Source organism: Pelecanus crispus, chromosome 1, assembly GCF_030463565.1.
Source record: "Pelecanus crispus isolate bPelCri1 chromosome 1, bPelCri1.pri, whole genome shotgun sequence".
Lineage (NCBI taxonomy): Eukaryota > Metazoa > Chordata > Aves > Pelecaniformes > Pelecanidae > Pelecanus > Pelecanus crispus.
Genome location: NC_134643.1, coordinates 150,747,151 through 150,891,329, shown reverse-complemented (window position 1 = coordinate 150,891,329; position 144,179 = coordinate 150,747,151). Strand labels below are relative to the sequence as shown.

The 144,179-nt window shown below is 43.6% G+C and overlaps 3 protein-coding genes and 1 non-coding gene across 7 annotated transcripts in view; 2 read left to right on the top strand and 2 right to left on the bottom strand.

Annotated features, from left to right (window-relative positions):
• The first annotated feature begins 23,413 nt into the window (after window positions 1-23,413).
• On the top strand, window positions 23,414-24,835 carry CHST7 (carbohydrate sulfotransferase 7). Its single transcript, XM_075726786.1, has one exon. The coding sequence runs from the start codon at window positions 23,414-23,416 to the stop codon at window positions 24,833-24,835; it is 1,422 nt and encodes a 473-aa protein (XP_075582901.1).
• Window positions 24,836-46,852: 22,017 nt separating this feature from the next.
• SLC9A7 (solute carrier family 9 member A7) lies at window positions 46,853-126,933 on the bottom strand. Of its 3 annotated transcripts, none has more exons than XM_075727856.1 (17): window positions 126,663-126,933; window positions 87,743-87,939; window positions 86,126-86,203; window positions 85,325-85,401; window positions 84,205-84,317; window positions 82,714-82,819; window positions 82,292-82,433; window positions 78,137-78,242; window positions 77,689-77,777; window positions 77,463-77,576; window positions 74,865-74,976; window positions 72,775-72,928; window positions 65,684-65,743; window positions 61,101-61,164; window positions 58,216-58,298; window positions 54,687-54,792; window positions 46,853-49,342 (listed from the first exon to the last, which is right to left on the bottom strand). In XM_075727856.1, exons 1-17 carry the CDS (start codon window positions 126,931-126,933, stop codon window positions 49,094-49,096), a joined length of 2,121 nt encoding a protein of 706 aa, XP_075583971.1. In that variant the 3' UTR covers window positions 46,853-49,093. The 3 variants fall into 3 exon arrangements, with proteins under 3 accessions (XP_075583971.1, XP_075583974.1, XP_075583972.1); XM_075727859.1 differs by lacking the exon at window positions 65,684-65,743 and adding an exon at window positions 59,474-59,484 and having other exon boundaries at window positions 61,142-61,164; window positions 126,663-126,828; XM_075727857.1 differs by lacking the exon at window positions 65,684-65,743 and having other exon boundaries at window positions 126,663-126,828.
• Window positions 51,269-51,456, bottom strand: LOC142597227 (U2 spliceosomal RNA). The gene has a single exon (XR_012832044.1). It is a non-coding gene; the product is annotated as a U2 spliceosomal RNA (small nuclear RNA).
• Window positions 126,934-142,348: 15,415 nt separating the features above from the next.
• The window catches only part of RP2 (RP2 activator of ARL3 GTPase), a 16,354-nt gene continuing 14,523 nt past the window's right edge, over window positions 142,349-144,179 (top strand). The window contains exons 1-2 of one of the 2 annotated variants that reach the window (XM_075723502.1): window positions 142,349-142,411; window positions 142,463-142,501. In XM_075723502.1, coding sequence (XP_075579617.1) covers window positions 142,349-142,411; window positions 142,463-142,501 — 102 coding nt within the window. Of the gene's footprint in view, window positions 142,502-144,179 lie in introns of both variants that reach the window. The other variant, XM_075723494.1, reaches the window with a different exon arrangement.

The following is a 144,179-nucleotide window of genomic DNA, read 5'->3' as shown; positions in this document are numbered from 1 at the left end:
AAGAAGAGCTGGGCAGGAGACTTCAAAAAAACTCCCTTTTTAAAAAACAAAGAACAAGCAAGAGATGTGTGATTTTTACATAGTTTGGTACAGCTTAAATAACATAGATAGAGGGTAACAGACTGTTAGGTTCAGCTTAGGTTTATGTGATCCATCCCATCAGGGCAGCAGTGGTAATGCTGTAATACCTTGTGCTGTTTGGTTTCATGGAAGACTCAGTCACAGCACACAGAATTCATGCCATATCCCAGGTCACTATCTCACTGTCAACAGCAAATTGTTAGAATACTGAGATCTCTCTAGTGTTACTGAATAGTTACACTTCAACAGTCACGTTGTAGCTTGGTGAAATTGGACCCATGGAAAGCCTCTTTGCTGAAATAATGATTCTTTACTCTGAATTTTTACTTGGATATAATGCATTTTCCTTCAGTAATATAATTCCAAAAGGTGAGTGGGATTGCCCTGGGCCTCAGGCTTTCTTACCTATTTGTGGATTAGGCTGAGGAGACGTTCTTTTAATCCTCTGTGGGAACTGGGCTTGACCTTCAGAAGTGCTAGCAAGTGTTTCATTTTGTGGAGCCTGTCACAGCCATTTATATTCTTGTTCTAGTTTCTTCACTTTTCCCACCCATTAAAGCCTTCAAACTTTCTTAGACAGTTTTACCATATGCTGCTTTTCTTTTTGCTAAAAAAAGTAGATGCTTTCTTTATTCTTTCTTTATTGTACCCTTTCCAACTAAAAATATTTTGCTCTTCTAGAACTCTCTTGATTTTTCTTTTCATTGTAAAGGCACTGGCTTAAGCTTCCACCCATGACACACCCTTTTGGGAGCATTCTGTTCCTATGTGCAGAAATGTTACAACTTGTGTAGTGGTATGGTTGCTTGGTTTTGTCAGCTGCACTGATGTGCAACCCCTTTATCTGTAGAGAAACAAGAATGTGATAACAGCTTTCTTCCCTCATACAGAAAAAATACCTTATATCTGGGCTTTCGAGACCATCTAAATCTCAGATTTAAATGCAGATTTCTCTTGTTTACAAAGGGATCTGGCCATATAAGCTTTCTTTGTAAAACTCTTTAATCTATGAAATAGTGGAGCATCTAACTTTCAAAATCCCTTTATTAGGTTTCTTCGGGCATGTACTAGCCTGGTAGACAAGGGGAGAGCAGTGGGTATCATCTACCTAGACTTCAGTAAAGCTTTCAAGACTGTCTCCTGTAAGATCCACATAGAGAAGCTGTTGAAGTATGGGCAGGATGAGCAGACAGTGAGGTGGGCTGAAAACTGGCTGAATGGCTGGGCCCAGAGGGTGGTGATCAGCGGCACAAAGTCTAGTTGGAGGCCAGTAACTAGCAGTGTACCCCAGGGGTCCAGTCCTGTTCAACATCTTCATTAATGATCTGGATGATGGGGAAGTGTACCCTCAGCAAGTTTGCTGATGCCACAAAACGGGCAGGAGTTGCTGATACACCAGAGGGTCATGCTGCCAACCACAGGGACCTGGACAGGCTGGAGAAATGGGCTGACAGGAACCTCATGAACTTCAACAAGGAGAAGTGCAAAGTCCTGCACCTGGGTAGCAATAACTCCGAGTACCAATATATGCTAGGGGTCACCCAGATGGAAAGCAGTTTGGCAGAAAAGGCCCTGTGGGACTGGTGGACACCGAGTTGAACATGAGCCAGCAATGTGCCCTTACCACAAAGAAGGTGAACAGTATCCTGGGCTGCATTGGGAGGATTGTTGCCAGCAGGCCAAGGGAGGTGATCCTTCCCCTCTGCTCAGCACCGGTGAGGTCACACCTGGAATGCAGAGTCCAGTTCTGTGCTCCTCAGAAAGGCTGAGAGAGCTGGGACTGTTCAACCTGGCGAAGAGAAGGCTCAGGGGGATCTCCTCCATGTGTACAAGTACCAGAAGGGAGGGTGCAAAGAAGAGGGAGCCGGGCTCTTTTCAGTGGTGCCCAGTGACAGGACCAGAGGCAACGGGCACAAACTGAAACACAGGAGGTTCCCTCTGAACATCAGGAAACACTTTTTCACTGTGAGGGTGACCGAGAACTGGCAAAGGTTGCCCAGGTAGGCTGTGGAGTCTCCATCCTTGGAGACGTTTAAAAGCCATGCAGACATGGTCCTGGGCAACTGTCGCTAGGTGGCCCTGCTTGAGCAGTGAGGGTGGACCAGATGACCTCCAGAGGCACCTTCTAACCCACGACATTCTGTGATTCTGTATCCATTGTAGCCTCTATCCACCACTGGCCATGGAGCCCTTCCTATCTTCTGGCACTACTCTGCATTCACTAGGCTTTTTCCCTATCACCACAAGTTTTACTTTCACTGCTAGAATTGCAGCACAGCATGCCAGGGCATGCATCATGGTAGAAAATGTCCAGGCATTCACCTGGGAAGAAAAGAGCTCCAGAGAGATCCTCAACTGCTGTAGGTTGCATAGCTCTGTGATCCTAAGAGTTCACATTAGCTGACACACTGGTATCAAGTCCTTGACCACTGTTTCGCACATGTGGTAGACCAACCAATTAGAAGTGAAAAGCATGTGTCTGGTCTTGAACTTGTCTGCATTTAAGAAGACTCTAATACAAGTGAAGACAAACAATATGAGGGCTAGGATTTGATATTATGGTACTCATTAGCGCTCCCTATCCTATTTGAAACAAGTGAGCAGCACTGGCGCTGGCACCCAAACACACCTCAGTCACCTGGGCTCGATTTGCTACTGCTTTCTACCTCGCGCAGTCATCTGCAGCCATGCAAAGGGGAATACAATAGCTCCAGGCTCCCACTGACTTGAGCGGCCCTCAGAAATTTCCAAGGGGCACTGTTTGGAAAACACCTCTTCATACCTCTCTGGAAAAGCCTATATAGTTTTCAGTTATTTCCAGACATTATGCTTGGGTGAATCTGTTACTAGCTCCTGGACATACAGGTAATCAGCAAATCCGAAGTCATTTCAGGTGCTATTTGGGAATGAGCAATGCCTTGTCTGTGGGGCTGGAGGGGTTTCCCTTTCTGAGCTGTGACAACATTAGTATTGCTAAGGGCATTTAGTTTTATTCAGCTGAGTAATGGAACTGCAGTTGGGGCTCCAGTGGTGGTGGTGGGGTTTGAATCTGATTTCCAGGCACAGAACAGAAGACACATTGTAAGGATGAAATTTAAGAATAAATTAAATACGAGAAATTAATTTGGGATTGTCCTTGAGCTGAAAATGTCTAATGAACATATAGCAAATGACATAATGGCTATCTAATAGGCTAAATTGTAGGAAAAAAATTGTTTATGAGATCACTGGTAATTTCATATGATTACAAGATGGATTAAACCAAGTTGAAATAATTGGAAGTAAAATTTATTCTTCATTTGAGAGAACTGCAAGAAATCTACAAGTTAGTTTATCTGAGCTGGCAGCAGAGATTAAGGCAGCCTTCTTACCCGAAACACTGGTGATATCCCTGCCTAAAAGAAAGAAAAATGACAGGTGCTCAGAAGTTTCTCAGGAACTACCATGGGCTTTCTAAGAACTGTTTTGATCCAGTGGCATCTGGAAGGATGAGAGATAGTCCAGATGGTGAAAGAGCTAGGCAGACCTCAGAGCAGTCTAAACAAACATAGCAATATGATCCTGAGAAGAGATATTTGTGGGGTGCTTGGTGAGAAGGAGCTTGGCGATGAAAACTGTGTCAATTTTTCTGATTCTCTGTACGTTCAAAAAAGCAGAACTCTGTACATTCTTTTTAATACAGAGAACTGTGCTGGAGATGAGGTTCCTTCATGATTTTTCATTTTAAAATCATGCCACATTTATATATGGCACAAACCTTTTGCATTAGTGGGGATAAAATCTATGCCTGCATACAGTTTAGTCCCCCAACTTGTGCACATAGCACATCACTATAGAGAAAGATGCATTAGATCATGACTGCATTTTTACAGACAAATTAGCATTTGCTTTCTGCCTTGCAATATAGCTGGCTTACACATTTTGCTGAGTTTAGCAAATGCATCCCTTTGGAGATGCTCAGCAAGCATAAACTATATAAATTACGAAGGTTTTACTAGCCCTTTTATCCAGGTGATCTGGGAACTAGGAATCTTCATCCAGCTGATCTATGACTGAGATAACCACAAGTGTTTAAATTTGGGGAGCGGCAGCAGGGAATGTTTACCAAGTTACTTATATGATTTTCCATGAGAGTTACGGGACTAACCAGAGTTTACCCACCATGACCTCGCAGAGCATTCCCAAAAAGACACAATCAAGGAGGGAGGCTTTGGGTATGGATAATGATGGGTTTTTAGAAGGTCATTCCCAAGTGATAAACCCCAGGCAGCTCTGTTGCTAGGGAGGCCGTACTATTTTCAACCTCACCCAACACCTCTACGCTCAGATGATTTCCCATTGCATAAAACAAGTCTTGCTGCTGAAAGAAATACTGGGAGCCAAGCTGGCCTCAACAAGAGATCAGCTTAATCTGAAGAATGTGATGGCCTTTTGCCAAAATACAGAAGAAAGCCAGGTCCTGAAAAGTCCTGAAGGCCACATCAGTAGTGAAAATTGAATTGATGAATGTGAGATTAATGAGGAAAACTGGTAAAATGTCTGGTAAAATAGAGAGCTTTTAATATCCCTAAAATTACTATTAGTAGGTGGCCCAGTTCGAGCAAATTATACATCAGAACAAAAATCACCATTGTCCACTTCCAGATTTTCTGTGACAGAAATCTGGCAGCACTGTCTCAGTGCTGTTGGAAGCAGAGCAAGCATTGTCTCAGTGAGAACCCTTCAGTGAAAGAACTACTAGAGTTTATTTCTAGATCAGAAGAAAATAGCAACTGTACAGTACTGAAAACCTATTTTAAAAACAGAAAAGGTGAAGGTTCTTGTTATAACCTGCTACAGCATGTGTTCCTTAAGGTCTTTAGGCATGATATCTAGTGCCTAGGTAGTAATTTTAATGCAAAATAACAATGATGGATTGTTTAAAATCTTGGGCACGTTTAGACTGGTTCTGAGTGTAATCAAAATGGTGAATGATTAAGTAAAATTTTGCCGTATGAATACGCTGTTAGTTCACAGAGCTCTACTTACAGATACATAAAATGCCACGAAACTGTCCAGAGTGTGCTGCAAAAAGACATTTCTGGAAAATCTAACAATTATAGGCAAATGTACATGCCCTATTGTCTGGTGACACTAACATGTAACTGGAAGCTCATTTAAATGGAGAGGGCCCATAGACACCTCTCCAGTAGCCCACCAGTAAAAGACAGAAACACGCAATGCTTCAGCTACAACTGAAGAGCTGCTTCAGTTTCATAACAACAGCTGTGAAAGGCAAAACATGCAAAAACATGAGAGAACTACTTAAAAAGTGGGGAGAATAACAGCAATAGCAAAACAGCTTAGCAGGAAGTAGCAGAAGAAAGAAGACCAAAGCAAGCTTCATGAATGCAAAACAGATGAAGAGACGTGCAGTCTGCGAAGAATACCCTGAGCTCTGTATAGAGCAGCTAAGCAGGCCACCAGGAGTGGCTGGAAGGCATATAGTCTGCTTGCCACTTTCTACTGGTCTTATATAGAAGAGTGCTGCAGGTACAGAGACATACAGGCTGGTTTCATGCATGTCTTACTAGTTTGGGTACCAGACAGTATGAATGTAGCTACATTGCTTTTGGGATCAAAGTCCAGAGACAACGTGAACACTTTCTCACGACTCTGAACCCAAGTGAATAACCTGAACCTGTCAGATCCAAGTAGATTTCTACACCTAGCTTACACAGATGTGTCTAAACCACGCTCCAGCTGCCATAAGGAGCACAGCGCTATAAGGAGCCCAGCAATACAACGCTGAAGTGCTTCTTCATAGAGCTGAGATGCACGATTTGATGATGCCCTTCCACTTACGGACTGTCTCCGTATGGACTAAGGCAGTGAGCTCTGCACAGCAGCTTAGGTACTGGTAGGACTTACTAGCCTGGACACAAGCCGTACTCACAGAGTGTGGCACCTGCCACTGGTAACTTTTCCAGAATTAGAAGTGTGATGCACAGCACCCTAACAGCAGTATTATTTCTGCACTACTAGCCATGAAGAAGGTAACTATAGCCTGTAGCTGGATTTCTTTGGCTTATCTTAATTATTCTGAGTGCCCTGATCTGTTAAAAATATTACTCAGTGCAAAAGAAATTTGTTCTTCAATAAAAGAAGTCAAAGCACATTGCTATACGCATTCCAAAACACCTGAATGCATAGAGAAGTATTACAGGAAGAACAGGAAGAAAATAGTTTTACTTATCTGCATAGGCAATGAGCAATGACTGTCTAAGCAACAACTAACCTTCATAAATTAAGAACATTCCAGAAATACATGCCTTCAGTGCAGACTTCATACTTTTTGGTGAGGCGACATGGAAAACCACTAGGGTGACTAATAAAAAGATTGATTTATTCCAAATTATATGCTCCTGGGAAATCCTCAGAGAAGGATCTTCTTACAACATCAAGAATTCTAACTAGGACAAGCCCACATCAGCATCAAGCACAGCAAGACGATTGACAGACATATTCAGGACACCACCAACACGACTTCCATAACAAGTGATAATATGGATGCCATCTGGAAATCACAGAAAGGGAGTTGGATGTGGATGAGCTTCTGTCAAAGTTGATCTCTATTTTTTCCTGCTATTTTTTGTGCAAGATCCTGACTGTGATTATTTTTATATAATAAAAATTCTCTTGCTCATACACAGTCTTAGCATACTTATGGGTGGAGAAGTTCTGAGAGTTAAGGGCTTCAGGGGAATGAATATTTAGTTCTGCAAGGTTCCAGGGAAAGGATTGAAGCTGGCTGGCTTTGCCGTCATTTGTCATGATGGATCCTAATAATTTTGAAATGCCTTTTTCACTGCCATGAACAGCAGAAAAGCTGTAGAAGAGCTGTGAGTTCCAGAGTATATTGTGGGTCGTTCTTACGATCAGGTATACATTAGTAACTTGTACTCCTATAGGTCCCACAAGCCGTACAAGTACTTAACTTGTCTGAAGACGAGTCATTCCTGCCCTGCCTGGTCACATATGCATGAACTTCCTTCTGAGGCTGGAACACCTGCGTATTTTCATAGGACTTAGTTCTGCTTTATAATACTGAGATGAGTCTCTAATCATTTTAAGGAAGAGCACCTCACTTTTATCACCTCCAAATTCCTACAAGCCCCTTCAAACTTGTCATCTTTCTGTCAGCATAAATGGGATTCTGCAAGCTGTAATCGAGGCAATCCCCAAGTTGTCATAATTACTCTTTGTCTAAAGCTAGTAATACACTATATTTCTTGTTAGCACTGAAACAGTCATAAAATAAGTAGCTGTTGAGGCCTGCAATATAGAAAATTTATATGTTTGGAGTCTCATAAATTCAGCTCTTAATTAACCTCTTTGTCAGAAGGGGTGCATTTGCACCACGTAAGTGAACTGTCTATTGATAAGTTGATACTAACCGAGGGCAGGCCAGGTGGCCAGCCTGGACTCTCCAAAGCACGGTGGCAGATCACAAGCTAATGCTCTCTGAGACATGTTTCGCAAACTGGTGAGTCATAAATTAATATTCTATTTAACACTGAAGTGTCGTGACCGTGGGATACAGGATGTCTCCAGAAGTGCATTTATATTCAGCTGAATCGCCAGTGTGCCGAGAAATTCATTGGCAGAGCTTTGCTGTAAACGGCGGGTTGTAGCAGGGGAGGTAGTGCCAGGGCACACAGCTTGTCAAGGGAATCAGCTCCTGGTTCCAACCAGCCACAGACATGTCCCGGCAGCTCCTAGCTGAACAAAACACAGAGAGGACTTTGGGAATCACTCCAAACACAGACAGCATATAAAGTTTGTGGTTGCTCTGTTTCTTTTTGTTTGTTTTCTGAATCTACTTGCTAAGTTTCTGAATTTATTTTACTTTTCATCTGGTCATCTGGCAAATGTCACCTGGTTTGGAAAACACTTTCAGCGTGAGCTGGCAATAGCTCAGGTGGCCTGTCTTCAGAGGAGAGCAACATAACAAACTTCCAGTAAATTGCATCTATGGTATTAAGCCACACATGCTTAAATTAGAGTCTGTCCTGCTACCCGCTGGAAGAAAGTAGTGGAAGGAGAAGCTGTGAAAGAAGAGGAAGAGTTGCCTTCTAAGCAAGTCAAACTAGGAGAGAAGCCAGCCTAATACTAGCTAAATAAAACATGAAATGTGAAAAAAAAAAAAAAAAAGGCAAAGAGGTGAAAAGTGAAAAACCGTAACAAAGAGCAAGAAAATCAGTCAGCAATGCCATGAAGTTGTTGACCAAGAAGCAGATGGCAATAAATTGGGGCAGCTTCCAAGAATCGTGGAACTAAGGTAAGGATGCTCAACACTGAGAAATAAGATGATCTATTATCTGAGGGCAGAAGTAACTTTTTTCAGGTTACCAGAGACTTGAAGAAGTTCTTAGGAAAAAAGGTCAACTTGACTACCTTAGATTTTAACCAAATGCTAAAATTGTATTCTTGTGTCCAAACCACAGTGAAGTTAATACTATAATAACAGAAAGAAAGAAACAAACAAACAAAAAAGCTGGGAAGGTGAAGGTGGGTCTCCAGAGCAAACCAGCAGTAGCCCAGCTCGGTGCTGCACAGGCTGAGACATCCATCTCTCGTATCACGTCTGCTCTCTGTCTAGGCGGGAGTCAAAGAGAGCCTGTCTGGGGGCAGGAGGAGGATCCTGCATCTTCCAGTCTGAGGGTGTCAACGCAGTGGGACACTTACAGTAAAAAATACTGGAAACTTCCTCACATGCACAGGAAATATAGAGAAAGACATTTGGGAAAGAGAGAGGAGATTCTTAGAGAAGGCTGCCAGAAAGCAATTACTCAGTTAAGTGCATAAGCTACATCTGGGATGGGGATATTGCTCAGTGTATTTAGGAAATTAAGTTCTTTGAAAGAAATACAAGTACAGATTGCTCTTAGTTAAAGGGTGGTGAAAAAGGAAGAAGTACTGGACTCTGTTCTTTGTCAGTCAGAAAAAAGTGACTTAGCTGGAAGAGGCAAGTGAATTACTGAAGGTATGCCTGAGTGTAAGTAGGAAAGGACATGCCTGAAGTGTGATAGTATCCCGTTTCCACTTTGCCCACTGTGAGATTTCTTGGACTGTGCTGTACTTGTCCTGCTTGACCTGTATGGTCAATATGCAGAGGACCTTTTGATTTCCGTAAGGACTCCTAGTAAGCAAACACTGATTCTGAAGATGCATGGGAAAAGCCTGCCTTCATCACTTAGTTGGAATTTCAATACACTTATAAGATGTGAACTAATTCAGAAGGGACAATGCAGATTCGACCCAGTCCTCATGCATGAGGTTTTCAAGTTCAGCAGCAAGGAGGAAGACCACAAAGAGTGTACAGAGCTGTGTCAGGAGACTTTAAAAGGAAAATACAAAGATGAGAGAAGAGGCTAAATCTGCTCAGATTCGATATTTCCAGTACAGACATCTGCTTTGGAATTCAGCTATCTTTGTAGTCAATGGAGAGCAACAGATGTTTCTGGCCATAACTCATCCCATTTGAAAACTGATATGTGTACTAGATCAAACAATCTGCGCCTTGAATTTGCCACTTTCTCTCCATTGACTGCAAAGGGTAGACAGGGTGATGGGCTTAACTGTAAATGCTTCCAACATAGGTGTATAAAAAAAAACAAGTCAGAAGAAGAAGTGGGCATTGGACCAGATGACCTCCAGATGTCCCTTCCAGCCTCAACCATCCTGTGATTCTGTGAAGCCCAGGCAAAGTGCCAACATGTAAAATTGCAGCAGCCAAAGGCAGCTGCCCCTCAAGGCATGTACCCAAACTAGCTGTAAGTCCAGTCTTTTGCAGCATTTGAAATGATAACAGGACAGTCATGAGAGGTCAGTGATACTGTCACTCCGTTTACTCATCTGGGTAAAAAAGCGCAAGCTTTGACAAGATAGTACATTCAGAAGCTCATTAAGAGATTGTCAGGAAAGTAAAGGAAAACTTACTGAAGGGTCAGGCTTATAGACAACCCTAATTTTGTTAAGATATTGATCTGTGTGCCATCGGTCATTGTCAAGAAGAGATAGACATGAAACTGCGGCATTTGGGAACTGAATAAGCAACTTTTTACATGATGAGAGTTAGCCAATTACGAAATCATCATTTTTTTTTTATCCCTGTGTGACCAGACCAACAGATGTTGAACTGATGTCCGAGCTGCTGAGAAATATGAAGTGCCTTGGGCTGGAGGGAATAAATGTGCAGCTGCCATAGCAAAAGGGAAAAATGGAGGCCTGCAACCAAAATGGCATGTTTCTGAGGAAACCGAGATGGCCAAAGAAGCAACTAACTTGGAAAAGGTCACCTTATTTGCCTGAAAGTCTCATTCTGCTACTAATTTCTGGAAATAGACCAGCTCAGAGGAGTGAGTGTAGTCATCTCCAAGCTGTTTATGAGTCAGAGATTAAAGTGGGCTGATAGGGTATGAAGAAGTACAGAGGTGTGAGGAAAAGAAAGCGCTCCTCTGTGACTGCTGTCAGATACAGCATCTAACTGCCCATAGGCTGATTGCATTACAGAGGGAATGTAATACCCTTTCTAATCATCATAGGAGTCATATTTCAGTATTCTTTAGGTTTGTGTTTTAATGCAGTTAGCTGGGCCCTCCAGGAGCACCTTGACCTACAATGGGCATAATTCCCACCCAAAAAAACCCCTTAAAATGTCCTCCAAACTTTTCATGAACTTGAAAAAAAAAAAACCAGAAGTAACCTTTCTCATGTGTCCAAAACATGCTTGCTAAGTACCAGCAAGTAACCTGGACAGATGGACATCCATGGTGGCTGTCTTGGACTAACAGCTGCTCAGAAGAAGGAAAGAGTTTATATTGCTTTATATACCTCTTCCCTTTTCAGCACTTTCAGCCCTGAGAATTTTATCAGTAAACCCAAGGAAAATATTTAGGAGTACAGTGACAATGAATAAAGGATTTGTTTCCCTAATTCCCCCACCCCACCAATCCCACCTACCGTACTCAAGAGCTATAGCCCTCTCTGGGCTGCACGGTGAGATATGCATTCATCTCCACAACGCAGTTTTCCCTCTGGTGGTTAGCATTCCTTTCCAATTCGTATCCCAAAAATGTACATTCACTGTCCAAATAAATTTTGTAACCAAGCCAGGAATGTGGTTAAGAGGAAACTGAGAAGAGAAGGAGAAGGAAAAACAAAACATCAAAATACTTGGTGACTATTGAAAGTACTCATTGTCTTACTCAGAAACAGGCAGAGAGAGAAAGATGGATGCATTAGGTTGGCATTGGCAATTTTATATTCAACCTCTTTATTGCTTTCCTGATATACTCAGTTCATGAGGGATCTGATTGTCTGCTTCGCTATCCAGTTTTAAATCAGGAAATCATGGAAGGTAATACCTGTATCTTTCACTGTGCTACATTAAGTAAGCCCGCTTATGTGGCAAGGGAGTAGATGATCTAACAGACCTATTTACTTGAATATTTTAGGTTAGTCACATTTAATTTCTCAGTTCCTCACAAAAGTATTTCCTCACACTCCTAGCCAAAAGAAATGTTCATGGCAGCCAACAAGCACTGCGCCGAAGGAGCACACAGGCTTTGCTGCTGGGCAGCTCTTCAGAGTCCCATGTGTGAGATGAGTTCAGGAACAGCAGCAGATGTGACAGCAGGACCGACGTGAACGAGGACTAAGTCTCAGAAACACGCACTCCTGTGCACAGCCTCAGCAAGGATGTGCTGCGGACACCAAGCAGTTTAAAATACACTGTCCTGTATCTTGCAATGCCTGCAGAATATCTGACCCTACCCTTAAGAAGCACAGCGTCTCCAGGCCTGGCCAGTGAATCTTCTCGTGTTTGGTGCACTGAACTCTAAAATCACGTGCACACACACACACACACAAAAAAAAAAAAAAAAAAAAATCCAAGAAAGGCTTTGCTGGTGAAAGCATTGCAGGAGGAGCTCACAGCCTTCCAGAAACTATAAAAGCAAAAATTTTGGAAGTAATAGAAGCATCTTTTCAACATGCTTTAATAGTCTCCATTATTAAGCTGATTTTCCATCTTGTCCCAAAGCATATTTCCATGTTTTGTCATTTCTCTCCCTCTGGGATTTGCTGTGATGCTGTCAGTAATTACATGTGTTGTGGGTGGCAGACCACATTTATGCATTCTCAGCATCCCAGCCCTTTTCAGCTTCTGAAATTGGGATCTGTCCCCTTCTCCCCAGGAATCGCCGTGGACTCTCTCCTGGGCCGGCAGGACCTCTGGCTTCCATCTTCTTGGCTGAGCTCAGATTTACCACTTCATCCCCTCACCTCTAAACATGTCTCCCTCTTTTATTTTTTATACTCTGCATTGTGTGCTGTGTGCTTTAAGCTACTGACCCCCATCACTTATTTTTTAAACAAACAAACAAACAAAAGGATGGTAAGTACTTCAAATGGAATGCCCCTAAATTTGTCCCTCAAGTGAATTCTGCAAAGGTTAGACCGCATAACTGTCGTAAAGGCAGCTGCAGTCGCAAGAGCCTGGAAAGGCCAGCCCCATGACCCATTTTAAACACACAATCACTGATTCATGGTCAAAATCTCATTATGGACATTCATTTTTTTTTAAGAACTGCTGGGCGGTGGAAAACAGCATATCTTCAAATTAAATCCAGTTCAATAGATAGCGCAAAATTAAATCATTCAATGTCTGGTCTGCCTTGAGCTATACTTAAGCCCTGTGCATGATTAACAGATTAGAATGCGAAAAAAAAGCAGCTTAATCTGTCTGCTACAGAGGTACTGTTATTCCCCTGTGCTGCAAATTGTTTTATCTCTAGATACTACACCAGTCAAGGTCTGCCTTTAGGTCTCAGCAGATGGTGCAGCTAGAGGAGTACTGAATTTCCAATTTATCCTGAAACCTGGATATTTATGTTGTGTCCTTTTAGTGATAATACTGTTTTCAATTCTTGAAAAGACCTACATATTTGTCCTTATTATATTTATTACGGTAGTATTCCCAGTCAAGAGCAACACAGACAAACAAACGCTGAAAGGCTCAGACATGGGAAATGACTGGTCCCAGGCCATGCAGTAATTCAGTAGAAAAGAAAAAGCAATGGCATCCAGATATCCTGAATCCTACTCCAATGCCTTATCTGTAACAACACACTGTCTTCTACATGGCTGTCGTTTCTCCTTTGAATTAGCACTTTATATTAGGACATTTAAATCCTAAGAGTTCCTCACCAGGAACTTCAATTAATTAACAAATACGGCATTCCCAACCTTTATTTTCTTAAATGGACACTATTTAAGATGTTTTGGATTACAGTGGAAACCTGTGTATTTTTTCAGCTGAGAAGCTATTTCCTTACCTACTGATTGCTGATGAGGGTACTGATGACTGACAAACATCCATCATTTGAAAACCTGAGACATATCACTATAATCTATTAAACCTATCAAATTGTTTTAATTTTCTTGACTATCTTCTCATTCAATGGCAACAGAAATTGAGACAGACAGCGCTCAGCAAAGCCACACAGTTTGGCGTTGGTGCCAGTTTTACTTTCATCATGAGTCAATTGGAGGCATCGCTAATCAAATTAGAAAAGACGTTAAACACTTTCTATTTGAGTACATTATCAGGCAGAAGGAATTGTGGTCGAGGCAGTAAAACTCCATCCTGCAACATGTAGGGCTGGAACTCAGATCACAGGGAACTCTTATCTGAGCCATGTAGGGAAGGAAAACAGGTCTCCTAACACAAACACAGACAATTTTAATTACTTTAATTGTTTTCACAGGAGCCCTTTAAAGAGAAACTCAATTTTTTTAGGACTCCCACAGGATAAAGATAAATTAACCAAGTAAATAGACACAGGGCATCTTAGATCCTAGACAAAACGTTTAAGTAAACTGATGTATTTGACTTCCTTGCAGAATAACCATCAGGCTTCCCCAGAGGAAGAGGGATGGCACTGAGCAACCCCTAAACAATCCCTAGGCATCATCTGAACCCTTGAAGTCAGTAAAGCCAAACTACTGTGAAAAGTGGTGATTTAGATTTCCCTACAAAACCTTTTTGTCAGTACCGTAAGGTGTGGTACATCAAAGCCCAGGATACTCTTGGATGCAGACAGTTCATGCTGTAAATTAGAAAAAAAAGAGTTTTATAAGAAGAGCAATGAACAAAATGGATCACAAATGAAGGAACTGACATTAAAGAGTTTCCCAAGGTACCAGGCATGGCTGGATTGACTGATGTCCTTGATGACTGTCAGTAAGTCAGGATGCCAGGGCCCAGGACAACTGGAAGAGGGCCAAGTACCCCTGACTGGGTCTGTGTATTCAGGTGTCCTTCAGGAGATGACTCAAACCAGAGCCTCAGAGAAGGTCATCAGTGTTCATCAAGCGAAAGTCTGCTATGACGGAGTTACTCAAGAGGTGAGGTGATACCACTGCTAAGAAACACCTTTATTTCAAGTCATTCTGTAGACTGTGAGCATGGGTGAAACCCATTTGGAAGCCCTATCACCAAGACCAAGTAGATAAAACCCCCAAATAGCTGAAATGTAAAGGGGCTGCTTAGCTACCTGGTTCTGCTCAGTTTGGAAGCTGCCATGACTCTTCATGGCAGAGAAGTTACTTGACTCAGTCCCAGCACTCAAGAGGACACCCCACCCCCTTTGCAAAACAGCTGTGCGTGCATCCAGGCAATTCAGAGAAGATATACTCTTGCCATGTTTGTGTTATGCTTACTCTGGGGATATACAGACAATAACCCACTAGTATGTTTCTATTCTTTTAGCAATTATTAGTGAGTACAGGTAGGAGAGCCCAGTCCTTACAGCAGCAAGCCAGCTCAGATGCAGGTGGGTGTCCAGCACACCCCTCAAAGTGACTCTTGGCAGAAATGAAAGCCAAGAGTGCAGAAAATTGTCAGTTACAAAGTGCCGGGCCACCAAGGGCACCCACTGTCCCTGCCCAGCCCCGCCATGCCCTCCCCCACCCCCATGGCCCAGGACCCCATTTCAGCCCGGCCCGGAGCCATCAGTCAGGAAAGGTCCCAGTCAGAGTTACCTTGCTTGAGGTAACTTACCTTCATCAGAACTCAGATGGACGCAGCTGTGGCAACAATTTCAAATACTTTAAATATTTGAAAATTTAGTAAAATTTCCTGCCTATTTTACCAGTAGTCTTGCAGTGTTTTCAGGAGGAGTTTCTCAATGGCAGGTTGAGGGGGAAATCACAAAGAAAAATCCCCAAACAGTAAAACCACAAAGTATGGCAATTTGTCAAAACAAGATGTAAAATAGGGGCTTCCTTCCATTGCACCCCAGTACCAAAACAAATGTGAACAGCTCTCTCTGTAGCTCCTGCCTGGGCAGCTGCTTCAGCCTCAGGTGGGTCAATGCTCTTCCCTGGAGGTTGGGTGACCGGACCACCCAGCAAGATGATAAACAAAAAAAGCCCATAGGTAAGAAGGCTGAGGACAGTGAAGGAAGGACAAAATTAAAACCAACCACCACCAAAAAAAAACCAAACCAAACCCAACCCAAACCAAAAAAACAGCAAAGGAAACTACAATAAAGTTTCCTGTAAGCAGAGCAGAGGTATAGGGAGTTTGAATGCATGCTCCAACCTTGGCTGATGAACCTCATGGCCAGCAAGCTGGAGCAGACTGATTTGACCCGTTTAGTCCTACCACCACTAATGCCTACATGCTCTTCTCCATACAACCATGTCCAGCAGCTAATAAACAATGCAGGAAACCTGCTGGGACAGAGGATAATTCCAGGAGGTGCGGAGATCAGGTTTTCCCAGAACATTTCTATAGTCAGCCCGAAGGCGATAGGCGGAATGGGCAGGAATTTCTTCTGGGAGGAGAACATGAGGAGTATTGCAGAAACTGTGCTGAGATCAGCTTGAAGTTTTCAGGCTGCATTTAAATACTTTCTGTTTGAGCTGCATGGCTGAAATTAATTTGCACAGCAGCTCTGCAATTGCACGTAACATTTTTTTTGTTGTTGTTCAGCTAGATCATTAGTTCTCTCTTACATGTAAATGAGCTGCTGTATCCTGTAATGACCTTTTACTGTGTGGTTTTCTTCTGTTCACCCATTTGTTTAATGAGTTGCATCTGTGGGTTTTCTCTTCATTTTTCTAATAGGTTTGTAAGAGTGAAGCTACTGTGAGAGCAGAAGAGCGGATGATTTCTGCGCTAAAGCTTTAGTAAATTTTGTGAGACATTTTTCACAGTCATATAAAACTTAAAATTGCATTGAACTGTCTACATAACTAAAGCAGCAAAGAGCCTGACAATTAATGTTTGCATACCAAAAACTGCCCAAAGTAAATTTAAGCAGATGCCCCTTCACAGAAAACTTGTGTAAGCATTTTGCCCTAATCACTTTTTTTCTGCCAGGGCGCTGATACCTAATGCATCCTTTACTTCTTATTCCCACCTAAGCTCGGTCCCGGCAATGAGAAGTGCAGGTAGCAGATGCCTGTCCTGGGACTGCAAGACAGCAGCACCCTCTCCTTGTTCTGCAGCTTTGAGAAGCAAATCTCTCTTACCTCTGACAACCACAAACTTGATAGAGTGAGTAGGAGTAAAATATCTGTGATTAGCTGATGTGCATGCCATGCAGTTGTCTCTGATTGTTACAGGGATTCTCAGAAATGCATGAGCCTGCACACATGTGGGCATGCGTGGGGGATCCTACCAGGAAATCTTCTGTTGTCCTCACAGACAAATAACACTGCTAACAATAAAAGCTTCCAGTTTTTAGTATAATAAACTATATGTAGTCAAAGTTTATTTAAACCTTTAGCCATGAAGATTTCCTTTTAAAACTATTGATGTCTAGCAGCTTATGATCAGCTGACCCCGCTGGCTGGACAAGCCTGTACTCACTAAGACCTCTGCTTAGGAGCCACAAAATGAAATGGTGGCACTGGAAACTTAAGCGGGTTGTCCTGCAGAGCCTGAGGAAGTGTGGTTAGCCAGTGTGCTAGTTCTTTGTTGATCAAGGTTACAGTCAAACCAAAATGGTTTTCATACAGTGTTTTAAGCATATGGATGCATCACTAAATAAATGGTGTGCTGCAGCCACATAGTTATGCTATGATCCCTCTGGCCAGGTTTTGTATAGCTTGTAGTGAAGGCCCAAAGCCAGCAACTACCACCAATTTTTAAATCTGTGGCACTCATTAGACAGCTGAAAAAAGAAATTATGGACCGCTGACTACCATTCAAGTTGGGAAACCCCAATTAACACTGTAACAAACCCAGGGAAGACTTCCTCATTAATTAACTACTAATGACAGCCAGGGAGCTAAACTGGTTCCCAGAGGTTCCAGGAACACAGGAGTTTCCCAGAATCGCTACCTTTTTGCCCACTAACATTTTCCTCATGAGAGTTAGATCATCTGGCACAAACATATACAAGAATACATTTCAAGTGAATTATACATTCTGGCATTTGTCTTTCTCCCATGCAGGCACAGTAATGTCTCCTGGAAATCATTTGCATCAGAAATTCTGAATTTACAAAATGATCTTTAGAAAACTTGATGGGACAAATTTATAAAGCAGGTGCAGTGATTGAGCCCCCAGCATTTTCATTTGCGCATGCCAGTATGGATTTGCACATAAGACTGAAATAAATGAAAAGGCAGATAGATTCTCAGTCCAAAAATTATATTCTGTGCATGAAAGCATTGCCTTATGAAGGCACAAGAGAGCTGTAAGTATTTTGTTACAATGGCTATCAGAAAGTGTTTGGGGGGGGGAGGAAATAATCCCCGGTTAAAAATAGGTCTCAAATTTTCTAGTTCATTTCTTCGCTTGACTGAACTGTAAAAGATTTCGTTCCCTAATTATACCAACACAATGGCTTAACTTGTTGAGTTGCAAAAGCTGCTGTTTTTCTTAATCAGCATCTCTAATTCAGCAATAGTAGGTCGGTGACAATGAGAGAAAACAGAAAAAGATTCACAGTTTCTGCCATTAAAAACAATTCTTTCCCATGCATTTTAGCATTGAGGCACTTTTCATACTCGAAGCTGTGAGACCCCAAGCACATTAGCATCAGAGTAATTTTTCCTCGGCAGCTACTGTAAATTGCCAGGCAGCGGGAGGCTCGACGGAGGTGCTGGCTATTCGTGTAGTGTAAGCCCGTTTCTGGGTTGTGAGATGACTGTCTCGCTGCTAATGGGATAACAGAGCACGCTCGGCAAGGGAAAGGCTTAAAGACTCCAGCTTAGAGTCATCCTTGGCATAACCCAGAAATACTCAAGTTACATTAGCATTGAGTTGGATCGCGGAATAGATGTTTTCTTCTTTCATTGTTACTGATTTATCTGAATTTCCACTGTTATAAATAACAATAGATTTTTCCTTCTGAACTTCCTCTTGAGCCTCAACAAATTCATAGACTTGCTTTGCTCTGCCTTCCACCTCCTGCATTTTCTTGTTGCATTTCCTAGTAGCATTTTCTATCACCTTCAATGCCGGCCTTATCTTATTTTCTTAGGGGAAGTTAGAGGCGCTCACAAGATCACTGATGACATAAAAGGGACCATGATTTAAATTTATAAAAACCCCTGCTTTAATTCTTTTTCTTTTTTTTTTTTTTTTTCCATTTCAATACCCAGATCTCACATTCTTGGAAAAGCCACATCTTAGAAAACCAGAGAAGCCAGCTAGGACCACCCCACTCTGACACTTACAGTGTAGTATATTAGTGATAGGTTCATCTTTAAAAATCAGAAGTGGAAATGAAATGTAGCTCTTCTCTTGGGCGCAGGAGAGCTCCCCTAGCTGGGTACCCATCAAGCTGCTGCAGCCAGTTCAGGGATGCTGGACTGTGCTATCAAGCATCCCTTAGCCCAAAAGCAGGCTGCAGTGCTGGTTTTCACTTCATCTGAACACTTCCCCAGCTCACACTCTGTGCCCAGCTCTTATGTCGGGCAGCGGAGAGCAGCAACGCGCCTAACTTCACAGTTAACTTAACCAGTTCTCAGTTAGGAGTAACTGGAGAAATTTGGGAGAGAGGAGTGAGGAACATGCCTCCTCCCTTCCAATTCCACACGGTCCCCCTCAGTGTGGAGGGGCACTGAGGAGTCTCGTACCTTGCCACTGCCCCCGCTCTTTTGCAGAGAGCCCTTGGGTGGGATGATTCACACAGTGACTGCTTGATTATGTTAACCAAAACCTGAAGCTGTACACCCGCCTTCTCTCAAATCAGCCCACAAACTCAGAATTTGAACTTGTTCCAGTTTAACTAGCAGAAGGAGTACACAGACCAAGACAGTCACGAACACCAGTTTTCCTGCCCCGTTTCTTCATCTTTCTTCCAAGTACTGAAGAGTGACCTCAGAGGTACGTGCAGAGAGCAGAATTACCACCTTCTGCATGTGGCTTTGCATCTGAAGTCCCTCCCACCCGCCTGCTCACCAGCCTCTGGGTTAGAAGTCTCCTCTCCTTTGGTCCAACTTTCCACTTTCTTCATAGCCTCTAAATTTCCACTGAGTCTCTCAAAACCTCTGTGATACTTTTGACCTTTTGCAAGCCCTTAATCTCTGTTCTGCTTTGGGGAAACTCCTCTACGAAAAATCCCTTCTGCACCAGCCACCTCGCCTGAACTGCCTTCTCCATCCCGCTATTCTCAACATGTCCCTTCTGAAATGTGAGCTAGTAAGACTGGTCTCATATGCGAAACATGTGGCATTGCACATGTTGAAACATCTGATTACAAAGCAACCTCAGAAATAAAAATATTGTCCTAGTTTATCAGCTTCTTGAAGCTTTTTAAGCTGCCATTAACCACGGACTTCCTTTTGGCTGAAGCCTGTGAGTGACAATATGTGCAAGCACAGCACTCATTAACAGCCAGGATGTTTGAAGGCAGTGCTCCCTGTGCAAAGCATATTTAATTTTATCAGCTAATCAAGCTATTTTAATCACAAAGCGCTCTCTGAAAATGACAAGAGCATGCGAGAGCCAGAAGATGGCTAGATATAGAGGCAACTATTTCTATTTTGAAACCGCTGCTGAGAAGGTAAAAATGATTCAGAGGCTGAAACACAGCGTTCCAGCATTTGCTGTCTCTCTTGTCAGTAGAAGTACCGTAGGAGATGGAAGAGAAAAAATTAAGTTAGAGAGATAATACACAGGAAGCCAATGTTATGTTAGATTAAAAACAGCCAGTACTTTCAGTGACAAGCTTGGAAACTAGAAAGGAAATACTGCTATACTAAACTATGCAGAACATGTTATGCCTATATTCTTCCCCCTCCCCCGCCCCCCTTTATAAAATAATATAAAGCACAGAATTATCACCAAGACATGGCAGGAGCTAGATGCCAAATGGGCAGGCTGCTTTGCAGATCAATGAAGAAGAACCTGGCTGCCTCTCTCAGGTACTGACCTGTCCTGCTCTCAGAAGGAGATGCAGAAGATCATCCATACATGTAAATGGTATCTTTACGGTTCATAGAAAAAGCCTAAATGGGGGAAAATCACCCCTCTTATCTGTGCTGAAGAGAGAACAAATTAATACAGAACTGAAAAGCGAAAGCTGATCTCTTCCCAGCTGTATTCGGACCAGCAATCCACTCCCCAGCGCTCAAATTGGGTACTTCATGTGACCCCTCAGGAAGGCTGGAGCTCAGCGATTTCAAGCCTAGCTCAGCCACCCCGCTGGCTGGCAGAATGAATACCGGCTTTGCTGGAATCTCCCCACGCCAAAAAAGCCCTAACCCAAAACAACCAAAGTAAACACTTACAGACTAATCCTCTTTCAGTAGAGGAAACGATGTGAAGGTGCAGAACAAAACATTTGCTGTGATTCTTTTTTGGTCTGATAATCTTTTAACAACTGACTATGCTTTCATCTTAGTAAAGATGTAGCCTGTGGTAAAGTGATTTGCGTCTTTCACTTTTTCCAGAACAGTTGCCACAGAAGTTTGTAGCTCCGTTGTCTGAAAAAAAAATTGGCGTAACATACGTAGTTTTATGTCTATGGTTTCTCATTTGTCTGGCAGGCCATCTTACTCTGTGAGATGTTTCATTCTTTTCAAGACAGCTTTAGCTAGGCAGTTTTAAGACCTTGATTTTTTTTTTTAGACAAGTATGTGTCATAGAAACCAATACAAAATTAATTTAAGGTAACATGTATTGCACTGTGGCTCCTTTGTCAGCGATGGTGCTGATGCTACTGCCAACTCAGTATTTTGTCTTACAAAGGAGAAACCCCAGCAGCTCGGAGTTATCCATGCTCATCCGCACTTCTTGGTAATCTTCCAAAATTGTTATTTCGCAGGATGCCACAGAAGTCAACTACACTGTAGATACCTCTCAAAATACTAGACGCGCATGTTCTTTGGATGGGGGAAGTTTTTTTGGCAAGACTGTGACCTGGTTGTGGCAAGTGTGTTTTTATTCTGTTGTCCTCCTTTAGTTGCTTGAGGGTCTGGATGAAATCCTGGTCTTTACGGAATCGGAGCGGAAACTCACACTGGTGTATCTTGCTGTTTAAAAAGCCCAAAGCCATGATGAATATAAGCGGTGAAATGTATGTTGGGGCAGAATTTCCTTTCTAATGCCATAATTTCTACATTCTTCTGCTCAGGAGCCTACAAGTCTTGTTTGGCACCATCTACTCACTCAGCACGCCATAAACTGCAGGAAGCCCAGTCTTTAACACTTACTTAACAGAGGTCAAGTAAAGTGTTAGCAGGCAGACTGCTCTCTCGCCACCTGGACAGAAGAGAAGCATGCTTTTTCTCTTGCATTGCTTTGTGCTCCTCTTACGTTGCCTGATAAATTTGAAATTTGATTGAGATTATTCCTTAACAGCGAAACATTCAGACTATGTGCAGCAGCTGCAGAGTCTGTATCTATATATCTATACTATAGAAGGAACATTTTTAGAATCTAGGTAACTAGTGGGTCATTTCTGCGCCCTGTTGTATGTAATATTATTGACTAGGGTTGTGTCATGTGCCTTACCACAGGGGCATACATACCCCATAGCCTATTCTGGGAGTCAAAGCATCACACACTGAGGGTGAGAATTGTCTTACCCTCACTGAATTTCACTTCACATAGAATGCCATACTTAAATATTAGTAGTGTTTTACAGAGGATGCCATCCATTGCCTAGGGGTTCAGACAGTCAGCAGCCCCCGCTACGCAGTCAGCAGGACGGCGACATCGCTCTCCTGCCAGGTGGATGCCTTAACCAGGAACACGGGATCGTGGTCCATCTCTTTCTCTGAGCATCTTCCACGGTCAGGCAGGGGCCGGGCTGGAAATTTTGAGACTATACATTCGAACTTAAACACCTGAAGTCAACTTCTTGTTGACTCTCCATCCCACAAGAGATGTATTTAAGCTAGTCTTAGATGTCTAAAAAAACTGGAAGTCTAAGTCTGAGCCGGTAACGTTACGCTCCCACTGTAATTAGTAAAGAGAAGGGTTATCAGAAGGCTATCAGACATCCAAGACCGGTTGGATGTCCCTCTGTGGGTGCCCATTTCTTCCTACCAACTGCACAGGGTGACCAGCTCAGACAGACACGAAACTTTTAGACGCGTGAACTGGAGCCGTGAGTCGCGATCGAGATGCCCATATGCCATCGGCACGCGCACGCAGGCAAAAGCGCGGCTGAGAAACCCCGCAGCTCTCTACAGCGCCGAGCTGCAGCATTTCTGAAACCCGCTGCAGATTTTAATAGCTGTCATCCATCCTAAAAATACATTTGCACCTCTTTTCCTTACTGCAGCCTGCTTTTGCCTCTGGAGACCTGGTAGACAACGGGAGCAAACGACCTCCTCGGGTCAGGCTCAGCTGCTCGGCACCTGTCCTGGCTGACACACCTCCTTCGCGGCGACCCTTCCCCGGGCGGGGGTGACCCCCGAGCTGCCGAGCCCGCCCCTCCGGCCCTGCCCGGGGGGAGGGCGGCCCGCCGCCCTCCTTCAGCGGCAGCAGCCCGCACGCCGCCGGCGGCGGCGGCGGCTCCGCGGGCGGCGGCGGGGGCAGGTGCGGGCGCTTCCGCGTCGCGCTGCGAGAAGAAGCAGGAGGAGGGCGAAGGGGAGGAGGAGGAGGCGGCGGCAGGCGGGCGGCGGGGCCGGCGCCCCGAGCCTGGCCGGCGTACCCGTGGGCGTGCTCCCCGGCGGGGAGGGCCGGCCGCAGCCCACACCCCCCCCCCCCCCCCAGCCGCCGCCGCCGCTGCTAAGTTTGCCTCTTCGCGAAGAGCTGCCCTCCGGCAGCCAGAGGGTCGGCGGAGCCCCGGCGGTCCGGAGCCTCCCCCCCGCGATGAAGGGCCGCCGGCGGTGGCGGTGGCGGGGGGAGCACCGCCGCTTCGCCGCGGTGCTGGTGCTGTACACGCTGCTGCTGCTGCTGCTGGTGCCCTACGCGCTGGACTACGGGGCCAGGCGGGGCCGGGCGGACGAGGAGCCGCTGCTGCGGCGCTGCCCCAGCCTGGAGGAGGCGCTGAGCGAGTGGGGCTGGCAGCAGCGGCAGCCGCCGCTGGACGACGAGGAGGAGGAGGAGGAAGGCGGCGGCGGCGGCGGGGCGGCGGGCAACGGCAGCGCGGCGGCGGGGAAGCGGCACATCTACCTGCACGCTACCTGGCGCACGGGCTCCTCCTTCCTCGGGGAGCTCTTCAACCAGCACCCCGACGTCTTCTACCTCTACGAGCCCATGTGGCACCTGTGGCAGGCCCTCTACCCGGGGGACGCGCTGAGCCTGCAGGGCGCCCTGCGCGACATGCTGCGCGCCCTCTTCCGATGCGACTTCTCCGTCCTGCGCCTCTACGCCGCCCCGCCCGGCCCCCGCGACCCGCTGGCCCCCGCCCCGCCCGCCGCCGCCAACCTCACCACGGCCGGCATCTTCGGCTGGCGGACCAACAAGGTGATCTGCTCGCCGCCGCTCTGCCCCGCCGCCCCGCGGCCCCGCGGCCAGATCGGCCTCGTCGACGGCGCCGCCTGCGAGGAGACGTGCCCGCCGCGGGCGCTGCGGGAGCTGGAGGCCGAGTGCCGCAAGTACCCGGTGGTGGTCATCAAGGACGTGCGGCTGCTGGAGCTGGGCGCCCTGCTGCCGCTGCTGCGGGAGCCCGGCCTCAACCTGCGGGTGGTGCAGCTCTTCCGCGACCCCCGCGCCGTCCACAACTCCCGCCTGAAGGCGCGGCAGGCGCTGCTGCGGGAGAGCATCCAGGTGCTGCGCAGCCGCCACCGCGCCGAGCCGCGGGGGCCGCCCCGCCAGCAGCAGCCGCAGCCCCAGCAGCTCCTGCTGCCGCCCGGCCTGCTGGGCGGCGGGCGGGCGCCGCAGCCCCAGCACCGCGCCGAGTTCTTCCTCGGCGGCGCCCTGGAGGTGATCTGCCAGGCCTGGCTCCGCGACCTCCTCCTGGCCCGCCGCGCCCCGGCCTGGCTGCGCCGCCGCTACACGCAGCTGCGCTACGAGGACCTGGTGCGGGAGCCCCGCGCCCAGCTGCGCCGCCTGCTGCGCTTCGCCGGGCTGCCGGTGCCGCCCGCCCTGGAGGCCTTCGTGCTCAACATGACCCGCGGCGCCGCCTACTCCTCCGACCGGCCCTTCCTCATCTCCGCCCGCGACGCCCGGGAGGCCATCCACGCCTGGCGGGAGCGCCTCAGCCGCCAGCAGGTGCGGCAGGTGGAGGCGGCCTGCAGCGAGGCCATGAGCCTCCTCGCCTACCCCCTCAGCGGCGGCGACGCCCGGTAGCGCCCCCGACCGCCTGAGGGCCGCGGCCGGCGGGGAGAGCCCGCTGCCGCCCGAGGGCCGCGGCCGGCGGAGGCGGCGGGGGGCCGGGGGGGAGCTGCACCCCGGGCGGGCGGCGGGGCCCGGCTCTGACATGGCGGCCGGGCCCGGCTCTGACATGGCGGCCTGCCCCGGCGGGAGGCCGGGCGCCGTCGGGCAGAGCTGGGCGCCCGGCCTGGCAGCGGCATGGCGGCCGGCTGCTCGCCTCAGGGGCCGGGCGCTCCCGCGGAGGGCAGGCCTGGCAGGAGCGAACCCGGCCAGCCTCGGGGACGGGCAGCGCGGCGGGGTCCGGGCCCCCCGCCCCGCCTTGCCGCCCTTGGCTTCGGTGGGGTTGTGCTTCCTCCGGGAGACCGTGGGGTGCGGAGGGGGCCCCGGGGATGTTTCATTTAAGAGAAGGGTTTGGCGAGAGGCGTCCTCTGGGCACGGCATCGATCTCGGAGCCCTTTTGATGTGAAACCACGACCACGTGCAAAGCACGGGTGTTCTTCAAAAAGAAACTGCATCGAAACTTGGAAACCCTCCCAGTGAAGACCTTCAGCAAGGAACCAGAGGACTCGAAAGGTGTTGGCGCGAGCGTCGCCTTTCCCCAGTGCGGAAGCACGCTCGGCTCTGTCGTATGGCTGCCGAAACGCATACAAGGGGCTTCTGTGAAGCTCGCTGCGGAGGTCAGTGCAGGCCTGGACGGGCAGGAGGGTGCCTGCCACGGGGGACGCTCGGCTGTCCTGCCGCCGGCCGGCCGGGTGGCTCTGCGGGGCTGGGCTCTGCCCCTGCGGGTTGCTGATGCTCTGGGGAGGGGGGCAGCGGCCGAGGGAAGGGGAACCGTGTCCAGCCCCATCCGTCATGCAGAGCAGCAGGGTAAGCGGTCGTGTGGAGGGGATAAGCGTTCGCCTGCTTATGTGTTTCAGAGATGTTTGTTTGGCAGAAATCCTTGCTTTTCTAAAGAAATCTGTGATTCTTTTTAAAGTAGGCGTTTTTTTTAATATATTGATACAGTTAGGTGGTGATACTCATGTGGGATACAGGTGACTAACATGTTTCTTGGGGACACGCGTGGAGGTGGCTGTAACTGGAAGGCCAAAGCTCGATATTTCCATTTTGTGTTCTCAGCCAGATGAGAGAATCACTTTTCTTCCCTCGCTTCCGGGCTGACACATTGTGCCGTGCACAGGGTCCTCCTGGTCACATCCCTTCCGAACAATAACATCCTCTCAGCTGGCAACTCCTGGACAAAAGCAAATGCTTCCTAGCGAGGCTAACACACATTAATCGCCAAGTTCCCAAATAAAAGCTTGTATTTAAAAAAAAAAAAGGAAAACTTAAGTTTTATTTTGGATTTTAAAATGACATTTTCCTGTAGATATCCTGCAACTTGTACGAGAATAGTGTGCACGTGTGTATGTACGTGCGAGTGCCTTTTTTTCTTTATTTCTTAATTCGGGGATAAAAGGTTCAACTGTAATTTAGGGATGCGGCACTGTGACTTTGAGACTGCTTTTGAGTCCATTACAGTCCGGCAGCATTTAAATGGCCCCACAAGAGTATACAGGGTTATAGGGATGTTTCCATGCAGTCCTCCAATGCAAACTGAGAACATGAACTTCAAACTGAGGCTAATCCAGGATCAGGAAGAAAGCTATATTTATATGAAGTGGTGGAAATAAAGGCAGTTCAAAGACGTTAATGTTCTCTTGGAGGAAACATTTGAATTGCATTGTAGGTTTTCGTGCTCTGAATATTGTGCCGTAAAACATGTCAGAGAGTTAGGATGAACCTTCATTTATTTTAGCTCTTTTTCTTCCTTGACCCTCCCGTCTGAGAGTCCATTGGCACAAGAAGCAGGTTTCTTTCATTATCTGACAGGAAAATGTAGTCATAAAAATGTTTTTGAGTAAATCTATCCATTTCACGGTAGCATGCTTCATACAACTCTGCATCCTTTGGTTTCTGCTTGAAGTAAAAATTGCTTTGTGCTGGAACAACCTTTCGTATTATCTAAGGGATGTTTCTGTATTCTCTCACAGGCACTGTGAGAGCAAAGTTTGTCTCTGGGTGTTCTAGTGGCATTTAATAATGGTATTTGTATAGATGGACAATACCTGTCTTCATGCATTGATAACCTGCGTTGGTTAACCTAATTTGGAAAGCTTGTCTGGGAATACACCCAGCCTGGCTTGTACTGACAGCTTTGGGAAGAAAATAAGATTTTCTTGCATGCCAAAAGACCATATGGTACTTATTTTCTTATGTCGGATGGGAGATTGAAATCTTAAAATCCAGTTTATCTTGTTGATTTGTTTTTAGCAAGTTACAGTCACAGATTTGTACGGTGCAACTGTTAAGCATTCGCCTCACCTCGACACGGAATCTCATCTTGCTGTTTCAGGTGGTAAATGTCTTTCATAAGAAGTTCTTAGAAAGCCACGCTTAGTTTCACTTACACCGGTTCATCAGGATGAAGAAAGAAGTGTTGCCATCTAGCTTAACTTGATGTTTATAGCTGGGAAGAAATCCACTCATTGCAAATTATTTAGTATTTTCTGAAGCAGTTTCCATGTTTGACATAGATGCATTTTCTGTATCAAAACTTCTCTCAATGGAAGTTGTTTGCTCACACAATTGCTCTTTATTAGTGATTAATTGTAGTTTTTTTCCTCACCCCAAGCTGTTCTTGTAGGGTTTTTTGTATACTGTGAAAAGGGCTCTGTTTGGCAAAGCGGACAAAATACAGCAAGTGCAATTCCTGGTTTGCGTTCAGGTCTCCTGAGTTCATTAGCAGACTCTCAAACAATCTACAGGGAATATCCAAAACTGAAAAAGGAGTAAGTAGCCCAGGGCGGGGATCTTTGAGCAGGACGTGCAAGAACATTTAAGGCTGGGTGACAGTTGCTTAATGACTGATGTTGCGACGTGTGTGCTTCAGTCACTAGGCGGCTTTCTAAAATTCCCCCTCCTAAGGAGGACAACTAAGGCTCACCAACAAATGCATTCCATTTTTCTCTTCAAGGTGTTTTGATGGTGTCGGAAAGCATCGTTCAAGATGCTTACAGCATATCCTTGCTGGCCTTGTAACATGTAACTTGAAGAAAAAGAAAAAGTGTACTGTCAAATGACAGTGTTGGTACTTACCTGAAAAGACAGAAACAGGTCTGATTAGGATGACCAGCGTGGAGTTTCACTGGCAGAGGTGTTTGGAAGTAAGCAGAACCTGCTGAAAGCAGGACAGCTGTGATTACACTGCTTTTTGAGAGCAGCTGGACATTTACAGCTCGGTCACTGGTGTTTTTACTGTTACTGGGCTCAACTAAGATTTTGAACGGCAGTCTTGGTTCCAGTGAATGATGCAGAAAACCAAACTGTAATGGCATCTTTCAGAGCAGAGGATGGCACGATAAGGAAGGGAAGAATAAACACATTTTATAGCTGAGCTGAACTTAGCAGGCTTAGAATTGGAGAGCAGGACTGAGGCACAGAGTCTTAGTAGTTCAGACTGAGATTTGGGAAAAATACCTACTTGTGCTACATTGCATATAATGAATTAACAACTTTAGTATATTAAAAAGTCATAGTGGGAAATGGGAACAAAACTGACAAATGCTCACAAGACTTATTTCTATCATCTGTTTCTACTTAACTTTTGGTCATCATGTGTTTGCCTTAAGGGAGGTGGAAACTTGAGTAGTATAATTGTACATAAAAGGCTGTGATATTTTCACACCAGAATCGTTAATTGCTCTCTTACAACAGTATATCTGTGTTTAAATTGCTGCTTTTGCTGAGGCAACTGAAGCGACATACTTGGGAGAAATGCTTCAACTCCAGGGTCAAGAAATACTCGACCCCTGTGTTACTTGCATTCCCTAGAACATAACTGATGGAGTCCTTGTAGATACCCACGGTATGTACTCACATACTTCAGATGCAATAGAAATAGTTTAATAGCTCTCCCAGTTGCAGTATGCTCTGAAAAGTGTTAAACAGTCATCAAGTTACTTGTTTAACAACTTCAGTATTGCATGGGTCATTTCAGTTCCCCCTCTGCCCCATCAGTCTGTGCATCAAGAAGAGTTCTGAGTTTCTACATTAAGTTCTCAATATCACCACTTTAAGTAAGCCCAATGGTAAAAAAAACAAAACAAAACAAAAAACCCCAAAAACCAGTGCAGAATTTCTGGGTTTATTATGGTAATGGAATTAAACAACCTTTCCGTGAAGAACTGAGCTCCTGAAAGACTGTGAGCACCAACAAGCCTGACAGCACGTTCTGTTCCTTTCTTGAACACAAAGAGTTGCCACTGAGACTCTCTGATGGTATTGGGTGTACAGGGACAGTGAGTACAGTGCACGTCACTTCTCAGAACCGCCCCGCGATCTGTGCAGCACTGGGACTATCTTAGATGTTGTTTTGCCATTCCTATTTAACTTGACATGACACCTACCACCGTGGAGAAGGATATGGGAAAAACAAGGTTGTCAAAGCAAATCTTGCACTCGTAGAAGTTTTCAACGCCTCGCTGGCTACTTGCGTGTGAGTGAGGGGCCAGGGGCTGGGTTGTCCTTCTCTTGACTGCCATTTAAAGAGATGAAAGTTAAATCCAAACCTCTTAAGGAGGTGGTTTTCAGTGACTGAAGGACCTGTTGCTTGTTGCTGAGGCATACCTTTAGTAGTCTCGGTGCCGGGCAAACGGCTGGAAGCTGATTAACGTTTTAGTACTTAGAGCGTGTCTAGGTATTGAGTCCCAGGAAATTCTTGCTTCCAGCACTGAGGCGTTAAGCTCTACTGCTGACTTACGGCACCTGCAGCGCCATTTCTTGGTGCTCGTAAATGGGAATTGGTTCTTTCCCTGGCGCTTCCAAATTTGTCGCCCTGTTTCCGGTTGGCCAACTTTGCCAAACTTCAACTGTACATAGGCTGAAACATTTCATCTTGGGCTTGAGGTTTAAGTCGCCTTGGGAAACTTCAGTCAAAAAAGCGCATGTTCTTTTGAACCCAGGGTTAGGGTGTGGTGTTCTTTTGCCTATGTTCAAATACTCTCGAAGATGTTTCTTTGAAATCATTTGTCACTTCAGTGCTTTGGGATAGGAACTCCAGTTCGGGTAGGGGAAATGACCTCTGTGTAAGAGGATGCCCGCCGTGTTTAGTTTTTACCTCTGCCTTCTATTTTGATTTGGCCAAATATATTAATGTTTGTAAAAAACAGATAGCATGTGCTCAGTAAAAGCGGTTTTGGTATGTGCGTGTATCTTTATTTTATACCAAATAAAATCTGCATTGGTTTTATCTTCCATGAGCATGCTCAAACCTCTTTCTTTCCCATAGAAAAGCTCCATGCGGTGTAGGACATACAGCAGTGGGAATCAAAGCCATGTAACTACAGCTGGGCCTGCGGCACTGCGGCTGAGCAAGGGGCAGTCTGCCATTCCTGCTGTCGTGGTTTAGCCCCAGCCAGCAACTCAGCACCACGCAGCCACTCGCTCACTCCCCCTACCCCGATGGGATGGGGGAGAGAATTGGAGGAGTAAGAGTGAGAAACACTCCTGGGTTGAGATAAGAACAGTTTAATAATGGAAATAAAGTAAAACTGTAATGCTAATAATAACAATATAATAATGATAATAACAATAATAATATACAAAGCAAGTGATGCACAATGCAATTGCTCACCACCTGCCGACCGATACCCAGACAGCTCCTGAAGAGCAATCGCTGCTCCCTGGCCAACCCCCCCCCAGTTTATATACTGAGCATGACGTCATATGGTATGGAATAGCCCTTTGGTCAGTTTGGATCAACTATTCTGGCTGTGCCCCCTCCCAGCTTCTTGTGCACCTGGCAGAGCATGGGAAGCTGAAAAGTCCTTGACCAGCATAAGCAGTACTCAGCAACAACTAAAACATCAGTGTGTTATCAACATTCTTCTCCTACTAACTCCAAAACACAGCACTATGCCTGCTACTAGGAAGAAAATTAACTCTATTCCAGCCCAAACCAGGACACCTGCATTCCCACTGATGTCTTCTCCTCTAGCCCCTCTTTCCCTCTTGCTGGTAGTCCTAAGGAAGACTCCTGAATCCAGCGTTCAGCTTTCCAGTGCTTGATGATGGAAAGGATTATAGATGAGAGGGAGAAGACATTGATGACGGATGGGGTAAACATGAGGGGGCAGGGGAAAGGCATTGCCTTTGAGTTGTAGAGAGCGGGATTTGTTGGGCAAAGGGCTTGGTGTGAGAGGGATGTGGGACTGGATTTGATGAGGAGGGGCCGCTGGAAGCTGTGACTGGTTTAACTGGAAAAGGCAGCTAGGAGCATGTGGGAAGGAAGGAAGGGGCATGGAGAGAGCAAGCTGGAAGGAGAAGTAGGGACCAGGAGCTGGGCTGCAGTGAGGTGCTGGGAATTGCCCTTAGAGCACTGTTTGGAGGAGGTGGAGGGGGAGAGCTCAGGGGGATGGAGAGCAGGGTGAGGCCTAATTCAAATTGTAGAGGGAAGACTGGTAGCTCTGCAAAGTCAGGTCTGCCCGCTTCTCTGTTCAAAGGGCTGTGCAACTGGCGGTGGACCAGCCCCGCCGGCGGAGTGCTGGTCCACACAGCAACGGCGACCTACCTTCCACTGTCCCTCCCTTTCTCAGCCCATCCAAACACATTTCTCCTGCAAACCAATCTCCTCTCTTCCCCTCTGCATAAGGGATTTATTAACTGCCCCACAGCTCTCCTTGCAGCATCGGGGTGGGAGGCATGGGAAGAAGTGCTCTCCTGCAAAACTGACGTTGTAAAGCTTAAGCTTGTAAAAATAGTCTTCCCTCGCTTCCTGATACCATCAGGCTCAGCTTGTGAGCACAAGGGATGATGTGAGAGTGGTCTGGCCCGGCTGCCTTTGCCTGAGGTGCATTTGGGATTGCCTTTGTGGCCCCTCCTGTGCTGGGCATTACCACCGGCTGCCAGAACAGAGGGCTGTGGAGGAGGTCCTTGTCCATGTCCTTGGTTCAAGTGACAGATTTTGCACACTGGCTTTAAAAGTCCCAGTTCTAGCAGTGACTCATGTGTATATCACTGACATCTATTGTTTGCAGCATGAGCTTTTTAAAAAAATGCCAGGAAACCTCTTGTATGTGCACACTGTTACAGAGACATTCAATGTCTGTGATGCACAGTAAGTCAAGCACTGAAGGAAATCTGCTGCCTCCCCTTTCATGCTCCTTGGCAGTCATCTGTCACAGGTGGTTGGTTGTTCCTCCTCCACAGCACTCGGTCAATGCACAAGGTTAGACTCATGCAACACGTCTGGCACCGTGAGCGTTGCCTGGTCTGTGGCAGACGCTAGAAAGCGTGCAGAAATCCGGTAGGAGACTGAAGGAGGAAAAAGGATGGGGGTAGTGTCTCATGGTTGAGGTATTCGAAAGCTCTCAGAGGAACTGGACTCAGTCCCTGGCGCCAGACTATCTGTGAGATGTTAGACAAATAAGTTAGCTTTTCTGAAGAGGCCAAGTCCGTCTTGGGCTGCCAGATGCTGAGTGACACATTTGGTATGCTGGAGCTGGCTTTGCAGAACTGCTGGAGCGGCAGCCAGCGTGTGGGTGTGCGTGGTTGGGGAGCACCGGTGGCTCACGAGGGGACTCTGAGGCCCTGAGCGAGCTAGTTGTGAAAAGGGCAAATGTACGGTGGCGTTAACGTGTTCTTTCTCCTAGTCGCCCAAGTCCCAGTTCAGATTTTTTAATAGATACAGAGAAATGTCAAGTGAAATAACAGCCCTCTGTCTTGGAGAAGGCTGAGCTGTGTTGTTTATTTAGCCTCAAAGTCAAGGTTGAAAGAGGACAGCGGTGCACAGCAGCGTGAGCAGCAGTGTGGGAGAGAGGTGATCAAGCCATGGACAATACTGGCATAGGAACAGACGTTTGTACGTGAGCAATGAATCACCTCAGCCTGGAAGCTGGGAGAAGTTGTGGGGGGTTTTTTATATAACCATGAGAACAGCGTGGCTCTGGAGCAGGAAGGGAGGGAAAAAGACAACTCATTTTAAGACACAACTCCATTAATTTAGAAATAGAAAGGAACTGATATGGTAGACAACTGTGTTATGGTAAGAGATGAAGCTATGTGATCCAGGAGCCCTGTGGTCTGTGGAAAGTTCTGTACAGAGTGCTGAAGTCTTCTGAAAAATCAGCTTTACTGTACAAAAAGACCCGAGCCCGCAGTTTAAAGATGCTTTGTACATTTTCTTTGAGCTCTGTGGAAGGGAGGAGAAGCTGACCTTCATGGAAATGTTGTAAGATAGTTTGTTCTGGAGTACTCTGCAATAGGTTAATGTCTCATAACATTTCCTAGGAGGAAATGTGGCAATTTTGTCTTTGCCAGGATTTGAATAAAATATATTAGAGCTGTACAATAAATCAAGAGGAGGACAAACCCCACACCACTAACTCAGTAATTTTTGCCCTGTTTTTTTTTGCGAAGACAGGGGCCGAGGGGAAAGGGAAGGTGGCATGCGATTGTGTAAGCAAAAGCTGTGTGCTTGTTCACATGCAAGGGGTAGCAAGCCCAGCCGTGCCGGCAAGTGCAGGGTGTGGGGCCGTACAACCCCAGCGCTACGTGAGCTGTGGATGAGCTGTCGGTAATGTTTTGCCATAGAGCTGTGAACTGATTAGCCCCTCGTCTATTTATGCATGCGCATGAAGCAGGGCTGGTTTCAGGTGCGCTCTGGATAGCGCGTAAAGTGCAGCGCAAGCCATAAGGGCGCTTGTTAAAACCATGGGAAGGGGCTGCAGGAGATCAGCCTAAGTACAGACGAGGCCTCTCTGATGGAAGTTTTGGAAATCTTTCCTCGGCTTTTCACAACCATTTCAGCTGCTGCTTGAGCAGGGGTGACTTGGATGAATTGTCATGTTCCTCCTCCCCCCGCCTTTTTTTTTCCAAAAGCAGTTTAAGAACAGTTAGTGATACCTAGCTTTATCTCAAATGGATTTAAAGACGATAGGATGGGACATTTGTCACCTGTCCCAAGTTGTTCTTAAAATTGTTAAGGATGGAGACTTCCTATCCTCCAGCAGTCATTTACTCCATTATGTCAGTACGTCCACTGTTAAAAACTGCTCTCAATCACCTCTTTGAATTATTCTTGATTCAGTTTAAGCCTCTTACTTCTCTTACTGGGTGCGGAAAACAGCCTGCTACTCTTTCTCTGTGCTAACTTGGTCTTATAGCAAGCATGTAATTATATGTTTCTTTTTTACACCACAAAAATCCCCCAACTAATCAGCTTTCAAGCCTATTATTTTCCAATTCAGGTCTCAGTTTTACAGTTCTTGTTTTGATAAAGTGCTTTGGTTCGTTCAGCCTTTCATATTGAGCAACGTCCATACTCCGCCTGACTCAAGCCCCAGTTCTGCCTTAATGCCACCAGATCAGATAACCAGATAAATATTTCAGTCATTTATATAACGCCAATGTCTTGCATGAAAAGAGGTGCTTTTGCTTGCCTGAAACTTGGACTTGGCTGTTCACAAAGGTTTTGTGTCTAAGATGTGGAAACTGATAGAAAGCAGGGCCCAGCCTCCAGCTGCTTTCTGATCGAGTGAGCGACTGCTGGCGATACTCTGCGGCAAATGAGGACTCACTTCAGTAGGCATTTCATTTTGCACCTTAAATTGTAAATTGGAAACCGTATCTTCCTACTGATTCTCAGTAAATTCTTAGTAAAATGTCTGTATTAGTCAGCTCTTCTGAGAACTTACAATTAAAGAAAGCAGTTACGTTCAGACTGGAGGTAACTAGCCAATATTTCTTAAACCTTGTTCCTTCATGGGAAAGGAGTGAAAAATCTTGACAAGTGATACAGGTTATGTGTAGCTGCCTTGATACTTCTGCACTGGAAAAATGGCCATCCCGCTGCTTTTAGCTCTCCACCGCAGGTTTACGTGTTGCTTGTGAACCGGTGATGCTAACCTTGAAGGAAATAGCTAGTAAGCAGTTTTAAGGCTGAATAAACTCGGCTTATTTCTAAACTGAGTTTCAGGCTGCTTGGAGCTGTTGAAGTGTGTCTGGTCATGCCTGTACCTCCAGCTCCAGGGATTCCTGCCAGGGGGAATTCCAGCTCCGAGACACTGAGCTCCGCAGGGCTGCCCCTGGAGCACTCCTCAGCGGGTGGAGGCAGAGGTTGAAACCCCTTTCTGGCTATAGAGCAGGTGGGTGATGCCCCATCCGTGTGGCAAAAATCCCGCCCTTCCAAAGGCTGTGCCTTTAATGAAGTTTATTTTAAAAATCTTTACTATTGCATGGGAGCGGAAGGTCCAAGGACAAGGGGGAGAGAAGTCTCTTGTGGTCTGTTACAGAACACCTGGAATAATTTTGAGGTAGACATTTAATTAATACAACTTTTTCTTCTTCTAACGATGCTTTGATCTGGGGAATGCAGAAGCAGTATAGGGCCCTACAGAATAATTCCCGAGACTTATTTCTGAATGTCTGCAGGGCTTCATCACTGCTCTACCCATGAAATGTTCATTCCATGTTGAGTGGTTTTAAACCAGTAAAAGCAAAAAAATCTCTGGGGAAGGTGATAGTTACTCCTTAAACTAAACCAGCTGTAGTACTAGAAGCATCCAACTGTGAGCAGTAATTTGAATAACTGTAATGGCATAAGTGCAATGAATACAGAGCAAATTTTACATCCTTTGGGCTGTCAGGTTTCAGAATAACTGCCAAAAGGTAAAATTAGGCTGATTATTGTAACCAAGTGCTTTCATACAGGCACAGTATTACTCTCTAAATCATTTCTTCTACAAGAAAAAAATGCACATCCATCTTTGCAAATTTTCTTGGATGAAGGCCCAGGAAGGACCACCTTCCTTTTTAGGAGCTTTTTTTTTTATTTATTTACTGCTGCCTCTGCCCCTCCGCAGCTGTGGCATCTCTGTTGAAGCAGGTAGCTATTGATAGCTTTAGTAACCTGAGAGTAGTTCTGCTTACGTTTGCCTGTAACATTGTAACAGCTAATTCCTTCCTAGTGCAGGGAGAACTACAGAGAAGTTTGATGGTATTCCCTTCTCCCATTCTAAATACCAAGAGCCAGGGTAAAGCCTGTTTTGTCCTGTTTATTTTTGCAGCAGGGTTTTAGCAACAGGCACGTTACTTGTGCCTGAGGAGCCTTTCTCCCCGGTCTGTTACACAAAACCACACCTACACACCCCTGGGCTCTCCTCCCTTTCACTGCCTCAAACCGTGCAATGCTGCTGCTTCTGTAGGATCTAAACCCAAATTCCTACTGTTGGCTGATGTGCTGGTTTTGGCTGGGATAGAGTTAATTTTCTTCACAGTAGCTGGTATGGGGCTGTGTTTTGGATTTGTGCTGGAAACAGTGTTGATAACACAGGGGTGTTTTCATTACTGCTGAGCAGTGCTTGCACAGGGTCAAGGCCTTTTCTGCTCCTCACCCCACCCCACCAGCGAGCAGGCTGGGGGTGCACAAGGAGTTGGGAGGGGACATGGCTGGGACAGCTGACCCCAACGGACCAGGGGGATATCCCACACCATATGACATCATGCTCAGCATATAAAGCTGGGGGAAGAAGAAGGAAGGGGAGGGACCATTCAGAGTTATGGTGTTTCATCTTCCCAAGTAACTGTTATGTGTGATGGAGCCCTGCTTTCCTGGAGATGGCTGAACACCCGCCTGCCGATGGGAAGCGGTGAATGAATTCCTTGTTTTGCTTTGCTTGCGTGCGTGGCTTTTGCTTTACTTATTAAACTGCCTTTATCTCAACCCACGAGTATTCTCACTTTTACTCTTCTGATTCTCTCCCCCATCCCACCAGGCGGGGAATGAGCGAGTGGCTGCGTGGTGCTTAGCTGCCGGCTGGGGTTAAACCACGGCAGCTGAAAAGCCCGACCAACAGATACATACAGTTGAAATTCCACTCTTTGGCTAACCCAGCCAGCACTTGGTTTCTCAAGATCTGGGTAGGAAGGGACCCAGGTGGGAGCTGGCGGCTGGAGCTCCGTGGCCGCATCCAACCCCGCAGCGGCTGGCTGGTCCGGCGCCCTGGCAGGAGGCTGCCTCCGGCACAGCAGAGCGCACCAGGAAAGCTCGGCCTCCTACCAAGCGCAACTCCTGTTTGCCATTTTAAACCCCACCAATGCTGCACAAGACAAACTCACCAGTATAATAGGACAGAAACAATTTTCTGTACAAGATGACTAGCGTACAGTGAGAGGTGGAGTGACTAAGCCCAGAGAGGAGCTCTCGTCTTTTTAGTATAGAGACTAGAAGCACTACCGGAAAGATGATGTTGGAGTTTCTACAGACAGACAGACATGTCGGTATTGTGGTTGGTATTGAAAATTTCACACCATAAACCAAGTTTCTGTCTGTAGCTGGGGCATGTGGTTTATTACTTACCCTTTCTAGAATAAAGCGTGTTTTCAAGACAGCTGTAGTCTTACCTCAGGTTATGCCCTTATTTTTCAGATTGTAGGTAATCATTTAGTATTTAAATACTATTTCTTGTCCTGTAACAAGAGAGCAGACTTGGTTTTGTTTAAGATTTTTAATAGAGATGGATTTGATAATTTCATTGATCAGATGGCTCAGAACGTGTAGTGTATTTAGAAGAATCATAGAATCGTCTAGGTTGGAAAAGACCTTTAAGATCATCCAGTCCAACCATTAACCTACACTACCAAGCCCACCTAAACCAATCAAGGGTAGACTAGACTAAACCATATCCCGAAGTGCCACATCTACCTGTTTTTTGAACACTTCCAGGGATGGGGACTCCACCAAGAAGTCACATTTTCAAGTATTACGCTACACAGAACTGAATGTAAGCTGTCCCTTTTTTTCCCTTCCGGGGGGAGGATGGGGGTGAAGAAAAGAAAACATCTCCTAACTTCAAAAACACATGTGGCTTATGTTACTTGAAGTGTTTGCAGAAATCACTTTGTCTTGGAGCGTCGATTAGTTGAGAAGGAATGGTTTTTACTTCGTGAACCCACTCATGGTTAGGGAAAATAGGAGGTAAATGGATTAACAAAATCCAGTTTCTTTGAGAATATTGAACTCACTCATGTCATAGGTGCATTAATCTTGGAACAGAAGCTATGTTATGTGGATAAACACTTAAGCATCCTTTATTGATTATATTTAAGAATACACAGAATGGCTGGGGTAAAGAAAGTCAGTGTGCAGAACGTCTGTAGTTCTTCAAGCACAGTTTAATTCTGATCACCATCTCCTATCGTTTTTTCCTCTCCTCCCTTGTTTGATCTAGTTCAGATATTCAGCTGATGTTAGCATACTGAAAATCTACTGAGTACCCTTAAAAAGCTTATTTGTAGAAGGAAGTTCCCACATATTTGAGGAAAACATATTGCAAGAGCAAAAGAAGAATGGTTTTTTTGGATTGAACAAAAAAAAGAAAATTGAAAACAAGTAGCACTAAAAGCCTCGATTCTTGGGTCTCCCGAACAAAGGGCCTCTGTAGTTGTAAGCAGGAAATAGCTGTAATTTTCTTAGCTCTCAGTTTTCCAAGAATACACTTGGTGATGTTGAAGAGTCCCTTTCTCATTAAGTAACGGTTCTGAACTTCATAACGTACCTGATTACAAGCTCTTGTATCTTCCCACAGACACTAAAACCTACTTAGTACTAAAACCCGATATGCTTCTCACTTGCAGACTCACTGCCGAGCTTGCCTGCTTGACCGCAGGATGAACTTCGGTGCGGGGGGCAGTTTGCTCTCGCTGAGAGCAGGGGCACCTGCACTGCCTTGTCGCCAAGCACGCGCTTTGCGTTTGTGGTACGAGAGTGAACTGGTAAAGTCACGCTCCCAAACGTAGGGCACCCATCCACTTCAGCCAAACTTTCCATCTGGAAAGGATCAAGAACTACTTCTTCCTAAAACAAGTTCCAGTCTCTTTAAAACCTCATTGTTGACCAGAATGGACAAGTACAGTCAAAACGCAGCAACTCTTGATGACTGGAGATGCTGCTTCCAGCTATTTGTAAGGAAATGAGACAACAATAGCATAAGATGGGTTTCATCTCCTTTGACTGGAGCTGTAATATTTCACGCTCAGATTTGCTGACTCGGTGGATCACACTGCCATCAAAAAATAAAGGAGTCGCTGCACGCAAAGTACATCAAAGCCCTCCGATTGCACCACTGGGAAGAGGAAGACCGTCCCTGCTCAAAGAAGGTCATGCTGTGAGCAGAAGCCTTGTCAGCGATTTCATAAGCTACCAAGAAGCGCCCATTTCTTCAGTGTTCTTATGGAAAAAGTGCAAGGTGTGAGGGAAATATTTATCCTGAGGTGTAAGTTTCTGTTTTCATTAAGATGAAAAATAATCCCAGCGCTAACTGGTCACTACAGTAACAAATTCCTCAATTTGTAGGCAACTGGTGTGGTTTTGGTGTAGAATGCATGATAAGATAACGCAAGATAGATAAGACCGTCCACCTCGTGTCCTCTCTGAAGACAGGCAAAGCTGCCCACGCATCGCTGCTTTGGACAGTGCTAACAAGCAGCTTCTGCACCGGAGCCCCAACTCCCCGGCCCGGGGTCTGTGCAGGTACAGCAGAGGGGTTAGCACAAGGTGCCCGTTTCCAGCACTCATCTCTCTTACTGCAAAACTCAGACTAGCTCACTGTGTGCAGATGAGGGGGAAAACCTCGCAGCAGTGGTACCCGACTCAGGCTAGCAGGAGACGCTTAGGGAAAGCAACTCAACGGAATGCGTCCTTAGTCCTCCCCCGACTCCTCAGTTGTTCGGGGAGTGCCTAAGGCAGAGGCCAGGTTTGGATCACGTTGAATGACTGTGGGTGCAACTGGTCTTGTGGGAAACGCTGACTTTTGAACCTGTTGATATGCTTGTGAATGCACAGCCTGTGACAGCAAACTTCACTGTTTGCTTAGGGTAACAACATTGCCTTTGGTTTTGATATGCTGCTTCATGTCAGCAGATACCCTCATTTGGTTTTGTAACAGGTGAATCACCATTCCCTGTTCCCCTTTGCTGTGCCATTTTTAATTTTGCAAATATCAGATCTTCCTTTGCCGCCTCTTCTACCCAACTGAAACAAGCCAAGTATTTGCTCATGACATGAAATTTGTGCTGTAATTCTGGTTAGCTTTTTGCCCCGCTCTGTACCTTTTCAGGTTTTTTTATGTTCTTTCCAAAGCTACATGGAATGCCGATAACAGGGACACATGGGGGATTTATAGAGCAACAGAGTTTTGATTTTGGCTTCAGATCCCAACGTTGTTTGCCTTTTAAATCATTCCTGCTGTCTTGTGAACACTAACCAGGATGATTCCAAGCTCTTTCTTGTGAGGAAACAGCTATTTTGTAGGCCATTGCACTTGTAGAGTTGGAGGTGCTTTTCACTAAGCGCTACGCCACATTTTACAGTCAACTGGGGGTTCCATAATCCTGCGCAACTGAGTATCCTACGTGTTTTTCACTTTCCTACTCACTCCCTTCTCCAGATCCAGCAGCACAAGCCTCTGGATGACATTGCTAGCAACTTCTCTCCATTGTGAAAACTGGTGAAAAGATAAGAAACAGAACCAAGAATAAATGGTCACATACTAATCCTGATAAATTCCTCTTCCTACAGCGACTAAGACAGCATGAGCTGAGACTTTTTGCTAACGGACTTTCCAAATATCTTCTTATAAATTAAGTGTACCATCCTTTGTCTGCATGATCATCCACTCTTTCTAAAAGCTGAGTTAGAAGTTATAACTCCTCTTTATCACAGTCATATTGACACAGATCTATGTTTTATTGCTGCATATATTAATGTTTACTTTTAGTTGTAGCTTGCAGCCCTTCCTAAAATGAAAAGGGTATCGGAGCAACTGTTGGATGCTCCCAGATGGGAATAATTAATTGTGTTTTTAGGGAGGGAACTCCAAATCGATTCTGTACTGTGAGGAGAAGGTTGAGTTGCTAGCTTTGTCTGGAGGAAAGCCCTGCCAATATCAGCCCTTTTAACTTCTGAGCTGAAATACAGAGTTTACATGTATGCGTTAAGCCACAGTAAGTCTGCACTATTAGTAATCAAATAAGAAGAGGTGACATATTTCTGACTTGACTACAGATGGCAAATATGATCATTTGTTCTAGTACAGCTAACAGTGTAACTCCACGTAAAACAGTGAACCCCACAAAAGCTAACAGCACCGTGTGCCTCCTACTTCCCAGTAACTCCAAGGTCTACGTGAAGTAAGGTCGTACTAAGAAGAAATGGAAAGATGAAGTACTTTGCTGACCCAGGACGGTATCACCATGCTCATACTTAACCAGAAACTTGTTGATAGAGCAGGAGCTCCAAGCAGCACTGGAATTTCTTCTCTTTGGAAAGGAATGCATGGATGAGGCCTTAATCAGCACGCTTAAACAAACCTGAAATTACTGCAATATCTTGTCCACACAATCGAATGTTTAGCTAAGTATGTACACAAATCAGCCAGTGGCAGAAAGCCCAGCAACTATTTCTATTCCCCCTCCTCCACTACTACTATCCCCACAGCATGGACAGCTTTCGCAATATTTTGCTTTTTCTCTCTTCCCCACCCACCGTTGTAGTTAAACAATAATCCCTTGCCATTTAACCTCATTAGGATACTGAGCTCCCAAATTAGGGCTCAGAGCACCTGCATGCCATCATTACACTCATTGCTTAAGACCAAAAAACCAGGCCCTGAAACTGCAGAGAGTTGCTGTCCTCCTCAAATCCTCACAGCTTAAACTGCAAATATTGGAAAGGATGTTGTTGCTGTAGCTATCAACACAATGAAGAGGATGTATCAGGGGATAGAGTGTGATGTTCCAGTTCTACTGAACCTCTGCTTACAGTAATTACTTCAGCATTGTTAAAGACAGTTGGTGCAGCCGCACCCCATTTCTTGCACACAAGAATAAACACTATCTCTAGGAAGGACAGGACTTAATATACATTACGGCCCTCCCTGACACAGCGCTCGGCCCGCCCCTGGCTTCAACCTGTCATGCTGCGCAGGCTTTAGGTGCTTTGAGAACAAGGGAACAGAAGTTACGAAAAGTTTTGGACAGAACACCTACCACAGCGCTCCTAGTCAGGACAGCACGATACGCTTTGGATACCTAGCACATTGTTATGTTTGAAGTAATCTCGAGACACCTCCTGCAACCTTACCGATGTGTTTGTATCTTAACTGACAAGGGGTTAAGAGTTCTGAAAGTGGTAGACTGATGAAAATTAGGTAAAATGCTGCTTCTGACTTTCTGCTTTATGAACAGACCAGAACTAATACACAGAAAACCAGTAATGCGCATCCTATAACTGCAAAGGAAAGGCACAGCAGCCCGTGTCCCTTAAAGGAAGGAAGTGAATGTGGGACATCCTTAGTCAGCTTACGTTCTCCCTGCTCCACTGAAACCAGCTACGGTCATATCCCTTTCTTTACTTCCGATATCCCAAACTAAAATCAGACAAACTTACCCCAAGTGAACCCTTGTGCTGGAAGCTGTTATTTCCCAACAACTATTACTAATCGGCTGTTATGAGCCACAAGAATATCTTCTGGTATTCTGCTCTCTGGTATTAATTTGTGCCAACTTCAAGGCATTCAGCCAAGCAATTTATTAGGACTGAAATTCGGAATCAGAAAGTGGAAGATAACCTCCTTGATTAAACTAAAATCGGGAAATAAAATTCATGAATATGTTATAACATAGAACTGCACGACCTACTTCTCCCTGCCTCTGTAATAACAACTTCAGAGATTTCACTGGTTAAAAAATAAATCCAATCTATTTCTCATAGCCTAAAGTCAAGTATTTTAACATTGCAGCAAACCCCTTTTGAGTTGAGCATTCACTTTCTCTGAGGGAATACAAATCTGGTTTTTTCCAAATAAAAGTGGGAAAGTGACCTTTAAGTGCAGTATTTCAAATTATTACTATCTAATTAACCAAATTTGCATAAGCTACCAATGTAGCATAGCTTTGACATTATTCTCAGGCACAAAAGTGAAGGCTGACTATGCTGCCCGCCTTTTTTTTTTTTTTTTTTTTTTTTAAATGGATATCAAATATGTTTATATGAGATGCTTTCAAGCTCCAAAAGGTTAAAAAAATGCAGGAAACTAGGGGCATCAGAAAATGATATGAAAAAGCATTATGTTAATAAAAGCTGGAACTAACCCAAACATTTTTAATTTCCCCAGAATGAAGATTGCTGCTCATTTGCGTGCACCAATATATGTCCTTTCTGGCTCAGTACTACAGTATATGAACCGGGGAGGGGCACTGGCTTTATCCATACCGGCATAACCAGGTATTCAAAAAGCCAGGGCTTCTCTCCCTCCCTGCAGACACCTTTCTAAGCCACCAAGTTCCCTGATGTAGACAGCGCACGCAACCTACGAAGTCTTTTATCCTGGTATAAATTATGACAAGCTGTCTTTCCCAGTTAAGTTTCAGTCCCTAGATAAAGCTTCAAACCCAATGGCATTTTGGAAGTCCGCAAGTCCAGGCTGGTTGGTGCAAAACAGATTATGATCAAGAAAGTAGCATAGGAGAAAGGTGTATTGGATAAAGAATCCAAACCAGATAGATGATTTTATTACCTGAAAATCTGAACCGATTCTAGTACTTTATCACAACTGTTTAATTTCCATAGCAAAAGCTTGTATAAATTGCAGGTATCAAATTAGGATATGAAATTTCATTTGAGTCTGCAACACAGATTCAAATGTGATCGGCCAAACATTTACAGCCTGTTTGTATGTATGCATGTGTTGTAGGGCACCTCCATACTTATCAGACTAATGTTATCCTAGAACTACTCTCAAAATTACTAAAGGCTTTTTAGATTCAAGAAAACCTAGTAATCATATGAGATTGTTTTTTAAAAAATTGTTCCAAGTTACTTGCCTTGCTCTGGAGTAGAAGTGAGTCAGTACTTACCTGTGAAAGCCTTTGATTTTTTTTTGATCGATTAGGATGGGGGTACTTCAATTACTTTTGCATTATCCCATTGCCTTTATTTTAGGATAAGGTATGCAGAAGTCCATGGAACTTCTCAGCATTTAGGACTGCAAGACTAAGAGTAACAATTGTTTACAGTGCTGTTCCCACAATAAAGCTGCCTGTTTAAGCCATTTCCTGGCTTTGTAATTCACTATTTCCTCCACGCTTTCCTTCTCTTTCACTTTGCAGACTTATTTCTATTGGAAGTTATTTTTCAGAAGGGCACCTGTCTCAGGCCAAGAAGTATCCATGGTTTCTCACTGCGCAACATTAAACTCCCCTCCCCAAAACCTGGGATGTGAGACCCTCCTTCTGCGCTGCAAATAAGGTTTGCGCGAGCTGCTTCTTACAAAGAGGGTTTTTCAATATAGAGACATTTGAAATTGTTATTCTGCATGTTTTTCTCTTAGGAATGTGTTCATGCCACTAAGCAGCTCTGTCCTACTTTCTGTGACTCCGATTATGACTGAGATAATATATACCCCAAGCTGACTATGTATAGCCTGCTTTCCTGCCGGATGGTGGTCTCTGCCTCCTGGTCATGGCTTATTCTCCCTTGCTTCTAAGTTTCAGCGGGTCACAAGTTCAGTATTTTGGAGAGCAATACTCCCTGCTGATGCATCTGTAAGTTCTCTGGTTTCTCCCCAAAAAAGGCCCTCCCCTCACCCGCATCTTAAAGAAAAGCACATGAAGTTGAGGCTTCTGGTTACTCAAATTCCATTCCCACACTTGTGCAGAGGCAGAGACCATCTCTGCCAAGGCTGAGGTCAAGCATGTTATTCCTGTGAGCTACTTCAAACAGGGTTAAAAGAAACACTGAACCTTTCTTTGAAATGCATGTGAAGCATCTTAGTTTCTAGGGTTTTACTGTTACAAATGAGACTCAAAGAATCTCCTCTGACCAATACTATCCAAAGAGAGACTGCAATTCAAGTTAAATTGAACTTATACATGAAGGACCATGCTTTCCATGCCAACTCACAAATTGTCTCACTGATTATAAAGATTAAAAACACAGGATCTGGCCTCCTAAGCTACTTACGCTATCTATTAAGGTTGCTAGACTTGCTACTTTGAGGTCTTTCCTTCCCCCAGGAGTAAAACATAATAACTATCATATTAATGGTAGACATCATTTTAATTGTTGCTATGTACTTGCTTCAGATCAGCTCTTCAGAAGTTCAGCCAAAAAAGCTTAGATTTTTTCCCCTCCAGTTAAAATTTCTGCAGTCCTTTCCTCAAAGGCAATCCCTTCAGTGTAAAAAACAACAACAAAAAGATGGTTTTTTGGTCCTTTCATGGGCCAAAAAACTTGCATCCTTGGAAATAGGGCCAGACGTGGTCAAGTACCAGGTATGTGATATGTTACCCGTGTTCAGACTTTATCAGAAGAGGTAGCTCACATTCTGCCCTTCCTCTGCATAGCAGACATGTAACAGACGGCATAAACATACTTGTCATAGCGTTCCTCCTTTCTGATAACTTGAGATCAGAGTATTGGAGCTACTGCTGAAGCCAGTGTAAGTAGCGCTTTGAACACCTCTCACAAAAAGCACCCTGAAAAATCCAGTCATATGCCCGTGGTTGTAGTGAGGCTGCTATGGTACTGCTCTCAGCAGTCACAGGATCTGCTCATAGCTATTCAGCTTTAACTGATAAACTGCCTGTAGCCCCATGGAAGTTAAGAGAATTTGCTCTTTTGCATAAAACATGTGCGGTGTCGTACAGGTGATTCAAAACATGATCATTTCTCACACACACTGAATTTACTAGCAAGCAAAGCACGAAAATGCCAGTTTTCTAGATATTTGTGTTCTTCCAAATTCTGTAAATGAAAATCTTTCTAATTCTCCCCCCCCACAACATTATAGATGAATACAGAGAAGGGTTTCAATAATTTTTTAGTCTGTTTAAATACGATGTTAGTGTAGCGCCTGTGGATTGCTGTGGCCTTTAACACAAGTAAATCAGAAAGATTTGTTTGCATGGGAACTCAAGCACCCACAGAACAGTCTTGCCTCACTGTCAGTATTAGCTTCTATGAAGCCCTGAAATAAGCTTAGGGACTTCACTTTGCCCTTCTGCAGGGACTGAAGTTAGCAGATTCCTTGGCAACTTCAGGTGAAGATCTTCAGCAGTAAGTTGATGATGCAGCAAGCAAAAAACTACAAGGAGAAATCACTCAGTCCCAAGTACAAGGGCAGCCACACAAGCTGCAACATCCTATGCTAGTATAGCAATACTTTTTTCAGTGAAGACCATCATCTTACAGGTTTTCTTTTTCAATTTGAAGAGGACAGTAAATATGTATCGATAGCTGTTCATTAGAATCTTAAGCTGTGTTTTCTATTCAAAACCTCACACCAGGTTTATAAGAAAATATGCATCTGCTGGTATGGTTTGGTCAAGTTGTTGCCAGCTCAGGATCTTACTGGAAAGGAATTGAAAGTATTAAAATATTCTTTCAAAAGAATATACACAAGAAAAAAAGATCTGTTAGAGAGTTGGTCTAATATGCAGTGTTTCAGGACAAGGTGGGGTTTGTTGTTTGTTTGCTTTTCCCACTTTTTCCAGTAAAGGAGTCCCTTGGGAATTTGGTACAAGGATCAGTGTCAGTAATAAGAAGAGGCTAGATCTTTTAGCTTACCTTTTGTTGGCAGTAAAGTCCAATGCTGGAAGAAGACTTAAACTGACAAATAGGTAAAAATCAAGGAATAAAATTCATTGTTGTAATACATGAATAAAAATTAAGCTTGTGTATATGGGCCTCTCCTCACCACATTGGATAAGCATTTTAAGTAATTTTTGAATGTGAAGTTAGACTATTATGTTCCTCACCTCTCACCAGTGATCCATCTATTTTGGCTGCTCTTTCACAACCACATTTTGGGCTTACCGGTGAACTTCATTCAATTGTATATTTTTGCTATGGGAATTAAAAAAAACAGACAGAGAAGCATCTGCACTGGGATGGTTTATTGATGCTTTCAAGAGAGTCAGTCTTCCTGCGGAAGCTAATGGAACAGAATTTCTACTTCCAGAATATGTACCTTCTTCCAAAGAACAGATCTCCCTCTGCATAAGGCTTTGTTTTTCAGCCAAAGTGATCTGGTAAGCTTCAGCTTCAAGCTGTATGTAAAGATTTGCCTCACTGTATTAAGTCCATCTATTTTAGGTAAGTTTCACTGTCTCAACCCAAAATTTGCATCATATGACTCAGGCTAATAACTCTAATTGTTGTAGAAGTCTCAAGTCCTCACTTGGCATTGACAGCATGGGTCCCAAAAACTTGTCCAAAATTAATGCAATGGTTTTGTAATTTTGGATGAAACTACTTTTTCTACTGCCAGAGCACTTAAAGAAAAAAAAAAAAGAAAAAACAAGCCATGTAAACAATATAAATAGCATGGATCACTGCTATCTGCTTTGTCTTCCTTGAAAGCAGAAGAGAACTGAAAAGGAGCTGTTCTGCTCAGAGATCTTCATCAGGGTTTGTTACTCTTCACCATTTAAGAAGCGAGCTCAGACTGTATCGCTCTTCCAGTTTTTCCACAATAAAGCTTCTGGTTTCCTTGTGTCTGTTTTCTTAATAATGTCAGACAGTCATTACAGATCAATGCCCTTTACAAATTTACTTTGGAGGGACAGACAGGGAGGTAGATCACTCAATTAGAGAACACATTTGAAAGAAAGCAGACTAGACAATATGACTGCAGTGTTTCTCTGCAGCGGTAAGCTCTCGTACCAAAGTTAGCCCGTTAAGTTTAATAGTTAAGGAAAAACAGAGTGGGTATTTACTCACACACAATTTTATGAGAGGAACAACTGAAAAACACACTTTTTAGACAAACTGATATTACAACACATTAGTGGGCCACAGAACTCTTTAAAAAAATAAACCTTTTGAGACATGAGAATGAAATCACATTTTAGCATGCTTTAAATAGCTGAACTGCTCTTTGAAGCGTAAGTTTTCAGCTATTGGCAAAGACACTGACATCTCCTCATTTGGAAATTAAAAAGCATTTAGCAATAAGTTAAAGCTAGCCTACGTGTAAGTGGGCTAAATACCAGGCAAAGATTTTTCCCTTTTCACATTTAAGATGATACTACAGTTCATCACTCCTGTAGCTTATACATTGTGGTGCAACGCCCCACTGAAGTTTCACATCTACTCTGCGATAGAGAACAAGAGTAAACACCTTTCTTTTAGGATAGTCACAAATGGTAAAGCCAGTAGTATTTGTTTCTCCGTTTAATTGGATGTTTGCTGTTTATCACACACAAGAACCGTAAAGCAGAGTCCATGGATTCTTCCGAGCAATATGAAACCTCATGGTTCCATGCAAATTCAATACTGCCTCTCTCTCTTCCCCCTCCTCCTCTTATCTGCTGTTTTCCCCAGCCCACGATATGTTTCCAGCTATCTCCATCCAATTTTGAGAACCTTAAGGGAGAGAAGGTTTTACCTCATGACTTCTACCCAAGAGAGCCTGACTCCCGGCTTGTGTCGGGTCAGGTACATCTTAGACCACAGGAAGCTGGATGTTTTTCTTTTGAGGCACTGGAAGTTAGGCTAATAGTAATAGCCAAGTTGCCCAAAGCTAAAGGGACAAGTAGCTCTCATTGCCTTCCTATTTAAACACATGGCCAGTGAAGAAATCTTTTCCCTTTTTTCCCTGAAATACATTAAGTACAGCTTGCAGTAACAGATTCCCCACAGAGTCTTGCATTCATGCACCTGTAGTCCTAATGTATACTGTCCCGTTTTACTTTACAATTTCCTTAATCTCACAAGAGTCAGATACACACATCCTTTTTTATCTCATAATTATTATCATGTTTATATTTCTTCTTCCACATTCCCAAGCTAAGCCAAGACAAGCTCAGGGCTATGACAATGTTTTCGTGTACCTCTCTCCAGAGAGAGCTGCTGCAGCTGAACAAGACAATTGCAGCATGCTAGTTATACTTGGATTCAATGTGTGGTTGAAAAGAGGAGAATGACCAGTTTTCTCATCTGTCTATTTTCAGACATTTAGAAAACCCCACTGTCAGCGTCTTGAGTTAAAAAATAGGTGACATATTCAGACCCTAGTAAAACCACTTACGCACGTTAACTTGTTTAAACAAACATCCCCACCTCAAGTGACACAGTGGCCTGCAGTCTTCCTTCATCCATCCACAGAGCAAGAGTTATTTTTACTGAATCAGTAATCATGCATTGTCTTCCAGAGGAAACACTAGCCGGGTACCCCTGCTTGTAACTTCATGATCTGCTGCTCCCAAATCATGTTCCAGTGCTTCCTCTGAACTACTTTTTGTTCTCCTGCCGTCAAGGCTAGTGGTAGCTGTATGGGGGCCAGAAGAACCATTTGCAGTTATCGTTGTATCACCGTATGTCACGGTAAGGTCACCATCATTCAGAATAAAATCAGAATCCTCTTCTCTAAGCTGTTCTTGATTCTGGAAAAAAAAAGAAGAAAAAAAATCTTTGTACACTGCACAACATCTGGTCTTTGCCAAGAAGGTAACTGAACAGAAGAGTTTCATGTCAACACAGAAGCGGTAAAGTTCCACCTGAAGAAATGTTAAAAATAACCTTGAACCCAGTGTTTGCACATCAACTTACTGCTCCCTGTATAACTACTGCTATTGTGGAGAGACGAGGGGGAGCTGAAACCAAGAACTAGGTTATGAAACAGGTAACAAGGGATTTAATAGCACTGGAAGTTTACCAAAAGTGCAGGAGAGATGAGCAGTATGCACCGGTTTTTGCATGACAATTTAGAAGGCAGTACAGCAAAAAGACTGGAGACCAAGCACAATTAAGTCACTCCATATACAAAGCTGCATCTGTTGCTAATTAATCAAGTTCATTAGTAAAAGACTCATGCAAACTGGTAAGAACTCATTAGGCCCAAATTCTTTATAATCAAGGCTTCCTCAACAAATTTTTGTTATAGAGCAAAAACTAACCACACTCTTTTAAACTATCTGCTTACTCTTACCTGGTACTAAATAGAGAATTACTTGACCTAGTTCTTAGGAATGCTCCTGAGCCATAAAAGTATGAAAGACTGATATAAGAAAGTGCTTGCTTCATAGTTTTGTAAGTAGTTCCAATGTGTTTTCTTTTCAAAATCATTTAAGAAAGTGGCTCATAAAACCCTGTGAATTTATTTTGGCAGAGATGGGATGAAATATACGGTCAGAGACTAGAAATTGCTGACGTGTAACAAAACACTTAATTTCTCTACACAGCACAATACAACAGCAAGCAATTGTACCATGTTTCACTCCTGTTTAACATGATCTTGGTAAAAGGCAAAACAGCTGAATTGGTCAGAAAATGGGGTGTTCTCATATTTGAAAAAAAATTCTGTCAGTACTATAAGCTTGCTTTCTTGCAACCGAAAGCAATTATTTCCCCATGTGAATAGCTCCATAATTCTTAGCAAGAGCTGAAATATAAGTGTGTGTATTGCTGCTGTTCTTGGTAGGCTGGACACCGATCAGGCTACATTCTCAAAATACACCATTTTCTTCCACTTTGGCAAAGGAAGGAGGGCACAGGCTCCATGAGATAGGATGCCTGTGATCACCCTGACCAGAAATTCCTACTGGTATTGCAGAACAGGAGTTCAGGGCACTTGAGATTGAAAATGCTGATTAACCTGTCCACGATGAAAAATGCAGTGCCTGGCTAAATAAAACTTCCTGGGAAAGCTTCCTGTCATTATTTCAGAATGATAATCAACGAAAATAAAGCAGCAGAAGCCTCTAGATGATACAGAATATTTAACTAACGAGTACTAGAAGAGGTGTCAGAAGTTTACCAAAACCAACAAAAGAAATGGTGCACAGTTCAGTGCCAGGTGCAAGACAAGCCTACTTAGAATGAATGCCAATTTCTCAGAACCTTCATGGCATCCAAATTTATCATCGCTTATTAGAGACAGGGTTACTGTGACAGAGAACACTGTTCTCAAAGAGCAAATACAGTTTAGGACACTTGCTTTCTTTGATTGCAAAAACCCCACTGAACTACCATCACTATCTTAAAAAGAAAAAAAGGCAGAAATTAAAGGGTTCAGCTATAGTTGGTGGAAAAGCCTTTACAAGTTTTCCATTGCAAAAAAGGGAAAGTCTGAGGGACAAGATCAAGATGATTAAAAAAGGGTACACAAAATAATCGGCTGTTTAAGAAAATCTGATATCCCTATATATTCTGTTTTTGAGGAAGAGATATTCAAATAAAGATGAAAAATGAATAAGAAGCAGGCAGTTGGTGACTAGTTATGTTTTAAGAAGTTGAAGAAGCTGAGAAGCTCTATCACAAGTTGCCTTTGACGGTGTTTGCCCTTGGAGAGGCACCAAGGAGGGGAAGGCAGGGCTAACAGCGCACCAGGAGGTATCGCGATACCAGGGCCACGTGTGAAGCGGCTGCAGCAAGCTCCCAAAGCATCTCCTGTCTCCACAATGCTATTTAACAGTGAATCCTTGCAGCCACCTATCAGATAAGAAACTGGTAAGAACACACACTACACATGAGTTTCCCTGAAAGGCTGAAAAGCTCTTGGAAGCACATATGGAAAGGAGAGGGCCACAGGCTTTATACTACATGGCAAGTCCTAACTCAGTCTTTGCTGGTTTGTCCCAGGCATGTAAACATGATCAGCTCCAGAGAAAACACTGAGCTTTCTCTCAACATAGCGAACAAACATTGCCTTGTATGAGTCAAGTTCCACTTATTTATTTCACTTCTAAATAGCACTGCAAGCAGCAGGCAATTTATTTCATATATTTCCCCAGAGAACATTCATGAACAATCCCATGTAGTATATGGATTTGCTATGTTTGCAAGCAAAGAGGATGGGTGAATAAATCTACTGTGCTTCATGCAGCATGTACAATTCTTTCAAGACAGACAGGAAATGTATCCAAGTAGATCCCCAGAGACTTGAAATTCTTCCAAGAATAACCCTAAACTGGCCTCTGCAATCCCCTACAGTTCTGTAGGAATAGCTTCAATTCACTCAAAACACATAGGTCTGAACTTCACTACTTAAACTGACAAACTAGAATGGCTAAGTACCTAAATCCAAAACCCTACAAAAGACCGAGTTTTGCTTTGATGTGCTGACCATAACCCTGAGGGACCTCACAGCATTCTGTCCCATTTGTGGTAAAATCTGCTCATGTTCCTAAGAATGTGTGCTGGAGACGTTAAAACAGCTAAAGCTTATTTAGAGTTACTGCTTACAAAGCCAGTCTTTATTGCCTCCTAAGGCAGCGCAAAAAGAAGCACATGCAAATTATGCCACACATACAAAGCGCTGGTAGTCATCATGTACGCTGCTGATGCTGAATACAACACTGGCATCATGGATGACAAAACTTGCATTAGAAGTTACTTATCTTGTGGCTCCAAGACAAAAGCATCAAGTAGTATGCATGTAAGACTTAAGGTGTAGTAAGTCTGATGCTCTGCTTCTTTATTTCTCACCTGAGTTCAAATTCATCAAGGAAACTAAACAACTGTTGCTATTAAGCTGGAAGCACTATGAAAGGGGAGAGGCAAGGCATGGCTGAACAGTTTTCTTACCGATTTTGAGGGTTACCTCCTCCAAGACTTATATAGACTGCAAAGGAAGTTTCTCTACTGGGTTTGCATATTTAGAAAAATAATTCTGTTCACTATACTTTCACACCAAGTTGTCACACTGTGTGTGGTGCAAGAACTAAATTTAAAAAAAAAAAAAAAAAAAAAGGGTGGGATCATGTGTAGGACAGAAAACACACCTCTGAACAAACAAACAAAAAACCCCCAGGAGTGCTTCATCAGGAAGAGCAGATAACACAGATGCTTCTTCCAAATGGGATAAATGGTTGATGAAATAGAGAATTAATAAAAGTTTCAACCGGCATGTCAAAAAGGAAGGAAAAAAGTGACCTACATTAGTTTGGGATACATTGGAAAGCCCTGCCAAATGGTCATGCACTGAAGATAACACCAGGAGAGAAAAATAGGAGTGAGTTTTTGAAAATGATCATTTTAAACACTAACCACAGCAGCCTTTAGTGCTTTTAAGTTCCAACTTCGATTCTCTTCAGGTGGGAAACACTTAATGGTGAGCCTAATGGCACAGTCTTAAAGCAGTGGGAGAACAGCAGCAAGGAATAGTAACCACAGCTCTGGAAAAAGCAAGCAGCTCTGGAAAAAGCAGAAACTCCAAGCAGTTTCTGTCCCCCCAGAGACATGGCGCTCTCAGTTGCTTCACCTGCACTTAATAGGAAGGCAAAAGATTTCACAGCTTTTTAGCCAGTAATTAAAATGGTATAGTCACAGTGCTGTAGCGAAGCCAGCCATGCAAAGAAACGAAAAACAATACAGCAACTGCAGAGTTCTTGAAAAGAAACTAGAAATAAAATCTCAAAATTATATTCTTTCCTAAGACTAATGCAGCAAGGCACCAGAATAGGAAAAAGAAGAGAGAATACAATGTGAAATTTCCACATTATACACCTTAATAAAGTATGCAGCCTTATAAGCAGTTTTAATGATGAAGTTAACATCCCAAGAGGGAGAGAGAGAGTGTGTGTGTGCAACAGAACCAAGCCAATTAAAGAAAGTTTCCACATGTGGTAGTAGCTAAGAAAGAGAAGTAAAGAGAAAAAAAAAAAAAGATAGTTTAGAGACTCTCTTTTATAGAGAACTGTTAGAGAAAATGAAAGCCAAAGCTTGCATATTCATTCTGGTTGGATCCTCATTACTGGATAACTAATCTTATAAGATCACACATAGATAGACACATGGGCAACACACAAGTAGGCTAATTGGTCTGATGGATGCCTTCCAGCCTAGATCTGTTTTAAGATCTCCAGTGGCATTGCAAAGATGGGAACAAGGCCAATTTCTTGCACTACTAATAGCTCCAAATAGGCAGCAGACATTTCAAACTTCTTTGAAGCTTTACTATCATGTAAAAGATGCTAATGATACCAGAAAGAAATGCAGGGAAGTCTTTCAAAGTTGCAAGTGGAATTCATAAATCTCTAGGAAAAGATTAATAGAAATCTGGTCCAAGACTACTTGAACATAGCAGAGATGTTACCATTCCAGATAACATGCAAATTTGAGTGATCCCACATATAGTACTATGGTTTTATTATACAAGTGGCTCAGAAAAAGTTGTAGATTTCAGAAGCACTGTACAGATAGGAATGACATGTATCAGGATCCTGCAAAAGTAATAGGAGAATGAAGCATTAATTATTACAAGACATGGCCGTAAAGACAGTACAGTGACCTACTAGACTGAGATAAGTAACTGATTAACAGTTTCCAAACTGTGATCTCAAATTTCACAGTGGAAACAATGAAGGGAATCTCTACCAGATTTCTTTCCGACATGGGTAAACGCGTCAGTGTCTTCTCTGAAGGAGACCTCAACGCAACCTTAGCGGTAACAGGAAAAGAATCCTGTCCAAAAGTGTTGAGAAGGGACTGAATATTTTGAAGTGATTCACTGAACTGGTTTATTGACTAGGTCTGTAATTTTCCAATATCCTTAAACGTTATTTTTTTAATGTAGTATTTGAACAATAAGATCATGTCTGATTTCTACTAACAGAAGCTGTTGCCTCAGGGGAGATTATCTTAAATCTTTTCTGCCTAGGACAAACCAGTACTTTCTTGCAGTATGTATATCATACCAACCTTTTGCCTAAAAACAAAACAACTGCTTTGCTGAAGTTAAATAAATAAAAAACCAAAACCACAGAAGTATTGAGTCATTCTACTTACATCATAAACCTGGGGACTTGTCAGACAGCGGGCTATCAGGCCACACCAGCTGGGTAGAGTTGTGGTTAACGGAGGGCCACTGTGAGTGAGAATTGGCTTTAAATAACTTAAGCAGTTAAGGAAAACACATCAGTGCTCGAAAACCATTACTGACAATAAAAAGACAATTGCACATAAATGTGGTTCTGCCTTTGATCTATGTGCTGCTCAATAATTGTATATAAAACATCCATTGAAAAAAAAAAAATCTGCATTTGCAAACAAATACATGAAAAACATCTTCCCCCAACATTTTTCCCTTGATCCTTTTAAGGGCAGTTTCTTTACCCACACATTTACTGCAAGGGGAACTAGCTACCTCTCTTCTTAAAGCTTCAAGCAGCTGCAACAGTTCCAGCTTTTGGGCTCTCTGGAGCCAAAAGGAGCAAGCAGCGGTACAAGCACTTTGATTGTAATAGGTCCAAGGGTGTTTCTGCTCTGCAGACGGGAGCTTGGTGTCAAGATTGCAAGCTAGGTGTGTCACCTTGTTACCTCTATGTGGCTCAACACAGAGAAATAAAGAAATACTGTCCATCCAACATCCTCCAAGTAATGCAGCCACCTGAACTGGTCCACTGCTAGCTGGTCACTGAGCCACAGAGAGGCAACCGGAGATCTTACTCTGGTAAGGCTCAGACATGTCTGCAGCGCACGTATACATACCACACAGAGCCTCAGAAAGGCACAGGGAAAACTGTATGGCACAAACCACATAACACAGCATGGAAGGAAAGCATCTGCCCAGGCAATGCTACCTAGATTATGTTGAGGAGGCATGGGGGTGGGAAGGGAAGGTGTCTTTACACCTCTCCTCATAGGTCTGCCCCAGGTAAATCCACATTTGTTCACGCTAGTACTCCAGACTGATGATATGCCTGAGGAAATGCTCAGGAGTCAAAAAAAGGTGTCCCTGCTACAAAGCAGCACGCTGATCTTGACTGGCACAAGAACAGAGCTCAGGAGGAAAGTGCTAAGACTTCCAAACACCATCTAAAATCAGGACCAGAAGGTCTTTTTTTATTAAGTCACTCTGATTATTTTAAATGTAAAAATATATATTGCAGGTATTCTAGTTACTTTCTTAGGCCTCTAAGCACAGGGAGGATCAAGTCCACTTGTGAAATATAGCATGGTTTCCCTGATGCTCTCAACAGATCAGGTGCTTGGGGGAAAGAGGGAGTTAAAAAAGGGGGCTGTTTTAGCAGAGATGTATCCCTCCTCTTTAGCAGAGCCTGGCATAGCATGTTTACTTGAGCACCTAACTGCATGATTATGCCACTGCAAAGTTGTATTTCCTCCTTCCCTCCCCCAGTAACAGTGTGGCTACACCCAGTCCTGGAAAGAAAGAAACTCTTCCCCCTTACATTAACCTACCAGCCTCTACGTTGCCCTGTGGCAGACAGGCACGCAGTGACTCGGTCGTGATAAAACAAACCCAGTAAAAGACACCTGGTACTCCATCAAAGTTGCAGTTTTCTTCGTGTTTAACAATTGTGGGTGAACCCAGGGAACAGCCCATGACATTAAATGAACTCTGCATTCCATAGGAATGAAGTTCCCAGTTATCCATCCACACAGAGCTCTGCAGGCAAGAGCCAGCGTTGGAGCACATTGCCAAGTGCATCTTACTTGCACCTTTTTCAAGTTAAGTTCCCTTGCAAAGAGAGAATTTTGAGACAATCTGGCTTTCTACCCACAAACCAAGTGAATGCATCAGCAAAAAATATTTTGACATTTAGCCATGGGTACAGAGGTGGAAATCCTTGCACCCCTTCTGTGCAATTTAAGCCCACCCAGCCAATGTTTATCTGAATGTCTCCTTGCAACACAAGGAACAGAATTTTACCTCTGAGATACAGTAAGACATTTCTGCCTCTGGATGTGTGTTTCCTTGGCACAAACTTCACAGAAACCTTCCCTAAAGATTGCTAGTCACCACAGAAAAAGCAAGTGCACTACCACCATCCTTTAAGTTTCTGTGAAACAGCTAATTAAGCTATAATTTTCACCTAGCACTCCCCCCACCCTTGCTGCAGCTGCTAGGGACTGAACTTATGCTAGCTTCAGCTGAGGGGAAGCCAGCATTGCCAACTACTCCTTTTTTCATTGGGCACATCCTTTCTGTAAAGGCAGGGGAAGAGGATAGCTCTGCTTCCTTCTTACAAAGACAAAAAAGCAGCAGCCAGCCACAGCCAGATCCTTCCGTGCTCTTACCACAGAATTCTTCTTTTTTTTTTTTTAGGTAACAAAAATTGACCTCAATACACTTTGACACCAGCCACTACAATTCAAAGGGTTAATTTGAAATTACTAACATTTATGAATATTTAACTAGCACATACACTCCCTTCTGGGTTTTGACCCAATACTACTGCATCTGAAAGCATCAGTCAGGATAAAACCAGATTTTATCATGAACAGGCAAGTGCTATTGGGATCTGAATGCTTTCATCACTATACCTGGGTGGGAAATGTCGATGCACAAGGCATGGAAGGAAACTACTGTGCTCCAACCAGGCCAGCAATCTCTCATCAACCAATGGCCAAGACCCCAGTGAAAAGACTCATTTCTCAGATACAAGCTGCAACAAGATTAAAGCCCTGTCACAGGCATTTACATACATTTGACTGCCCCAGAAATTACTAGGAATCAAGAACTGAAACTTCTTTGAATTTCTGGGTGTAAGTGACTTGCCATGGCCATAAGATTATCTTTGCCATTTTCCACTAAGTGAGTGTAAGCTGTTAAGGAGGGGTACCTGTCTGGTATACTGATTAAGAAGTAGACTAAAAAACCACAAGCAAGTACACTAAGTTATGCTAAGTAGACTAAAAAACCACAAGCACAAAAGACAGGATAGCTACACCGAAATTGCTCAGAAGCTTAAACAAGGCTATCTAAATAGTATAATAATAGCTTCAGAAAGGTTGTACAGTACTGTGTACACAAAAGGACACTCTCTGCTTTAACACCCACAGGAAGTTCTGGATATACTAAGGGAATAAACTAGATCACATGTAGATTTTCAGTTCCAGAACTTCCCGTATCAGCAATGGGTTTCCAAAGAGGACTTCATCACAAAAGCAGATGGCTCTTCAGAGCAACGAGTGGGGGCTTAGACACGTAGAATGAACTGGAAAACTAGTTTGTGCTATGAGCATCAGTGAAGATGAGAACAGATTAATGGAACAAATCAGAGGATCTGAAATAGTTAATTTGCTGTCTTACTGTTTAGGAAGGAACTTCAGCTCCTAGAACTGACTGGTTTCTGTCCTCCAGCAAGTGCTACATACCATGCTTTAAAGAAAGGAAAGGTCCATCTTCTGAGTCAGCAAGTTCAAGCTCCAGTTCTGTGCCTTGAACCTGTCAAATACTTGATCTTTCTCCTGTTTGACACTCTCAAATGCTTAAGGCTACATATGGGTACATGGAAAGGAAAAATGTGAACAATTTATGCCTTGAAGCTAAGCTGTGTTTTCAAAAGGATACTTATGGTCAAAGCTATACCATAGTCTGAAGAGCCAAGCACTTTCCTGCTTTGTCCTGTTCCTTCTTTCAGAATCTGGGCCATCCTAAAAATAAGATAAAAAGAGACTCAATTATTTCAGGCAGAAAAAACCCAAATCATACATTGCAGTCATTCATGTTATAATGTCTTGTCCAAAAAAGCCAAATTACTTCAATACTGTACTTGGACTGCAGAAGAAAGCTATTTAGAGACATACTTATACTGAGAAGGTTACTTTCCTTAGAAAGACCAGAAAAGACTGCAGAGGAGAAGTAGGCCCTTGTATTGGGTTTGTCTGGCAAGGTTTTGGGAGTGGGGGGGCTGCAGGGGTAGCTTCTGTGAGAAGCTGCTAGAAGCTTCCCCTATGACAGAGCCAATGCCAGATGGCTCCAAGAGGGACCCACCACCACGGGCCAAGGCTGAGCCCATCAGCAAAGGTGGCAGTGCCTCTTGGATAACATACTTAAAAAGGGGGTGGGGGGAATCTGCAGAAACTGCAGGTGGAGAGAAAAGTGAGAATATGTGGTATTCATTACCCTCAAGTTACCTTAATGAGCCCTCTACCACCAAGTTCCCTTGAGTCTAAAAGCTTATCACACAGTTAATGCAGTAATAGAGACAGAAATAAGTCCAAAATTTACAAATAAGCCTCATTGATATCCCATCCCCATCCTCCTCCCAAAATAAATGAACTGGAATAATCCAGACTGATCCCTATTCATTGCTTGATTGGCTTCCTTAACTCTAGGTCTATTCGATGTTCTTTCTTTAAGCCTATTGCTTCCTTGGAAGAACAAGGGAATTTACCGTACCTGATAAAAATCTCGCAAACCTGATGAAAAATATCACACTTAAGAGAACATGCTTAACAGGGAATCCATATAAAAACACAATTGAGGAAGGTCATGCAAATTTTGTAAGTGCTAGATCAAGCTCAGATATATCTAACATTGCTAACGGTATTAAATAGAATCCCTTTACTAGCTGTGCTGCAAGTCACCACACCAGCTGGTCTGCAGCTGCATTTATTTTTGCTTTTGTTACTGTTTTGGGCTGGGTTGTTTTTTTTTTTTTTCGGCTGGCAGCCAAAGTTAAACACAGGAAAACAGATGAAGTGAGAACGCCTTGTATGAATCATCTTCCAAACTACTGGGAAAGACAAGACGGGATTGCCCTGTGTGCTTCTGGTCTGCAAAAAATCCATGATCCACCAAGAGTTAAAGCTTAGTACATTTTCACTCCCAAATGATGTATTTTCTTTTAACTGTGACATGCTGCTAATCTTGGCTTGGTGAAAAAAAAGGAATCCAAAGGGAACTGACTAATGGAGTCCATTAGGAATGCGATGCACAGCTAAAGAGGGAAACAAATGGGTAAATGCTCTCTATTTACATGGGAAAAAAGCAAACAAGTTATTTCCACCCAGACACTGAATGAGAATGTAATACCCGTGCTGTGTTTCTTGTTAAAGCAATTCCTCGAATACTGACAAGTTTAGTCTGAACTGGCCAAAGCCATTTTACGATGATACCGCTTCCCAGCCTTAGTTTTATACAATAACTGTGGCCTTCATTGCAGAAGGTGTTTTGAGGTCTGGCCTTCTGGTTGCTTGCAGATAGCTGCAAAACCAAGTTCACCCTTTTTGGTACCCAAACCCACCATTTCAGAATCTATTTTGTGTGCTGTACACAAAGAACACAGAGGTGCCTAACACAGTTTCTGCAATGAAAGAGATGCTTCCTGAACAAGTAACTCTTATCTGTACAACCTGTGACAAAGGGAAAAAAAAAAAAAAAAAAAAAAGGCAAGGCAGGAAAAACCACTAATAAGAAATCTGATCCCAAATACAGCAAGTATCCCATGCACGTATCCATGACCAGCCGCAACACCGGCATCATACAACTTGAGGTTTACAAAGCAGAGTTCACACGCTTGCACCCTATGCATCTTCTGGGTCCAAAGTCATCTGTCTTTCCTGCCATTCAACTTCCTCTAGCAGGTTCCTACATAAGCAACCACTTCTGCTACTGAACAATGACTGTCAAGCAGTACTCTGGAAGAGTGCAAACTAAGGTCTGGACAGAGGAAGCTCCCAGTTAAGCCTCAGGAAATGTTGGGTTGGGCTTTTTTTTTCCCCAGACCTTTCACTCCTGTGAATTCACTCAGTTTACAGATGAGGAAGAATGACATTTCTGCTACGAACAACATTCTTCCGATAGTCTGGTTTGCCAATAGCATTGCAGGGAAAAAAGTCAACTCTTGGGTTGTTACTGATGCATAGAAAGCTGCACTAAAGATTCACAGCAACAGTTTGCTGAATATAAATGACAATTTTCCAGTGCTCCTTTTGCCTCATACAGGCGGTAAGTAGTACAGGCAAGATCCAGCTGGCTTGTGGTATGGTATACAGGAGCTGAGATCAGAATAGCAAACTTAATCTTTGATTCTAAGCAAGTCCAAGGGCCAAAATTTGGTATCAATTATTGAACAGAAGCGAAGACAATTGTCTCCGGATCAGTCTTGGGGAGGACTGTTTATGCTGTAGCATGTTAAAAGCAAGCATGTTAGGTGGGCGGAGGAAGAGGAAAGCACATTGTTAAATAGAGTGTATTAGTAGATTTGGGAAGGGTTTTGATGCCTTATATATATATACACGTATACACAAAAATTTGAACGCTGCAGCATTACATGCAACACCACAGAATGGTTTTCGGTGGGCATTACTTGAATATTATAAAGTAAAATGCATTACTGACTTGCCAGCTAGGAGAGAGAGGTTTTATCCATGCACGTAGCTTCTGCGGTTCTTTATTGTCTCAGTTATAAAATAAGATCAGCCTAATAGAGAAGTTATGTAATTACTTACTCCTTGTAAGACTTGAAAGCTGTCATTAGTAGGTGGAGGATCCTGATCTGGGTCAACCCCAACCCTACAGAAACATTAGGAAAACAAAGCAAGTGGCGTTACCGAGGGTTGCAAATGCTACAAGTTTGGCGGAATGCATTTTAAAAGCACTTTAAGCACCCAGCAAAGCTGCATTCAGAGAGGTTATAAGAACAGTTTGAGGAAGAGCTGTCCATTATTACCCTACGGTAATAGCTATGAACAAGATACTTTCTCACGCAAGCAGCAATTACCTGTAGATAACAGCTTTAACTCCATCTTGGCATCAACTTTAACTGGCTTACCTTTGTTGCCAATTCTTCTAGGACACTGGCAAAGACTATTTTTGGCTTAAAAGTTGAACTGTGGCTGGCATCCTCTTCAGAGGAGAACATCCCCCATGTCCAGCAGCAAGAAACCAGAGACTATGGATAAGCCCAGCCTAAATATTTGACACAGCAAATAACTTAGCTGCCAGATAGGCCTGAGAATGGCTCAAATATACGATTAAAGAAGCCACACACACCAAGTTTTAATGTACTGTGTGAATCAAAAAAAATACTTTATAAAAAGACTCATAATATTAATTTGCTGCAAGTTTCGTTCACCTAACACAACACAGCCACAGTGAATTAACAAGAGGTCTGTCTAGTCCAGCCTCCCACCTGAGTGAGGGAGGGTCTGTATAATGAGATGGTGGATGATTACAGAATAATATATTAATAAGAAACTGTCTACTCACTTTTCCATAGTTAGTGAGCATCTTATTATTGAACCATCCTTTCACATAGTGCTCCTAACCAAGATGGGTATTTAATCCTTGTAATTATGTTCATGTTTTTCTGGTCTGTTTTGGGCGTAGCTATTTGTTAAGATTAGACTTATGTAGTTTTAAATCCTATTCATGCCTTAATCTCTGTGCTCTCTTGTAGAACCTAGACCTCCAACCTCAAACGTTAGGCAAGATTGTCAGTCTCAAACGTGTTGTGTTTCAGTCCTACCATGTTGCACAGTAAGTGTAGGAAAATCCATGCAATAACAAAAACATATTGTCTGAAATGGTTAACTTCTTCATTTGCCCTCTCTTGGAAGGGACTGAGCTGGTTTAGTGCAATTTCTTTGTTACCTAGACTTTGTGTCAGCTATTTCTAGTCACATTTTTTATGCAATATCCCTGAGGATCGCCAGAAACCAACAGAACCTTGCTCGCAAGACCATATCATTTGTGTGTCCCAGGGACGTGTGCTTGCATAAGGGAAGCAGCGATCCAGACATGATTTATCTTCAGGCACAGAAGATGGCATGGATTAAACTAAAAGGCAACACCTTCAAATAACTTCCAGGGCAGCACTTTCTAATAGTACAAGAAAAGGAGAAAAGTAGGCATTGAACTGAAGTTTTAGGTCATCCTTGTGGACTCACGACCAATCCAAGGCCTCACACGACTTAATGTAGTTCAGGGGAAATCCAGAAGGCCACTCTAAGACAGCCCACAGCAGCCTCATATAGACCTAGTGCTGACCCAGTCCCCTGCTTGTATTTTTCCCCGAGTCTCTTTTCTTTCCTCATCACTTCCTTTTTCCGCATACAGAGTCATCTTAACCCTTACGCACATTTGGCCTGGGAATTCATTGGCACTGACCGGGCTCCAGACTAAAAAGCTTCACCAGTTTAAGGGAACACTGGACAGACAGATTGGGTACTGGATTGTAACACATGCTAAAACAAAATGACACACACAAGAGCTCTGAAAGGTTACAAGGGCTTAGATGTTACTGCTTAGGCTATCACTAAGGAGCGAAGGCATGGTAAGAAGGGGTTTCTGCAGGCAAACGAGTTACCTAACGAAGCCTCATGCACAAAGCTGACAAGCAACGTCAGAAAACCCGCTCAGTACGGCAATATATATTAAGATTGCGCATTCCTTTATAAATATACATAAAAGAAAAGAGATTTGTGGCTTTCCAAACGCCAGCTGCACACTGGGGAGGTTCAACACACTATGCACAGCAACCACGCTCACGTTAGCTGCGCAGCTGGCAATATGAAGAGGGAGTTCAAGAAGCTCATTCCAGAAGATGAACATAGCTTGCATTCCCTAAATAGTTTTAACTCACTGGGCTACCCATTCACTTCACAGTACATAAGAAAACCAAACAATTCAGAATGTCTCAGCTTTTCCTTGACTTACAAGGTTGTGCATCTGTTTTGGGGATTTTAACTGCCCTTAGGCAGGGGAAGGAGCCTTAGAGGAGGACCAAAGCAGGATGACCATACTGTTCAGTGAAAAGTCATAGTACATCACAGGCCAGGTGCTTGGGTTCACTGCTGTGCTGAAGAGGAAAAGAGAGCTTTTCTATATCAAAGTGGTTCAACTTTTAGAAAAAAAATTCCTACTACAGACATTTCTTTCAATATTGAAACAGTACATCAACACAAACTTGTCCATTTTACATTTTTTTTCAAAGTTATTATTCAGGTGAATTTATATTTTGAATATTTCTAACTAATTCTTTTCTATAAATCACTTTTTTTAAAGTTCATGTTTCAAAGTGTGTTCCTCAGTTCACAGATTAACACAATACACATTATTATTTTGAATTCCCATGACTACTTTTTGTATCTTTCAACCAGCAAACTGTGTCTCTCATCCTCTATTCTAGCATGAATTGTTTAGGAAGCTTTATTTTTTTGTAGCAAGTCTGCCTTTTTAATGTTTCAAGGTATATAGACCCTAGTCCATGATAAGCATCATGTTTTTGCAGGCCCTGCCCCCAAATTTCTAAGAAAGTCTCATCTTTATCACCTGAAACAAAACAATACCAAAAACCAGTCAAGTCTCTCCCAACCTCCTTTACAGTGAAGAGAAGCACAGAAAACATTTTGTTATTTCATCCTTATTTAACTACTTCCATAATTAAAAGTACAAGTAAAGCTGATGCATGTATGTCTTCAACATAACTCTTTTTCTGGTGGTTAAAAGAAAGAAATCCATCTCACATCCTTAAGGACATTTAAAAAGCTTCCTGTAATTTAAATGTGCTGTAAAGGCCAATATCAGCTCTCATTTAACCAGTTTTTAAATTAAGAAAAATTATTACTGGATTGATTTACATAGATCCCCTCTCAGAGGTCAGGGGCACAGAGAGGGTAGCCTTGCTAATGACTGTGGTGGTTTGCTCAAACCCCCTAGCAGAAAGGCAGGCGAGCAAGCAAGCTCTGGTTGAAAACAGTGTTTTGCTGAAGAGGCACAGACTGCGTGATGAGGACTGGGGGGCACGTTGGCTGTGGGACAGCCAAGGCCAGGGCAGTGCAGATGCCAGCAAGCATCTTTGTTCCCCCTCCCACCCTTTCTGAAAGCCCAGTGCAGCACTTGTGTGTGGACTCCAAAGTACCGTGTTTCTGCTCTTAACTGACTCCTGACCTTCTTGGTCCTTATTCTACAGCTAGAACTCCAGCATCAGATGTAGGAGAGCAGTTGCTCAGATTTGATCCCTCAAACCCTAAGCCTATGCATAATTCAGTAATTTAAGTAGCATGGTAGAAAATGTGGGATGCAAAGTGGAAACTAAGTGTATACAAAGGAATGGTAAAAAAACCAGATAGAACTACTTCAAGTTCTCCACTATATAATTTTAGAATGGGTGGAACCATTTCTTCTTATACTTCAAAAACCCTTCCAAGGCCCTGCGACACATAGATGACAAGTTACCAAAATACCAGGTTTTATTACATTCTAGCATAGGTAATTAGTGTGGCAACAGCCAAAACTGACTGTAATAGATAACAGTTCTCAAATTCTCTGTACAAGCTGATTTAGTAGTTGGCTGGGAACCCTCAAGTTTGACAGGATACATGAAAAACTTACCATTGCCTCACCCCAAAGACTTTTCTTTATATAAATACACTGTATATATTTATATATAGATACACATACATACAAATACACACTCTCCTATAGCTGCCAGTTACAGATTCCCCCCCCCCCCCCGCCTCCCCACTTTCTTCTCTATCCATGTATCAGTTCTAGAAACCATCAACTGGAGAAGACTAGGATTCCAGTTCATCTCCACTCTTATTAGCATCTTCCTATAAAGCAATGTGATAACCCTCAGTGTTTAAAATACATCCCAGAGAGGCTGGGCTAAATCATCTATGAAGTCCCTTCCAACCTGAACAGTTGTATGAAATAACCCCAAGGAATACGTAAAAATACCCGTGTGATTAAAGATCATGGGTTCACATCCATGATTTATCAGCTTTCAAGTCTTCCCAGGCCAGAGACAGTAATTTTGCTTCATTAATTACCACCCATACACAAGAGTTAAAGGATGTGGTGTTTTGTGGGGTTTTTTTTAAGCTAAAGACATGATGTGTGGTCCACACTCTCCCAGCTCAGAAGAAGAGAACAGACTCAGAATTAAGGAACATCTACGGCACTCTGCAGAAGAGGAGAAGCAGCAGCAGCATGCCATAGTATAGAAAAAGAGCACATACTTAGTGTTATAAAGATGAAGAAAGCCAAGCACCAGGTTAATTTGGTATAAAAGAAAGCACAGTGTCACCTGAAATACAGCCAGCGGCTTTCACTCATCTCTTCCATCAATGGAACATGGTCATCAACTCTGGTACAGTACAAGAATGCAATGTGAGGAACAAAACGCTCATGAGATGATAGCTTTACAGAGCTCCCTAGCAAAATAAAACAAACCAACAGAAAACCCCTGCCCAATCAAAAAAGACAAAGCATACAAGAATAAGAATGGCAGAACAATGACAAAGTGACAAAAATCATAAAAATTAATGACAGCAGCACTTTATGATTGAGATGTCCAGTAATATTCTTCATTCCTTCAGATTCAGGCTGACAAAACACCTGTATTCATGACAGGCTACCTCCCCCAGAAAATTAGATTCAATAGCTCTCAAGAGAGCTGCTACACAGAGATGGAGCCAATCTGAGACAATTCCTACCACTTCAGACCTGCACATGGTCTAAAAGAGAAAAAGTCATTAGAGAAAGTCATGACAGGCCATCACTACTGCCTAGTTTCAGAGCAGTCCAATACAACTGGCAATACATACTAAATCACTCAGTTGGTTTAACTAACAGTTGACTAACAATCTTTAGCATAATAAATCTCCAGTCGTAGCAGAGTGTGCTAAAAGAAAAACAAAAGTGAAAGCATGTTTGTTTTTTTCTAGTACTTTCCATGTAAATTCCTTATCAGCTTGTGGAATTTTTTTCCCTGTTTTTCCATGAAGGCATGCTACATGAACTATATATATTGGTTATGTGAAATAAAAGCCCAGGTGATCAGAAATCCAGAAGCCTTACTTTACAAAGAGCAGGTGTACACATCTTGATTGCAGGCTCACATCTTGACGAACCAAATATTTAAGGCCATAGCTTGCGCTATGAAGAGCATGCACTCATCTAATCCTTGAAGGCCGAGGCAAATACCAGAATTTGGATAGATTTGTTTTGGATTCGTGGTTCAAGAGCTCTTCTCCCATACCAACATACACTCCAGGCCAGAGCATTCCACTCCAAAAGGCCAACACTGAGATGACTTTGCATATGCAGCAAAAGATAAAATTTAAAACTGCTCAATAACTTCCTTTGTACAACTTCTTTCTTTTTGCTGTATCTTTGCCAAGTTAGTATACTGAAGTTTTCCGAGATGTCTATAATGAGTACAGCATTTTTGGAAAATTTTAGCTATTTTGGAAGAGTTCAACTGTTTCTCAGAAGATGTCTGAGGAAGAAGATCATTCCCACCACCATGTTTAAAGAAAAAAAAAAACCAAACCAAAACCCAAAACCCCCAATCAACTAAAAAAACCCCTGGAATTAGGAAAAGTTGTTTCAGGTTGGTTTTAGGGTGCTTTTGGGTATTCTTTCCTTGACCTAACCAAGATAATGACTCCTGAAACTGCCTGCTGAGGCTTGCCAGAGCTTGGCAGTTAAACCCAGATCACCCATGTGCTCTAGACATATCTCAACCCAGCTCCTACAGGGTCTGTGCCTTCCCCACACTTTTTCTCTTTGGTGTCAATTGCTATGTTTCAGAGCACAAGAACAGAGATAAGGAAGCATCTCCCATGTTTACTTCCAGACATCCAAAAGAGGAGGCAATCTCTTTCCTACCAAGGGAAAAACCCAGAGGGGTGAGGCTGGAGGTCCAAAGGCTGCACTGCCCCCCCATTAATAGAGATTCAAGACTGATGATGACAAGCTAGAGACTGGGAAAGGAGGAGGAAGATGGGAGAAATTAGATAGGGAAAGATGACTGAAGAAAACAGTGCAGAAAAAGATATGGTGAAAGGAAAAAAGCCCGCAACAAAAGGCAAGGGACAGTGCCTGTGCCTGTGCATCTGCCCTTCAAGGGCAGTAGAGAGCAGCTAGAAGGCAGTAAAGTGAAGGATCTAAGTTGTAGAATAATGGAAACAGGCTGCAGAACAGAAGGATGTCACCTCCTATCAGACATCCCCCACTCCAGTCCAGAACAGAACACAAGGTTGGATCCCAGCATCAACACTCGCCTCCTGCCATCACAGCACACTGAGGCACGGTATTTAAGAAATGCACATTTTATTGTTGGACCACCCTGGGTACGACAATAGAGTATAACCCGAGACTGCCACCAAGCTGTCAGTTTTACCACCATCCCAGATAGTTAGGTAGTTCACATAGCAGCTATGTGAGAGTTAGTGTTTCCATATTTCTTTTTCAGTTTGCTCATTTAAAGAAAGAAGATATTAAAAAAAAAAAATCACTAAATAGAAAGCTCTTAAAAAGATTGTATTTGCAAAGTCAGACATACGACAGTAAATATCTAAGTTGACATTGTCTGTGCAACCTTTAACTTTTATGGTAGAAAGATACCTAAAGTATTTTAAATTGAAAGATATAATACTTTAAGATTTAGAAAAAGGTTGCTAAGTATAACTGAAATTACTTCATTAAAATAAACACAAACTTCCTCATTTAAAGCAGATTATGAAGGAGAGGAAGGCATTAATCTACATGTTGCTTCATTCAACAAGAAAAGAACCAGGCCAATAACCTCCAATGAAAAATGGAAAAAACATTATTTTGCAATACAAATGCTAGGAGTTCCCTTTTTTCCTGTGAGAGATAAATAAAACGATAAGTCAGCTACTTTTCTGAAAAGAGGAACTTTGCCAGTGGTTTTGATTTACAGGGCTCTCGAGCTTGTTGAAATTGTTAAAACTTCAGGCAGGAAACTGTTTCTTTGTTTTAGTCTCAAAGGATGAAACCATATTTTTAATATCCAAGTCATGCTTTAGTTTCTAAGAAAAAAAATAAACTACTGCTAGAAAAGTATAACTGTTTACCACTCAAATGCTTGGATACGTCTCACTGATAGACAGCCAAGAAATTCAAACACATGACATCATGGTTTTAACTCCAGTTTCTGGCGTTAATTTTTAACTTGCTTAGCTTCAAGTGGCAGAAACCAAAAGCATCTAAAGATCCCCTTATTTTTCACTCAGATTTTGCTGCCATGACTTCACTTTCCCAGCCAGTTAAGCAGTAAACTAAAGTTAAGTCTCTGCTTCAAACCATAGGTCCTCTGCTTAGCTGTGCATTTAAGTGTGATCAGCAGACCCCGGTACACTGGTAACATACCCTATCTGGAAAGATACCTGCTCTTCTGATCACCTGAGACATTCAGAGCAGAGCAAGGGGAGGCAGAGGGCATTTTTGCCTATTTTCTTCCTTACACTGCTTTTTACTTTACCAAAACTTAATTTTCATGTTAGCCTCTCCATCTCTCACCTACTTTTAATACATTTCACATCACGGGAGAGCAGGGACCACCCGAGTTAAAGAACAAAGCGTGCATCCCAATTGCTATGCAATTAACGGTGCAGCCAGAGGCATGTGCTGCAAAGTAATTCTGGATCCTTGTGTAGGCATTGCCCTATGCGTGGACGCAACTGCCTCCTCATGAATGTAGTGGTATCGAGCCAAACTGAAAGTCTTGGCTGGAGTCAGCTTTCTGGTACTGTTCTACTTAAATCGCACAGGCACAACCTTAACTAAAACCCTTTGGTGTTGACGTCTCTCTTAGCTCCTCTGAGTTGCCCGGTACAACACACATGCGCCTGCGGTTCCTAGGGAAGAAGGTCAGCCCATCGCAGCCCGCAGGAACTATTGAAGGGACCACCCAGAAACCCCACTGATGGGCAGACCAGTACCCACAGAATTACAGTAACACCACTCTGCCACACAATGACCAGGCAAGTTAAACCAGCCTAAAGGGTCAGTCAGCTTGGTTGACTCTTTGTTAAAGCAGGCCCTTGTCTTCTCCTCACCTCCGCACTGCAGCAAGGCCAACTACTTCATGAGGACTTTGTAATGGCTGACTGGCTTTCCTTCCACAAAGGCCAAAGTCAACCAGGATACAACTGGTGTGAACTTCCCACCAGAGATGGACTCTTAGGGAGTCCACACAAATCCTGACATTTAAGTCCAACACACAAATGGCATTAGTTTTCTGTGTCCCTTCACTTAATCTAGGAAGCAAACCACCTTTTATCTTTTAAGCTCTTTTCTGCCAGATAACCCTGTGTGGGAGCACTACTTATTTCCAGCCTCTTGCAATCTAACCTAGTGGGCAAGTGCCAAGGCTCAGAAAGCATCCCAGGCCACCCTGGGGACAATTTGCCTCCTGCACAGCCTCAGGACTGCATCACTATACACCGTGCTGCTGAGCAAGGCACTGGGACAGCATCTCATCTTCATCTCCTCCTGCTTGCCTCTTCCACTGGGTAGAAAGGGATGGAAAAGAGAAAAGCAGCATATTTCTAAAATTCAGTGGGAAACGAATTTGTCCCTTTCTTAAATCTGTAAGGTCAGACTTCTTGCTTTCCAGCAGAAAGGGCTCTATCACAGAGGGTACTTTACCAGCACCAATTTCCGAATTCTCGATCAGCTGCACACGGCTGCCACCTCCTGGCACAAACCTGATTTCATGTGGTCTCAAAAAGTGCGGTCTCCATCATTAATAGAGCAGTTCCATCATTAATAGCGCAGTGCCTATCAAGGCAACTGTAGGCAGACCCATGCAGTTCTCTAAAACACTTCCTATGTAGAGTTCCCTTGTTTACATGAGATCCTTCCCTTAATAGGGAAGTTAACCATTTATTTTCTGTCAACCATGCTAAACAAATGACAGTTAAAATTACTGCTTACTAGCAAGGGTGGGCAAATCTCCCCCAGAAATACAGCTAAACACTCAAAACTATGGTTTGGCCAACTGCCTTTTGGCAGCTACTCCTCTAGGAATGGTATCATAGCTTCTCCAGCTGTTCTGCCTTGTTGGCCACATTAATAATTTTTGCAAGTATAGCCTACCAGAAGGGCAAGCCGGGAATGGATATGGTGTTAGCTTTTTCTCCATTCGGGAGCAACTCATCAGCCAGGCTCATGGAGTTTCATTACTGAATCAGATTAGTCCTGCTAAAGAAGTTCATAATCTTGGATGCTTCCACAAACTGGTTCCTAGGCTCGATGGGGAGGGGGGAAGAAAGAGAAAGCTGCTACCTCAGAACTAGTTTCCAGCTGGCCAGGAGGTGGGCCACATGCTAGAATTCAGTCCTGTCCTACTGCTGACAACTGAAGGAGCTCTGTGGAAGAGATAACGGTTGACTACACTCAGAAGCTGCCTTCCGATACAGGCAGACTGAACACAATTCCTCTTCACTTAGTTGTTCAGCAGCACATCCTGTCCCTTGCTGGATGACAAGGTTTGAAGGAAATACCCAGCTATGCTCCCTCAACAAAAGAAGTGCAGGCAGCAGGGCAGAAGGCTCAGGATGCCAGCACCTATGATGAGAGCTGTTAACGAGTCAGTTTTGTTGACCTGGTTGCAGCCACGCTTCAGAAGATGCTTTGGAATCCACTTGAGTGGAGATCAGACAAGGGATATCCTCACATCGGCCATTGCAGAGGCTGCAGGCAGATTTTGGCAGACTTCACTCAGCCATTGGAAGCAGACTGCAAGCAGCATTCTTACCTGTGTACTGCTGGCCAAAACTCATCTCCTGCTCCCTTGTACCCCACACCTCAGACAGTCTATGCACGCTGCCGGTTACGCAGACACTGCCTGCCCTGCTTGTGGAGGTGTATTAGTGCATTTGTTCCTTATATACCACCATCAGACAAACATCTCCTTCTGTTGTCAGAAGTGCCAACCAGAAAGCTGCACATGGCACCTATTCTAGGTACGTTTTTAAAGTCGTCACACACCTCTCACGTGGGAACCGAAACCAGTCAGGCTGGGCTTAGAAACATCGCTATGATATAGTATCTCATGATCATTAATGACACAACTGCACTGGAATTGTTTTTGCTGTTGACCACACCAGGTGTTGCATTACCTGCTGTTAGCAATGTGACCTTCAGAGAGCCTGACTATGTGGAAGTGATGCTTCTTTCTGGTGTGCTAGCCAAACATTTGGAACCTGCATTTTAAAGACAGTTTTAAAGGACAGAAATGGACTCTTTTGGCACCAAAAAAAGGAAACCATGATTTCCCAATGTTTGCTGTTAGTCAGACCTGAGATACTGTAAATCACTGCTGTCATGCCTGTCTCCATGCTACCTTCAATGAGAAGGGTTCACAATCATTTCTGTGAGTCTTATTGATTTTTTTTTTTTTTTTTGCCAACCTAGGAAGCACCTGCTACCTATTGCCACAAGCAGTTCACTTAAGTTTTCCAAAAGCAGCACCAGTCCCTCAGAATGATCAGTTCTTCCACAGACTGAAACTGGTTTTGCCCCAAGATTGTTTTTTCCTATCCTAGCACAAGACAATGGGATACAAATTCTGGTTAGCACAATTAGAAAGCAAGACAAAGTAAGCTTTCAAGTGCCAAAGAGCACAAATAATTTACATATGAAAAATGCACTGAAGAGTTTGTACAGCGTGTATTGTTTTAATTTCACTCTATTTACCTTTGCCCCCCGCAACTGCCAAAACTTTCACAGAATGATAACACACATGGTCTTTAACAATGATTGATTCACGATTCTCTAGCACTTCTGTTGATAAATATCCTTAAACATGAATGTACTTGCAGCCTGAAAGTACTAAGTATTGGCCAGGATTTACAGACAAATATAATCATGCTACTTACCATTTTCACAGGTCTCCTCAAAACAGGAGGAAACACACCCAGAACACTAGCAGGATCCCATTTATACCAGTCGTTTAGATAACATCAGGTTTGTTTGGATAGATGTGCATTGGATAGATAGTGCATCAGTTTAGCACCACCCACTAAAGACTCCATTTAACTTAAAAACACAACAGGACCATTACCAAGAGCCGAAAGGCAAGGAAATGTCTTAGTACAATAGGAAGAGAAGTTTACATGGGACTAGATAGATTAATTCTTTCTTTTCCATGTAGGGGCTGCTGTATCAGGCAGCACTATTCCATATCCTACTAGGCTGACAAGGGCCTACATACCTAACTTGTAAAGCATCAGAGAGCTTTAGGCTGAATCCCAGCAGCATCAGTACATTTTCTTCACCAGCCTGCATAGCACCTTCCTCTATAAAACAACGTTCTAAATACCAGAAAAGTGAAGTTTCCCCAGCATACAGTTGCATACCGACCTGATGTTCAGCCATGACAGCATGGGAGTTGTACCTCCACCGACAATCCACACAGTGAAAAAGACGATGAGGAGAGTTGTTGAGAATATCATTTGATGTGAGTAGGTAGCAGTATCTCGTATAGCCAGAGCAAACGCCATGGCTCCCCTGAGACCTATGCAAAAGAATGAAACAGCAGAGCTTCAGAAGTGAAACCATGCCTGTTTGTAACACAGCATCTTTCCTTGCTCCCTCCCTGCCACACAGGCACAAAGTGACAGGCAGAAAGCACCGGGCTCCAGCAAGTTTTAATCCCCTCAGTCTCCCTGATAAATTATGCCCTGGTATGTTTTAGAACACAATTTTCCCTGGTAGTTTTCTGTAACCTATAGAATCCACAAGTGCTAAGAAAAGGGGTAAATATTTCCAGAAACTAACAGGAAAGAAATGCAGAAACAAGTTGTGGACAAAAGCAAAACATATGGAAATCAAGCAGCTCCCTGAATCCAAATGAAAATGCACACTCTTCTAGTTGATTCTATAACTCAGGTGTGAGTTCTTGATATGAAATCGTTATCATCTGGAAAAACATTCCAGTTAATAACATGTTCATAGGCAAACTATATTCCCACCCCCGATTATGAAACTCCACTAGCAAGGACAAGCCACGACATTTGGCCATCTGCAGACTTCTTTAGTAGGGGAATCACAGAATCACAGCATGGTTAAGGTTGGAAGTGACCTCTAGAGGTCATCTGGTCCAATTCCCCTGCTCAAGCAGGGTCACCTGGAGTAGGTTGCCCAGGACCATGTCCAGATAGCTTTTGAATATCTCCAAGGATGGAGATGCCACAACTTCCCTGGGCAACCTGTGCCAATGCTTGGACACAGTCAAAAGCGTTTCCTGATGTTCAGAGGGAACCTCCTGTGTTTCAGTTTGTGCCCATTGCCTCTGGTCCTGTCACTGGGCACCACTGAAAAGAGCCTGGCTCCCTCTTTTTTGCACCCTCTTGTGTACAGAGGCATCCCTGGCACTTCTTGAGGATGCACATGTTTCAACACAGACACACACTCCATGATTTGCTTTAAATGACAAACTTAAACAGTTATCTGTGTGACAGAAATTGTAAGGGAGTTTAAGTCAAATAGATTGCTTTCTCCAACTAAGTGGGAGAGGGCACCCATAAATACGCCTCGATATTCTCAGCAGATATCTGCACAACGTTGTCCTGGTTTCAGCTGGGATAGAACTAATTTTCTTCCTAGTAGCTGGCATAGTGCTGTGTTTTGGAGTTAGTATGAGAATAATGTTGATAACACACTGATGTTTTAGTTGTTGCTAAGTAGTGCTTACACTAGTCAAGGACTTTTCAGCTTCTCGTGCCCTGCCAACGAGAAGGGAGGGAGAGGGCACAGCCAGGACAGCTGACCCAAACTGGCCAAAGGGCTATTCCATACCATATGACATCATCCTCAGTATATAAACTGGGGGGAGTTGGCCAGCGGGGTGGCAACCACTGCTTGGAAACTGGCTGGGTATTGGTCAGCAGGTGGTGACCAATTGCATTGTGCATCACTTATTTTATATTTCTTTTATTATTATTATTTATTATTATTATTGTTGGTTTTCCTTCCTTTTCTGTCCTATTAAACTAATAAATCTCAACCCACAAGTTTTACTTTCTTTCCTCCCCCTCCCCCCCCATTCTCTCCCACATCCCACTGTGGGGTGGGGAGTGAGTGAACAGCTGTGTGGTGTTTAGCTGCCTGCCGGGTTAAACCACAACAAACATGTACATCATCTCAGCTAGAAATAACCTTCTTGAAAAGATACACCCCAATTCCCCCATCCCTTTCAGATGCACTTCAAATGAAAACATCTATTCCCAACATGAGGTGGCTGCTTGCTGCCAGCAGCTGGCATTTCAAGATGTCACTCTTCCCAGACATGACACACTTTCTGTAAAGGTTGAGAGATAATGGTTGTTGCAGCATGCCATCATGTAAGTCTTCTATTCAGGATGCGGATTATAAAAGCAGAAGGTAGTACTATAAGTTGCTTATGAGTTAAAGATAAGATTTTTCGCTTTACCAAACATTTTTGCTTTCACCTGAGAACATCATCATGTGCTGAAAGTTCCAGCTGATCTTATGCCTTCTGCCCAGATTCAACAAGAAGGAGAGAGGGTAGATGTGTGCAGCTCTGCCCAAAAAGATTGCAATCTGTTCACAGCTGAGGGTTAAGGATTTCACTTTCCTGAGGTATGCACTTTTGGGTACTTGGCTATAACATGAAGTTTTAGTGAGAGTAAAACATGATGCAAGTAAAACATGATGTTTTAGTGAGAGGTTTACATCGTGACATCAAGCGTTCTTGTTAGCTCTGTCTATATAAGCCAGACTTTCACCAATTATGTGCATACAGAATTCATTGCACAGAATGCAAATCTTAACTAATATAATCAGGTTTTTTTATGCACAGTGAAATTATACCTAGTATTAAAATTACCAGTTGTACAAATGAAGACTACTTAAAAAATTCACACTTTGAACAACTATCACTACCACCATTTGATTCTGTGTTTCAGACGAAGAGAAACGTAGTGCCATGCACAGAAGGAAAACCAACATAAGACCAGCAAGTAGCTACCGTTACAGCTCCTGCAGAGGCAGAATCTCCTACTGACTGGCAAGCACTTAAGAGTACAGAGTTACTAAAATGATAAATCCAAAACCTCTTGTCAGCACTAGAGTGAAGTTCAAAAGGAGTAGTAAAAGAGTATTGCAGAAATTCATTACAGTAGGTGGTAAGCTCCTTCCCTCCCTTACTGTGGTGTGAAATATTCAGTGGTTCTAGTGAAGAAGTAGAAAACTGAATACACCCTCCAACATCTAGAGGAACAGTCTGGGACAAACTAGAGTGATGTGTTGAAATCCTATAAAACACCAACACAACCAGAAGCCCACCAAACACTGATCATTTGCTCCTGGGATAACAACATTAGAAGAATGAAACAGCTCTCATGGAAAAGAAATAAAACCGCATAAGAGCTCTACACATCACTGGGCTGTTGTCATAGCTAAAGTAAAGCAACGCTGTCTGCAGGAAGTTATGTCTCTAAGAAAATTAGATTTTTATTATTACTTTGTACAAAAATCTACATGTAAGTATTCCAAATAACTTTTATAGCAGTCCTTCTGAGGACTGCAGAAATCAGACATCAGAAGCCATCATGACCAGCGTACATAGAAACAATGGCTAGGATTTTGTCAATGACACTGAGGCTTTAGCTCTGCCCTTGCAGTCCCACCTTTCTCTTTCAACAGCTAATGATGCCTCTACATTTTGCTCCCGCAAGGTGATAACTCAATGGGAACAGTAGCTGTTGAGGCAAAATGTGGGTGCTAGTACTAGCTGCACTCCTCACAAAGGTTGGAAAGCACTCAAGAGGCAATAGAGCTTCAGTGCATTGATAGAAAAAGATGTGAAAAATGTAATAAAAGGTAGGTGAGAGAGAAAGGAACAAAATAAATACTGAAAACAAACCCAGTACAGATAGAATAATCTGAGACAGGACAGAAGGCCACAGCAAAGATGAAAAATTACAATGCTTAGTATACCAGATGCAACTCTTTTCACGTCTTTATCCAATGGCTGCAGGGCTCTGGAGCATTTTTTAGTTCAGAAGAACAGATGTGAGGAGACACAGGAGAAAATTTATTACTGTTTCAGAAAAAAGTAATGGCCAAAGGAAAATAAAGACAAGTGTGATAAATTCCTAGAAGCAGTACAGAGATGAGACAAAAAAGTAGAAAAAGGAGAGAAAAGAAACATGTTCTGGATTAGGCCATCTTTATATGTCCTTTCGCGGGGTTTTGTCTCATTGCTGATAGCACTATTCCTGCAGCAGGGAGAGAGAAGTCAGGACTGGAAGAGTAGTTCCCATTGCTTCATGCACACTTTTAATTGCTGTGAATTTTCAAGCTGCCAGAAATATAGTGAAGAAATAGGTACACAAGCTATTTCAACAGGGGTGGCGTGCAGAGAGGAATCTAGTGATTCCAGGCTTACATGGGTGTGACTACTACAAAAGTGTTCAGTTCCGGGGAATTTGAGAGCTAGGTACCCAGTCAGCCAGGGACAACAGGTACTAGATACCCACCTCCAACACCAGCACTTTTCAGCAGTGTATACCCTTCATGTCACGATCTGCACCACAGCTCAGTTCCTTCCTCCTCCCATCACCTGAGAACTCGACCTCTACCTTTGGGGCATTGCTCAAAGCATTCTGTTTGCCCACAATCCCATTTACTTGAAGTTTTTTTTGTTTTCCTCAAGGGACCATTGGAAGCAAAGAGAAAAAAAAAAAGAATAATTTCTAGGCCCCCAAAGTTCAAATGCAAGAGCAACACAGGCACTGCCTGCTGTCAATAGCCAAGTCACACAGTAAAGCATATTCATGTATTTATTGATTGAAATTATATGACTTCTAGCACTTGCTCAGGTGCAGAGCCAACACCTGTGTGGCACAGAGGCCTTAGGGATTTGATGTAAGGGGTAACCAAAGATTGTTCTCAAAATTCTTGTACCTGCAAGATCTGAGAGAAACTCAGGTCAGCCACCATCCTTTATTTGGTAAAGCCAACAGACACCACAAGTTTTCAAGCACATAAGACAGAGAAACCTCATACAAAGCAAAAAAGGATACAAAAGCTCCAATGATGAAAACTGGACTGAATATGTGTTTCTGGAAAGTAAACAGTGCCAAACCCATATAAGAAAATATGAAGTTCTCTGCCAGGAAGTGCAATACCTCAAAGAGCTAGGGAGAAAACAGTCACATGTTAATGCACAAGCAATAAAGCTACTTTTCAAAAACAGTAGTACACAGAATACTACAGCAAAACAGTGTACAAAAGGTGAAAATGCCTTGCCTGTTTAGTGCGACTTCTTGATTCAACTGACAAATTATTGTATGTATAATGCGCCTGGGTAATTCCACAGAAGAGGACAGATACTACACCTGTGAACAGAATCACATGTAAAAATCTTCCTGTTTACTGTGTGAGCTCAACAGATTTACCTTTCTCAAGTTCTATTAAATTTATACATTATCCTTAACTTTGAGATTTTATGAACCTTATCTTGAACCGAGTTAGATTCCAGGTTGGAATCAGGGGCGAGCTGGGTGTGTGAACCAAGCCAGTGCTTTTAAAAGCCACACAGCAAGCTGCACCTTCAACGGCATTGTACAGAAGGTAGAAAAAGCTTAAAGCACCAACATCTTGCTTCTCATCGGCAGGTTTCAATGAGATAGTGGAAAAAGGGCTGCTAAGACAGACAGGACTTCTGTCTCCACATGCTCAAGTCCCAGCAACTCACCAGTAAAGCCACAAGCTTCTGCAATCAAGAAAGTACTCCAGGACATCAAGAAGAAGAGAGCCGTTTCCAGCAGGGGGAAGCAGTGCAACTTTGTAAACTTCGTCACGTTAAGTCATTTGTTAAGGGATCAAAAAATAAATCCTTTGGCTTCTCTGTACCCAGTATTTATAAAAAACACTTTTATGGGCTAACAACCAACGCTAGTTGGAAGACAAAACACTTAGTGCTGAAAAACATCAGTTCCATCACATCAAGACAAACTTCAGAATCAAGGTCTCCCCTTGCAACAGCCAGTTTTGGATTTTTTTTGCTGCAAATGCATGGCATAACTGTGGCTCCATGTCTTTGAGGTAATATCTTACTCAATGCCACATTTCCCTGCAAAGTGCCAGCAGGGAAGGGATAGATATCTTGCATTCCTTTTAGAATGTGTGTTTTGGTTTTGGGGGTTTCTTTTGTTTTGGGCTTGCTTCCTCCTCCCCCCATATAAAGACACTCCCCCATCTTTAAATAAAGCATAAAATATATTCAGAAGCATTTAATTTACAGGGCTGTTCTTGACTACAGCAACCCTAAGATGAAGCAGATTTATCAGAATTTTTCTGCTCAGATTTGTTGACAAGTCTTTTTCAGCAAGTGTGGCTACTTCTGTACTTTTCAGGCAAAACAGAAATCCTGCCTACAACAAAATATTTCCTCTCCTTGTGTTGATGTGTTTTAGAGTAAAAACCAACTCGGAGGGGCTCAGTCTTTCAATGGGGAAAAAAAAAGTTCATCTTCCAGAGGAGAACAAAACTTGAGGAATGTCAAACACACACTGAATTAACAGTTCATAGAGCTACTGAAGAAGTGGAACAGATTTCAGCAGTGTTAAATACAGTTCTTCACATACTACAAAAGAGTTGTCCACATATTTATAGAATTGTGGGGTTTTTTTTTCCCCCCTCATCTACTCTAGCTGTAGGCAAACACTGAACAGCTCACTGTACCTGAGGTGCAGACAGCTATGCACAACTACTAGAAGACAGAGAAAGAAACGATGTGCTAACAGGGGTGGTAGAGAGATCCCTGGTCTTTCTGAAAGCTGACAACCAGCACGATCTTCTCTGAAATCCAGGTGGAAGCATGGCAAGAGCACAATACAGACACTTGAAAGAGTAAGGGGGTAGCACTCTCCCCTGCTCATATGAAGGCAATCAGTACCTCAGTGGACACATCAAGGCTGCACCATCACCCACCACTGCTCTCCATGCATAACACAGCTGCATCCTGAGCTTCTGCAGCACTACACAATCTAAAGCTAATGGCAGCCCTGCTGCTTGGGGAGTCATGGTTCAATATGGGATAGGGATGTTAAGATTGATGAGCAGCACCACTTTTCACAAGGAAATTCACAGGTCCTGGGCAGTCTGGGGCTCACAGTGCTCTTGGCTGCCTCCTGCAAGCAGCAGTCAGGCAGCCCAGAAGATTCCGTGGAAACAGTCTCCTGTGGACTTTATCACAGAATACGGCATTCACAACAAGCCACAGGTGATTAACACCAGAGGCAAACAGCTGGCAGCATTTCAGTGGGAGCCTCTTTAGGATGAAGCAATGCCAAGGCCAGCCACCAGTTCCCCACCCACACCTACTTCTTGTTGGCATTCTCTGCTAATTTGGAGGAGGATGAGGGCTCTGAAACACATACTCCAGCCACACCTTCACCTGCAACCCTGCTTTGTCAGAAGGCTGCACTCTAAACAAAAGCCCAAACCATCATAAAAATATATATCTCGCTCCATGACAGTATTACACCAAACATAAAACTCAGCATTCTTTAAACAGCTGTTTTTCTCCACATGGTCACTTCTTATATAAACCATCTCTCTCAAACTTTTGAGGATGTACTGTTACACTGAGCTAGATTTTCCCCACCACCCCCCCTAAACAGACCTATTTTGTAGCATGGTGCTTCTGAAGCAGCAACATCCACCTGAGCAACAACTAGAACCCATCTTCCCAAAGAGCACTTGGATAATTCCACTGCAAGTTTATCCCAGTGCCTAGCTCAAGAGGCATTCATGGATGCTTCGGAAACTGGATAGCCACAGTCACTCCATGGGAGAGGAAGAGGTTGAACCTTGTTCCCCTGAAGTTAGGCAAGAGCTCTTGTCAGAACAGATTCCTCATTTCCAGTCTTTCCTGGCAGCTTTGTGAATCAAACTCTTTATTCCCCTTGCTGTTATTGTAAGTAGCCATACTTACAACATGTTTACATACAAAACATTTCATTAAATCTGAAATGAAAACCTCTGCTCATCATTCTGGAGGAAAAGGAGGGTGAGAGAAAGGTAAGGAAATCATCATCTTATTAATTCATATAATAATTGACCAAATTGAAGTGTTAATTCAAATTAAATTATTATTTCTGTTTTCTTTGCTTTAATGCTTAAGTTAAGACAACTTTCTTTATTCCTTAGGCATGGCCTTCTGCTTCACTTCATTTCAACCAGGCAGATTCTGCAATTTAGAAAGAAAACAAAGTGGTACAATACCTTAACTGTTACAAAAATAACGACAGACAGTAAGGCCAAGACACCTTGCTGAAAGCCAGAACAAGTCCACATATATTATCTGCATCATATTTGGAAACTAAGTATTCTGTCTGTTTTCAAAGGACAATGCAGGACTGCATGAAACCCCTCACTCGTAGAAAGGTACAGTTATAGGTATTTCACAGCTGTGGGAATAACAGTCTATTTACTTCATTCATGATGTAACTTAGGGGTTCTAATCAGCTATAAAGAATAAAATGCAAATTTACAGTTTGCTTCTACAGTATTGCATGACATTAAGTATTTTTCCAAAAGAAAATAGTTAAAATTCTATAACTGAGCAACAATTTAAGGACTTTCATTTGGTTTTTTGTTTTATTTTTAAAAAGATCCCAAACAACCCACAAAGGCTCTCTTCTGAACAGCCTCCCTGCTCCCAGCCTCATGCACCCTCCTGAGCACAAACAGTAGAAACAGCAAGAGTCGATTGCTGCTTCAGAAGCATCATTTTACAAAATGGATCTGAATACATTTCAGCTGTAATTAGTAGCCAACCAGCAAGCCCAAAACCACAGCAGCAGTATTTGATCAGCTAGAGCTATGGATGGCCGGTAGCCTAAAAACCAGATCAAGAATCATGGTTCTGGGCCACATTGATTGCAGAACAGTGGAACTGGAAGACCAAACATTAAAGCATCACAGCACGTCTTCCCCTTAGAGCTGGAGGGTTACCATTATGCAAACATATATCAGACAAATCTGCATGGTATGTATATAACAAGACACGGTTGAGACATTATTACTTAAGATGAAGAATCACAGGTTCCTGACTATTGTATAAAATATCACATTCTAAGCCTTTCAGATCAGTTTTCAGAAACCTAGGCAGATCAAAGCAATCTGAGATATGTACAAATATACTAGCTAGTCTAAAAGCAAAGAATTTGAATTTTTTTCCTGAAGAAGCATCACAATTTCTGGAGCAGGTCAGGCTTAATAAGGTCTACTACCTGAGCCTAAAACAAAACCCACACAGATCGCTCGCTGAGCACCTTGGAGCTCTAATCAAATAGTGGCAGTAAGCTTCAAGAGAGCAGGACAGGTCATGCAAAGCACATCATGTTATGACGGTAACTCTGGTAGAGATACAGTCTTATCCAAGACAAATGACATCAGACTTCCAGCAGAAAGGTTAAATGCAGGACCCTCAGAAAGAACCCTGTGGGTCAGAAATGGCTATTAATGATTTTGCTGTCAACAAAATCAAACACCAGTTATCATATGAGATGTCTTTCAAGCCTAATAACAAAACCCATTTTTTTTTAAGTTCCTAAAAAGAAACTGAATATTAGGACATGCCCATTTAGGGCCTTCCTTTGGCTTGCAGTATGCAGCAACGTCATTAAAATTTCTAGTGTGGCCACAGTTATATTAGAAAAAGGCGATTTCTGTGGGTACTTACATGCCTTTCTATAGACAAAGGTTACATGAATATTGATCACATCTTCACACTCAGATTAAAACAAGCTAGTGTTAACATTACTATAGTTGGAAACAGGTGAGCCCTGTTAGTACCTGAATGTAGAGCTAGTCTGGAAGAGTTAAACATGAAAAAGGATATCAGAGCTGTCACAACCCCCATCACTGCTCCCATCATGAAAGAACCACTGAATATTCCCAGGAAAACACCAACAGACTTGAAAAACGCTGCTGCATCAAAAGCATGGGTATTTTCACCTGTTGGCTGGTAGGCAACTATAGATCTAGAAAGAGAATGAGAAGTTAGAAGTGGCATCAGAAAAGTTTTATTCCATAACAGCGACACCTAAGCAACAGAAGAGACAATCCCATACTGAAGGCAAATTTGCCTTTCTGGTGTATGTATGTATGAAGGATCTTGGCAAATGTTCACAATGTTTATTAATTCAGTTCAAGACAATCCATTTAAATTCAAAATAATATTTCTCAGAAAAAGCATTTATTTTAGACAAGTACCAAAAGCAATTAAGTAGTTTCAGAGTAGAAATTCAGGTAGTTACTTACGAAGATAATACAATGGCAACAGCATCATTCAACACGCTCTCCCCAAACAGAAGGGCATAGAGATCGACATCAGCATGCAGCTCGTTAAATATTGCTAGCACGGTAACTACAGAAAGAAGAGAGAAAAACCACACTGGCTGACTTCAGGAATGACTGTGTGAGCTGACAGAGCAGACTTCCCAGTTTGCCTAAAGCAGCAAAACCCAGGAACTGAAGTGTAGGATCAAAATTAAACTGGGAAACAGATTGGTCATGTTTATCTATAGGTAAGCAACTCCACCATCAGTTTTAGGGAAGCTCTGTTAGGAGGTGGCTCTGTTGTCCTCCCATCTGCACAGTGTTTACAGGAAAGCCCCCATGACCAAGGGGCGTGGGGCAGACAAAGCACTTCTACCAAAGCCCTGATATTTTTGTAGAACATGTTCCATATAAGATAATCAACAAAATATTGTGCAGCTCTTGCTACTTTTAAAGGCTGTATGGATTGTTGACATAACTTTATTATTTCAGCCACTGTAAACTAGTGCTAATAATCCTAAGTGTTCCCCAAAGCATACATCATGCCACAGGAGTGCGCATTTGTGCAGAATTTGAAAAGGGCGAGACTGCTAAATATTTATAACCATCCTTTCAAGAAACTTCAGTCCGAGACAAAAGACCACAATCTTGAAGATGTTCCCATATATGAGCTTAAAAAAAAAAAAGAAAAAAAAAAAAATCACATCGCGGTTTTTTGCATAAACTGTGTGCAACCACCAGCTGTTCAGAGCTCAGCTCAATCATAGGAGCTACTTCCCATTTTCGCACAAATCACGACTGAGCACCTCAAATAAGCTGTTTTGAATGTCAAGCTTCATACTTCACCACTCCCTACCCTGGCCCTGACACACACGAGCTCTCCAGATGGACCTGTCAAGCAGAGACACCTCTGTGAGCCTGCTGGATTTTGAAGGATGACTAGATTATTTTGGCAAAAGCTCAAACTAACTTGCCAGAAGAGCATTCTTCTGCTTAAACTTGTAAAATATGAAGTTCATTTGAAGGAGGAAAAAAAAAAATGCCCCACACCTAAAGAACCTAAAAGCCTCAAATATCGCTCTTAAATTATCCAATGTCCCAAGCAACGTAGCTAAAGAAGGAAGTCTTGCTATCCAGACAATGTAATAATTTCATCTATTTGCAGTCTTAAACTTGATGCACACTAAACAAAAAGCCTACTAGGGGAAAAAAAAATATATATTTAAAGTATTTGAATAGGAAAGTTACATTTTTCCCCAAACATACCATCACACCACACCAGTCCAGCACCAAAGTGATAGAGAACAGCTTTCACAACACCACGAATTTGCATGCATTTCAGAGAAGAGGAACAGAGATAATAGCATAACACAACTGAAAATAAAGTGCTGTTAATATTGTTGTGCTATGCAGCCAACGATTCTAGCAATAGGATTATTTTGGAAGGTTATTAAAAAACGTTCAGCAAGCTACCTGGATCAGTGGCAGATATTATCGCTCCAAAGAGGAGGCAGTCTGTATAATAGAATTTATCAGAGAGCTGACCCACCAACTTCATTAGTTTCACAACCCCATACATGAGATTCCTGAAGAGAAAGAGGATAAAACAGTCCAGGTCAAACAAGTTGGTGCATTTCAGACAGGCAAAGGAAAAGCACAAGCAAAAATATTTCAGGTGGGCTTGGTTATGCTACAGCTCTGTGGGACACTGCCACAGTTTAACACTAAGCTCTCAAAATCAATTTTCCTCTTTTCCCTGTGAACTGAGTCAACTGATAGATGATCCAGAATATATCATTTAAAACTAGTAAGCAAAGCAGGGAATCTGTTCGCACAACTAGCACACAGAATCTACAGGTGGTTTCCCTTTTCCACCAAAGGGAACATTTTCATGCTCAAAATTCCCCTCAGTATTGCTTCTCCCAACACGGTACATAGGCCAAAAGCTCTGAGCTAAGAATAGCCTTCAAAGTATTTCTCTAGCGAAATTCTTTGAGAGACAAACCAAGGTCACCTATGAAATTCAGGATTTCTGTATTTTGGAAGATCCATATGCCAGGCACAGTAATATCAGCAGCATAAGAGATTGTATGCAAGTAAACCAACATGACTAGCTATCTTAAACTAAATGTGTGTGTACATATACACATAAAATTATATATATACACATAGGCAGAGAGAGAAAGAGAGAACACGCACATGCATGTGGGCACTGAAAGGGACATCTCTAAAAGTGTGATAGCTAAAATGCTATTACAAGTAGTGTTCACAATTCAAGTTAAAGTCAATTCCAGTAAGAGTCTAACAAGGTTTTGTTTTGGACTGGACAATTACATCAAAAACTCAATGCCACTCTTTAGTACTGTGGACTTGTCAAGTGATTCAAACTTGACAGTATCATTCAAGGGACAATATTGTTTAGAAGTGGGAAAAATCTCAGCAAAAGTCACATTTGCATTTTGTCTGGAGGATACACAAATAAAATCCTCAAACAAACGAATTACAAAATTGAGGCAATCTGGAAGGCTCAACAAACACTTTATCAACTTAAACTTTAGTATAGAAAGGAACTGATACCACAGAGTTCACTTACCCAATAATAAAACAAGAGACTGCTGTTCCTAAAAAGGCGTAAGCCAAAATTGACCCCAAATTCCTGAAAAAGTGTCTCTGCATAGGAAAGAGGTTTATATACTTATTTAAAACAAGTTATATCACCTGTTCAAAAACATACAGCACAGTACTACACTCACATTAATATACAGGAACACCCCTTCATTTCAGAGGAATGCTTCCATTACTCCAACGTAAATTCTGTCCAACTTCAATAAATTGAATAAACCAAATCTGAATCATGTATTAAATCCTACATGGAACTTATTGACAGGAAGCTTTCCACACAGGTGTTTTCAGAAGAGCTGTGTAAGAGTTAGCTGCACAACTAGACTACAGCACCGATTTATGGTATCTTCAAGCGAGAACAAATCTGGGCCGTTCTGCCATTCAGTGTCTGGCACATCGCCATCAGGATTCAGGTTTGGATCCACTTCTCAGCATAGTTTACTGCATTTTGGATATTTGAGAAGGACCAAAACAATTCATAGCAGGACATCTTTTAATTTAAATGAAATTGACCTTAACCTCTGGTAACATTCAAAGGAAAACAAATCTGCAAGATTAAATAGTGTTTCATGTGTTTAATAGTAAAAAGTACATGTATTTTCTTTTAAAACAATATAACCCAACCATCTATGGAGGACATGAGATTTTTCTTACTGACATAAAAAAAAAAAATGCTTGAAATGGAGACTGCACTCCATTTCATGAACATATCAGCAGTCTCACATTAAAAAAAAAAAAAAGGCTACTTTCCTCAGAAAATTATTACACTTACTTTCTTCAGGCTGTAACCAGCATGAAAAATAATAGGAGGCAACAGAATGTTGAAAAAAACTTCTGGGTCAAATGTTACCTAAAAAAAGAAAATATGAAACTTCAATTAGAAACAGACATACACAAATCATTAGGTCTTTTTCCTCTTTCATTTTCTGACAACGACTATTTTTGGTTGTTGAAATAGCAAACAACTGGCTAAGCTGACCCTCAAAAATACTGGCCAGCTCTATACACATGCAGCAGCATAAAGCAGCAGCTCTTCATGGTAAACAGCATCTAGAAAAACAGACATTACCCTCCATCACCAATGATAGTCTTCCAGGAGTCCCAAACACAGTCCCCTTTTTAAATTTAAAAATTCTAATAGAAATTATGCTGGAGAAGATATCTCTTATTGTAAATGACACTCACATATTTGCAGATGAGATCCTGTTTAAGCTGTTTTAAGCCAATCAGGTTAGATACAAGACTGTTTTTCAGGAATTTGGATCATCCATCACTTCCACGTATTTCAGTGGAAGCTCCAGATATCCATGAAAGACTACACTAGAGTAAGGAGGAAAACCCAACATTTAAAATCCAAACACAAGACCTGCACACATGTGAGTACCTAGGCTCTTTTCACCCCATCTAAGCACAAATTAGAAGATAAACAGAAGTGTACACTCCCAGAATAGGATTCATTTCAGCAGGATTCATCTATATCAGACAGGTACATATAAACAGCCACCTAAGCTCTTCAGAGTCAGCAGAAAGAAGTATTTCTAGGTTGCAAGCCTAAAGTCTCAATCCTTGTGGCACTTTGGGACATGGTTCGGTGGGCATGGTGGTGTTGGGCTGATGGTTGGACTGATGATCTTAGAGGTCCTTTCCAACCTTAACGATTCCTAGTTTTTACTTTCATTAAAAAATAATCCAGCCACCAAGCCAGGAAACACGAAATTACTACTCTACCCTTAACTGGTTTAGTGGTGGACTTGGTAGTGTCAGGTTAATGGTTGGACTGGATGATCTTAAGGTCTTTTCCAACCTAAATGATTCTGTGATTCTATGATCCTACACTTCAAAGTCTAGCCTTGACACACACAAAAGGTGGTTAATTCCTGACATTGACTAGAATAAGAAGCCAAACAGCAGATCTAAGTAACAGTTAACAGATGAATTTCACTTCCAATACCAGACTGTCTCATTTGGTGGATTATAGGGACATAAGCAGTAACTATTTCCTGATGATAAACAGATTAAAAAACCCTAGGAAAAAAAAACACTAAGAAACAATCACTTTCCACTAAGACGAGATATTTTCCTTATATTGTATTATAAAAGGCAGACTCAGACTTTTTTGTTCAGCTGGTCTTTGTGAATTCTACAGACATTAGATACATACATTAAGTCTTCAAACAGCAGTCAAGGACTGTAGGAAAGCACTACACAGACGCAATAGAGCACAGTTTCGCCAGCAGCGAAGGTGCTTTTGAATTAAGCATTGAAGTGCTGTTACTATCAGGAATACAGACACTTGATACTACCCACCATTCAAATAGGATGGTGTGGGGAGGAGGGAGGGAAGCAGAGATAAACACTCAGCCAAGCACAAGAAATGGTCTACCCTCACCTTTCGCAACATGTCATTTTGCTCCACGTTGTGGATCTTCCCAGGGCTTATTTCCCCTTTGAGCGTATACTCAAAGAACTTCCCGCTGACGTTGACCAGCAGGGTTGTAAACGGCCTGTCCTGCGAGCAGCTGAACGGCTTGTCATGGCCGCTGGTAGAGGGAGTCCCGTATCTCAAGATCACCCCAACTATGAGTCCTGGAAGAGAGTTAAAAATCCGTGAGGCTCATTTGCTACTCCTGTACCTAACTTTCTAGTTTCAAATAACATCCAAGGTATAATGCATAAGCCTTACAAGCGTACGTGCTTCATAAACATTTTGCAGTGAATCGTTACTATCAATTTCCTGCAGAGGAAGAGAGGCCCTGAACTCATCAAAACTACTGATGAATTTATAAAATCTGGTATCTACCTGAAGCGACAAACAAAATACTCTGTTTCCCGTTTTGTCTTCCTCACCCTCACTGACACCTCTAACTTGTAAACCCCGAGTTGCACGAGAGGCTAAACGCTAAGGCACATCAAGTACATTTCACCTGCCTAAGGACAGAACTGAGTATATACACCACTGCTGGCAAATAAAGACTGCTGAAAACATGTGACCATAACTGAGCCCAAACAGTGATGTTTGCTATAATATTTTATGGCTGCAGCAAGGATGCAGCTTTTTTGCCTGGCAATTCTAAGCAAGCAAACAATGCTTGTTGCACAATCTCCTGTGTACTCTGCAAACATTGCAACTAAAATTCAGATGACATGCACACAGAAGCCACCTACATGTCTTTTGCAAGCATTTTCCACGTTTCACAAAAAAAAAAAAAGTAAAAAATGAGCAATCATAAGAGAACTGAGATTCTGAATGTAAGAATTACTCAGCCAGCCTAGATAAAAACCAACCAAAAACCACTATCAATAAGGGATGCATCAAACACAATGACAAAAAATAATTTGTAACCTAATGAAAGGGCCATGCCAGGAAGCTGGAGAAGCACAAGGTTTTAACTGAGCACTGTTCCTTTTATAATGTACTAAGAAAAGACCAAGACTCCAGTTCTGCAGAGAGAACACATAAGAACAGTCAAAGTGGTTTTGGTCTGGTAAGTAAACAAATTGATACCCACTTACTAAAAGCTCCCCTGCCGCCTTAGGATGATCTGTGATTTAATCCTTGTTCCAGACAACTGCAAGATCAAGATGGATGCTTGATCCTTTTGTTGACAAGTCAGTAGTCAGTGCTGGTTTTGCTCCCTGTAACCCTCACTCTGCATCCATAGATCTGTTTCTCCAGATGGTAAATGAAGTTGACAGGTAATAATCAGAGAATAAAGAAGGTATACCAAAGAAAAAAATCCTACCACACACCACAAAAAACCCTAAACAGACTTATCTTTATGACAGTGTAAAGAGTAACCAAACTGTACCCCCCAAAAAAGCCAACCAAAAGAACACACCTCATTCTCTTCAAGTTCAGAGTGGAAAAATAGTTTTAATGCAAGAGAAGGTACAGCAAGTAGTAGCTATGGCACTAGTATCTGGCACGCCTCCGGCCCTTTTTCTCTACAATCAAAAGAACATAGTGGCAACAAGATCATTAAAGAGTAACTGGAAGATTAAGATGTATTTTATTTAGAAAAGAGAAGTACGTACTCAAGGAGAACAGAGGGGAAGAAACCCCCTCAGCAAAATAAATCTACTTACTGAAATTTAAAATACTGACAACTGAAATACAGAGGTTTATACAAGCATGTTCCTAACAACCCCAGAGCGTTTTACAGCTACGCATGATGGATGCGGCAGAAACGCAGCTCTGCACAAAGCGACAGGTTAGGGCCAGTCACCTCCAAGCTACTTGCACTACCAGTTATGGCTAGAGACATCTTCACCAACTCAGCCAGGCAAGCAGCCAAAGCTTTCCGCTGCTCTCACCCCCCTTACACCTCAGAAGAGCTAGGCTCGCAGAACACATCAGGAAGACTATGTTAGAAACTGATCTAACCAGCATCAGCCAGAAATCCTGTAGTAAATCAGAAGCCAGAATAAAAACTGTACAGATGAGCTTATGCATAGCAGTGGCACAAAGCCAGATCTATACTGCTACTAAACTGAGAATAGAGAGAGGGACACCAACAGAAGTAATAGCTTCTTAGGCTCAGAGACCGTCCTTGGGTGAATTCATTACAAAAGCAGATGGGAAACCCCTGTTGCTATTGCATTAGCAAGATGCACTGGAGAGCAGGATGTGATCGCATTATACAACTGGATATAATCCACTCATACATTTTCCTCCCATAATAAAATATACCAGTTATTTTAAAATAGGTTTTGAAGATACGCCAATTATATCCATAATTGATATTCAGTATTTGAAAGTGAAACGTCCTTTAGCCCTCACAGTCCCATGGCCCAGCTAACACAGCTACAGGGAAACATCCTGTCTTCATACACCTTCTACTGATAAAATACCAAACTGGATGACCTTTGCTCCGAGCACCACACTGTTTAGGAACACCTGATCCCTGCTGCCAGCTGCTGTCTCACAGCAGGATGCAGCCAGAACCAGGGTGGCCAGTGTGGAAGCAGGAGGCCAGCAGAAGCAGTGGCAGCTGGTCAAGGCAAGGTGCAGCCAACTGGCTAAAGCTACATGGGGCTAAGTCATGAAGGAAATAGGTGTGAAAATGGAAGGGGCCAAGAAAGCCACACAAATATCACGGACAGTTTCATTAGCAAAAAATACTAGGCACTTGGTAGTTCAAAAGATGAGTTAAGAGAGGGGAAAGTTCCCCAATTTTACAAAGGTGCAAGCATACTGCTATATTTATCATACAGTCCCAGAATAACATGTTTTGAACATTAACGTGAAATGCATCAGCTGGAAACGTCTGTCAGAGACATAAGCTGCAGAAATCCTGAAGTCATTAATGCTTTTCAAAAAAAAAAAAAAATTAAAATCTTTATGGAAAACCTGACGGAAGTATTTTCAGTTTTCTAATGAACATCAAGTCTTTTACACACTAAAAAGTTACTGGACTTGTTAGATGTTTTCTACATCCCATGTCACCTGATAAAGCAATGTTAACAAAGCTTATATATTTAGTCAGTCCCCAAGCTCCCCAAAAACCCTAAAAACCCAAGCACTTTTCAGGCAGACCAAACAGCCTGATATACAGCTTCAGAAAGGATGCCCTTCTAAGCTGCCTGCCAGTATGTGTTATACAGAAGGCCAGGGCATCCTCTATAAATTCTCTCTGGATACTTGATTTCAACCATTTCCAGAACGTCAGAGTTGCAGCTGCAGAATAAGAACAGAAGAAAGAGAGAGACATGGAATTGCTCAATGGACAAAGTGGGATGCTCTAGACTTACTTCTAGGATGTTAACACAAGCATAAATTCACTATAGCTCTGTTGCTTATTTCGAAGCAAGGGGAGGGATGGATGCTGGAGGCTAGGAACAGATACAGAAGAATCAGTACACAAACTCTGTGTTGCTTCTACACCACAAGGTCTCACTGGTGAAGAGTTTATGGAGAACCCGGATCAACAGAACAAATATTTATCTGACTGCTTAAGAACATTTTACCTCTTCAAAAAAGAAACCTCTAGGGCCACTAATTCAGCACTGTATTTTATTGCAAGACTGTCACAAGAGAAAAAAAAAAAAAGCAAGCTAGAAATGGGCTACAAATACTTCAAACTTAGAGAAGAGCCTTACTTTCAAAGTTTGGGTTTGCGGTAACTGTTGCAAGGGCAAGTTTACATGACTGCTCAAAGACTCTCAGGAAGGATAATCTCAAAGATTAAAACTCAATGCCCTCTATGCGTGACTTGCATTCTCACTTTTAATAGAGAAAGCATTTATGCCAGTATCTTGCACGTACAATGCCGATCACACAGCTGCTACACAAAGAACATCTTACTGGAAATGAAGCATTAAAAAGCTGGGAATATTTTTTCCCTTTTCAAAGAAATTACTACTGATAATAAAAAACATGAGACTTCAGATATAGTCAACATCAATCTACATGATGCAGCATTTAAAATGGCATATTTACTTTTGGTTTTGTTTGAGCACAGAACTCACTGAAGTGAGAATATGAATTCAGATAGGCATGCGCAACCCCAAGCGCCTGTCCCGGGTCAGAGCTGAGCTCTGCATGGTTTCCAGCCCAGTTCTGTGCCAAAGAACCAGCCCTGAGGTTTCAGGGAGCTTCAGCAGACAGCAGTTTGCGGGAACCGGAGGTACTCAGACTCCACGACACACAGTTCAATCAGTGAATTCAAGGTGTGAATCAGTTGCCTGGATCAACCAGTGAACTCAGACCTGTTTAGATACCACTTCTTTCATACCCTCCTGGAAAAGAGCCAGGTACCGAATACTGAGGGTCCTTCCCTATGCAGTGCAGTTTGTATTAACCACATTTCAGCCTGAAGGAGACTCAGCGGCGATCTTACTGCTGTTTGCAGCTATCTACTGGGAAGACAGAGAAGAGAGGGACCGCCTCTTCTGAAAAGTACATGGTGATTAAGACTAAAGGCAACAAACTTGTTGCAATGCAGGGAAATAAAAATTAGGTAAGGTTTGGTTTTGTTTTTTAAACAATGAAGTGGCTAAGCACCAGAATAGGCTGTCCAGAAGGCCTGTATGATCTCCATCCTTGCATATAGCCAAAACTCAGGTGAATATGGCCCTGAGTGACCCAAGCTGTGGGAGCCTGCTGTGAGCAGAGGGCTGGGCAAGACTATGTCCAGAGGCCTTTTTCAATCTAAATTATTCTGCAATTCATACTCTTTCCCATGAACATTTGGACACTTCAGACAGATGCTTTATGCTGCACAGGTTTCTTTGAAAGCAACTTTGTTGCTTCCTGGGTCAGTCTTGGGGATTTCTGTTGCTTTGGAGTTGGGTTGGGTGGGTTTTTTTTGTTTAAATGACAGACTGCACTGCTGAGGCTAAAACTAAGTCAGATGGGAAAAAATAGAATCATAGAATGCTTTGGGCTGGAAGGGACCTTTAGAGGTCATCTAGCCCAACCCCGCTGCAGCGAGCAGGGACAGCTTTAACCAGATCAGGTTGCTCACAGCCCTGTCCAACCTGACCTTGAATGTTGCCAGGGATGGGGCCTCTACCACCTCTCTGGGCAACCTGTTCAAATAGCAATATGAGTCTGATCATAAAAGCCAAAGTGATCCAGCAGACCAGGAAGGGGATGCTTTTGCTTCCTCAGTCTACCCCTACCCTGGACCACAACTCACCTTATGGAAAGCAGGCAGCGGGGGTGACCAGTCATGCTTCTGCTCAAAAAAAATTTATAGTACTGAAGCTGAACTGCGGCACGAAGGCCATCCACAAGTACATCAATCTTTTTGTCGTGTGTTCTGTTAAACATTTCCCTTGAATCAACAACTGACATTCACAAGAATGGGCTTTTATTTCCATGACTCTTTATGAGTTTAAATGATGATGCACTTGGCTATCCTTAAAGGACTGTAGTCTTAGGTTTCTTTCATTATTTTCACTTTCTCAAAAGGACCACCTCATGTGTAGGCAGCATGTCAGATTTCTAATTGATTTTGTTTGCATATGACTTTGAAGAAATTTGTATATCATCACTGATGTGCATCTCTCAACCTGGAAAACTCTGCTGTTATATCAGAAAGTAGAATTTTGTTTTTCATTTGTTTAAATTCTGAAAAGTTTCTGTAAACTTTTCTTCAAAGCGAAGCCTAACCTAAGACTATTTGCACAAACTAACATTCTTTCGATTACTTCTGTTGTTGTTATTTTGATTATATCTATTCTTATTCTGTCTTTAACTGACTTCTATAGGATACAGCATGGAAACAAAAGGGAGCAGAATTAAAGTTTTATAGTTGAGTGACTATCAGACAGACATCAGCCAAGTTCTGGACATGTAACTTTCCAACCTGTGCCATTCATGTTATTTTTCTAGCTCTCAGGACTAAATGATCTAGTCACAAAAGTGCTCTAATGGTGGAAATAGTTGGCTACAAGAACTAAGGCAAGCTATTGAAAAGCATTGCATTTTTTTTGCCCTCATCCATGATATCTGTCTTACTTGACTGGGTAACACGGAGAATACAATTTAAGAAAAATGGTCCTTAAAGCAGGCTCTCAAAGGCTGTCAGAAAAACTTCCAAGTAAAACAGAAAAAATCTAAACCAGTCAGAAAACCATGATGTGGCTTGAATAAAAAAAGAAACTCAGACATGGTCAGCTTGCCTAACCTAATAGTAATCAATGATATAACATATGTTTGAGGAATGAAGTCTTATTCCCTGTTGAGATGAAGCAAACAAAAAAAAATTTAAGTGTTAAGTATTTGCTAGAGGTTATTTGCCAGTGACACTTCTAAACTTCTACCCTGCCCTAAATTCAGAAACCCTTAATGTTTTTTTCTCTGTATACGATATTAAAAAAAAAAAAAAAAAAATTATATTATCTATACTGTATTTTCTCAGCCCAGATGTGGCCAAAGCATCCTTCATATTGAAAAATCAGTCAAAAGAGGTATCATAGAGATTATAGCCTGGTAACTTTCTAAAAAAACCTGACCATCACCAGATTTGCAGGCTGAATCATGCCTCATCTCATGGAGCAGATCATCTTGAGTGCCATCAGGTGGCACATACAGGACAACCAGGTGATCAGGCCCAGTCAGCATGGGTTTATGAAAGGCAGGTCCTGCCTGACTAACCTGATCTCCTTCTATGACAAGGTGACCTGCTTAGTGGATGAGGAAAAGGCTGTGGATGTTGTCTACCTGAACTTTAGTAAAGCCTTTGATACTGTTTCCCACAGCATTCTCCTGGAGAAACTGGCTGTTCATGGCTTGGATGGGCATACTCTTCGCTAGGTAAAGAACTGACTGGGTGGCTGGGCCCAAAGAGTTGTGGTGAATGGACTTAAATCCAGTTGGCAGCTGGTCACAAGTGGTGTTCCGCAGAGCTCGGTATTGGGGCCTGTTCTGTTTAATGTCTTTATCAATGAACTGGACGAGAGGATCGAGTGTACCCTCAGTAAGTTTGCAGACAACACCAAGCTGGGCAGAAGTGTCGATCTGCTGGAGGGTAGGATGGCCCTGCAGAGGGATCTGGACAGGCTGGATCCATGGGCTGAGGCCAACTGTATGAGGTTCAACAAGGCCAAGTGCCGGGTCCTGCACTTCAGTCACAACAACCCCATGCAGCGCTACAGGCTTGGGGAAGAGTGGCTGGAAAGCTGCCTGGCTGAAAAGGACCTGGCAGGGCTGGCTGACAGCCAGCTGAACATGAGCCAGCAGTGTGCCCAGGCGGCCAAGAGGGCCAACAGCATCCTGGCTTGTATCAGGAATAGTGTGGCCAGCAGGAGCAGGGAGGTGATTGTGCCCCTGTACTCAGCGCTGGTGAGGCCACACCTGGAATACTGTGTCCAGTTTTGGGCCCCTCACTACAAGAAGGACATTGAGGTGCTGGAGCGTGTCCAGAGAAGGGCAACAAGGCTGGTGAAGGGTCTGGAGCACAGGCCTTATGAGGAGCGGCTGAGGGAACTGGGGTTGTTTAGCCTGGAGAAGAGGAGGCTGAGGGGAGACCTTATCGCTCTCTACAACTCCCTGACAGGAGGTTGTAGTGAGGTGGGTGTTGGTCTCTTCTCCCATGTAGTTAGTGATAGGACGAGAGGAAATGGCCTCAAGCTGCGCCAGGGGAGGTTTAGGTTGGATATTAGGAAAAATTTCATCACCAAAAGGGTTGTCAAGCACAGGAACAAGCTGCCCAGGGAAGTGGTTGAGTCCCTATGCCTAGAAATATTTATAAGACACATAGATATGGTGCTTAGGGACACGATTTAGTGGTGGACTTGACAGTGCTAGGTTAATGGTTGGACTTGATGATCTTAAGGTTCTTTTCCAACCTAAACGATCCTATCATTCTATGTTCAGCTACTGTTAATGCCACATAAATACAGGAAAGCAGATTTTGTGATGCAGCAGAGAAAACACTTGCTAGTAGTCTTTCCTTTTTTTAAAGGTAAAAGTAATAAATTTTGACAGCAACACTACAGCAAGCCACTGACTGGTTTGTCAAGTGGGGCAGGCCTGTCAGGACCCAGTCTCACCTCAGCACACAGCTTGCCTCTCCTTAGTGCAGCCCACACAGAGGCAGAATAGCGTATTTTGGTACTTGGACACCACCTTCCTCATGGTGCAAGGTGATGGTAAAACACCTGTTTGCTTTTGAAAAAACACGTAAAGAATACGTAAAAAGGATTTCTTACATCTGAAAGTCTAGACCTCTTTCCTCCATACTCTCAAACTAAACTTTTTACCAGCTTGAAGTCAAAGAAACAAAGATGAAGAAAAACTTGGCAAGAAGGATGAAAGAAAGCTCTGTAAGTATTTTCAAGTCAAAAGACTAATAATATTTAATCACACAGCTTGTTTTACTGTAGGATGTTTGTGTGCATCAAGATATCACAGTTGGAAAGTTTTACTTTAAATAGCCTGAAACACCAACAGAGAAAATATTTTTCCTAATACAGGGTCAACCTTTGAATCTCACAGTCCACACCTTCAAATTTGACAGTGATTTATGAGGAAGTTTCAACACTTCTTACAAAGCATTGTTTCTGATCCAGAACTGAGCTGCAAATGTTGTTGCACATTAAAATTCAGATCAAACATTATGTACCACCTCCAGAGGTGCTAGCAACCCGTTCTCTATACCATTTGCTTGCCATTCACTGTGCTATTGCATACAGGAGCAGAGGAACACTGCTATACGGCCCCTTGAAGAACGGTTAAGCAAGGGACTACAGAGCTCCAGACCTCTGTTAGGGTCTCGCACTCAGCATCGCTAATCTCTTAGCTACTTTCTTAATGGTGCAACGCTGCCAGCATGGCATTCATCAGTTTGTCACATCACTGCAGAAGGTGCAAGACTTGAAAAATGGGAAACCTGTTTTGAAATTAATCCTTGTCTTTGGCAGTTTATGTTCAGCAGCGTAAACACAAGACAAGTCCTCATCACGTTTCAGTTAAAAAAAAAAAGAAAGAGAAAAAAAGAAAGAAAGAAAGAGAGGAAAAAAAAGAAAGAAAGAAAGAGAGGAAAAAAAAGAAAGAAAGAAAGAGAAAAAAAAGAAAGAAAGAAAGAGAGGAAAAAAAGAAAGAAAGAGAGGAAAAAAAGAAAAAGGCATTTTTTTTGACAGGGAATGGAGGCAGGTGATGCCAATTCTTGAACTCTGAAGGAAATTTGGGGGATATCCAAAATCTGAAATGCTGAACAACAGATTCAAGGTCATGCTTTCTCATTGCCTTAGGGCTATTTTAGATAAGGAAGTTAAAAGACAGTAAACAAGCTGGTAATTCTTCCTTGTAGGCACATGTAGCAGTATGCTATCAAGTGCATCTTTGTAATAAGCATTTTATTCACTTTTTAAGTAAGCCAAACTAAGCATAGTTTTGAATTTAAATAAACAGATTACTCAAATAAAAAAAAGTTATTGGGACACTGGAGAGCCAAATGCCAAATTAACTTGCTGGCTCTGTGATGCCGGACACATGTGCACCATGCACACCCTCGCCTTCTCACAAGCCTTGAGTTCCAAAAAACCCACAAGAGTGTCTGTAATGGTCAAAACGCCTTCTGACTAACTATTGCTTTGTTTTTTTCCTAGGGGAACTAATTCTTTTTGAGGTCGTGTCATGTTAGTGTGATCTACACACTCATATGTACAGTGAAATGATCAAAAAAACAATTTATGAACTACAGAAGCAGGCAGATATGCTTTATTCTGTAATGCACGTTCTTACTGATGATGGGGTTAAAGAACAGGTTTAAGGTAGAAAAAAGTAATTTAAAAGTACAACTATCAAGAGATTTAAATAGAAGACTGCTTTGGAATTTCAGTAGTTAAATTTCTGAAAAAATATTAAGTTTCACATACAGCTTCACATTTGCATAGGAGAGTTATAACTCCATAAAATTTAGTTTGTTCCAAGTAAGATGGCAACCACAGAAACATGACCATACAAATGTGGCAAAATGACAACCAGTAAGAAAAATTGCTCCCTGTATTCTCCCCTAGAATCTAAAAAACCCAGAAAAGAGAGTTAAAAAAACCCAAAACCCAAAAAAACACCAAACAAAACAAACCCCCACAACCCCACATCATATATTGAACAGCCTAAACAGAAGGCTCAGCCCTGGAAGAAACTGCTGTCCTGTGGTAAGAACATGTGGCCTGTGGTCCAAGCACAGGACTGTGAGTCAAGGCTCCTGTCCCAATTTCCAACTTTAGCAGTGACTCAGTGGAAGAGCTCAGACAAGCCACAGAAGACAATTTAAAGAAACTCTCTCAACTTAGAAGTAAGGGACCACAGTTACAAAAGGCACATACACTCGTCAGAGATTACAAAGAAGGTCAGAGTCTGCAACTAACCTCAACTCTCCTTGTTCATGCGTTTTCAAGTTCATTTACTGCACAACCATTGTTCCAGGCAACACAGATTTAACAAAGCATTTGCTGTTAAATATTTTATACGTAACGCTTTAAAAGATTCTTTGTACTTTCAGAAGCGTAAGCATTCCTCCTTAGCTCTAAAGCCCAAAGCAGTGAAAGCCATACACTAATGCCGCACACATTCCCCTGGAGGCGTGAGCTGCAATGGGCAACCACAAAGATGCGAACCTTTGCGATTCCCTTTCCTTGCCCCACACAGAAGTGACTCCCTAACAGGGCGCCAACTGCAACTGGTCCCAGTCCCCTGAGGCAGGAGCAGAACTGAAGCATTTCCTTCAATGCAGACTTCTAAGCCAGATGAGGAAAAACCCCAAACACTTGAGATTCTTTCCCCCAGGCACATTGGTGACCACACTGGTAGGCACCTGAGAAGAACAAACAGCAGGAACAACAGCAGCTCGATGGTAGGTAACACAAAATTTCCTATTTAATCGTTGTGTTTTGTTACTACTTTTCTCTGAGAAACACTCAGCATCTCTCAAACAGGAGGCCACAAGTTCCTCAGAGTCTGAAAAAAAGTAATGTCACGCCTCTTGTTACAAAAAGCTTTACAGTAATATTACCCGGCTCAGGCACTAGCAAGAAATGAAGCTTCCCAGTTTAAAAGAAAGAAGCCCAGACAATAATTATTCCCCCCCCTAAAACAGGCTGTAAAGCTTCAGCAGAAGGAGTTATTAATCTGTCATTGCAAGGAGTCAGGCTTCAATCTGCAATCCCATTGAAACTCATTAAGCAGCAGCAATCTCTTTGCTGACACTGTCATTTAATTTTGAAGGCTTGACATAAGGAGAGGATGAAGGGGGAAGGGTCAGGAAATACATCCATCTCGACATGGCTTTGGGTTCAAAGACCCCACAATAGCTACAAGGAGAGCTGTTAACTATAGATAAGCCTGTTTTCTTCCTATGAGGAGTTCTGCATGCCAGCCTCAGGTTTTTGCTCATTTGAAGGATATTTAAAGTGATGGATGTGTGTGGAGGCCTTTATCCCAAAAAACATTTCTGGGAGCTTCTGATTAGGACAGGGGCCAAAGCAAAGTCTTTGGAAGACAAGAACAGGAAGAAGTTTGAGTAAGGTGAATGAACTAAAATCTGCATCAGAAAGGTTTTCAGTTGTCTCAGGGAGAACTTCCCAGTACTTCTGTGCTGGTTTTGGCTGGGGTAGAGCTAATTTTCTGCATAGTAGCTACTATGGGGCTGTGTTTTTGATTTGTGCTGAAAACAGTGTTGATAATACAAGGATGTTTTAGTTACTGCTGAGCAGTGCTTACACAGAGTCAAGGCCTTTTCTGCTTCTCACCCCACCAGCGAGCAGGTTGGGGGTGCACAAGAAGCTGGGAAGGGACACAGCTGGGACAGCTGACCCCAACTGACCAAAGGGATACCCCACACCATATGACATCATGCTCAGCATATAAAGCTGGGGGAAGAAGAATGAAGGGGGGACAATTTGGAGTCATGGCGTTTGACTTCCCAAGTAACCACTACGCATGATGGAGCCCTGCTTTCCTGAGGATGGCTGAACACCTACCTGCTGATGGGAAGCAGTGAATTAATCCCTTGTTTTGCTTTGCCTATTAAACTGCCTTTATCTCAACCCACAAGTTTTCTCGCTTTTACTCTTCTGATTCGCTCCCCCATCCCACCAGGGGGGAGTGAGAGAGTGGCTGTGTGGTGCTTAGGTGCCAGCTGGGGTTAAACCACGACAGTCCTTTTTGGCACTCAACGTGGGGCTTGAAGGGTTTGAAATAATGACAGATTTGATTGGAATGTGCTAGATCAAATTTATAGCTGTTATTACTGTTTAGCTTTTAATCGTCAGGCTTCTGTGCTTGCCATGGGGCTTGCTTGCCTTACTGTATATTAGAGTCTAGTGCTTGTTAGTGGCTGCTTTTTGCTTTTGCTGCTTGCTGTACTGCTTATCACCTTACTGTGCTGTGCCTGGGAACATTTTGATAACAGCAATGGCCATGTGCCTGGACTGGCAGATGGCCAGGGCATCGCTGCTGTGTCTGTGCTGCTGTATTGGACAAGCTGGAGCTCCAGTATGAATTCAGGTCAAATGGACTGTGACCTGTGGATGAGCCCACAATGGGAGCAGGACATCCCAAAGCATCTGTGGCTGTGGATAAGCCCATGCCAGAGCAGGTACATCTCAAAGACATGGTTATGTCTGTGCCCAGCAGGTATACCTCTGAAGGGATTGTGGCCCAAGGATAAGTCCACGCTGGAAAAAGTACACCTCAAAGCATGTGTGGCTGTGGATAAGTCCATGCTGCAGTAGGTACACCTTGAAGCGTCAATGGCTGTGCATGAGGTCATGCTGGAGCATCTCAAAGAGTGTGGCCATGGATAAGCCCAAGACAGAGCAAGTACACCCTGGAGGGACTGCAGCCATGCGTAAGACCACGCTGGAGCAGGTATATATCTCTGAAGGCATTGTGCCCCATGGATAAGGCCACGCAGGAACAGGTGCACCCCAAAGCAACTGCGGCTGTGGATAAGTCTATGCCACAGCAGGTATACCCCTGGAGAGACTGTGGCTCATAGATAAGGCTCCACTTGGAGCAGGTACACCCCTAAGGGACTGCAGTCTGTGGATAAGTCCAAGCCGGAGCAAGGGCAAGGGGACGAGTTCATTGCAATGTTAAACCCTTTGATCTGGTCCAAAGGGGCCAGGGGTGGAGATTGTAATGGAAATATCTTTAGATTGTTGTAACCTGGGATTTGAGTTGCATGTTATAGGAATTACCACAGCAGGAACCTCTTGTTGCTAGCCAGGCTAGCACTTCTACTCTTCTGATTCTCTCCCGCTTCCCACCAGTAGGGAGGGAGTGAGCAGCTGTGTGGTGTTTAGCTGCTGGCTGGGGTTAAACCACAACAACTTCTCTCTTCCTAAAGGTCTTGCTGACCCAAGCCCTATCCATTTACTAACAACACAACCTCCTACCTGTAGAACAAAGGTTTTGAGCTGACTGAATTTTCAAGGAAATCTTTTTTGCTAAGGCAAGACCCATGCTCTGTAGCTGTGGGCAGAAAACCAACTGGCACTTGTAAACAAGATGGTTTATGGCTTACAGGGAAATGCACTGACCCAAAAGACAGATATTGAGGCAAGATGACAACTCCACCTTTTTGTGATCATTATGTCTGACCATAGAAGTCTTGTTATTGCAACATCCAAACACACACAGTCTTGACGGAAGAGCTATCCCATCTTATAGGGGCAACCAGCTGCTTACAGATGTCTCCCAAAGCAGAGCTGAGAAGTCATGTGTTCGCTCTGTTTTACCTTTCTGGATGACTGGTATGAGCGCAAGCACTTTGGTGACTGTGGCCTTCCCACAAACACACCACAATTCTCAAGCCCACTCTACAGCTGTTTAACCCACTGACCCAGCTACTCTGACATCCATCCCGCTTTACACACTAGGAACCAAAAAAAGCCAGAAAATACTCTGCTAGGACCTTATGAACAGGTGAACAGAGGATCAAAGAAACCAGCTATTATTTGCCCAAGATTGCCTTTTCTGCTTTCATTTATAGTGTAAAATTTAAGCAGTTGTTTTAGTACTAACTGCAAAAGCCAGGCAAATTGCTGCTGCAGCCTGCAGTGCATGAGCAGGTTTATGACACTTCTGTCTTCCTGACTGATTCCCATGAGCCAGAGAGGAAGAAGAAAGATTGCACTTCGAGCTGCAACAAAAAAAGCCAGCCAAAAGCTCAGCCTGCTCATAAGCTGCACATTGTCCAGAGGTCCCACAGCTGCAATTCCCAACCTCCTACGCAGCCTGTTACCACCCTCCTTCTTCCCTCCTAAACTGGTATAAGCTTTACCTTACTCCAGCCAAACTCACCCTACAGTTCCCAGTCACTAACTTCTTGCTCTGCTCCACTACAGACTGATGCCTCCTTGCCTGCTCCTGACAGATCTCAGGTGCTGCTCTGGCCTGACCTCTTTGCCATCCCTTCCAGCCTTTTCAGCATCACTGGTGCCAGCATGGTGCCCGAACAATCATACCCACACTGGCTCTCTTCTGTGTCCCACCTCAACACTAACCCCAGCATGTCTCACTAGTGGCACAAATGTGGTTGGGAACCTACGATTTCATGTTGCCTCCTAGTCCAAAGGTGCCAGCTGAGCACTAGTAAGATCAGACTGATTAGACATTGGCTGTTCTTTATCTCCATCACGTGGAAAAATCTGACCCACTGACACCACAGGGGCTTGGTGCAAGACCTGTTGGCAGGACAGAAAGAAGTAAGGAGTAAGACCATCCTTCCAGAGGCTGATCTCACTTACATGAGCAGAACCACTGCACACCCCATGAGCTTGCTGTTATCCTAGCCATTTTAAGTGCATAAAGCTATTTATGATGTCTTTTGGCCATTCATTCTTCTCCCCTGCATATTCTCTCAAACAAATATAACCTCGAGAACAAACATAAGAGATTCTCAGATTGAACCAGCAGGTTTTCCCACACAAACTGTTTCAATACAACCACTCCCAGCCCCACACTAAAATCTTGGGTTTGGACATATGCAAAATAATCACTATAAAGCAATATTTGCATCCCAAGGTGGATGGATACCCTTTCAGGAAGATACTAAGCCAAAAGAAGGATCTTTCTGTTTCACTTGCTTCACACTGCTGCACTTTCAGAGCTGCTTCAGATAAGCGTCACCCAAATATTCTCCAAACCTTCTTAAGTTGTTTCTCATGACATGATTTTTATCAACACAAGGGGTTAACTATGTCTAACTACTTCAGTTAGAAAATTGCTTAAGTCAACATGCTTTTAAAAGAATTAACTGCACATGGTATCTATAAAAACCTGGGAACTTACACATTTGCCATCAGAAGCATGAACAACTCCCACTTCCCATAAAACTAGAGGACAGGGGATGGACTCACACCCACACGTGAGAGGTAATACAGAGAGTAAACAGGCCATGAAACCAAGCACTGCTGCTCACCATGAACATCCTTTACCATTGCTGCATACACAAGTTTAAGTAATCAGCCACGTTACTGCTCAGGTGTAACCTTCACAGCCTTTTCTTTTTACTTTTCCATTTAGATTTTTCAATTGAAATACAGCAACAGCTAATTCTGTCTTCACTTTACTTTTAGTTCTCCAGAGGTACTCTTTTCGTAGACTAAGAAAATGCTTGACAGAAGAATACAAGTGCCAGTGACAACAACATGCAATACAATATAACGCATTTTGTCTAGCTTACAACTGCCATCCCAAACCACACAGTACCTCATTTAATAGTGATGTGGCTGTTAGATTAAACTATTTATCTGATACCAGAGCCCTAACACAAAAAACCCCTAAAACATTGGTTTGTGTAGATAACAGGTTACACCACCCTGCACTTAAGTGCTGAGACAATCTACATCTGTCAACATTGCTCATCAAGAGAGCGCTGTCCTTGGAGAACATGGAAGTCTTTACAACAAGCTTTTTATTTTTGAAAATTACACGCTAGTACTATTGCTTTTGGACAATGTGGTTAAGAGATGGATGATTATCTAGACACTTGGAAAAACACCTCTTGAAACTTTAAGAAGTACTTACTCCAAGATTTGTTGCCATACAAATTTGCAGGTTAAATGGCAGTGTACATGCACTTATCAATACCCTCACAGCACACAAGCTAGATCGATAGCCAATACATAAAAACTGCAGATTTACTTCAATGGAGGTAAATTATCTAGGGCAACCCATTGCAAGCTTCTATTTTGCCTCCATCGAGTTCAGTTTTGGTACCACCACTCTGTATACCTTGACATTTAGGGAAGCCACCAGGAAAAATGAAGGGCTCTTGCCCTAAGCCAGCAGGAAACATATCTGTCATCTCACCCCCTTCCATGCAGCCAAACTTACAAGCTAAGAAGAGAAACCAGACAGAGCATTTTCAGCCCAACATGATACTTCCTACATCCCAGAAACTACGTTTTAATATGTCTCAAAGTATTAGAGTTTAGTTCATTCACAGTCCATAGGCAGACACTGGATCTCCTTTGTGCAATTCATGTTAAAAAAGCCACAGAAGTACTATATGAAGTTCATTTTTTGAGGACACTGGGAGCCCCTGGTGCACTTGAAGAGAGTTCCGATTTAACTCTTTGCCTTTTAAAAGCCATTAGCAGTTTGCAAGAGCTCCCACACATTTGTCTTTCAGGTTGTTCATCAAGATGGGTGGGGGAAAAAAAGAACAGTAATTAACTGCAAACAAAACAAATTACAGTGTTGAAGTATAAGCACCAACTTAAGTCTGACAAACAAATCTAATACTAAAGTTCAAGCTCAAGTTCAAAATCTAAAGCCATGTTAGGAGATATTATCACAAAGCATTTGCAACTTGCATACATAAAGAAAGAGAAAAAGAAATTATCCAAATTTGATTCAAGCCTCGGGGTGGTGGGGGGGGGTGGTGTTACATTTTTTTTTCCCCTTTAGATGTCAGCTCAAAGTTACTTGCTAAAAGCACTTTTGAGACCTAAAAAGCCACTTCCACGGGTTTATAAAACTAAAAAGTTTTTTGGAAGAGTTCTAGAAAACTCCCAAACCACATAATTTAGAGCAGTGCTTTTCAATTTCAGCTACACAGCTTCTTACACAAAAATAACTCAAAGTGTTATCATCTTTAGCATGGGTTTCCTTGGTGAAATATGCCAATGTAATGACAAATACTTTTAATAATTTGTGCATGACTTTCTACTGGCTAAGGGTTTGCAGAAAGAAGGAAGTCAGAGTCTTTGCTTAGGCTACCTGAAAACCAGAAAAGGCAGCTGTTTCAACAGCCGCCTCCAACCTGAGCTAGCAAATTTGGGACACAAGGCACAGAGGATGAACACTTTCTACTACCATAAATAAGTACTACCATAAATAAGTCCAACTGGTGGGAACCTGCAGACAGTTAGCAATCCTGAAAATTGACTCCTGTGTATCCAAAGACAAAACCAGAGCTCAAATCAGAAGTTTGGAAATGAAAGAGCCCTTATGTTCACAGATGCTGCCTAAACCGGTTTACTCAGACTGTATTTCCCCGAGATTCCCCATGGCTTTTGGCAGAAGACAAAAAAAAAAAAGTTTGTCTTCATGGAGCAGTCCCAGTTGCTTTTTTCTAGTACATCTGCAGACCTTTATCTGCAGCTTCGACTGTTGCCATTTCACTGATGGATTCAGGCTGCACCTCTCACGCACCTCCTGTGCATTCAACAACCAGCTCCCTCTGCAAAAGTCTAGGTCCCAGTGAGCCACTTGGCATCAAGCAGACAACCAGAACACACAGGCTGTTCTGGCCTGGACAGAACGTAGTGCTGCCTGGACAGGCAGCCTCTGCCAAGTCACTTGCCTCTTAACACTCACCCTCCTGAAAAAGCAACCTGCGACTTGCATTACTGCCACTGGCCAGGAGCAAAACCAAGGTCCTGCTGTGCTATATAAAGTATTCTTTCTGCAAACTGCTTAAAAGTTTAATACAACAAGAGTATGGAGCTGTAAAATTGATGATCATTGCTTTACCCTCCAGACACAGCATTGCAAGCACACATCTGAATTTAAAGAGCCTGGTGAGAACTCCAGCAGAGGCACAAGGTGGTTTTTAAAAGAATTGCTCTCACTCCAGAGATTGCAGAGTATCAGGCTTATTAAATATTAAGGCCAGACAAATTGCAGAGATGTCAACAAGACTCAAGACTTTGCAATCCAACACTGATAGACTGAGTAGTCTCTGTGGTATCCTCACCTAATGTGGCTGCAGATTTTGCAAAAGGCATGCTTGCATGAAAGTAACTTGATTTTTTGCAGACAAGGAGTAGAAAACATGTTAGAACAACGACATTTCACAGTTCCAGTGTCTGAGGAAGTATCTCATAAAAGCAAGGCAAGTTCTGTCAGATAAAATTTGTATGAGTTATTTTGCTAGGCTTAAGTCTTACCCTATTAATACATACCTTGATGTAAAAGATTAAATAAAGACCTCCATAAAAGTTTTTTAAAAAGGGATTCAAAAAAGAAAGTCAAGACTTCTGGGGAAAATAAAAGTGACAATAGCGAGAAATACTCTGTATTGTAGCTGTTAAGACAATCACTTACTACACGAGGAAGAAAAATCTGAATTAGCTTATGAGTATCTCCAAAAAGGCTTCCATCACAGTTCTACCACTGGTTATGGAAGATTAGAAACAGTTCTGGTTATCTACCTAGACTTCCACATTTACTTTGATCAAAACTACAGCACGAACTCATGGGACACCAGAAAACCCACAGACGCTGGAGCAGTGAGGGCACCATGACATAGCTCAGAGAGGGAGGAAGAAGGCTGGGTGATGACAGGCTGTAGAAGCAAAGACAAGAATGCTCACCAAGGGAGGAAGAAGGCTGGGTGATGACAGGCTGTAGAAGCAAAGACAAGAATGCTCACCAAGAAGCAAAGTGCAAAGAAGCTGTAACCAAAACTGCATGGAGCCGCCTGACTTGTCTCTTCCCTCCATTATTGCTACCATTACTTTATTTTAACTCCAATAGCACATTTTTGTGCAGAACAGTTTTCTAAAACAACCTGAAGTGTCCCACTCTGCACATGCAGCACAGTAAACTTCATTTCAGTTCACTTTAGAAAATTGATCTCCACTCCCCAAAATCAGCAGGCAGAACATGAGAACATTACACTGCGTTAGACAGCTCAAACATGAAATCCAGCCTCATTCCAACACACCTTTTGGGGTTACTCTAAGATTGGACTTGTTACAACTCACAGGAGGCTTCTGTGCACTAGGACGACATCCTGGTTATTAAAATTTGGAAAGAATATCAGCAAGGTGGATCTCTTCCAAGAGTGACAGCCTTAAAGCAAAGCCATGTTGTCTGTAGAGCTGGATTCCAGGCTTGAGTCCATAAAAGCTTCTGGGTGATGCAAACAACCACAAGCCACTTTTCACAAGGGGGCATGACTTGGCATTCTTGAACAAGTAAGTATTTAGAGGTCTGGTTTGCAAGAGTAGTGGGCTTTCCAAGCTTCACTGACACATAAGAGCATATCTGGGAGCATAAAGAGAAGAAAAATCCCAATTGCAGGCATCAAAAAGGGACAACTAAAACAGATTCCGTGAATGCTTTTGATCTTGTTCCTTGCCACAACTCCTCACCCGCAAGATGGAGTAACAGCACTCCCCTGCAAACACACCACGGGATTTAACAGTTATGTGAACCCACAGACAGTAGCAATCATATTCCCAAAGAATAGGAGAAGGAAGGAAAACTCTACAGAGACGTGTTACATGATAACAGCTCCACATACAAGCTCTCCTCTAGAAGCTAAGAAGAGACAACACTGTGAGTAAAGTAGACCTTTCAAGTCAACTGTACGAGGCCATTTGCTAATTTGGACACCCTCTGTCTCCAACAATATCTAGGACCTTCAACACTGCTAGAAACACAGTATCCTTGAGTCCAAGGTAAAGCACAACTTGGGCTAGCACAGCTAAAGCTGAGGCATGGGTGAGGTACGCTGACACAAAGATGATGATGCATTTTCTTAGAGTGGACACAAGCAGAGCACAGGTTGGTCTAGTATACTTTCGGAGTGACAGTCATTGCTTTTGCAGTTTCCAAAAGACCTGGTGAAATATCCTAGGAGTCCACATGACCACGGGATATAGTAATATTGGACATTGTTCTTCAATTTTCTGTGCCAGAAGTAGCGTGAAAGCTGGGTCGTACATATGTACTATACAGGCCAGTTCCTTCAGTGTGACCTATCAAAATTATCAAATAGGAACATGAAAAAAAAGAAAAAAAATTCTGTGACATGACTATAGTAATGCAAATCCAGCCTGACATATAATAGCTGGGCAACTGATGCCTACAGAAGTGCAAATGTTCAATTAACAACTTCTATCAGCAATAATCACAGATGTCCTGATGTCAGGAAATGCAGTCATACCAATTCCCGTCAAACCAGGAAACATGCATACATTAGCAGAGATCTGAAAAAAAGCACATCACTGTGTGCTCAAGTCTACTACTAGCAAAGATCCTAAAGATGGCAACTGTGTGCAAAATAATTTCACTGAAAATCTGAAGAAAACAATATTCAAAATATGTGCCTAGATGGCTTATATAGCACTACATCTTCATGAAGGGAAAAATCTCTTCCTCTTGCTTCTCTCCCTCTAAATAGATATCTCAAATAGCTACTATTTTCAAGCTCTTAGTTTGCTGTTCAAAGGCTCTTTATGCAAGACTTGACATTAGTAATGAACTGTCACTAGCAAAATACCTTTCAGGAAAGGTTATCTCTTTAACTATAGATATGTCTTCAAAAAGCACCACTAACATTTGCCACTTCAGCAGCTGTATGAAAGTCCCCAGGTTTGCTTGTTGACTCAACCAAAACAGATTCCACAGTGAAAACTGAAAGGCAAGAAAACCTTCTTCAGACCAGAATATTAATACTGTGTGCAATAAATAACACTCACATAAGTGTTATAATTTTAATACAATAATAACAGGTGTTATATTTGGTTTGTGCAGTTGCTAAGCCAGTATCAATGGAATCAGAAGACCCAGTCAGTCACAAGAGACACATCCGTTCTGATCTGCACAGTCAGTGCCAGGCACACTAGGTACCCATACCCTGCAAAACCCTTTACCAAATAATTTTATTCTAATTCTTTATTTTAAATGACACTGTACTAGCTTTCTAATGTTTTATTTATTTAAAGCGTTGGTTGTAGTTGAACCAGCTTGTTCTATCAAGAGCAAACTGGTAACGCGAGATGTTATTTAGTTGCTCTGGTACTGGACCACTGCAAAGGGCTGCATGCTATGTAGAGTACAGCAACTGCCCAGTGACCATTTACCCCAATTAATGCTGTATTTAGAAGAGACTAATATCGCTGAGGGTAGAACCACTGAAGTGCTTTATCGGAACACCATGGAAAAAAGCTTGCATTTACTACCACCTACTACAACAGGGGCAAAGCGGAATCTGAAGGCACGCAACCCTTGATCACAGTACTATTTATATTTGTGACCACAGGGAACATTTCAGACTCCAGAATCAACTCTGATCTTCAGCCAGTACAGCAAGGTTTTCCTTCTTCAGCGCTCCTGGCATAACACAACACAGCATCCCACTCAGAATTGCAAGTACCTTTTTGATAAGACTTGTCTGATAAGACAAGCACAGCTAGCGATGGAAAGTAGAATTAAAATGTAAAGTTACAAGCTTTTAGTGAGAAATAAATAAGTCAATCACTTAAGGAGAGATATACACTAGTACATCACATGCTGTCTTGGAATACACTCTCTCCGAGTACTCTACTGTGCTTTTAATAAAACAAGCATGTTACCCAAAGCCAACATTTTTTGCTAGCCCAAATACTTCACAATATACTGACAACTGAACAAATGCCCGGGACAATCCGCCCATTCATGACCACTGGAGTTCATCATTCCTACTTATTCTTCATCCTTCGCAGATGCAGTAATCCTTATGAATGCAGGCTTTCTTTAGATTGTAAAGAACGGCAATAGTGCCATAATGAAAACCCATCCAAAGAAAATCCAAGCTTTCAGGGCATGCACTGAAGATTTGCTGGTCTGTACAATGGTCAGCTAGAAAACATACACACTCTTCAAAACGAAACAGGAAAATGGTGGAAATTGAGTCAACAAGGGTTTATGAAGGACTACATCATTCAAATGCTGTATTTCAAAAGCTGCAAAGTGCTTCTGTATAAATAAAGTTGTTTCGCAGCACCCTCCCTCCCAAATAAACAGAAAGACTACCTTTCCCCAGTCCTTTGTATCTAGGGATCAATAACTGACAGTAAGAAGGAATGACAAAAATAAAAACGAGGTTATGGATATGCTGAAGCGCTGTTGCAGGCACTGTGGAGCATTCTGCTGCTTCCGTACAAGAAGTATGTTCACATCAGCTCCTGACAATGATACATTCTGAAGCTGTAGCAATTAAAGTAGTTCTTGAGAAAAGTTACTGCTGTGATGCCTATTCATGCCAAGGACCTCGAGAGAGAGAATCACCACTTCAACGAGCTTTCCCTCAGTAGCAGGCAAACCAGCTGCACAGTGCTTTTGCTATAACCCAATGTGAATAAAAAATTGCCTGAGTTCTAAAAATAGATTACACAATAGACAATGCAACCCAGTAAATACACATTCATTGCATTTTTTTTGCAAAGCTTTTAACAAGCTGTATCAATTTAAGCAAGAGGACTTATTATGAAATATGAGCAGGTTAAGCAACAGTAAATGGAAGATCAAATTGCATAACTGCTCCTTAGAGTGAAGTGTCACCTAGCTATTAGACCCTCAGGTATACAGGATTAGTTTCAGGACTGGAGCTAATTATCATAAGGAAGCAAGTAGACTATTTAGCCTATCATTTTCTTCTGACATAAATAACTGTAATATTTTAGAAGGAACAGCAGAACTTTGAGGATGAGTGCAGCACTATCATTGTTACCATAATGTTTCAGGCTATGAGATCCAGATAGGTGCAGGAGAAAGTGTCACCTTCTGGATTGTTATAATAGCAAAACACAGACAAAAGGTGTGCCCAGTTACTCATGCTGAATGCTGACAGCCTGAACTGCCAGCTCATTGGGAAAACACTCAGACTGCAGTCAGCCAAGTTTTAGACCACAAACATAATGATAAAAAATTTGGCAGATAATACCATCAAATGTATAGAATCCATACATTCAGAAACCAGCATAATGACTGGCCACTACTAGATTTGCTTCGAGCACTGGGTTCAGCTTCGGTTACTCTCTGGGCAAAAGATCGTCTTTTCCACCAGTCTAAATAGAAGACTTATCATTAAATTCAACTGAAAGTTAATAAGGTGTGCCACAACTCTCCTGTCACAACAGTAATTAAAATCTTGCACCGAATCAAACAGAAATAAAGGACTGAGCCGATCTTACGAGATGAATAATGCACACACTGCCTGATACCAAGACATTCATGGCAAACACCAAGAACTCCACAAAAAGCCCAGGAAAACCCCTGTTTACTATTTACTAATACTCAGGCACACATTGAAGAAAAAAGAATAATCAGCTCTCCTTATAACCGTTGGCTAGAAAAAAGGCACAAGAAGTCGCGCACATGCCTGCGTGCCAGGTTAATTCTCAGCGATGGAGAAGGGGCACTCCAGCACCCGCACGCCCTCTCGCGCTCCTCCCGTCAGGGACATGGCAGCCTGCCTGCCTTGCACGGCTGCTGTAAAGCAAAAGTCATGGACATGTTACAGGCACAGTTAAGATATGCAAAGTCAGATCATGTTTAATTGGGGCCCTGTTTGATTATTATAGGTGTGAAGAGCATGCACATCATCGACTGCTGCAGGGTGGAGGGTTCTGCTTTTCCCTGAACAGAAAAGACAACGCTAGTGGAAATCACTAAGGACAGAATCACAACTCATGATCCAAATTCAGCAGTGAGTTTCCCGAGCAGCCTTTTGCAAACCTGTCTTGTTGCGTACTTCAGATTCAGTACTATTTTCCATCTTTAAGAGGCAAAAATTATTAAAGCTTTACAATGCTTGGATGCTAATATGGTATTTCATGGATCTGCAAATAGACAGACACTTTTTTTTTTTTCATGCCACACAAACAGGTACAAAGCGTTTTGAGGCGAATTGGATCCTTACTTTAGGCTGATGAGCAGCAGTGGCCCAACCATTCCCCTGCTCCCTGCTATCACACTATACCTTCCTGTGTGCTAGGTGTGCCAAGCAAGTAGAAAAAAGAAGAAAAAAGCAGCGGCGTAAACAGGTGACTAAAAACATTTTTATGGGCTGAGCAACACAGTTGTGGTGGTTCAGAGATGGTGCAACTCGCATTGACTTCTGAGAATGTATACCACATAGCTGAACAGCCTAACCCCAGCCACAGCCAGAAGCTCCCTCCCCAGTTAAGTTCCTGAGGGAAAATGCTCTTTTTCGGGATTTTCTATTTATCACCTCAAAGACTTGAGGTTACTCGACTGTGACCCACAGACTACGTAGAAAGGTCTGCCAAATAGCACAGGAATATAGCAAAGAAAAGTGTAGCAATCAGAATATTTTTCTTCCTTGCAGAAAAGCTTCTACTTTTTCCAGCCATTTATTTTGTCACCCCTAAAAAAAATTCATATCCCTCCAGAATACTTCTGTCCTCCCATAGTCAGTCCCTCAGCCCATATCAAAAAGGCTAACTGAATCTGATGCCTTCTCCCTGGTTACATCTCCCTTTGCAGATAAAGTTCAGCCAAGCATTTCTCCTTGGGGTACCTGTTGCCCTGGCAATTTGTTCTGCAACTTCTTCCAGACAGGGTAGGTGACTTCTTCAGTACTGGCTGATCTCCTGCTCACTGAAGCTTACAACGAAACTGCACGATCCTCAAGCACATCAAACCTTAAGTCATAGATAAATTTTCCTGGTCAATACAGCCACTTGTCTAGCAGACCACATCCTGCAAATGTGACATCCCAGTAGTAACCCCAAGTCCATGGAACTTGGTTAGTTTAAGTTACAGTACAAAAATGAGCTTTTATCAGAAATTTTAAAAATAGGATACTGTTTTCAAGTTAATGTTCCTTAACTTTGAAGCCCATTACAGAATGGGCCTCTGGCAAACAGGTGCTGACAGGAACCAGTAAGATCTTCCCAGTCCTTTTTACCAGCCCCAGAACACCCTCCCGGTCACATCAGCCTACCACTTCTGAAACACGTAAAACCCCTGCCCGCTCAGGAACTTCCCACAAATCCGTATTCATCAGCAAGCTGCTGTTTCAAGTTTCTCAACCAGTAAGGCAAATGTAATGTAACAGGTAAATCTTCTATAGTAAGAACTGTCAAATTTAGGAGCATACCTAATAATTACTTAAGGTGCATCAGATCGCCATTGATCATATATTTATTTCAATATATGATTCATAGACATTTTATGTTCTCCATACAACATACACTTGGTTTATGTTTCGGGACAATAGAAAGAGGGCACCTAAGTTTCTTTAGTTGACAAGTTTTTCTGGTGGTGTTAGAAAAAAAAAAATGTTATCTCCACATGTAAAACGGTATAGTTTCTGTACTAAATCAAATGCAGAGAAATACTGTTTCCAATCAAGTGAAGCATCAGAAAACTGTCTCCGTGTTCAGATATGGAGTATTATGCAAGAACAGGCTATTCTGGAAAGCGAGTAATTCAGCTCTGAAGCATGCATGTTGTATGTGGGTGCATGCACGTGGGTCAGAAATGTGACCAGTTCAAGGATCAAATTGTCCAGAAAACACCATGCAGACAGTACATCATTTGGATACTGGCACTTTGCCATCATTGCAAAAAGCTATCAACTTTTGTTCTTGAGCATTGCCCTTTTCTGCAATTAAGTGTTCTGAAGGTCTCAGAAAAGTAGACTCACTAAAAGACTATTTTTTACAAATTTGTTACAATCTAGTGTTACAAATTGAGTTAATTTCCTCACTCACCATTCCAAGAAAATTCTATAACATAACCCTGGTGGTAAATAGTCATCAGTGGTCCAAGTTTTTTTTCTTATAGCTGAGCAATCTGTATTTTGCCCACGAGTCACTTCAAGCCTTCTTTGGAAGTCCAAAGACTGAAAAGCAGGTCTTGCTTTTGACACAGCCTATTAGCAAGTTAAGTAATCCTAGTTTAATTCTTGTTATAATTAAATATTCCTACAGACAGTGGCATCTTTACCTTTCACTTTGCAAAAACACTGATTCATATAGTATTAATTAAAAAAAAAAAATCTAAACCAATACCCACAGAACGAGGAGGACGGTTGAGAACACAGCAACAAAGCAAGAGAGTGTTGTGGGGAAAAAGTCACTTATAACACAGACAGCAAAAGCTTAATCCGAACACAATTCTTCTCCCGTGCCTTGAGAAGCAGAACGTCGAAGGAGTCAATGTTGCAATGAAAGCCTGGACTGTAGCTGTGTAGAGAGAGACAGGAATTAGTGTCTTACATATATGTTACCTAGAAAGAACCTGCACAGCTTAAACAGCTCACAGGTGAAGACAAGGTATAGATCATTTCAGCAGTGCTCAGGGAACCACCCTGAGAGATGGACAAGACTGTGGTAGCAGGAGGAAGAAAAAAATGACAAGAAGTTATTTCAGCCATTCTGAGCTCGAGCCAATTCCCACACGTTCCCAAGAGGCAGGGAAGTGAGCAAAAATTTTTAGTTTAGACTGGGGGAAAAAAAAGCAGGTCTGATACATGGAGAGCAATACAGGTTGTCAGCATTAAGATAAATTATTGGATGTGCCTTAGGGAGAGGCAGAGAAGTGACAAGGAAAGAGTTTTAGACAATTCCCACAAAAAAGCAGGCAGGTAGAGTAAGTATAGTACTTCTTTGAGGAGAGCTAAAAGACAAGACCAGAAAAGAATAGTCAAACCCATAGGAGCCATTGGAAGGCAAGATTTATCTGTACCTGTGTCAGCACTTTGCATATGAAGAAAGAAGAGGGAAAGGAGGCTACCAAAATTCATATAGACATCATCATCTGAATTTTTGGGAGTCCCTAGTTTCTCTTGGAGCTATGGTAGAGATAGCACCTAAACAGAAAGACAGCTTGTGGTCTGGTAACAGAAGAAAGAGAACCTATGACTTTGGCCAGTGAGTGGAGCAACCCAAATGCTTCAGAGGCTGTTTTTCGTTTTGTTTGTCTGGTTTTGTTTTTAAGAACATAAGTTTAAGCAGTACATAAAATATTAAGGCCCTGATGGGGGCCTCAGCTTCAACAGGCTAGGAAAGTGTTCACAAACATGAAGTACACTGTACTTCCACCTCCTGCCCCAACCTTCCAGTCTTTATGAGAAGGGCCTTGTCTTACATACACACGTGTGTAATGCAAAGTTCCTTCTATCCCTAATTAGGGTTGACAAAACACTTATGCATCAGGTGCTTATGTCAGATACAATGAGAAGATTAGGTATTTGTGTCTGAAGTACAAAGAACATGAAATATAACTGTCCTATGTTTTACATTTCGGAAGAGAACCCAAAACCATTAGGGTCAAAAACTAAAAATGTTGAAATAAATGCTCAAGCATTTGCCAGCAAGAGCAATAAACTCTTTTTATGGTTCTCTGAGGCTAATACATGGAGAAGGGGGACATAATCAAGTTCTGGGTATCACAGAGATATATATCTATGTTGATGTTTATCTGTTTCATGCAGGCACATCTAAAAACTGATTATGCTGCAATTATATTTAGTTACTGCAGCTTAACAAGCAGGTCACCAGTAGGAAATCACTCACTAGCACTTCAGTCATGCGGTGCTGAGGAAAAGATTAATTTTATGTCAATGAATCTCTTAAAAAAAATCATTAGAAGGATGGTCACCCACTAGATTTTTTGGAAGCTCAAGAAATCTGTGTGTGCTCTAAGGAGGCTTCTTCTCTCAGGGGGGGAGATTTGGGAGCAGCAAACTCCCTGAGAACTTGCTAAGTCAGAACTTCAGAGAAAAATTAAACCTGATACAGAAGCATAACGTTTCCACTCAAGCTCCTGAAGCCTGAAGAAGATGTCTGGGGCTGAGCAGAAAAACACGTTGCTGTAACACATGTGAACACGGCTGGAAAAAAGTTAAAAGTTTCTAGAGATAAAAATTAACGTCATCAACAAAATGTTTGCCAAGTTAGATACATTGGCGCGCAGAGATGAAAAACAAGAATGGTTAGGCTGAAACGTCGCACTGGTACTCAGTTGCTCATATGAAAATCTATTCCAGAGTTAAGGCTACTTCACTCACACCATCGCGTCTTCAGAATACTCACCTCCTTCTGAGAACTGTTCACTGTAAACAGCGTCTGGCGGGAATATGCTCCCTGCAAGACACTAGTATTGCAGATAGGTATGACAAAACTGCACCTTTTATGCTGTGCAGCAGTCAACTGCCAAAGTATAAAGCTTCAAGACAAGCTAAACACCCAGCAGTGCTGGCTTCAATTCTGTGAGCCAGGAAAGGATGCTACAGCTAACCTTGCCAGACATGTCTGTGGAAGGTCACACACAGTCACCCTCCTCCGCTCTTCATACGCAGCATTACATAATATTCAGCTAGAATATCAAAGATAACCCAGGAAGAATGATGAGGTGTCACTTCCACAACAAGAACAAGCCTTTACATGAGTTTTCTTCCTCCATGCTTCTTCTTGTATTTTCCAGCCGTTGCAGAACTGCAGCATAACCGATGATGCCAACTCCACGCACTGCTTCACGTCGCCCGTGAATGCCCCTTCCACCTCAGGTGGCATATCCGTCCCGACTAGCCAGGGAGATCCCTACATGTGCCAGTTCAAACTCCTCTATCAAGTCCACCTTCTAAAGGCTACTTAGAAAGAGCCAATTACATAGCAAAGCTAAAAGCCAGCTGGAATAAGTTGGTATTTCAGGCCAAGAACAGTAAGTTTAAATACAGTATCTCCTAGCAAACACAAATAAAGTATGAATTGTATTCTCTCTCTCTCTCAACCACTTTAGGTTATCAACTTCATTGCTCATACACAGACAAGCAAATACAGTATTAATTAGGTAGAACATTGCTAGGTCTTTGATGATTGCCATTATATGAAAAAGCCAACCCAGATCACTTTCAAACATGCCCAGGTAAAGCCTCTACTTCTCCAAATGTATTGTTTTTTTTTTTAAATACTTCACAGTGTATAGAAGTAGAGTTTGTAAATTCACCTACAAAACCAGCCAGATCCTAAGACTGCAAATAACAGTGCTGGGTATACTGGGAATGTAAATACATGATCTCTAGCCTCATCAGAGCTGCAGATGGGGCAAGCGTCCAACTCCATAGCAGGTGACTTGTATGCCCAGCAAAGGCTGTAAAGCAAGTTCTCTAGCTGCAGGAGAGGGTGGATTCTGGGGCTAAACACTAACAATTTGCTCACTAAGGCGGCAATTTAAGGAAGAAAAGTCAAGCTGCCTCATGGATAAGGAAACTATTCCCAGGAGAAAGGCCATTACATGATCAGTGAGCACAGTGAAAACTGACTTGAAGGAAAGAGTGAATAGGAAGGATTGTGCAGCAGTAAGACAACAGCAGAGAGGTATATGACACTGTAAATGCGGGCCCCCTTTCACTACTGAAGGACTTGATATCAAGTGCTAAGAAAGGGGGGGAAAAAATAATAATTTCTCAGAATTAGTGTGGAAACAGATAGTATCCATTCTAATGGATTCAAAGAGTACAAATCAAAAGCTAGTCATATCCTTGTGGGTCACCTGATATTTTTAAACTATCATCAGTTATTACACCTTTGTATTAGTATCTCACATTCAAAGCAATGGCAAAGGTTAACAGCAGTTTTCATATTTAATCCAATTCTTCAACTGATAGGATAGCATCCGAGCCTCGGAAGCAATGACGACACTCCCAGTGTGTTGTCACCGAGCACAGCCACAGCGTGCCCTGCTGCAGAACGGACACAGGGAAGAACCTCACATGTCGGGGCCACCAAGCCACACAAGCAGCTTTCTCTTCAGCTAGCTACCGATGGTAAGAGTCACAGGTGCATCCACACACAGCCAGCACGTTGAAGACTGTCATGCATAGACAAGTTAATTGCGTTTTAGAATACATTTATACCGTGGTCCTTTGTTTCCATCCTTTTTTGGTTAACAAAAAAAAAAAATCTCCTCAGTACTAATTATTCTTTTTAAGCAGAAGTGAGAAGACAAGTATGGAAAGACGTGGCATTCAGAATAAGCATACCATTTTATTTAAACATTTCCACAAAGCCAGCACACCAAGGTGTCCACCAGACCCACAGCTCTGCTGTTCAAAGTGCCCCCTCCAAGGGGCTTACAAGGTAACACAGAGGAGGAACTAGTAATACACTCATTACACGCACTTAAAGTTTGCACCAGGTATTTCAGTGGTCCCCAACTGCCTTTAAAACCTATTTCAACAGGGTGGGGGTATTTTGAAAACCCTGCAAGTGGAGACAATGGCAGCTATGGAGAAGTAGCCCAGACTACAGCAGACCTGCAAGCCCTGCCAGCACAGCTTTACAGGCAGGACCCTGCGGGGGGGCGGCAGAGCTACCCCATTGCTGGGCCACGCAGGGTAGCAGCACAGGTAAGCCCACCAGCACCTTCTGGCACCAGTGCTGCACCTACAAGAGCTTTGCCAGGACAGACCTACTCGGTAGGGGTGTGATTCCCCCCCGCCTCCCGACGCCTGGCTCACACATACAGCTTTAGCAGGAGAAATGCAGAGCTTAAACCCAGCCTTTGAAACTGAACATGAAATAACTGAAGCCAGGAAGAAAGCACAGAAACCACGCACCTCCCCTGGGTAACAGCACAGTTCATCTCCTCTACTTTAATTGAGGGGGAGCCTTCAACTATTTCTTCCTGATAAAAAAAACCCTCAGCTTCTTCCACCACAGCTTTCAAGGGCCTTTAGACACTTCTAAAGTAAAGTGAATTGTGTGATTTCAGGGCATGGGGGGGGGGGGGAGGCAGTTTTATACCATTTCTTTTTTTCTCCCTTCACACTCAGTTAATTGCAGGCTGAAGTGCTTTTTAATAGGGGGAAAAAAAGCAGTGCGTTTAAGCTAAATTACCCATCTTTGGTAGACACAGAAAAGATCTGATCTGCTGAGAACAACTGTGTATTTTTTACAACGCTAGTAAGAACCCTTTCAAGATAAATACCCTTCTAAAAAAATAATTGCTTGTATCACATCCTTTCAATATAGACACCACTTAGACTAAAGCAGGGGGAGAAAGGCTATATTCAGTATTAAATAGGGATAAAGCACTAATCCTGGGTCACAAATAAGGACTCAGTTAAAAAAAAAAAAGAAAAAAGTCTACAAGCTGGTATTTCTGGCTGTCAGAGTGGAAACAACAGCCTTGAGTTAAATACTGAGGCTGTCTCCTGAACACACAGGGACAGTTCAGCAGCTCAGTGCCGGACTCTCAGCAGTCAGCACGCGAGCAAGGAAAGAGCATCCACGGTATGCAGCATCTGTTAAAGGGCTAGATAGGAACTGCAAAATATTTTTACTTCTGGCCCCTAACTGGCCAAGATGCATAGTTCTGGGCTGCAGGAGGTATCCTATAATACACCATAGCTCTGAGGCTTTTTTTTTTTTTTTTTTAAAATGATGGCTGACTGGTGGTTCCTGCTTCAGATTTCTGGTTTCTAGCTCAGAAGGGGCGTAGATACCGCCACTTCTACCTAATGGAGAGAATGGTTGTTCAGATAGCAGGGGATGGGGCTGGAAATATCTCCCTACCAGAAACAAGAGAAAGGTTTCACCCAACTCTTTAAGATGTTGTCCTAAACTATTCCTCAGAGTAGGTTGGGGTAAGGGGAGGCCAACTTTCAGAAGGAAGGATGGGGAAAAAGGGCTACTATACACTCACAAAGTGAGGTTTGTGAGGACAGAGGACAGAAAGGGGAGCATAACTTGCTGAATTATGTCACTTTTCTGTCACAGGGAATCGAGCCTTCCCATGACTGCTTCCAGAGACGTGTGCTGTGGTGCTGTGGGGAATCATCCCAGCTTGGAGATGAGGCCAGTTCCCTGAGAAGGGAGAGTTTGGGCCCCAGCAAGCCAGAGGCAAGGCTTATGCCCGTTACCAGTTGTACCAACTTTGCTGACAGTAGGAGCTGGGAGCACACGCAGCAGAAGTCTTTAGAGTTTCCACCTCTGTTAGTGAGCCCAGGACACACAGTACTTTAGAAGGACATTTCACAGGTTGCACTCCTGAACCTAAATGCTGCCCAGAACTGGTTGTACAGATGAACCAGAGGCCCTTCTGAAAGCACTCTGCTGTGTGGCTCATCGCCTGGGGTGAAGGGGACTTTGGTGTTAAGATGCTCTAGTCTTTCTATAGCACAGAAAGTGTGAAAGGTGTCTAACAGATGCACTGCAAGAGAAGGCACAGGCAGAATCACCGTTTTTTAATTAAATATTGGAAAGAACAATGTCTGAATTGTTCATTTTGTTTTACATAAGGCATCAGTCAAAGCAATATTGTGAAACCCCAAGATAAGATTACGTGCCAGTTGCTACACAGATTTTTGTTAACATAGCCAAGGAAAACACTCCCTATTACCCTTCTATGATCATCCATAAAACAAAGGCCTAACTTGCCAAAGGGAAAGGAGACAGCTAAAAACCGAGACCTGATCTGTCCCACCCACCTTCTCCCCAAAACATATAGAGCCCCAATTATTGAGCAGAGCAGCACCGAGACAGGGACACCATCAGCACCTGAGAAAGCAGCTTTGGGCATCTTGTAGGATTTGACAGCTTTTATACGCTCCCTCACCATCCCTTTTCCAGTCTTCTCACCTGCACCGAGAGCAGAAGCTATTGGAGTAGCTGCAAACACTCTGCATCTACAGAGGAGCTCAGTCCTTGTGTTGTTTCAGGGAGGTTCCTTGGAGGACCTGTTTAGAGTTGTATTTCTATTGCAAAGTAACAAAGAAAATTGGAAACGGCTGCAAAAAAAAAAAAAAACCTTCTGAAGTGGACTAAGGAAAACCTCAGGTTCCTACAGGGCCCAGACAAGAGCAATGGTAACCCGTAATGCACTGCAGAACCACCTCACAAGTTCATGCACCAGACATCAGGTTACCTGCCCTTAATTCAGCATGCTCCTACCAACACAACCAGCCCTTGAGCCGGCACACAGGAGCAGAAGGCAGGCACACGTGCGAGCTCTGCAGTATTGCAGAACTGGCATCTGTTTGTGCTTTCTAATTCAGATGAGAATTACAGTATATGCAAAGGAACAACTTCCCCTTCAGCCTCCAGCTGGTTCCTACAACTGTGTGCTGTTGTTGGGCAGTACTAGTTTTAACAGCCAGTTATATTGCCAGAGGCTTCCTCACATAGAAGAAATCCAGGGTTGCCCTTTCTCTCTTCTTTGGCTCACGCCGGTGATCAGAAGGGTATTCTGGTGCTGATTTGACAGAACATCTTATGAAGCTGAAGTTAACAAACATAGAAATGAACTAATTTATCTTAATTGCTATTAAAACCACTGGCCTCCCTAAAAAAAAAAAAAACAACCCACACAACAAAAAAACCATAACCCCCCATCCCAAAAACACCACACAAAATCACTGCTCCAAGGACTACAGCTGAATTATATTCCAAAGATATTTCAGAAACATCAGTGATTTATAAGCTATCCAACTCCCCCACCTGAAGAGCAAATCTGAAATACAGGTAGGTTAGTAACAGAGATATGGTACCTCTTCCAAAATCTCTCACAAGATAAAATGATAAGTTCCATCCAGTAGCAGGCCACAAAGCAAGCTTACAGACAAGATTTGCAATACAATTAAAATGTCCTGAGCAGCCAACAAATTGAGCTAGACTCACTTTGAAAGCCTGTAACCAATTGATTTAAAAGAATATCCAGGAAGAACAAGCAGATTGCCAGAGAAAGGATAATGTTCTCAAAACTGGGTGCTCAGAATTATGCTCCTAAATCTAGTATTAGAAGGCTTATGTGAAAGTGGCTTATTACATACCAACACTGCCATTATTTGGATGGCTGTGGAGATGCGTTAGGTCATCTCTAGCATGTGTAGAGACTAGAATTGTAACAGAGAGCACTGCTGCCAGATGAGCTAAAAATAGGCCTTTTCTATATCTACCCTGTGGATACAGAAACTTAGTCTGATAGAGTATTTCTGAACAAATCTGATATTTTTATCCCGAACATTTAACTCTTATCTCTCATTTCTGATCCACAAAAGGTAACAGAAGTTTTATATGCCTCTTCATATATTGTTTTTCTTTTTCTGTACGCAAATCCCATTTTGCTTTGACTCTTACCTACAGCGCCAGCACACGTGGCCCCCAGGCAGTTCCAGAACAACCCTGCAGTCAAGAAGGTACCTGGTAGGACTGACACCTGTGCAGATGTGTGGGTTGCCAGTTACCCAAATTATCACTTATGAAAAGGGACAAACTAATTGCCTAATGGGAGTGATACCACTGGGTCTCCTGAGACATGTCTACATGTCCAGATAGCTGCTTCCTAAAGAGCAGAGTGCTGGGGAGCCACCATTACTTCCCATCCTTAAGCTCTTCCCTGAGCTTTCAAGGTGCACGGTCCATGTCCTGTGGCTCCCTACCACATGGGGATGCTCCTCAGCAGAGAGTGAAGCAGCCTGCCAAACGCAGAGTTGCCATACAGAGTTGAACCTCTTGAAGAAAAACACAGCTCGGAACACTTTACCCTTGGGACTCAGACCAGCACAAAGAAAAGTGAGCATCATGACCACCATTGCAAGTTGGAAGTGTGTCAGCAAAGTCTCAATTCCTTAATTGCTCTGTTGTGGGTTGTTTGGTTTGGGGTTTTTTTTTATTACTCCATAATGACGTGCATTAGTAATACTGTTGCTGGAGCAGCTGCAGAACATTTGCCCCATGCAAGTACTTAACTTCCACAGCGCAACACCCTTGCTACAGTTTCAAGACCAGAATTCAATGGCTTTAGCACTTTATAAGCCAAAAGCATCTTGTGGAATGACACGTGCATAATCACAGTGCGATGGCGTGGTCCATAACCAATTCGAATCAGCATTGTGCCTGAATCTGCAGCTTTAGGTGCAAAGTAGTTTATGACGTTCAAAAAAGCTGGGTCTCTTCCTCTTTCACGTATACAATCATCAGTTCTAGCACATGCAGCTGAGATCTATAACTTTCATATTGCTTCATCAAAAATAAGATTTTAAGTTGCACACCACAAAAAAAAAAAGCAAAAAAAAAAGCAGCACTGTAAGTCATTAAACACTCATGCAAACTTCACATTATTTCACATCTTAACATATGTTTCCAGAGAAAGGTATTTAACACACCAGAATAATACAGACAGAGAAGCAGCAACTGTCTGTTGGAGGGACAGGGACAACACAAGAAATAAAACTTGTAAAGACCACATAATGATTTTAAACAACTTTTTAATCTTCAACTGAAGCAGCTAGCACGATGAATTTATATAAAACACAGCAAATCTGAACATGGCATTAGCCTTTGTTCTCTTGAGGACTGGGTAATGAGACCACCACACTGACACTCTCAGGCATGACAGATGCCTCTCATTCAATGGGCAGCAGAAAACGTGCTACTCAAAGCCTGGAAGAAATGTAAACTTTGGCAGCACCAGCAGTACTTGGACCACGGGTCTTTTTAGCTGGGAACACATGCTGTCTCTAACAGAAATGCGATCAAATCAACAGCAGAAACATAATGAAAGTAGAACAGGATGCGCTCGTATCTGGATTCTCAGAAAAGATAAGTGAGAATTGTTGGTTAAAACTCTGGCTGGTGGCAACTTCTCCGCTCACCATTTCAAGCCAGTGTCATGCCATCTGATTCCTACTGCGCTCAGGGAAAGAGGTCTCATTGCACATTACTGTAAATTCATGGCTAGATAAGGAAAAAAAAAAAAAATCCAGCTCCATCACCTCTTCTTAAAGAGGAAAAGCAGCAAGCAACCATCAAGACATGCAGTTCTAACTAGATCAAATACACTTTTGACCTTAGCTAATACAATCATCCAAAGATTCATCGCTGTGAAAACAACAGTTTTGGAGGGGTTTGAGGTGCAATAAGCCAGTTTTTCCTCTGTCATTGTCTCCACAATAAAAATTAATCAGCACTGAAGTACTAGCTTACTTCTGTAAATGAAAGCCACTTACTCAGGTAGCATTGAAAACTCCTGTGATAGAAACACTTTTGCCTTTTCGGTCAGAAAAATTGAATGAAAATTGTAGAAGTGCTGTAGACTTGACCATAAAACCATGTGAAAGTTACCTAGTATGCAGAGTTTGGAGCCTACACCAATAACATACGATGAAATACATCCTTACCGGAGCACCTAGACACCCAGAACTGCTTCATTCTACATACTTGTGGGTTTAGGAGTACAAAATCTTTGGTTAAAATCTTTGGTTGAAATATCACCACATAATTTTGTGTTTAAGTCAGACTGATCAAATATATGTATTTTAAATACACGCATTGTTTGTAAAACATACATTTCTCAGATACCAAGTTAGGAGCAAAATAGAAACTCATCTCTCAGTTTAACTGCTATCCTTTAAGTGACAAAGAAGGAAGAGGAGAAATTCCTATTTGAGGAATAAAGCCTGCTTATCAGAAATATAACAGACAGTTACTATGACACTTGCTATGTTTTTTTCTTTGCTCTAAAGGAAGTCTGCAAAATGCTTAAATGAAACCAGGCCTCCGCAGAGCTTTACTGGCATGAAGGCTAGAAAGGAACCAAACTCACTAAACGTGTTTCCTCGGATGTTTACCATGACATGGCAAAAGTCAGTTTGCTTGGGAGGGAGAAGAGCACGTATTTTGGTATACTGAAGGGGCACATTTAGAAGGCGAGTGTATTGAGGAATGATCTATGAAAACAAAATTATTTAAACGAGGGCATGCCAAGAACATGCAATGGTTTGAGCCAGCCATTCTTTCGGCAGTGCTGCATGTGGTGCAGAAAGGGCTATAGCGTAGTGCCTTTCCTAACACAGAATACCAGCACTTGTACATCAAGCTGGGATTCTAGCATCCATTTCGTGGGTCAGGAACTGGATGTTAGAGTAAACTAGTTCAATGAGAGGCAGAAGTTCTCCAGCTGAATAATTTCTTATTTCCCACACAGCTCATCAAAATGCATACCCAAATGCCCTTGATGCCCTGGTACTTGTATTGCACACGTGAGCGCTCCCACGTACACAAGATTTCGATTATAAAGTAAACCACCTAAATCACTGAAATGGTCTTAAAACACAAATGAACTTTCTGCAGGTGATAACACCAGGGTAACATCTAAACAACATCCTCAATACAACCTTAGCCTGTCTCTTCCAATCAGCACATACACAGTTAATCTACCATCTCCCGAGCACTATTCAGCTGCTAAGCATTATCATGCTAGTGCATAACTTAACTTATATGCCCAATCATTAATTTGTCAGTTTTCAGCAACAAGCGTACGTGAAATACACAGCAATGCAGCAAAGAGATCAGTGACTAAGACCAAATTGGGATGGTTTAGGAGAAGCATCGGCAGAGGAAAATTCCACTGCTTTGCAACCAATCAAGTAGCTCTCAAGAGCAGTAGTACTCATCGGGGAGGAAACGGTTCATTTTCCCCCTGCCCTTGAGTGCCGAATTTCTCATCTGTGGTTACCCTCAATACGCTTATCCCGACCAGCATTGGGTAGGTGCAGCGGGAACCGATTTGGCTCACGAAGGAGAAGAAGCGCCCCTGGCGCGACGGCAGTAGCCAATCACCGGCAGACAAATCATTTTTTAAATGGATGGCTGCTCCTCATCGCAACTCTTTATGCTCTGCATAGCAAGCTGCGCACGAAAAACAGTCGTGCGAGTTCGCGGCGGAGCAAGGACTCCGTGCCGCGGGTTCAGGTTCACCTGTGCGCCAGCCATTACCGGTACCAGCGCAGAGCCCAGCTCCTCCGTCCGAATCGCCCGCTCCACAAACGCAGGGGAGAACACGCTTTCTGCCGAGGGATTTATTTTCCCTTTGCTCCCATTCCCTGGGGGTGCCTGCGCTCCCATTCCCTGGGGCAGAAGGGGGCTGGAGACGGCAAACTCAACTCGGTACCGTGCTTCTTCCACCGAGCGGGCTCAAGGAGAGCTGGGGGTGCTGTCTGTCAGGCTGTCTGGTGTCAGGCTGTCTGGTGTCACTGCAGTCAGCCAGCAGCCAAACCGGGGCCGCCGGCGCGCCGGCAGCCGGCGAGCAAACCCCAGCGCATGGAGGTGCCAACGCGCTCCCTGTCACACGCTGCGTGCCACGGCGGGCCGAGGGCATCTGGATAAGGCTTCCCAAAAATCACCGCCGCGACGAGCTGCACGGCCCGCTGCCCCAAATCGCTACAAGCACCCCCGGGCCAGCTCGCCTGCCGCAGCGGCGAGGGTCGCCCAAACGCCGTGCCCCGGGGGAGGGTGGCCGGGCGCGCCCCTGCGCAGGACGCGGCTCCGCTGCCGCACGGGGGGCGGCGGGCCCGACCCCCGCCTGCCCCCGGCCCCGGGAAAGGCGCCGGCGAGGGGAGGGGATCCGGGAGCACCGGCCCCGGCGGGCCGTGCGGCGGCGGGGCCCCCTCTCCCCCCCGGGGTGCGGCCTAGCCCTGCGCCGCCGCCCGCCCGCCCGCCCCTCGCCTCGCCTCGGGCAGCGGGGACGCGGCGGGGCGCGGCCGAGCAGCCGGGACCCGGGGCCCGCCGCCCCTGCCGGGGGTGGCAGCGGCGCTCGGGGAGCCGGCGGCCCGCGGAGGGGGGGCGGGCAGCGGGGCCGGGGCCCCGGCGGGACTCACCGTAGATCATGGCCAGGCCGGTCTCGTGGAGGAAGCGGACGCGGCGGTGCTTGAAAAGCCAGATGGTGAGGATGGTGAGGGTGAGGAGCAGGATGAAGGTGAGCAGGCTCACGCTGTCCTGCCGGTGGCTCTCCTCCGCCTCCTTCTCGGTGGCCAGCTCCTCCATGGCGCTGCCGCCGCCGCCGCCGCTCCGCGCCGCCGCCCGCAGCCCGCCGGCTGCCAGCAGCAGAAGCGGGAGGGCCGGCAGCCGGCGGCGCAGGGGCCGAGCCATGGCTGCGGGCAGGCGGCCGCGCCTCCCCGGCCCGCACCGGCGACCCGCGGGCACTGCCCAGCGCCCGGCCGGCCGGCGGGGGAGGCAGGGACGGCGGTGGGGAGGGAGCGGCCCCGCCGCGCAGGAACCGCCCGCCTCCGCCGGCCCCTTAAAGGCGCAGCCCCGCCGGCTGCGGCCGCGGCCTCGGCCGGGGAGCGCAGGCTCGCCCGCCGGGAGGGCGCGGTGTCCTCCCGCACCCGGCCCGGCGGGGGATGGACCGCCCCGCTGCGGGGCCGGGTTTGCTCGGGAGCCCCGGCTGCCGCCTCGGCGGCGCGGGCAGCGCTCCCGGTCCCTGTCCCGCTCCCGCTCCCGCTCCCGGTCCCGCTCCCGCTCCCGCAGCAAGCCGGTGAGCAGCTGTTACACGGGTGCGGCGTGGAAAGGCGGAGCCCGCTCTGCCCGTGTGCGGGGCCGAGCTGGGCCGGGAGCTGATGGTCTCCGGCAGGCCTGGAAGGGAACAAACGCAGGCACCGGTCGCGCTGGGTCTCTAGGAATTTGCAAAAGTTCTCCCAAAAGAGTGAGAATGTACTCGCTCGGGTGTTTTCCCACGTGGGGTTTTTCCTCTTCTTTTTTCTCCCCACCCCCCGATACAGGAAAATTTACTAAACGCAAATTGCTAACTTGGGGTTTTCCATCCAAATCCTACTGGAGATTGGCTGGTAGGCAGCAAGACAATTGTAGGAAATTAATAGAGCTAGTCAGTATTTTTTTATCTGAAATTGCTGGGGGTGGGCGGGGCGGAAAGAGCGTATGCCTGCTGTTTTAAAATCATCTCGAGTTTGGGGGAGGGAAAGAAAATTCACTTTTTGCTTTTTGCAAACAAACCAAAATCAGAACTTTCTCCTTTAGCTTTTTTCTTTAATGAATTGCAAACTTTTTTCTTTTTCTTTTTTTTTTTTTTAACAACAAAACCCCAACCAAAACTGGGGAATCCCAAGTAATGAAAATGCTTGGTTTTAAAGAAATACAAATGGCTGTAAAACTCGGGTTTGCGGGGTTTTTTTGTTTTTATCCGCTTCAGCAGGAGTGTGCTTTGCCTTTGGCTACCACAGGAATTCCTTCCCAGTTTCCAGTGGTGGTGTGAGCAGTGCCGACATTTCTGCCCCTATGATATTTCTCCCAGAATTCTTATTTTCAATCACAACTTCTAACATGTATTTTAGCCATTATTTTGCATAAAAAGAAAGCAGAATACCTTTGGTTACATGTTTAATTAGTTATATGGCAGATCCTATCTCCTCTGGTGCTGTCCTCTTTAGTAACGTTGCCGCCTGGCCATTTCTGAGGGTATTTATTGGGGTGCTCCAGTTACAAGAGTCTCTCTTCCAAACTGTCTCTCCTCCTGCTAGTGGATCTGGAATTGTCTCTTGTCACGTACACTTTTCTTTAGGAGACTCCTTTTTAGAAACATTTTCAAGATGACAGCTATGTAAATCCACATTTTTATTTTTATGTAGTCCTTTTAAATATGGTGCTTATGCAAACTCCTCAACAACCTTCAAAATCCAGTATAATTATGTGCAATTACTTTTAAATATTTGATTGTGCAGGGCTAAAAGTTTACATTGATAGTGCTGTCATTTGTAAACCTTTTAAAGATGAAAAGCATTAATTTGCCCTGAAGACTTAGCTCTTAAACCTGCTTGAACCATTAAAAATGACTGCCTCAAGTCTGCCTTACATTAAATCTCACATTCAAGATTAACATTTCTGGGAGCGGTATAATAAGAGCATTATACCGCTAAACCTTTATTGTGTATCTTTAGGATATACAACCTGTGGGCCTGACAGCAGAATAGAAGCGCTGTATTAGCTATGCAATACAGCGCTAAGTGTGTATAATGGTGATAAAGTTTTAAAATGAAAAGCTGAATAGCAATAACAGGCTGTCTCGTTTTTTTTTTTTTATTGTGTGCTGCATAGTACTGGGTGAAGTCTGTCGCTAAGTGTATGGTGGCTCTTTACAAGAAGACAATCTCCATGTATATTGTAATTTCATCTACCTTGCAACTGAGCTGCAGTTGAGGTCTTAAGTTAGTTTCTGCAAACTCTTCCACCAGTAACCTGTGTTTTATCCTTCACTAGGATTATGCCTCTTGCTCTGCAGGAAACAATGAGAAATATCCGGGCAATGCTTTTAATAGTTAAGCGTAATAGCCCAGTTTTACTTTCTTTTTCTCCCAGCTGAACTCTTTTGTTTGTGGAGAAAAGCTTTCATCCATAGTTTGGCGTGTCAGTGCTACCATCAGCACAAGCTTCAAACCTCCACATTCACATTTACGGGTGTTTTCACTGCGCCCTTGCCCCTATAGCCTCTGCACAGGTATCACCTTAACCTAGGAACACCTCCACTGAAATCAATACATCAGTAGGTACTGTCCCAAAATATTTTCACTGAATTAAAAAAATTATGTTCACCACTGTTGTGCACAAAATTGGGCAGAACTCATCCTTACTCTGGACTACATGGATGTCACTAAATCCCATACACAAATTGGTGATGGGAGTATGATTGTTTCTGTCCTTTTAGGGCGTCAAAGTTTAATAGTGATGTGATTAAGTTTGCCTCAACTCAGTGTTCTGTCTAATATGTTGTTGCCAGGGAATTTGATATGCACAGTACATTTGGTTCCTATAGGCCAAAGTTTGCTCTGTCTTTACACTCATGGATTGGAATCATGGTGCATGAATAGTTTACCTGATTTAAACAGGATCATCTGGAGCATATGATACCAAATAAGAAAAAAAGCTATCAAGTCAAGCGTGTCTATACATCACTGTAAACCAGGCTGCATCCTTGTAAGACAGCTGTGTTCACATGGCTCAGTTTCCTACAGCGGTGTAGCTAGCAGATTGCTGTGGCGTTTTCAGTCTGTTAGGAACATCACTAATTTCACCTCAAGGGGTAGCTCCATCGCTGTAATAACCCTGCGGTTACATTTTGTGCTCCAAACTTTTTCTGGCAGGCCTCCACCTGCCTTCCCAGGCTGTTCTGCACTAAACCTCCTTCATGTTCTTTACAGGTGGGACCTGGTTGTTACCTCTGTCTGGCGGCCACCACATACGTTGCAGAAATCAGCCTGCCTGCTTAGCAAAACCATCATTTTGTTCTATTCCTGCTTTCTTCCCATTTGTTATTTTTTATCTGGTCCCAGGCAGAGGTCTTTGGTCTGCTGGCTGTTTGCGAGGCCACGCTTGAGGCAGAAACAATGATGTGTGCTTAGGGAGATGGAAGGCAATGGCCAGGTGGGATCACAACAGAGGTATCAAAGGCTTAAAACTAAAGCTATGAGATGGCACTGAAATAGAACGAAGGACAAAATCTAGCCATTCAACAGAGTTCAGCCATACCTGGAGGGCTGCAGGAGGATTTTGGAATTAAATGCCAATAAATATGTGCCTTTGCACGTAGATGATGGTTGACTCGCAGGATTGATTCACATGAGTCTGACCAAAACATCATAGAGATAGATATGGATCAGCCCACCCCATTCCTTTTGCCTGCCAGTCTTCCCTTATTAAAAAGTTCATCCTGCCAGAAGCACCATCAAATACTCCATTCAGCATTTTTATCATTTCCTTTGTTACGAAAGTCATTTTATCACATGAACTGATACGCACTTCAGATTTATTCTTATTCCCGGAGTTGGATAACGTCATGTGAGGCAAATGCGAGGTCCTATTTTCAAGCCCTGCTCTCCCTCTGAGCTATTGGCGGTAACATTATCCACTCCTTGTCAGTAACACTGAAGAGCTCACGCTCTATCAAGACCTCTTCTGTATTGCACAAGTCTGTTGAGGCTGGCCCTTTGTGCTGATGAAAGCAGCAGTTTTGAGATTTTCACTGATCTAACATGCTGTTGTAGGACTGGTTCTGATAGACAAAGGCCTCACAGTTGCTTGTGCTTATACCGAACTGGAAAATCAAACAAATCCTTATCTTAATATGTGGCATGTTTATGCAACTTCCCTTGCATGCTCAAATTTTCTAGCACATTAATCCAGAATGCAGTCGCAAGTTGGTTAGCAGGCAGGTCAACCTTGCAGAGCAGCTAGTGTGTCAGCCACTTTCCTTAACACCTCCCTTTCTTTCTCCTTTCTTCCCATTTAACCCAAAACCTCCCATCATGGTGCTTTCAGATGGCAACCCATTTTGAACCTATTGCCAACTTCCGACAATAGAAGCTACCCTCCTGCATCCATGTAAGACATCCCCACGCCCTGGGATCCCATAAAACATGCCCTATTGCAGATGTGAGTTTGAAGACAACTGATTGTTCTGCAATTAAATTCTGAAGAACATGTCATGTTTTGACTCGGGAAGGAATCTCCAGTTTGTCGGAAGTGTTAACAATTGTGATACATTTCTCTGTTACTCCCAGTTCTGCAGAGGTGTCGTATATCTGAGAAAATGTCAGAACTGCCACTTTCCATCAGGGCAAGTGCAGAAATCAATGTCAGCCTTTCCAGCAGACAAAAGTCTAGCTAGAGTAAAAGCTGTTCTGTGCTATTTGCAAGGTGCAAAAGTCACTCACTGTGCAGCCACATCTCACAGCTTTTTTGTCATGGTAAACTTTCAAAGTGTCTGAGAGGGATATGACTAGAAATTTTACCTACAGTAGATGCTCTGCCATCTCCCTCATGCCCAAACAGGTTGCTTTCCCCTTCTAGCTGTATGTGATATCAGGAAGTGTCATTCTACTAGGGACAGAGCAGGTTTTCTCTTACTCCTCAGAAGAAAGCAGTTCTCCTTTGCAGGTGCAAATCATGGTTTATGACTTTCAATGTTAAAATTACTCAGAGAAGCAGCTAAGTGATCACTGTTCTCATCTCATCACTCCCCACCACATGCCCCATAAATATTTAAACAAGTGAATATCCGTGTGCCACAGCTCAACTTGTGCCAGAAAAGTCTGAAAAAGTTCTGGAAAAGAGCAAGTGAGCCTCAGCTGAGACACATTAATTATAATTTGACCTCCTGCACAAAATTAATCTTGTCTAGCCCTATGAGGAGTTATGTGAACATCATTTGAAACTGCAAACATGCATGTGGATGCTCTGTTACCATCAGCTGTCAGTTGGCCGCTACCAGAAGCAGTGCCTACAGAAGGTTTGCTTGAAAGCAGTTCTAAAGCACAAAGGAGGAAAGATTGGGAAGAATGTGGGTACAGTGTTGTGGCATTCAAATTTGTTATAAAATATTTCTGTTCTATATTAGTACAATTATACCAAATCTTTTGACACAGCTCTCCTGGCAAAGCCCACTGTTCTATTCTTGACAGAGAAACAGAAAGTCAAAATTATGTTTGATTAGATCTTGATTAGACTCAATATGCTATGCCTGTAGGCATTGCATAGGTCAGAAACTGAATCTTTGTAAGTAAAGTTATGCTAAGTATCTTGGCTTCATCTGAATTAGGCAGCCCAGAGGCATGGCTAGACATATGAAAGAAAGAGGTTAGATCTATCTTGAGAAGTTATGTCTGAAGGTACTTATTTTTGCTCTTGTTCTGGGAAAAAATCAGGAAACTTCTAGTTTCTTCTACAGGAAAACAAGCTCTACTATAAATATTAGATCTAAAACCATCCACAGTGAAGCAGGCTTCAGTGATAAATGGCTACCACCATGCTGGACACCATGCTCTGCAGTTTTGGAAGAAGCCTAGGGGTTTGGTAAGAAGGTATAACTTGCCTGCCTTATTTCCACAGGATCTTTTTCTGCTGAAAGGGGTGAATTATTAACAATATACTAATACAGTCAGTTTGTATAAGTAATCGCTTACATAGATAATAAATAACTTACTAAGAGACTGACAGAATGTTGGTTAACTGGCCAGTAATCACAGGATGGCTGAGGTTGGAAGGTGCCTCTGGAGGTCATCTGGTCCACCCCCCCGATCAAGCAGGGCCACCTAGAACCAGCTGCCCAGGACCATGTCTGCATGGCTTTTAAACATCTCCAAGGATGGAGACTCCACAGCCTACCTGGGCAACCTGTGCCGGTTCTCAGTCACCCTCACAGTGAAAAAGTGTTTCCTGATGTTCAGAGGGAACCTCCTGTGTTTCACTTTGTGCCCGTTGCCTCTGGTCCTGTCACTGGGCACCACTGAAAAGAGCCCGGCTCCCTCTTCTTTGCACCCTCCCTTCAGGTATTTATATACATTGATGAGATTATCAATGTATGATAAAATGAGATTAGTTTATCAAGTATGAGATTATAAATGTAATATCTAGTTTAGTCACAGTACTTACCTCCAGAGTTTTCCAGACTGGCAAAAGTCTAAGAGAACGGTGCTTCAAAAAGATGAGAATAATTAATTGTAAATTTTTATTGCTGTGGAAACTAAACAACTGCTTGACTATTGCTGATCTCATTTTACAGGGTCTGCCAAATCATGTAGGAAATTTGGAGACATATTTTTCAAAAGGCTACGCAGGCAGCCAGTTCCTCACAACTTGGGAGAACCCTGAGTCAGGGAGGCAGAAGGGGCTGCCTAGCTGAAAGACGAGGATCAAACATATGTGCAGAATAAGACCAGGTGATGCCAGTACCAGGAGCTGGTTGTTCTTTTCCAAGAATAAGCAAACTCAGGCTGGTGAGGGCAGTGCCATTGGGCAAGTTTTAACTCCTGATGGACCAATATTGCTATTGCTAATACCAATAGCAAGCTCTAAGGGAAAACATGCTGGCTCCAACAGTTGAGCCCCCTCACAACAGATCTGCATCTACTGGAAAAATTATGATAGTAGGGCTGGGCCAAGTTGTGGCAAAATGTGAAGTCTGACAGCTCCCTAAAAGTGTGCCTGTTCAAGGTGGAGCTGGATGTGGGTGATGCGGATAGGGCTGTTTGTTATTTGGTTGACTGCTAGGCTGCTGGACAAAGGCAAAGAGGAGGAAGACACCAAAAAGCTTGAAATCGAAAGACAGAGAGCAGTTGTCAGCTGCTTCAAGATGCAATCAATATTATCTCAAGCTGTACCCCCAAGATAGGAGAAGTCCAAGGCAGATATGTTAGCAGAACCAACATCACAGTAGTCAGGTCAGACACAAGCCACCACTTGTGCTATTGTAATGAAAGATTTGATGTTATGCTGCACTGCCTTTCCCTGTTTATTCCTTATTTTAGTGGATAGGATATTTCACTCTATAAAAAAGGCTTTTCATGCTAATATTATTTGCATATTCCCAATTCCTCATCCTTCCCCAGATGCGTGCTATTTGAGATAATTTCCAAGTTTGGGCAATAGAATAGATGGGGTGATTTATTGTGGCGTGGTTATTACATGCATACAAAGCAGGGACATCTAGAGGCCAAAGCAGTGTCTGCATATACAGTCAGCACAAATACATCTACTAGATGCGGAGTATTAGAGCATTTTTCAAAAGCAGCTTAGATAATAAGTACATTGCATGACCTCTAGTGGTATTAAGCCCAAGGCACTGTCAAAGTCACTCAAGTGGTCTGATACGGTTGGGGAAAAGCCAAGGTTACAGAGGAACTATCACACCCATGCTAGTTCTATCCTGCTGTACCCCACCTTGCTGCCAGCTTTATGCCAGCCCAAATTTTGTCCCACTGCCAGGATAGGACTGAGAAAAGTTTTTAATTCGGCAGAAATCGCAAACACTTCAGCAGAGCAAATGTCTTGCAGCGATGCTTTCATTGTCGGCTAATCACACATGGTCATTCATCTTTCCTGCTATTGTCTTCATGTAGAGAAATAAGGAACCCAGCAACACCAGTGCGAGAAGGAATGGCAATGAGAACCGGGAGGTAAAATCAGCAATGTCTTCTCTGCAGTGACTCAGAAAGTCAAAGAGGAGTAACATTTTCTTTTAACATCAGCAGAAGAATAATGTTCTGTTTCCCTGGTTTTATGGTACCTATTCCCTTGAAGAGGTGAAGCCGTCATTGCTGACATCTCCTTTAGAGGGTCTGGAGTCCCCACAGCAAAAGAAGGCTGGGAATGACCTGCTGCCTGGGATACTGACTTTGGCAGCAGGGAGAGGTAGGACCAGGGCTAGACCTGTGCCAGAAAGAAGCTACTGGCACAAAGATGAGGTGGAAATGGCAACAAACGTGGGAACAGAAAACACTGAACATGACTGTGGGATTAGGAAACCAGGCTTTCCCACAGGACTGCTAGGAGGAGACCAGCGTTCTCACAGGGAGTTGCTGGTGCAGCCGCTCGGCAGGACAGCCAGCAGGTTGCAGGACACCCTGAGACAGACAGGCTACATTCTCTAGGGTTACGGGGCCTGTTCCCATGGTTTCCCTTCTCATCCATCATATTCTGTGGCCTCTGGGACATGCTGAGCGTGCAATGAGCCAGCCCCCAACAGCCCGTCAGTGGAAGGTATTTCAGTGCTCTGCCGCAGCTGAGAGAGATGCACAGACGTTTTGACAAAGTGCACTTTTTCGTTATGGAAGACTTGTTTTGTTTTATTGGCACTGAGGTTTGGTTTCACGCACATTCTGGGGTTGAGGGCCTTTCTCTAGCGCACCACTTTTACATTCATGGCAGCTGGCTGTATTTTTGATGTTTTCTAATTATTTGCTTGTTGTTTTCTATTATTTGCTGATTAGTCCTTTGGTGTGTAAATGGCAAATTATTTCTACCTATCTGGACCGAGAGGAAGGTCTTTCCACGTGTCAGTTTTATCTAATTTGTACCTCTCTCCAGTGAGTGGGTCTATTTTGCAAGAGAACATACTTTTCATTCCACCCCAGTTTCTCTCAGCTTGACCATTTTAATGTATTGATTTCTGTGCTGAACATTTTTGGTCCATCAGTGCTAATTACATTATTTGAAAACCGGTCTTAGTGCAATGAGTCTTCCTAACGCGCAAGCAAGCTTTAGAGTTTGAACCCTTCCAATTAATAATTACTTCAGTATTTCCTTTCCATCTGCTGTCTCTGCAAAATCCCTTGCTATTTTGTGTTATCAACAGTTTAACTAATTTATTCCTCGGAGTCTTACAGTGACATAGCAGTATTTCCAAAAACAGTCTCTAGAATGTTTATAACACATCCTGCTGAAAGGCAGAAAGGGAAAAAAAGGCAAAACAAATGGAACCCTGTGTTTGTTTACTTTAACAGCAGGACTTTTTTACAGTTAACACTGAATATTAAAATGCGTAGCGTAGATCTGATTCACTGGCTCATTACAGTGCTGATGAAGTTTGATAAAAATCTTGACTTGTGTGGGAATTGTTCCTGTGTAATTCCCTACAGTTAATGTAGGCAGAGTCCAGCACTGCTGCAGCCCTTGAGTATATTTTGCCAGGATTCCACCAAGGTCCAGACAAGTGACATCTTCTACATTTTTGTTGGAGATCCCACTTCTCTCACTTTTTGCCAGTCTCCCTGGAAGCATCAGGCAGCCACTGTTCTCACCCACAAGGACAATATGCATGGCAGGCTGGCACCGCAGATAAAGCCACGCCACTAAATTAACATTAAGGGCTTGAATTTGGAAGAGCATCCATAGACCGTACAATAACGTGAAATAAGACTTCATACAGACAAATTCTGATGAATTGTGCGATAGCAAATTAACATGTTGCTACCTCCAGCTACCTGCCTTTGATGGTCTGCTGCACCAGAATTAGGAGGACAGTGTCTACAAGCAATCCCTTTCCCGTGCCACGGCAGCAGCTCAAATCAACAGTGAAAGAGGGTTGATACTATGTCAGACACTAAGCAAGGAAAAAACACAAACAGAACCTCTATCCTCCTGCGGTCAAAAAGTTAATCTAGGCTCTAAAAATGGCAACGTATTAAGTGATAAGAGCAAGCAACCTTTACTCACCGTGTTCTTGGCTTTCCTTTTCTATATTAGGGCTGTGACAGAGCGAAACTTTCTAAGAGCCCACCTCTGGAGCAGTGCTCCACTGAGCACCCCAGCGTTAGGCGCTACAGACCTGCATACAGGATAAAGAGACGTAACTGGAGGCAGATGCTGGCAGATGATCTTGTCAATTTTAACTAGGATACAAAGGGAACTAGAGAGCCTCTTGAGAACAAAAGAAGTCCTGTAATCTTAGGGAAGAAAGTAAGGGCTGCTGGGCTACGATGCACCAAGCCGTTAAAGCTCATTTTAATTTTAACTATGTGCCTAACTCTGCTCTTGCTTAAATCCCACTGAAATCTGTAGGTTTTAGCACGTGCATACGTGCTTTGCTGAATCTGCACTGTAGCTTGTTATCTGAATTGCTGCCCTATTAAACATAAGCCACAAAACATGCACGCAGTAAACTTTATTGTCATTACATTGCATTTTCATTTAACATTAAACTGAAGAGTCTGCCTGCCTCAGCTAGAGGCCCAGGTGGAACACAAGCTTTTCTGGCAAAGTGAATGCAACACCCTGGTTATGGCAGCTCTCTTCATATCACAAAAAAGGATCTGGGATCTAGACTCTTGCGTCAGATCTATGAGCCTGTAATTGCTAAACAAGAATATGCTTTATAGCTGAAAACTTAATTGTGCTCTGTTTGAGTAAGTGCAGTCACTACATTAGCAGCCCTTAAGCAGATTGTGGCCCTCTCAGCTACAGAATTTCTGCCACAGAGATGGCTTGCAGCAAAGTTCAGAATTAATGTGGCTTTTGTATTATGCATTATGCTGTCCATTTGGCTAGTATTAGGATATATACTTCAACTATATAGGATAAAATATATTATGGTCTACTTTCAAATGGTTCTTTCATTCATTTGGCCAGCAATATTTAATTTATGCCTTTTAAAAATTATTGACTATTTAGAACTTCAGTAAAAAACTTCTGAAATTACTTGTAGTTCTCTGCAGTGCCTTTTAAGAGTGATTTTAAATAGTATGCTCTCTGGCTTTGTTTCATGTACTGCATAGAACTCTGCTCATCTTTGTCCCAAACACCAGCGACAGAAAGATTTGTGGACATGATGTAATTTCTTATAGTGAAGATAATTTACATTGGGAATATGTGGAAGGTCATTTCTGAAGAAACAAGTTAGCAGATGTGAACTGTTCAGTTCTGCTGTTTGTGCTTTACCTTGCCATAGCATGTAAGTTCACGGTAACCTGGGACGCAGCCATACCTGTCCCTTGTTCCCACTTAAATAACCCCAGCACTAAAGCCGTGTATCACAGTTAACAGACTCTTTGCTGAGGACAGCTACAAAAGAAGGCATTCCCTTGTCGACCAGCATTATTGTGGTTCAGCAAAGTTACTGGTGACCAGGGCTAAATTTGATACACAAGGAGATGCTGGGAAGCCATATATTGCTTGAAAAACAAGAGGACGTTAGTCCAAAATCACCAATAGCAATGCAAAATTGATTCTAGTACTTTTTATCACAAAATTAGCCATATTATTTGTTCCGCCTGGTCTCAAGTTCCAGACTAGCTTCTGTTGGTGTTCAGTCTGGCAAGAGTCTCCGGCAGTAGAGAATCTGCTAGAGAACAAAAAAAGGCCAGTGTGATCTCAGCGTATGTATGTGATGACTGCTGTGTGAAAATACTATTCAGTATATTTGTCATCTGCTTCTGCAAAAAAAGAGTGTCTGTGTGAGACCCAAATGCACAGATGTCTAATTGAAATGGTTGTTTTTCACATTCATCAGTTCCCCACCACAGTTTACCACATGTCTGTGCAAACATTTGTGCTGTCCCACTGCATAGGTGGTTGGGGATTTAAATAAGCAGCTGGAGGCAAGGGATGCTTTCTGTAACAGTTCTGTCTTAAACGTGTATCAGAACATAGCCTCGGAGAGTGAACCCAGCAGTAAAGTACTCTTCCTTTCCTTTCTCTTGAACACTATGTAAGGAATTGCCGCTGTCAGGTGTAATTCACACCTCTCTGTAATTCACACCGCTGTCTCATCTGTATTTCACATGTATTTCATATGAATATAGGTGAATCTAACCTTAACTAGGAATCCTTTGCAAAGTTTTATGCCAATTCTAGGTAAGTTGCCAGGATCTCAAGTACAGGATTTATAAACTTTCCTGAGAGAAGACATGAAATGAAATGAAATAATTAAATGAGATGAGCTTTTAGAAGGTAGTAGTATTTAGGTTCTTTTGTTTTGTCTTCTTGATTTTCATGTCTTAGAGGTGATATTTTCAAGGTCTTCTTTATAACCAACAGGATTAAAGACCTGCTTTAAACAAGACACCCTTCAGATTTTGTCACAAAGGTATGACTTCAACAGCTTTAAGAAACACACAGACAGACTACAATGAATCTCATTAAGAAGAAGATTGTGCAAGTTTGTGTTTGCGCGTTTTGGCAAGCTTCCGGCAGCACAGAGCGAACCCGATTCTGCCCGGTGTTAGGAGAAGTGCAGATGTGCACACAGCGAGCTCTCGCTTCCTTACGCTGCCTGTTCAAGACCTGGGCAGATTTCCAGGTCCCGATGTTTACTGAGAGCAGCTCCCTCCCTGTGCCTTTGGGGTGATGCACAAGGGTGTCAAACAAGAGAAGGAGGAAAGGGAGTTAGGATCTTCTTACCTGTGGCACTACAAAGCTCTGTGGGGATAAAAGCCAGCCCATACAGAGGCACAGCCGGTGCACACGCTTTGCATGCCTGCCTGCCTGAGAGGGTCTTGTCTCTTGCTGCAACAGAATCACTGCCCTCCTGGGAAGGACAGTGGAGGTCTGAAAGGCTTCTTGCAAGCTGCACGTGCCCAGAAGGTTTGGATATGGCAAGTCTCTTTCACCAAATCCTTTATAATATAACCTTTATGATGAAAACGTTTTATTTTTCAGTTACCTGGAAACTACGATCTGGGAATCACAAAGCTCTGTATTAGAATGTAATTAGATATATTTCACAACATCCCCACGAGGGAAATCACTAATTACAGCGTTTGTTGAAATTGAAATAAGTATAATAATGGTTGGTAGTGACCATGATATTATTGCAATCTTGTATTACTACACTTCGGGCTATGATTGTGTCAAATCTCAGAAGCCAAGAGGGTTGGGTCTGGCTGGCGTATGAATAGAGAATGAAGAACGGAATAGGCATTTGCAATTTCTTAAGAAGTCGTGCTCATAAATCACAAGTCATATTAATTTGGTCTGAAATAAATATTCTGGCGTTTTGGTGTTGGGAAACACCCTGGAGCTTGAGAGATTGTTTTGGGACAGAGAGATGAAATCTACAGCCTGTCCTGATCAGCTGTAGCCATATAATAAACCCGTGTCTTTATGGGACCGGTAATTTTGCAAGACATGGCAGCATGGAAAAATCCCAACTCAGCAACTTGCATTTGCCTTGCATCGGCTCATTAGAAATGTAAAAGTTACTTTCTTCTCTTGCACTTAAATACCTTTGTGCAGCATTACTGACATTGCGATGAGGTGTTTCCATTGTAGAGATGGCTGCATCTCAGTTGGGGAAGAAGTCTCTTTACACACACAGACTATGAAATCCTCTGTTTTGACAGATAATCCATTAGTGTGAGGTAACAATGTTCTGGTAATGCAGTTTTAGCTTTTGCATAGATTAATTAAATGTTATTTTAGCTTTTAACAAAAATATAGCAAATGTTTTTTTTATTCGTTCTATCAAAATGATTATTTTTTTTTTTAATGGATGTACAGAAAGAGGAGCCTGGTTGCCAAAAAACTGCAGAACTTTGCTAATCTGTAGAAATTAAATTACACAGCGGTCTGGGAGGAGTGTTAGACTTCAAGAGAGTGAGCTGGAAGAGGTGAGGCTGTATCAGACTCCCTGCAGTTGCAAACTGTCTCCAGCTGGCCTAGCTGGATGCACTGCAGGAAGAGCTGGGGCACAGAGGACTCGGTGAAAGACCCGGATCCAGCCAGCCAGTGCCCAAGAAACCCGGACGAGCGGCTCATAGAGTAAATCTGCATTGTAGCTGAGACGTAAAACCGTACTTTGTCTCGTCATTGGTAGCGCTGGCTGAGCTGTTGACTTGAACCGTAGCATCAAAAGCTCAGGGCAGGCTTCACACCTGCCCAGGCGTAAGGTTTCGCAGTACAGCTGATGCCGAAAGGGGTGTCAGTCACCCCCCTCCTTAGCAACCATTTCTGGCCAATTGGTCTTGCTTCCTCCTTTCTGCTGCCATCCTTTATGTTACATAAAATGGCTCTAAAGTTTTGTAAGCGGGTGCGTATTGGGTGTAGGTGGCCAGGTTTTGCTAGCAGGGGGCTGCAGGGGTGGCCTGGGTGAGGAGAGGCCAGGGGCTGCCCCGTGCCGGACACAGCCACTTCCAGACTTCTCCAACGGATCCACCACAAGGCACGGCTGAGCCCTCAGCGACACGGGTGGCACCTCTGGGAAAACAAATTTAAGAAAGGGCGAGAGCGCTGTCCTGTTGAGGAGGGGCAGCGAGCGAGCAGCTGGCTGGGCAGCTGGCCCAGGTCAACCCACCACTGGGTAAGAAAGCATCAGAGACAATTCTGAAGCCTTCCCCCTCTACCCCCAGGAATCGAATCTGTAAAATCTGGCGGGAAAATGCCTTTGAATGGTTGGGCAGTCTGATAAAATTTGTGACTTTTTTAACCACAACCCGCATATAAAAAGCCAGACTGTTTGCAAAGGAAGGCACAAAGCCGCAGGACAGCGCGGGTTGTCGCGCTGCCGCTGGCTGCTGGGGCTCTGAAACACCCGCCCGGCGCCGAGGGGGCTGGCTGGCCCCCGCCGGGGCGGGCGAGCACGGCCCCGACACCGCCGGCCCACACACCCGGGCGGGTGACGTGCCTGCCTGCGGCGCAGGCTGCAGCCACGGCACACGGCTCGAGGTGGGCTGAGCCGGTTTGTGCCCACGGCTGGTGCCCACGGCTGGTGCCCACGGCTTGTTTGTGCCCACGGCTGGTGCCGCACCGGCCGTTCCCCCCCCGCGGCTGCACCCGCGCACGGCTTCAGGCGGGACGCGGGTTCCCGCCGGCGCAGCCGCTTCGCCCCCTTCGCGCCGCTTCCCCCGGCGCTGCCGCGTCCTCCCCACCCCGCGGCGGAGGGGTCGCGCCCCGCCGGCCGGGGCAGCCCGGGGGGCCCGCTCCTGCGGGACGGAGAGCCGGGGGTGGGGGGCGAGGGCAGCCGCTGAAACACCCCCGTTTTCCCCGCTTGCCCCGGTCCCCTCAGCCCCGGGGGTGCGCTGCCTCCCCCTCCGGCCGGGCCTCTCCCCCTGTCAGGCGCGGGCCGCGTCCCGCCCGCCGGCCGCAGGCGCCTCGCCGGGCTGCTGGAGCGGGGCGGGCCGGGGGAAGTGTCGCCGGGGCGGGCCGGGGGAAGTGTCGCCGTCGCTACGGGAGACGGGGGAAACCGGAAGCGGGCGGGGCGGAGCGGCGAGGCGCTGCGCTGGCGCCCGCTCCCGCGCTCCCAGCCTCTCCCCGCGGGCCGGGAGGCGGCGGTGGCGGCGGCGAAGCCATGGGCTGCTTCTTCTCCCGCCGCAGGAAGCCGGCCCAGGGCGGCCAGCAGCAGCAGCAGCAGGCGCAGGCGGAGGCGGAGGAGGGAGGCGGCCAAGAGGCGGCGGCCGGCGAGGAGAAGGCGCCGCAGTACAGCTGGGACCAGCGAGCCAAGGTACCGCCCCGGCCCTGGGCAGCCGGGGCGGGCTGGGGCTGGGCGGGGGTGGCGGCTGTGCTGGCGGGCAGCGCCTCGCCCTCTTCTGCCGCCCGGGCTTTGCGGGGCTGCAGCCGTGGCGGGGCCGCTCGCCACGGGGGCGCGGGAGGGGGGGGGGGCGCCCCGGCAGGGAGCTCCCCTTCCCGCCCCCCCCCCCCCCCCACCCCGGCCCGGTACCGCTGTTACGGCTCGGTCCGTGCGGTTCAAAAATAAAAAAAGTATTTAGGCTAAGGGTTTTGCCAGGCAGCCTCGGACCGGGGGAGCGGAGAGGGCGGCAGAGCGGAGCCCGCGGCTGCCGCCGTGGGGTGGCCGTGGGGTGCGGCGGGCCGTGGGTGCCTGCCTGCCTGCCGCCGGCATTTCCGACGCGGGTCGGGGTCCCGCGGGTGCCTGCTTCACCCCAGCAAAGCCGTGGCGTGGCGGTGAGCGGGGGGCTCTTCGCCCCGGCCTGAGCTCAGGTCCCCGTGCCAGGTATTTCGGTGGAGACACAAAACCTGCGTCTTGTGTCCCGACCGGCAACAATATCTATTCTTCCTGCTTGTCTCTTTGGGTTGTTGTTTTTTTTTTTTCCTGTTTAGGTTGTGGGTTTTGGGTGAGTTTTGGTTTTTCTTTTTTTCGAAGCTAGAGGAACTAGAATTAGCCTATCAAGTCCCTGAAGTGACAGATGAAGACGGGTCCTTCCCAGTGCTCTCTCCTGACCTGTTGAAGGCAATCATGAAGTCTCAAGCAGGAAAGCACTTAAGTGCTGGATTAAATATATTCCTTCCCACCCTCGTTTCAACTTTCACTTCCTAAATACATCATGGCATCACAGCCCTGCTAGGTCTCCCCTCCTCTCCAGCCGCCTTTGGGAGGGGGAAGGAGAAAACGGGGCAGGCCGTAAACTTAATTGATGTGGTTTTAACAAACAAAATCCCCAAACCTTCAGGCCATATTTTGCAAGTATAGAAAAGAAAATGCGTGAACTTATTTGAATGCTTAGCTTGCTTGTTTTTAAAACTTGGCCAGGTGCTCTAGGGTGTCCCTTAAGTCTTTCCAGTAGATTAGGACAAGCTGAGATGGAAATGAGCTAGAGAGTGTGCACGTGGCCTGGAGGAATCGGTTCTTTGAGGGTAAAGATGACTGATCTGTGTTGGGCTTGTTGCTTTGACTCGCTAGTGGATATTTGCAGTGCTGTGTTGGAGAGAGAAGGGGAGGATGGCAGCCTGTTACTTGTATGGAGACTGTTGTCACGGGGAGAGGGCTGTACCAAAACTGTATTTTAGAATAGCAGGACAAATCTTAGCTCTGTGCAAAAGTACATTACTAAATGAGCATTTGAAATCATATGATTTAGTCTTAGAGCAAATTCATCAGCTACAGCTCAACTTAGACTTTTTACTCCATCTGCTTATGTGGCACTAACTTCTAAAACTAACAGGAGTAAAGTCAGGACATAGAAACACTTGATTCAGAGAACAGCCAGCCTTGTTGCTAAGGAGATGACTGTTGTCAACGTGCTGGAAGTAGGTTCAAGCTAACAGACGAGGCTATTACAGCACCAACAATCTGTCTCTGTGGAGGAAAAAAAAACATGTAATGTATTGCATGTACAACAACTTCCTCATTTTCTATAAAAGACTCTTAGAAACCAGAAGAATTG

What these genes read in the sequence shown, in the direction of transcription:
- SLC9A7 (XM_075727856.1), bottom strand. Translation starts at nt 126,933, where the DNA reads ATGGCTCGGCCCCTGCGCCGCCGGCTGCCGGCCCTCCCGCTTCTGCTG. An exon ending in CGGCCTGGCCATGATCTACG is followed by an intron (nt 87,940 to 126,662) that starts GTGAGTCCCGCC and finishes ACTCTCTTCCAG; the next exon opens with GACTCATAGTTGGGGTGATC. An exon ending in GTCTCTTGTTTTATTATTGG is followed by an intron (nt 84,318 to 85,324) that starts GTAAGTGAACTC and finishes CTTTCTCTTCAG; the next exon opens with GAATCTCATGTATGGGGTTG.
- CHST7 (XM_075726786.1), top strand. Translation starts at nt 23,414, where the DNA reads ATGAAGGGCCGCCGGCGGTGGCGGTGGCGGGGGGAGCACCGCCGCTTC.